This window comes from Diplotaxodon limnothrissa, linkage group LG3 (assembly GCF_057381915.1).
Source record: "Diplotaxodon limnothrissa isolate DT_005_m linkage group LG3, D_limnothrissa_male_GT1.1, whole genome shotgun sequence".
Lineage (NCBI taxonomy): Eukaryota > Metazoa > Chordata > Actinopteri > Cichliformes > Cichlidae > Diplotaxodon > Diplotaxodon limnothrissa.
Genome location: NC_140598.1, coordinates 40,215,523 through 40,359,701, shown reverse-complemented (window position 1 = coordinate 40,359,701; position 144,179 = coordinate 40,215,523). Strand labels below are relative to the sequence as shown.

The 144,179-nt window shown below is 39.1% G+C and overlaps 4 protein-coding genes and 1 pseudogene across 5 annotated transcripts in view; 3 read left to right on the top strand and 2 right to left on the bottom strand.

The window, feature by feature from the left end:
* LOC146635835 (uncharacterized) overlaps window positions 1–15,249 on the top strand; it is a 15,753-nt gene extending 504 nt beyond the window's left edge. Inside the window, exon 2 of the mRNA XM_085349150.1 lies at window positions 11,840–15,249. Within this exon, the coding sequence (XP_085205276.1) occupies window positions 11,849–13,255 (1,407 nt within the window). The 5' untranslated portion in view covers window positions 11,840–11,848 and the 3' untranslated portion in view covers window positions 13,256–15,249. The remainder of the gene's footprint in view (window positions 1–11,839) is intronic.
* A 15,655-nt stretch (window positions 15,250–30,904) lies between these two features.
* LOC146635834 (uncharacterized) lies at window positions 30,905–39,270 on the bottom strand (annotated as a pseudogene).
* Window positions 39,271–45,144: 5,874 nt separating this feature from the next.
* On the top strand, window positions 45,145–81,733 carry LOC146635833 (uncharacterized). Its single transcript, XM_085349119.1, has 31 exons — window positions 45,145–45,203; window positions 56,821–58,729; window positions 61,893–61,954; window positions 62,440–62,703; window positions 62,824–63,011; window positions 63,304–63,503; window positions 63,747–63,881; window positions 64,635–64,733; window positions 64,835–64,896; window positions 65,738–66,398; window positions 67,816–67,965; window positions 68,547–68,675; window positions 69,222–69,260; window positions 69,658–69,783; window positions 69,870–69,996; window positions 70,751–70,921; window positions 70,999–71,033; window positions 74,109–74,264; window positions 74,361–74,495; window positions 74,918–74,956; window positions 75,054–75,194; window positions 75,923–76,011; window positions 76,125–76,148; window positions 76,830–76,962; window positions 77,118–79,253; window positions 79,342–79,402; window positions 80,053–80,166; window positions 80,246–80,524; window positions 80,854–80,970; window positions 81,072–81,193; window positions 81,276–81,733. The coding sequence occupies exons 2-31, from the start codon at window positions 57,212–57,214 to the stop codon at window positions 81,348–81,350; spliced, it is 7,587 nt and encodes a 2,528-aa protein (XP_085205245.1). The 5' UTR covers window positions 45,145–45,203; window positions 56,821–57,211; the 3' UTR covers window positions 81,351–81,733.
* A 3,283-nt stretch (window positions 81,734–85,016) lies between these two features.
* Window positions 85,017–89,031, bottom strand: LOC146635832 (uncharacterized). Its single transcript, XM_085350226.1, has 4 exons — window positions 88,847–89,031; window positions 85,931–86,235; window positions 85,648–85,816; window positions 85,017–85,143 (listed from the first exon to the last, which is right to left on the bottom strand). The coding sequence occupies exons 1-4, from the start codon at window positions 89,029–89,031 to the stop codon at window positions 85,017–85,019; spliced, it is 786 nt and encodes a 261-aa protein (XP_085206352.1).
* A 5,714-nt stretch (window positions 89,032–94,745) lies between these two features.
* On the top strand, window positions 94,746–143,834 carry LOC146635831 (uncharacterized). Of its 2 annotated transcripts, none has more exons than XM_085349082.1 (35): window positions 94,746–94,809; window positions 99,945–102,036; window positions 106,678–106,739; window positions 107,446–107,484; window positions 107,607–107,873; window positions 108,320–108,603; window positions 109,010–109,227; window positions 109,508–109,642; window positions 112,205–112,303; window positions 112,465–112,526; window positions 112,616–114,888; window positions 115,256–115,447; window positions 115,549–115,583; window positions 115,979–116,110; window positions 116,311–116,439; window positions 117,196–117,234; window positions 117,357–117,482; window positions 117,588–117,714; window positions 118,450–118,620; window positions 118,717–118,748; window positions 119,282–119,446; window positions 119,584–119,718; window positions 125,256–125,294; window positions 125,388–125,528; window positions 127,422–127,510; window positions 127,625–127,648; window positions 128,064–128,589; window positions 128,694–128,756; window positions 129,990–135,704; window positions 135,810–135,918; window positions 137,248–137,346; window positions 140,392–140,661; window positions 142,536–142,637; window positions 142,724–142,845; window positions 143,168–143,834. In XM_085349082.1, the coding sequence occupies exons 2-35, from the start codon at window positions 100,315–100,317 to the stop codon at window positions 143,249–143,251; spliced, it is 13,827 nt and encodes a 4,608-aa protein (XP_085205208.1). In that variant the 5' UTR covers window positions 94,746–94,809; window positions 99,945–100,314; the 3' UTR covers window positions 143,252–143,834. The 2 variants fall into 2 exon arrangements, with proteins under 2 accessions (XP_085205208.1, XP_085205207.1); XM_085349081.1 differs by having other exon boundaries at window positions 117,354–117,482.
* The last annotated feature ends 345 nt before the right edge of the window (window positions 143,835–144,179 follow it).

The window sequence follows — 144,179 nt, the reverse complement described above, 5'->3', positions numbered from 1 at the left end:
CTCTCTTAGCTAATTTTGTTTTCGTCTGTATGTTCTGTTCGGCCCCTGTCATTTTGTCTGACTGGAGTTTCCAGCAATTCAGCACCTTATTTATTTTAATCATTTGTGTTCACCTATTTGTTTTCCTTCATATGAAGTAGGGCTGCCAAGATTAGTCGACTAGTCATGATCGTGGACTAATCCAATTTAATAGTCGACGCCTCGCAGTAGTGATGGCCCGCTTGAAGCTGACGCTCCGGAGCCTGTGTCGAAAAAAACAACACACTGGTTCAGAAGCACTGTGTCGAGGCTTGCTTCGTTTGGCAAAAGTCACGTGACCAGTGACGTCCGAAGCTTCATTACGCACGTAACTGCTTCGGTACCTGATTCAAACGGATATAAGGAAGTGAATCATCCACGGGATTCGTGGAGTGTGTTGATGGTGACAGATAGCGACGAGGTGATCATTCCACTGACAGATATGGAGCCAGCGAGGAAGAGAGGACGTTCTGGCGTGTGGGAATATTTTGAGTTGATTTTGCTCAATTCATTTTATCTGCCGAAGTGAAAAACTTGAAATGTCCAAAATCATGTTTTCATAATGGAAATGCCATTACAGCATATGACTTTAGGAACACTTCCATGTGAATTAAAGCTGATGAAGACTACAAAAATGTATTTGACACTATACGTACATGACATTGCTACACAGTTTAGAAAATCATTTTGTTTATTGTTTTTAGGTGATAGTCTGCAGGACCCAGGAATACCTGCATATCTACCAGCTTGCAGTGTAGTTCCTGCACTCCACAGCCTCTTCTGTTCCATGCAAGTGGATTTTCTCCAGGGCAGGAGAAACTATTTCTAAGAAAAGAAACAGACTCAGCCAGCGCACAGTAAAACTAATCCTCTTTTTAAATGTAAATAACAAAAGGGCTACCTTACATTGATCATGTTTTTACTTTGCAAGTTCTTGATTAGGGATGGGTTTTGATTATCGCTTTTCTGATTACAATCCATGCTAAATTGAATAAAGTGATATTGATTCATTAAAATCCCGTGTCGATTTGTAAATTAACGTTATTATGCCTGAAACGCCAGCATCTCAGGTTAAACCTCACAACATGTCGTCAAACACCATGCAGCTAAAACAGTAACTGGGAGCAGGTTTACGGATTCTGCATACAAGCGTGAACACAGAGCGCGGACCCGACGCGTCAGAATCAGATTTTGATGTGTCGGCGGGTCCGCGCTGTGTTTGCCTCTTTTTTCTTCGCTGGCTTCTGCAGCTGCAGGTTTCATAACTCTCTGTTTACATCTCTAATTAAGTCTCACATGTGTCAGCTTTCTTTTAATAGATACGAAATTATGGATATATACTGTTAAATGATCAGACTTGTAATATTTCTGACTGAGGCAAAACTTTCCAGATTCCAATCAAATTGAATCGGATCCTGTATCGAATCAAAAGGATTCTACAAATCAGTAACGATGCAGCCGTACTCAGCTCCCTAAGCATTTTCCCTTTCCAGTTCACAATCAATCCCACCCCTAGGTCAAAAATATGTATAGGACAATTGGCCTAATCTAATATTTTGTATGAACCTGTCCAGCTGTCCAGTGATTAAACGACAAGTAGATGGAGGCAGGACTCCACAGCAGGGGCATACTCCATAATGTGCTGTGCATTCTCATATGTATATTATATATATTGCTCACTTATTGTATTTACCAACATCAAGGAGTTATGAGCAAAGAAAGGCCACCATAGTGCATGTTTAAATAGGGAAAGTTTATTGATCAAAATGTATTACGCAAATACGCATTACATTTTTTTCAGCCCCCCAATCGAGAAAACAAAACCAATTACATGTTCAAAGCAACGGAACGGTGGCCCAATATCAGAGAGAACTCCACTCTTGAGTGAGCAGTGATAATTGAGCAGTCCGTTTTATTTTGCAGATTCAAGCTGCTCTTCAAAATTTTCACCACCAGATGTCACCGGAGAGGACTGTGTTGAAAAGCTTCGAGTAATGAACCGTTTTTCAATACAAGCTTCAGTGCTTCGGAAAGCTTCATTTGGCCATCACTACCTCGCAGGAATAAGTAGCAGGATTTAAGAGTGTAATAACGGACTGAAACAGAAGATGGCAGCACTGCATGCACAAGGATGTCAGCTGCCGTTAAACCCAGAAGAAGAAGAAGCTGTGTCCCAGAATTCATAGCGCGGCCGTACTCAATTTTCAACAATGGCGGCAGCTAGTTAGTTTTAATATTACTCTTATTATTCTTTCAGTTTTGTTTGGCTTTTTTTCAGTATTTTATTTGTTTCTGAGTAAATCGGTTTGGCTGAGATTAAAGTTATCGTTTTTACACAGCTGAATAAACATCAAGCAGACAACTGATTATCTTAAGTTTGAGATGCTCAAGAATATACTCCGGTGTCCTGTTATATTTTAAATAGCAAGGAGCAGACGACGGAGTTTATTCAACTTCACCAAAACAATCTGCAAATTTCATTAAAATTTATATTATCTTGTCTTTATTTTTAGTTAGCACATACCTTAAACACTTAAAGCTGTAAACTAATGATAATTATATAAGAGCAGATGCATGCTGGTGCAATAAGCTGTACGTTTGGTTTTTTATTTTTACTTAAAAAGAGGTTATACACACACAATACGGTAATATTATGTTGAAGCACAGTATGTATCACTCTGCGAGGCTCCTGCCTACGATAGCCGTAATGCTCCGACAATCCATCAAGCGGTGCGGGTTCGTAGCTTAGCAAAGTCATACTAAAACATTTGACAGATTTTCGAGCGCTGTGTACCACATAAAATCATTTTGAGGTCAGTAAACACAACCAGAATTCATACATAAGGCACACAGTATTATAAGGGGCACTGTCGATTATCAGAAAAATCAAAGGATTGATTTTAAGTGTGCCGTATGAACGGTATGATATGGCCCAGCCCTAGTTGTTACTGACTCTATGAGGCACAATAATGCCATACAATACAACGCTCTGCAGCAGTGCTCTACAACAGTGTTTCCTAACCACTGTGCCGCGGCACACAATTGGTCCAAAAATACAATTTAATAATTACTACAAGTAGAGCAGGGCGATATGGCCAAAAATATTTATCACGATATATATTTGAAAATTTGCGATAACAATATAATTGACAATACAATTGATGCGAGACAAAATACAACTCCACAACTTTACTAGCGCAAAAAAAAACCATCCATTCATTTTCACTTAAGCAAGAAGCTGTTTTTTTTATGTGCTATAAAGCTATATAAAAATGTAACAGTGCAAATGCAAATTCCTTGCTGAAAGTTTAACCAAAAGGCATTTCCAGTAGAAATGGGCTGACATATCCTGAGCATAACCATGTATAATATCCACTGAAGTTAAAAGAGGTGCTTTGCAACATTAAACTGCAGTGTGCCAAATAAAAAAAGTCAAATATGTATTTTTCTGAACATAAGGTGCACGGGATTAGCTATAAGACACATTAAGCTAAACAAAGCAGTCAGATAAATCAAACTACTCAACTCATTCTTCTTGCTTCCTCCACTTCTGTACCATTGATTCATTAATGCTGTATTCTATCACAGCTGCTCTATTCCCATGTTGTTGCAGTATATTAATAACCCTAATCTCATATTGTGGATGGATTATGTCAGTTGTTCTCCTGACTGAAGTTTGGTCCGTGCGATTGCATTTGTCTCTAACCATCAGGAACCTTCACGTTAACTTTTATTGAGTGGAAAAATGGTAGCTTTCATCCTGGAGCTTCACTGTTTATGTTATGCTAACATAGCCGTGTCGCTAGCGATCACGTAGCACGTCATTATCTACCACCTAGCCCAACTTCAGTAACCCTACAAACGTCACTGCTGTTTAGTTTTCTGTCTTCATTTATGTTGGAAGTGACAGCAGAGCAGTACGTTTGAATTTTTGTCCAATTATTTCCCCTCAGTCTCCACTGAATGCCTTGACTGGGTAAGGGGCCCATATAGCTCAGCAGCAGTTTTCAGAAAGGATATGACTTTGCAGGAGCAGGAGGAATTAACTGAACTGAGACAACACCGTGGTTTAAAGCTGAGCTTTGCTGATCTATCTTTGGACAGTTTTTGGTTGACTGCTGCCCAGGAGTTCCCCATTCTTGCAAACAGAGCCATTTTGACATTGCTCCCATTTTCTACAACATATCTATGTGAGCAAAGCTTTTCGAGCATGGCTGCTATAAAAACTAAAAACAGAGAGAGATTAAGAACTGTTAAGGAAGAACTTCATGTATGCTTTTCTTCAATTCCTGCCAGAATATCATCTTTATGTTCATCTAGACTAGCCCAGGTTTCACACTGAGTGAGTATAAACAAACTGAGAGACTAACTTGCCATTATATGTACTGTATGAAGGTACAATGTGTCATTTTGGAGCAAGTTTGGTAGGTGGTGTGCCACTGGATATTTTTAACCTATAAAATGTGCCGCGACTCAAAAACGGTTGAAAAACAATGCCCTACAATAAATCTCACTGAATAGAAAAATGAAGATGTTTGCTGTCACAGGCAACTGGGAATGGAGTCTAATGGAGGAGCAGCTCAGCCAGTGCAGTGAGAAACATCGGTACTTCATAAAAGGTGGCAAAAATAAAATCACCACCACTATTGTACAGACACTGCGGACACGCAGTTTAAAGAGAAGATTTTAACATAAAATTTCCCCCTTTTCCCACTCTAGTAGTTGAGCTGTCTCACTCTAACCTCCAACATTCCGTCCCATACACACACATTATAAAGTCTGAAACGGGGGGGGGGGGCGGAAAGCATGAAACTTAAACTGGGGCTGAACGTATAATAGATACAGTGGCTTGCAAAAGTATTTGGCCCTCTTGAACTTTTCCACATTTTGTCTCATTACAGCCACAAACATGAATCAATGTTATTGGAATTCCACGTGAAAGACCAACACAAAGTGGTGTACACCTGAGAAGTGGAACAAAAATCATACATGATTCCAAACATTTTTTACAAATACATAACTGAAAAGTGGGGTTTGCATAATTAATCAGCCCCCTGAGTCAATACTTGCCAGAACCACCTTTTGCTGCAATTACAGCTGCCAGTCTTTTAGGGTATGTCTCTACCAGCTTTGCACATCTAGAGACTGAAATTCTTGCCCATTCTTCTTTGCTCAGTCAGATTAGATGGACAGCGTTTGTGAACAGCAGTTTTCAGATCTTGCCACAGATTCTCGATTGGATTTAGATCTGGACTTTGACTGGGTCATTCTAACACATGGATATGTTTTGTTTTAAACCATTTCATTGTTGCCCTGGCTTTATGTTTAGGGTCGTTGTCCTGCTGGAAGGTGAACCTCCACCCCAGTCTCAAGTCTTTTGCAGACTCCAAGAGGTTTTCTTCCAAGATTGCCCTGTATTTCGCTCCATCCATCTTCCCATCAACTCTGACCAGCTTCCCTGTCCCCGCTGATGTCCAGAGCATGATTCACCATATTTGACAGTTTGGTGTGTTCAGAGTGATGTGCAGAGGGGGGCCGAATACTTTTGCAAGCTACTGTGTTAAATAAAATAAATAAAAGCTGAATAGGGAGCTTGTAAATCAGAATCGAGTCAGCTATAGAAATTAGTGACGATACCCAGCCCTATTATTATTTTAAACCTCTAGCAGTTCAACACTTACCTTTGTACAATTTTAAGCTAATCATTGGACTTGAAAGACTTGAATTGCAATCAATCACAAAAACATTTGAATGGTAATGTATGTAAAGGTATATATCAGAAATTTTAAGAAAGTGGAAAAAAAGATTCCTTTGGTATTTCAGATTGGGACTTTGACTCCTGACCAGGGTCTCTATCCAGAAGAGCCCTGTCATGTATTAAAACATAACTTTCTGCTCTAGCAGTCCAGTCCAGGTCCACTGCGGCCGACCTGTTTGTAACCTCTGGTCTAAATGTTTGGTGTCAGAAGACTCCATAGGTCCCACAGCCTCTTCATGATACCCCTTCTACCAGGATTACTTGCACAGTAGCATTCCAACAGTCTCCTGTTCTCATCCCTTGTCCTTCTTGTTCTAAGAAACATACTTCTCATGAGTGCGTTCTGGTTCCTGAACACTTGACACAGGCATGCTTAAAGTCAGAGACTGCATCCTCCTGAGGACCTGGCCTTCGTGTTTTAAGTGGGGCGAGTCCAGCTGTGTGTAGGTGAAGCGAACGGCTGTGAAATTGGAGGGTTTAGGCTTCAGTTTTGCAACACAAGCTTTGTCCGGGGAGTTGAATAAACTCAGCTTTCTGCTCCTTGCTATCTAAAGTATAACAGTACACAGGTGTAAATTCTCAACCATCTCACATTTCTGTTGTCACGGCCCAGGCCAGTTAACTGGAGGACTCAAATGTGGGACCCACACATACACCCCGTAAACGGGAAAAAACAAACAAAACTTTATTTCATTTTCAAAAAGCAAAAACGTGTAGATATGAGTCACGAAATAATGGACTAAGGTTTTCCTGTCTGCTTGGGAACCAAACTTGAAACAATGACTAGCTTTCTAATGAATAATTGGAAAACTTAAATCTTCATAGAAAGTCCATTCTCGTGAGCATAGAGGAAAGGCACAGGCTGCGGGAAATGCACTGGGAGTCTCTGCACGCTGCAACAAGAGGAGAGTGGTTTTAGTGATAAAGCTTGGGGAAAATGTCCGGGAAAAGCATGACAGTCGTTTGCCTTACTGTTCGCGGGCGAGGTGTAGACACAGGAAGTACAAGGTCCTTGATTCAGGTGCTCAATCAGCCGGGCGGGGGGAAGGAGGTCTGGCACCTTGGACCGGGCGGCCTCAGGAACAGGTGGCCCAGTGCCCAGTCAGGTTCAGTCTGTAAAGACAAAAGTATTTTGTCTTGTGTCAATTATATCATCAGTTATATCGTTATCGCAAATTTTCAAATGTATATCGTGATAAATATTTTTGGTCATATCGCCCTGCTCTACTTGGAACAGGCCATTCCGTGACTGCTCTCACTTTTGCAGGGTCCGTCTTCAACTGCACTCCTAATAACACATACCCCAGAAAAGCAATAGTTTTAGCATGAAACTCACACTTTTCTGCCTTTACAAAAACATATTCTCGAGGAGGCTCTGCAGCACTGCCCGTATATGGGTCTGATGCTCCTCTAGTGACTTAGAGAAAACGAATATATCGTCCAGCAAAGTGATTTAAGAAGTCCCATAGCACGTCATTCACTAGAGTCTGAAACACTGTTCATTAATCCAAAGGGCGAAAATACACACACACACACACACACGTGTATATATATATATATATATATATATGCGCCTCTGTGCTGTCTTTCAGTCCAGCTTTGTCCAGCCACTGGTAGGATTTCTGGATATCAGCCACCCCCTCTATCTGCCGGTGGTACATACCGTGCAGGGGCCTGTCCTTCCATGATGGTTCCTCGTCTCCCTCCTCTTTCTTGGGTTTCTGCTGCCTGAGGTATTCACTGAGCACTCGGTCAGTTGGAGCCATCTTCCCAATGTATTCTTGGATGTTCATTGTCTCATGCTGGACTGTGGTGCTGACACTCACCAGTCCCCGGCCCCCTTCCTTCCGCTTAGCGTACAGCCTCAGGGTGCTGGACTTGGGGTGAAACCCTCCATGCATGGTAAGGAGCTTTCTTGTCTTTATGTCAGTGGCTTCTATCTCCTCCTTTGGCCAGCCTATTACCCCAGCAGGGTACATGATCACGGGCAGGGCGTACGTGTTGATGGCCCGGATCTTGTTCTTACCATTCAGCTGACTCCTCAGGACTTGCCTGACCCTCTGCAGGTACTTGGTGGTTGCAGCCTTTCTAGCGGCCTCTTCATGGTTCCCATTTGCCTGCGGGATCCCCAGGTACTTGTAACTGTCCTCTATGTCTGCAATGTTGCCTTCTGGTAGTTCAATCCCCTCAGTTCTGACTACCTTCCCTCTCTTTGTTACCATCCGACTACACTTCTCCAGTCCGAACGACATTCCAATGTCATTGCTGTATAGCCTGGTAGTGTGGATCAGTGAATCGATGTCTCGTTCACTCTTGGCATACAGCTTGATGTCATCCATGTACAGGAGGTGGCTGACAACTGCTCCGTTCCGTAGTCTGTATCCGTAGCCAGTCTTGTTAATGATCTCACTGAGGGGGTTCAGGCCTATGCAGAACAGCAGTGGGGACAGAGCATCTCCTTGGTAGATCCCGCACTTGATGGTGACTTGTGCTATGGGCTTGGAGTTTGCCTCTAGTGTTGTACGCCACATCCCCATTGAGTTCCTGATGAAGGCTCTTAGGGTCCCATTGATCTTGTACAATTCTAGGCATTCCAGTATCCAGCTGTGGGGCATTGAGTCATAGGCCTTCTTGTAATCAATCCAGGCAGTGCACAGGTTGGTCAGTCTGGTCTTGCAGTCTCGGCTGACTGTTCTGTCTACCAGTAGCTGGTGTTTTGCGCCTCTGGTATTTTTGCCAATTCCTTTCTGTGTCCCGCTCATGTATTGACCCATGTGCCTGTTCATCTTAGCCGATATGATGCCTGACAGGAGCTTCCATGTAGTACTGAGGCAGGTTATTGGTCGGTAGTTGGAGGGGATCGGTCCCTTCTTGGGGTCCTTGGGGATCAGGACCGTCCGACCTTCGGTTAGCCATTCCGGGTGTCTCTCGTCAACTAGCAGCTGGTTCATTTGTGCTGCCAGACGCTCGTGGAGTGCAGTCAGCTTCTTTAGCCAGTAGGCGTGAACCATGTCGGGCCCTGGTGCTGTCCAACTCTTCATACTGGAGACCCTTTCTTGGATATCTGCCACTGTGATGGTTACTGGACCCTGTTCAGGGAGGTCGCTATGGTCTGCCCTCAGATCCACTAGCCACTGAGCATTGCCGTTATGGGTTGCGTCCTTCTCCCATATGCTCTTCCAGTATTGCTCCGTCTCCAGCCTTGGTGGTGCTGTTCTCTTATTATTATTGTTCCCTTGCCACTGAGAGTACACCTTTGCTGGTTCTGTGGAGAACAGGTGGTTCATTCTCCTGCCTTCTATCTCTCTGGTGTACCTCCTCAAGCGGCTGGCCAAGGCTGTGAGTCTTCGCTTGGCAGTTTCCAAGGCCTCAGGTATGGACAGCTTGCTGTATTTCTTAGGCACCTTATTTGTCGCACCTTTCTGCAACTCCGTTAGTTGGCTAACCTCCCTCCGTGCTACTTTGATCTTGCCCTCTAGCCTCCTTCTCCATGGAGGGTACTGCCCCTTGTGGCTGTTCAACTTGTAGCCAAGCATCAACGATACACAAAATTCACGGTTCGATATTTTTTCGATACAAAATAAAATGTTCATGCCTTTTTAATTTGTCATTTATTAAAATTATAAATATATATTTTAACTCAAAAGTACAGTTTTTAAATTTAACCCTAACCCTTGTGCGTGTTTTTTATTTTGACAGCGAATGCGCACCTGCGGACCACTTATGTGCACCCCTGGTTATTTAGCTCGTCATATTGCAGCCACAGAAATTATTTTGTCCATGAAACCATAAAGCTGCACTTTCTTTTTGCCTTATAGTCTGATTTGTCATAACTTCTCCGTTTTGTGGTAAGCTTTTCTTTGGCTGTCACTTCTTCACCCTGACCTGTCTTATTTGGCTCAGCAGAACTAAAATATATATGTCTGTGAAGGTCATCGTAGTCAAATATATATCCTGCTGCTTTTACACACGCACTCACATAAGCTCAGCGATTCTCTGCGCGATCAACCTCTCACATGTTTAAGCTTGCTGCGGGAGATTTCACTTGTCATGTTTGCATAGTAAGCTACCAATTAATAAGACGATGTCAGAGAAATTGGTGCACAAATTATCATCACACAGATCAGTGCTGTCGCTCTCTATACACAGTTCGCGCGATTGCAAAGTGAAAGCAAAAAAAAACACTGTCAATATGTGACATATTGTGTGTGTGTGTGTGTGTGTGTGTGTGTATTTATTAGGGGTGCAACAATACTTGTATTGATATTGAACCGTTCGATACAGCGCTTTTGGTTCCGTACGCATATGTATCGAACAATACAAAAATTTTAATTTATTTCATCAACTTTTCTTCTGACGATGCTGTCTGTGTTGAGCGCTCAGTGGATCTGCGATTGACAGTGCAGCCTAGGCTCAGTAGTCGAACGCAGATTCACTGAGCACAGGGCAAGCTAGCGAGACAGAAGTTAAGCTCTCCTTGAAAGATGGCAAATGTTGCAAGGAGATGTTGCAAATGTCCCCCACCCTCATTCAGATCTGGCGTTTGGAACTATTTTGGTTTTTATGTGACGTATGACCCTGAAGGTAAGCGCATCATGGACAAAAGTAAAACAGTATGTTGGATGTGCCACGCAATGCTCAATTACATTGGTGGGAGCTAGTGTGTTAGCGCAGTTAGCTCGTTAACATGTTGGCCGTCCAGCCCCACGCACGGGGCGATCCGCGGTAGCTCGTTAACGGAGATTTGCCGTGTTGTGGCGTTAAGGTCATTTCAATGAGATTAACGCTGACAGCACTAGTGGGAACACAACGAATATGACTGCACATTTACGCCGACATCATCCTAGTGCAAAGACAAGTGGAAGCAGACAAAAACAACAGGCATGCATGCTACAAACTTTACCCGAGTCATTTAGACAGCCGTTAGCACATGATTCTCCTTATGGGGACCTGATATGTTTAATATGCTGCTGAGAATATAGCCCAGAAGAAGCGTATAGTGTAGCTTTTATTTTGGAAAGAGCCATTTCTCTGTGATAAACTCTCTTTTCCAAAGATGAGTGATTTCTCGATCAGATAGATTTATTTTTTATTAAATAATTCAAATTCAAATTTTATTTGTCACGTACACAGTCATACACAGTACGATATGTAGTGAAATGCTTGGACAACTGCTCGTGACCTAAAAAAAACAAAAAAGGAAAAGGCTATGAATAAGATTGGAAATAAATATGAAAAATTAAAAAGGGTAAATTTAACTAGGAAGGAATAAAATATAAATTAAGGTTAAAAATGAAATAACTGTACAACACAAATTAGAATGAAGGGTAAATTTAACTGGGAAGAATAAGATAAAGATAACTATATAAATTAAAGTTGAAAATAAAATAACTGTACAACAAAATACACAATACATATAAGAATGTATGAAGAAATCTAAATATAAATAAATATATACACAATAACAGCAGCTGTACAAGTATTAACTGGAAATGAAGAATATAGTGACCAGTGTTGTGCAAAAACAAAGTCCAGAAAGTCCAGTGTGTGTGTAAGAACCATATGTGTGGGTCAGTACTGTGTGGTGGTGTGATTGAGAGACCGTATCGCCTGCGGGAAGAAGCTCCTCCTCAGTCTATCTGTGTTGGTCTTCAGGGAGCGGAATCGCTTTCCTGACCTCAACAGAGAGAACAGTCTGTTGTTGGGATGGCTGAGGTCCTTCACGATCTTCCTGGCCTTGGTCCAGCACCGCCTGCTGTAGATTGAGTGCAGGTCAGGGAGCTCGGAGCGGATGGTGCGCTCAGCTGACCGCACAACTCTCTGTTTTATTACTTTGTTGTTTCAGCAACATTAAATTTAAAAACTGTACTTTTGAGTGTGTGTGTGTGTGTGTGTGTGTGTGTGTGTGTATATACATAATATTTTTTTTGTTTTTTTTACTCATGGGGATGCGCATGATCTGAATTACACAATGTATCATCTGTACTTTTTGTAGGTTTCGTAGTTTCATAACGTTGTTGTTATGTTAACGTAATGTTTTGGTTCTTTGTCATTATACAAAAGGGGGAAAGCATGGTGAAACCTCGGCACATTGATGACCTCAACAAAAATCACCCAACACCAGCTAATACAGATGGGCCAGTTGTGATCCCCATGGAAAAGACTTTTACTACTATGAAGCTACCCAGAAGATGCCGGCGCACTGACACTGGGGACAGGTTTACCTGTGATCACTGTGAAAAGTCTTTTACTCAGAAAAACAGCTTAAAAAAACATCAGCTCATCCACACTGGAGTTAAAGCATTCAGCTGTGATCAGTGTGGAAAGTCTTTTACTTACATGAAGGGTTTGAAACGTCATCAACTCATCCACACTGGCATTAAACGATTTGTCTGTGATCATTGTGAAAAGGCTTTTACTTATAAGTGTGCCTTAAAAAAACATCAGCACATTCACACTGGTGCTAAACCATTTGTCTGTGATCAGTGTGGCAAGACTTTTGCTCACGTGGATAGTTTAAAAACTCATGGCCTCATCCACACTGGTGCTAAACCATTTATCTGTGATCAGTGTGGAAACGCTTTTGCTCGTAAGGAGAGTTTAAAAAGTCATCGACTCATCCATGCTGGAATTAAGTCATTTGTCTGTGATCAGTGTGGAATGGCTTTTACTCGTAATAGCATCTTAAAACAACATCAGCTCACCCACACTGGCATTAAACCATTCAGCTGTGATCAGTGTGGAAAGGCTTTTTCTCATAATGGCAGCTTAAAACAACATCAGCTCATCCACACTGGATTTAAACCATTTTGTTGTGATCAGTGTGGAATGGCTTTTACTGTTAATGGCAGCTTAAAAAAACATCAGCTCACCCACACTGGATTTAAAGCATTTCGCTGTGATCTGTGTGGAAAGTTTTTTACTCAGGATGGCAGCTTAAAAAAACATCAGCTCATCCACACTGGAGTTAAAGCATTCAGTTGTGATCAGTGTGGAAAGTGTTTTAATCAGAATGGCAACTTAAAAAAACATCAGCTCACCCACACTAGAGTCAAAGCATTCAGCTGTGATCAGTGTGGAAAGTGTTTTTCTCAGAATGGCACCTTAAAAAGACATCAGCTCATCCACACTGGAGTTAAACCATTCAACTGTGATCAGTGTGGGAATTCTTTTAGTCACAGGAGTTCCTTGAAAGAACATCAGCTCGTCCACAATGGCACTAAACTATTTGTCTGTGGTCAATGTGGAAAGGCTTTTACTTACATGAGGGTTTTAAAAACTCATCAGCTCGTCCACACTGGTGTTAAACCATTTGTCTGTGATCTTTGTGGAAAGGCTTTTCCTGACATTTGGGTTTTAAAAAAACATAAACTCATTCACACTGGTACTAAACCATTTGTCTGTGGTCAGTGTGGAAAGGCTTTCGGTCGCATAGATACTTTAAAACATCATGAACTAATCCACACTGAAGTTAAATAGTTTTTATATCGTCAGTGCTGAAAGGTTTTTACTTGTGTCAATATATTTAAAAAGCATCAGATTATTCATAATGGAATTAAAGCGTTTGTCATCAGTGTAGAAAGTTTTACTCAGATTAGATTCTTAAATTTGCATAAGCTTATCTATGCTGGAGTTAAACACTGTCATTGTGCATAGTGTTGACATTCTTTTGCTAGGTTTTGTCATCTAAAAGAAAAATCCCAATCTCACCAACTATTAAACCGCTGAAATATGAGGAGTATGGAAAGTCTTTTATCCATAACACAAACGTATTAAGGATCAGCAAACCCATACTGTGTGTCCTTTTGGAGACGGTGAGAAGCACAGAGGATCTGAACAAATCTGCTGAATGCTAGGTCAAACTTCGAAAGCTTGAGATCAGGCTTCACAGAATTCAGCTTTAATAATTGTCATCAGAGGCAAGAAAGAATACATGTGTGTAAATGAGAGGGAGACAGGTGTAACAGTGGTCAAAGGACACTTGGCAAAGGATGATGAAGATGGAGCTACCAGGCAGAATGAAAAGGTCTTGCGACTTTTACCTTTGCCATAAAAAATGTTTTAGTAGGATGTACATATTGATTGTAACAGTACTTAAATCTGTAAGTATTCTAACATGAATTGCTTGCAGTGAAGGATAGGAGGGTTAACAATTAGAAAAAGTGCTGTAGCTTTATTCTTGCTGTAGTATGTAGTTTCTCCATGTGGTGGAACATGTCCTTTTGTCTGTGAAGGTTCTCAGTCATCCAGGTCATCATAGTCAAAGGAGCTTGCAAAGAAAAGCGTCTGGACTTCTTTAAGTTACTTGAAGACGTTTCACCTCTCATCCGAGAAGCTTCTTCAGTTCTAAGGTCAAATGGTGGAGAGTCCCAGATATAAACCTAGTGGGAGTATCGCCCCACAGAGGGACATCAGGGGGTCCTTTTGGCATCCAGCATGTAAGAAGACTTTCTTTGAATTGTTCATGTTACTTTCTTACATGTTCTAATTTTTAATCAAACTGTTTAATAAAGAGCAGCAGAGTCCTTTCAGAAACTCCTGATTGTTGTTTCATAAATCTAATGGCTCTTTACTAGAAACCTAAATTAAAGTCATTAAGAGGCCACTGATGCAGCAAGGCTTAGAAATCTATGTACACATAATAAAAATTTACTGTTCAGTAAAGATTGAATTGAGGAAAAGGTTGTCATGTTAATATAATGCAAAAAATGTTGACTTTATCTGTTCTGTGCAAACATCTGTGAACTTGCAGACCAAACATTACCATCATGTGATCACAAGGAGAAGCAAAACGTCTGCACAGACTACGTTCTTGGTCAATCTGAAAGGCCTGTTGATGTTTACTTGGCTGTTCATCATGAGATAATTAGTGAAGTAAATGCTGTGCTGTTTCTGTTGTAACTTGCCCATGTGAAATGTGTTTTAAATGGTCTCTGTTGTCCTAAAAATGATGAGTCGGTTTAGCTGCATGAAGAGAAAATGAAACCTGTAATTTTTATGTTGTATTGCAAATATTATTGTATTTCATCAATTTGTGTCATTTTAACTGGGAAGTATGTGTAAAATTAAGTGTATCCTATAAGTATTTAGATATATAAAAGATATGATGTATCTTTCTTATTTTCTGTGAACTTACTTATACATTACTTAAAAGTTATGTCAGTATAGTAATTTCTTTGTTCTCTGTAAGAAAATGACTTTCTATCCCTTTATCTATTCTCACACTGAAAACGCTACATGCAGATGAACATAATCAACATTTGGGTATCCCTTTGTTGTAGTGTACCTACCATTAAGTATTTGTGGATAAATATAATTATATGCAATTTCAAAAAAGAATTGAAATTGCATATAATTACAGTGGAATTATACCATTTATCACAGGACCACACACAACCCCACACGTGCATTTCAAATCCCCTGCAACTGTATTGTCATGTGCCATGTGTGGTAAAACACATTATTGTAGTGTACATTATTTTCACAATTTCTCACCAGTTATATCACAGTGGGTTTTCCAGATCTCGTACCAAATGATATACCAGCCTTTAGAAGACAGTGGTGTCTGACAGTCAAGTCACTGTAGAGCTGTACAAGCTCAGGGGTCCTCTCATGGGCAATGTGCATGACACAAAAGAACAATATCAATTTTGCCAAAATTTGGAAAATCAAAGTACCACATGAAAGAATAAATGCACCTATGAAAGAGCAAGTATCACAGCTCTGGAGTTTTCTTGTTTACCATGCAGACACAACATTTTAATTCCTTTTTCCATTAAACAACATTTGCTTCTGCTCTCCTCAGGTGTGCTGGATTAGATCCATATGCAGTCTTCTGTACTGGATTGTAAAAATTGCTCTTTATGAGTTTATAAACAGGTTATCAAAGAGCGAATTTTTCAAATGGAAAAAACACACAAATGTGGTGGCAAAAAAACGAGGATCAGTTCTTGCCCACTTTTAATAACTTTATTGTGCATACGTTTTATGGAAGGAGCCCCACCTTGAGTATCAAACCATCAGCCAAAGAGCTTGCGACTCTCCTCAAATTGGCTGCAATGTAAACATCCACCTGTCTCTACATGCTCTTGTTATTCGATGGCTACTTGATAGAAACATATGATAACGAAGGTGTAGAAAGATTCAGAAGATTCAAATTTTCTGTAGATAAAATGAATAGTGCATTTATTATGAGGAAAAAGTTTCAGAAAACCTAAAGCTGCAGTTGCAGTTATGACTTGCAAATGTTAAAATAGATTTTTTTACAATCCCACTACTTCTCACATGCGTGTTCTGGGGAGCTTGCAGGAGTGCTCACAGACATATTCAATCTGTCCTTGGCCCACGCTGTGGTACCGGCCTGCTTCAAATCCACCTCCATCGTCCCGATACCCAAAAACTCCAACCCATCTTGCCTCAATGATTACCGCCCAGTAGCACTCACCCCCATCATCACTAAGTGCTTAGAGCGACTGGTCCTAGCACACTTCAAATCCTGTCTCCCCCCCACCCTGGACCCCCACCAATTCGCATACCGCCGGAACAGGAGCACAGAGGATGCAGTCTCCATCGCAATGCACTCTGTCCTCTCACACCTGGACAACAACAACACCTACGCCAGAATGCTGTTTATAGACTTCAGTTCAGCATTCAATACAATCCACCCCTCACAACTCATCAGGAAACTGACAGACCTGGGTATCAGTTCCCTCATCTGCAAATGGTTACTGGACTTCCTGACCAACCGCCCCCAACATGTCCGGCTGGATAACCGCTGCTCATCTACCATCACAATGAACACCGGTGTACCACAAGGCTGTGTGATGAGCCCTTTCCTCTACTCCCTCTTCACCCACGACTGCAGACCTGCTGATGGTTCCAACACCATCATTAAGTTTGCAGATGACACCACGGTGATTGGCCTCATCAGTGACAACGATGAGGCCGCCTACAGGGAGGAGGTGGATCGTCTGGCTGAGTGGTGCGACAGAAACAACCTGCTGCTTAACACCGAGAAGACCAAGGAGCTTATCGTGGACTACAGGAGGAATGCTGACCCACATCCACCCATCCACATTAAGGGGACGGCTGTGGAGCGTGTGAGCAGCTTCAAGTTCCTGGGAGTCCACATCTCCGAGGATCTCACCTGGACGACCAACTGCTCCAAGCTGGTCAAGAAGGCTCACCAGCGCCTCTTCTTCTTGAGGACTCTGAGGAAGAACCACCTGTCCTCAGACATCCTGGTGAACTTCTATCGCTGCACCATCGAGAGCATCCTGACCAACTGTATAACAGTCTGGTACGGGAACTGCTCTGCCTCGGACCGGAAGGCGTTGCAGAGGGTCGTGAAAACTGCCCAGCGCATCGCCGGAGCACCACTTCCTGCCATAAAAGACATCTACAGGAAGCGGTGTCTGAAAAGGGCTGGAAAAATCATCAAAGACCCCAGTCACCCATCACATGGACTCTTCACCCTCCTGCCCTCTGGGAGGCGCCACAGGAGCCTCCGGACTAAGACCACCAGGTACCGGAACAGCTTCTTCCCCACAGCTGTCAGACTCCTGAACTCTGCCTCCTGACATCTGACCCACGTTAAACTCATGGACTGAACATACACACACCCACAACCACCTACACACACCCACAATGGACAACTGTACCCTCAAACACAATAATAACATGGACTGAACCACCACTCACAACCACTAGCACTTTATATAGCCTCTGTAGAAACTATCTACACCCTCACTTATCTTAACTGCACTACTGTATAGCTCTGTGTAAATAATCATTCTGTACATTCGATAATCTTTAATCCTACAACTGTTTACAACTTGCATAGTTCCCATTTCTGTATAGCTGTATATCCCAGATTCTGTAAAGTTATTTATTTCATATTCTGTATAGTTTTTCATATTTATATCCTGTTCATATCCTGTACATAGCTTGTACTCACTACAGCCTGTACATACTTATAGTTATAGAATATTCACAACATACTTCATACCGTGTACATTATAACATACCATAATAGACCCATTTCTGTAATATACTCACATATCTATATTATTGCTAATATATATTGTAATATATCTATATCACTAAAGCACTTCTGGATGGATGCAAACTGCATTTCGTTGCCCTGTACCTGTGCATGTGCAATGACAATAAAGTTGAATTCTATTCTATTCTATTCTAAGCAAGAGCTCTACCCTTTGAGCTAATCCCCCTTGGGTATATGGTTGGGTTAAAAATTTACCTGGAAAGTACATTTAGGAAATAATTGATGAAGCTATCATTGATAAATTGATGAATGTTAAATCATTTTAAATGTTATGCAGTATCTGGTTTGAAGTGGGTGGGGAGCTGAGTAAAGAAATGAAATCAGTAATTAAACAAAAGGTCAAGGGAATGGTACAGGGAAATGAGACTTTTGTTTTCAATAAGAATAAGTATCAGTAGAACATGTTTTATTGTTCTGTTCCAGTTGGTGGCGGTAATACACCAGAAACGTTAGTTGCCAACCCCCATCAAACAAGAAAAAAAAGAAGTAGTGCGCATGTACAGAGCAGAAACTAGGCTTAAGAAAGAAAGAAAGAGTATAACCACAGTCATCATACTTATTGTATCCCATGGGCTCCTTTATGTTTTGTTTTTTTTTCAAGCCGGCTTAAGGCAAAGGTAGTGTGGCTGTGCCGAGCTTCCTTACTGCTATCTAGCGATGACCATACAAATCTTTCTGAAGCATTGAAGCTTGTGTTAAAAAATAGTTCATCACTACAAACGTTTCAACCAATGACTGTAGAAAACATGGACGACGTGGCAGCACCTCCTCCCACTGTGCAAAAATGAAGCCAAAAATCAATGCCAAAAAGCATTTAACGATAGTTACGGTCAGAGTATCTGTTAAGATGTTAAGAATAAGTATCTCTTAAAATGGTTGCAATAATGAAATATTCAATATAAGGTAGACAAAAAACGAAAAATAAAAAGATAGTTACGGCTCAGGACTCCCCGATCCTTACTGCGCATGTGCAAAGTCGGACCATACAAATCAGGGGCCTGTCTCAATATGCATACTTCTGCGTACTTGCATTCTCGTGTACTCATGATATGTCATCAGTTGGAGACCAAGTACTGTTCAAATTCAAAGTAGCCGAGAACATGAAAAATTCCCAGATGGGTTCTCGCTCTGCCTATTTTATCGAGCACGCATCAGTGTTGACTTGTGTGGACTTGGTACACTTAAATATCCCAGAATGCATTTCATCCAAAACCCAAACGCGGTAATTGCGGAGGAGCGCGGCTAAAAACTTTTAAATATTATTCTTTCTAGGTCTTTTTCAGTGCGTTAGTTGTGTTTTATTTGTTGGTGAGTAAATCGGTATGGCTGAGATTAAAGTTATTAGATTAATTTAGATTAAATAAAACTTTATTAATCCCTCGGGAGGATTCCTCTGGGTTTTCACACAGCTGAATAAACTGCTGTGTGAAAACAGCAGTTTATTCGACCATCTACGGCAGCGTCCGGTTATATTTTAGACAGCGAGGAGCAGACGGCAGGTGACGTAATTCTGAAGGCTAGACCGTCCAATTTCACAGTCGCTCATTTCCGGTCTACCCAGCTTTCGGAGGACTCGGCCCACTTAGACCACAAAGGCCGGGTCCTCAGGTGGACGCAGCCTCTGAATTTGGACACCGCCTGTTTCCGGCCGGACAATAATAACGCTGACATTTAACTTATTTTATCCGATAAATAAACACTGTAAGATTCAAGTTTTTTGTATATATATGTACATGTATACGTGGTTGAATCATCTGTCCCCACCAACGCCACAACCAAATCTACACCCTTGCTCCGACGTTTTTGGCAACGTCTGTTACCCACTAGCTCCATAGTAGACCGGGAGGTTGAGGATCACTAGAGCCCGGCCAGAACAGCGGACTCCCGTCACATCGTTTTCAACCCCACCCCCTCCCACCTGCGGTCTTTCGCTACTCAGGTTAAACATGATATATAAGTCTCTTAGTTAACTTTGAAATGTTAATGTTTGGTTTATTTCAGTGTTTTATTTGTTCGTGAAAAAATCGGTTTGGCTGAGATCTTGTCACGGACCCAGCTCTGGAGGACTCAGGGGTCCGTGAGCAGGATGGACCATTATTAGTATTATTAGTATTATTGGTATTATTGGTATTATTAGTATTATTAGTATTGTCATTGTTGTTATTTGGGGATGTGTGTCTTTCTGCACTGTGCTGTGTTCTGTGTTCCACTCATTATATGTAGAGGCAGGGTGTGGGTGTGTACATGTGTGGTAGGAGGATGGAGAACAGCCACATGCGGACCTGATGGGTGTGGCCCGGCAGGAAGACTGGCCACACCTGAAGTTCCTGCCTGGTGATCAGGGCTCGTCGGGGGAGCTACTTAGGAGAGTGTTGGAGCTCCCACCGGTGTGGGTTCATTCTGTCATGGTCTTGTAGGCAGACTGTGGGGGATATGGGGAATGAGGACCCAAAACGCAGACTCTGCGATGCAACCAGTGCTCTTTATTTACAGTGAGAAGCTGTAAACACAATAACTCCCCATTGTTCCCTTGAATCCCGTGTGTGTGCTTCCCTCTAACGTCTGTGCTCGTGCTCCCCGCTGTTGTGTTTCCGCATACCCCGTGTGTGCTGCCTTTCTGGACCACTCTTCCTCCTGCAGGAAAACCATAGAAGCAGCCGTCAACACTAACTCTGGCGGGCATACACGAACAGCACTGACATATGCTGACACACACTAACTTGGTAGGATAACTCAACGAACCCGCGCCGGTGGGAGCTCCAACACTCTCCTAAGTAGCTCCCCCGACGAGCCCTGATCACCAACAGGTGTAAATGGTCTGTATTTGTATAGCGCTTTACTTGGTGACTTCACCAATAATACCAATAATACTAATAATACTAATAATGGTCCATCCTGCTCACGGACCCCCGAGTCCTCCAGAGCCGGGTCCGTGACAGATCTATTTCAATCCAGGAGAAAAAAAATTTCACCGGGAACAAAAACAGCATGAGATTCTGAAGGCTGCTTCAAAATGCCAAACTACAAGTTTGTAGTTCGACGTACAAATGACCTTCATCGGGTTTATTTAATTGTGTCAGAGAAAATCAGCTGTGCTCTTCATGCAGCTGAGTACATCAAGTGTTTAAAACAGAAGCTGTGCAGGGGATCAGCAGCTCTCTGAAACACCAAACTGACGTCCTGTTAATGCAGATATACAGTGACACAGTTACATGGGTGACTTTTTGTCTTTAACTATATCACTAAAACAGCTGCAGCTTTCACTGACAGCACATTTGGTACTTTAACCTTTGTATTGTTTTCATCAATTTGCAGTTAACATGTGAACATATTGGACGATCTGTCTGCTATCACTGGTTGGTGCTGACGTCTGAATCTGAGGACAGCTCCTGTAATTATAAAGAGAACAGAATCCTGTCTCAGAGTGACGCTGAAAAACTAGTTCACACATTTATTACTTCTAGCCTGGACTACTGTAATTCATTATTATCAGGATGTCCTAAAAACTCCCTGAAAAGCCTTCAGTTAATCCAAAATGCTGCAGCAAGAGTACTGACAGGGACTAGAGAGAGAGAGCATTTTTCTCCTGTATTGGCTTCCCTTCATTGGCTTCCTGTTAAATCCGGAATTGAATTCGAAATTCTGTTCCTCACATACAAGGTCTTAAATAATCAGGCCCCATCTTATCTTAATGACCTTGTAGTACCATATGACCCAATTAGAGCACTTTGCTCTCGCACTGCAGGCCTACTTGTTGTTTCTAGATTATTTAAAAGTAGAATGGGAGGCAGAGCCTTCAGTTTTCAGGCCCCTCTTCTTTGGAACCAGCTTCCAGTTTGGATTCAGGAGACAGACACTATCTCTACTTTTAAGAAAACTTTTTAGGCTTAAAACTTTCCTTTTTGCTAAAGCGTATAGTTAGGGCTGGACCAGGTGACCCTGAATCCTCCCTTAGTTATGCTGCAATAGACATAGGCTGCCGGGGGATTCCCATGATGCATTGAATTTTTGCTTTCCAGTCACCTTTCTTACTCACTATGTGTTAATAGACCTCTCTGCATTTAATCATGTCTGTTATTAGAGCAGGGCGATATGGCCAAAAATATTTATCACGATATACATTTGAAAATTTGCGATAACGATATAACTGACGATATAATTGATGCGAGACAAAATACTCCACAACATTACTAGCGCAAAAAGACAACCTTCCATTAATTTTCACTTAAACAAGAAGCTGGTTTTTATGTACATTAAAGCTTTATAAAAATGTAACAGTGCAAATGCAAATTCCTTGCTGAAAGTTTAACCAAAAGGCATTTCCAGTAGAAATGGGCTGACATATCCTGAGCATAACCATATATAATATCCACTGAAGTTAAAAAGAGGTGCTTTGCAACATTAAACTGTAGTGTGCAGTACGTATTTTTTGGACCATAAGGCACATTGAGCTAAACAAAGCAGTTAGATAAATCAAACTTTATTAAACTCATTCTTCTTGCTTCCTCCACTTCTGTACCATTGATTCATTGATGTTGAATTCTCTGGCAGCTGCTCTATTCCCATGTTGTTGCAGTATATTAATGACTAGCCTTGTATTGTGGATGGATTATCTCAGTTGTTCTCCTGACTGACGTTTGGTCCGTTTACAGCATCCTGCCATGCGATTGCATTTGTCTCTAACCATGAGGAACCTTAGTGTTCATCCTCCAGCTTCACTGTTTATGTTATGCTAACATAGCTGTGTCGCTAGCGATCACGTAGCACATCATTATATACCAGCTAGCCCAACTTCAGTAACCCTACAAACGTCACTGCTGTTTAGTTTCCCGTCTTCATTTATGTTGGAAGTGATAGCAGAGCTGTACGTTTGAATTTTTTCAGAAATCTCTCAGTCAGAACATGCTATATCATGCTTAGGTAACTAGCGAAACTAGCGAGCTAACTTCCGCTAGCTTCCTGCTAACTTCTAACTCCGTTAAATGTAATAAATTTTGTTTTCATGGATGCCTGGAAGTTAAACTGAATTGTTACACCTGGTAAAGCAGCAATGCTGATCGTTTTATTAAAGATGAAAGAATTTAGACAGTTAACTCTCAGTGATGCTGCAGTGTTTGTTTGACCTGAAGTGTACTGAATTTAGGACCCAGATTACTCCCAGATTTAAGAGCATCTTAGTCCGACAAATACAACAATAACGACGGCCGCTTGCATCTTCTGCAAAAAAATGTGCTTTGTTGTGTATCTGACGGACAAACACCAAACCAGTTCCACATCACTGAAGTTGCACCATTTTTACAAACCAATTCTGGTTCATCTGTTTCACTCAACAATCGGCCATGTGCGTATGAAAACAAAGGCACTGCGCATGCGCGTTTTACTCATATTCTATCGCGATATTTCATTTTCCTATCGTTGCCTAACATTATACCGGTATTACCGTGAACGGTATAATATGGCCCAGCCCTATCTGTTATTATTCTCTGTCTCTCTTCCACAGCATGTCTTTATCCTGTATTCCTTCTCTCACCCCAACCGGTCGCAGCAGATGGCCCCGCCCCTCTCTGAGCCTGGTTCTGGCGGAGGTTTCTTCCTGTCAAAAGGAAGTTTTTCCTTCCCACTGACGCCAAAGTACTTGCTCATAGGGGTCATATGATTGTTGGGTTTTTCTCTGTATATGTTATTGTATGATCTACTGTACAATATAGGGCTTTGGAGTTGACGTCACGCCGTAATGCATTGTGGGAGCGCGGCACCATTTTCGGGGTCTACAAATCAAAACAAACACACTGTGTTGGAACGATGATTACAAGATGCTTAAAAGCAGCTCAAAAGAGAATGAACTGTATACAGACCGATTTCGTTCAGAGGCGAAGCAGCGGTACTTGCAGAAAATAGCGTGCATTGGAAATGTGGACCTGTATGAAATACGGCCGTGGAGTAGAAACCCTGAAGACCTACCGCTATTGACATAGCCTGACATATTTTCGTACCTTGTCTGTGGAGTCAACGCGTACAAGTCGTCATTCAAACAAAGGTAAGTCAGCTTGAGTACTGTGAGTGAAATGCATTTGATTTCCCTGCAAACATTCAGATTAGTGCAGCATAAATTCATTCATGAGGGGGAAATTACAGTGAGAACATGTGGAGGCTGTTAGGTGGATAACATAGCGAGTTCAGTGCATTGATGTGACATTGTCCTGAAGGATTTAGTTATTCTTTATGGTTAAAGAAATTGCAATAATTTACTCATATTTATTATAAATAATTCTAATTATACATCTTGCTTCCATATTTGTATCTTGTGTCACTAAAAATACATTTTATTTTAGTTTTATACATTGATTAATGACCTGCAGAATCTCCTTATCATATTAAGTGATTCATAATTGTCACTTTATGCTTTCTCCATCTCTAAAGTGATGACATGCCTGCATTACATACTTTAGGTTCATTTTCTGCTGGCAGGTTTCTGACAGAGAACAGGCAGATTTAGAATATAACATGCAGCGTTCTATAGATGGACGCATAAAAAAATGAAAAATTACATGTATGTGCTAACTTTCTAAACACTTTGTTACATTTATGATAAAGTAGATAAAACACATTTATGTCGGCCTTGGCTCATGGTTCTTGTCTTTAAATTAACTTTGCCTGTATGTTTCAGGTCCTGCACTCAAAGACTGAATGAACCAGCATTGCAGCCCTGGGTCACTGTGAGCAAGGAAGGTTGAAGCCGCCCACTGCACCTGTATGGCTGGAGTCGCAGAGACCTGCAGCCATGTCGCTGCTCTTCTGTTTAATGTAGAAGCAACAGTGTTGATCCGTGGCACAAGGACTGATACAGATGAACCTGCATACTGGGTTTTGCTGTGTAATGTGACCAAGATACAGTCAGAGGTTGGCCATAAGATAGACGACTTCTCTTCAGCTGCCCAAAAAAAGGCTCTTGATCAAAACATAAACAGACCATCTGTAGTGACAGGTAAAAGGAGTCGTCCTCAAAAAAGAAAAATCCCACCTGCTGCTGTGGAGGAGTTGTCACTGCTATAATGCTTAATGTTTTATCCAGGGGGCTAGATTTATGCCTGTAGTGCACTGCCATGTAAATAATTTGCATTTACTGAATATGTACTGACTGAGTCCCACTGTTCAAAAGTTGAATAAAGAAACAAACAAATTTTTGCCTTTTTTTTTTTAAATTAAAACCACTTAATAGAACATCACATCAGTTACAGTGTATAATCCATGTCATTTATAGTTTACAAATGACAAAATGTTTACACAAAATCATGACAGTGTTTACATGATATCACCCACTACTAACATTACTTTATTTACTGTATCTTTTGAAAAAATACCGCTATTTATACAGCACAAGACTTAAGAATATTTAACAGGAGCAGGTTTCATTTTCCCTGGTTTTACTACCACACTGTTCACCAAACGCAGCAAACCTTCACCATCTTATCCAGAAGGGTCACATCTTCACCCTGACATGGAAGAAGTAATCTGATTGGCATGGTGGTATGTTTGAAGCAGGTCCCTTGTGTAGTGCTGGAACTCAGTCATGATGTGTTTCATCCATTTCATAGGCTGGTTTGCTGCAATAATGCCAAATAATTAGCAACTCTATAAATAAAAGGTAGTTCTGCAAAATCACTCAGTAGGATGTTTGTTCTAATTTGCTATGAGCTCAGAGCGCATCGAAAATAAAACTAATAGGCTATAAAGAGTGATATGAACATATTTGGAACTTACCGGAATGAAAATGTCTGGAGCACCAACAGATATTTGGAGATGGAAGAGAACTGATATCAGCTCGTCTCACAGCTCCTATCCAGGCTAGACGCCTTCGTTTGGTAACATCGATACACGAGCTGCTCATGTTGCTTCCGGGTTGGGAAAGAATGAAAAGATAAACCCTTTTCAAGCTTATTCTCTTGCCAGTCGTGCGATCGAACATTGCAGCGGAGCACACAGCAAGAACGAACCATGGCTGTTGTGTGTGCCTTCGCTCCTTTTTCGCTTGTGCTTTGTTTAGACCCCCAAAATGGTGGATCGGGCCAAAATCCTTTCCACGCCCATGCTGTGCCCTTAAACAGGGGAAATAGTGAGGAGAGGTGAAAGAACGGCACAGACACTCGTCTGTATTGAGTTTCAGAAGCAATACAACTAAAACAATGTTCTTATGGATGCACTCAGTCTCAGGACAACTGTATCCAAACTAAGTCACTATTGTTCGCGGCATTAGCTGATGAGAATACTTTAGATAACATTAACTGTAGCATTAGACAAAAACATCTTTTTAACTCGCACATGTTAGCTGACACAGTCACTAACTTTCCACAGCAATGAAATAATACTTTAAGTACTGCATGTCTTTCAGTAGTTAACTTATACAGATAGTAACAGAAAAATCTTCACACAATATGGCGGAGTAATAGCGAAAACTAGCATACACAGCAACAGAGATTAACTGGAACTTCTCAGCAAAATAGTCCGCAATTCACATCTTCCGCTACAATGAACAATGATAACAATGTAATAATCAACAGTAACACACATTTATACAGATTTGTACATGACAGTTACCTTAAACAGGGGAAATAGTGAGGAGAGGTGAAAGAACGGCACAGACACGCAGCTCTCACTCGTCTGTATTGAGTGAAGGAGGAAGCGCGCGAACCCACCTACTGGAGCCCTGAGGCATTAACAATGGATCGACGCACAATCAACCCAGGCAAAACTTTCACTACTTATCTCCCTCTATATTCCCACTCCATATTCTATTCGAAAACAGTCAAAGCAACAAATAAAACATTAATAAGGGCATGACATGAAATGTAAGGAACAGAGATGTACAACTTCAAAACGAATCAAATTTATGATCCACCACACCCACCCCCGTGACATCACGCTCCAAAGCCCTGTAAATCGCCTTGAGCCGACTGTTGTTGTGATTTGGCGCTATATGTAAGGACAAGAAAGACATTGTGGACAAAACAGGACACCCCCCATAATCTTTAGTTACAATATTATAGTTAGTTAAATGGTCTGATTGTTCAAATCTGTATTTTCTTTGATTGTGGTAAAATAATGTGTGCCCCAGTCTCCAAAAATGACATAGTGCAGGAAGCGTAGTTATTCCTCCGTTACACCACAAGAGGGAGTATCCCCTAAAATGAGCAGCTCTAGCGGGAGTAAATAAGCCCAGCCACTACCCATAAGGCAGTGCGCCTATAAGAGTTGTGTGAGACTGCAAAAGTGTGTAACGTTGTGCTATGTCCATGTATATATTTGCAGATGCAGTAAAGGCGAACTCACAAAGCCACACTGGTTTCAATTCATTTTAATCCAAATGTGCAACATATATAAATAAAATTGAATTGAATAGAAATTGAATTGAATCATCACAAACTGAAATATAAATTTTATTTTTCAAATCTAAAATAAAACTGATACTTCTCTCTCTCACCCACCCAGGATCTGAAGTTCCCTTACATTTTTTCCAGTTCTACAGTTTGATTGTTAGTTACTAATTAATGAGGAGTTACTGAAGTACAAGCTTCTTTTTTTTAATTTGGTGTTGCTGTCTTTACAGATGTGGCAAGAGACTGAAAACTTGCTGTTGTTTGAAGATATTTCATAACCAGCTCTGCACAGAAGCTGAAGCAGAGAGCAGCCTGTTGCTTTTACAGTATAATACTTGTAATAAAAGTACAGTAACGGTAATTAGTGACCGAGCAGGAGCTAAGGAGCTTGTAAAGAAAAGTGTCTGGACTTCTTTAAGTTGCCTGAAGACGTTTCACCTGTCATCCGAGAAGCTTCCTCAGTTCTAGGGTCAAATGGTTTAGAGTCCCAGATTTAAGCCCTGTGGGAGTAACCCACCGAGAGAGTAAAGTAAAGTAAAAAAAGTAAAGTGTGCGTGTTAGTCCCCATAGGGAAATAGTTCCTCTGCATTTAACCCATTCACTCAGTGAAGCAGTGGGCAGCCACCAGTGCAGCGCTCGGGGAGCGGTGTGTAGGGACGGTACCTTGCTCAGGGGTACCTCAGGGTAGCCGTTCAGTGGAGTCGAACCCCCGACCTTCCGATCATGGGCCCACCACTCTACCTACTGAGCTATCCAATGGACCCCCTAATGATCCTCTACCTAATCACATGAGCCAAGGATGAAAGTTTCAGCCACCATCTCCAGTGCCAAAGCCCTCCATCGAACCTCACCATACAAGAATAGAAGGCCATCGCTTCCCTGAGCAAAGACCACAACATCATCATATTACCAGATGACAAAGGAAGGTGCACCGTGGTTCTAAACACAACGGATTACCACACAAAGATCACTTCTCTCTTCAGTGATATCAATACCTACGAAGCCTTAAAGCGAGACCCCACAGGCAGCTACAAAAACAAAGTTATCACCTGCCTTCAAGAACTTGAAAAGGACAAAATCATTGACCGCCCCAAATATCATCGCCTATATCCCGGGGATGCCAAACCCTGCATGTACGGATTTCCTAAGATCCACAAAGAAGGGGTGCCACTCAGACCCATTGTAAGCAGCATAAACTCAGCCACTTACATTTCGAAACACCTTGCTACCATCCTAGCACCTCTTGTGGGGAATACCCCCACATCACATCAAGAACCCCTTCGACTTCACCGACAAGGTCCAGAAACTTACCATGGATCCAGATGAAATCAGAGAAGACAGCTCTGTGGAAGACCAAACCAACTTCATCCACAATCAGATTTGCACACGGTTAGACCTCTGCCTTACCACCTGGGTCAAAACCCAAACACAAGAACTGGAATCCTTCACTGCGCACATTAACCCTTTAAAACCCTCTGGAGCGGGCACGCTCTGTTTTGCGCAACTATTTTTAAATCCCCGTAGAACTGGAACCACGTAAGATAATTTTTTTGCATGTGAAACCGGAGGAGTTGTTCTTACATATTATGCCAGTCCAAAGTCACAGTTTCCTTCCACATAAAGCTTTGCAAAAACTGCGAGGAAAGCACTTGCAGCAACAAAAATATAATATTCTAGAAACACATCAGCTGTTCATAAAACTTCCTAGGTTGGAATAGATGTCAGCGCAAACTATTGCATGTCTGCCATTACCTGCCCCAAACCGGAAGTGACGTCATTTTTGCGGAAAATTTACTTTTTTACCTTTGGGGCCTTCTAAGCCTACACTGGTGTTTTTAAAAGTCATGTTTGACTTCATGCTTTTCTAAATAGTTTCTGCATTGCACTGCTGGAAATACTTGATGCACATGCTGGTTTTTTTTTTCTTTTTGCAAATTTGCATTATAATATTTATTTTCGTTTTTCCTGCAGTATATAAAAAAATGGCGTATCTTAAAAATAACACTATGAAGACACTCAGGATAAATTTCCTGTTGTTGGAAACTATTTTGTGCAACTTTTTTGTATTTACAGTTCTGAGGGATAAACCTCTTGAATTTCTCTAATTAGAAATATGTTTAAAAAAACCAAAAACGAATTAATTTTTTTTCTTGTTTATTGCATTTTTTTTTTTTGCAATTTATGTAGTTATTGTTGACTTAATCAGAATCAGAATACTTTATTAATCCCGAAGGAAATTAGATTTACAGGAGGCAGCACGCTAATGGCTCATGCACACTTACAAAGGGACCTTCTGACCAACTTTACACAAACATCACATTGGGGAGACATGTCAGAAAGGTAGGCTGATAGGAAAAAAAACAACGAAAATACATAACATGAGGTAAGAGGAGGAGAAAAAAAACTCCACTCAGACTGAGCTCCTAGTGGGAGAACAGTTTGATAACAGAAAAAACACCTCAGCACAAAAAGCACATGACTATCAATACACCATAGAAACACAAGACAAGCAACAGGGGCGGGTAAGGGTAAGAGAGAGCCGGTGTAGACAGCGCATCCGGTCCTGCGCTGGTCCAGTTGACTGCCATCTTCGCCGGTAGGGCACAAGCATCGAAGACGAGGGGGGATCAGTGTGTGCATATCAGTGTATGTGTGTGTGTGTGTGTCCAGAGTTCAGCTGAGACAGTGTCCTTCGCCCTGCCAGGCTAAGTAAACAGTCTTCCAGCCAACCCAGGTGGCCTTGCATGGAATGGGGGGAACAGTCTAAACACAGTCGTTATCAGGGGTTTTTGTTCAGCTCCAGCCTTGAGGCCGCAGCTGGCGCCGAAGGGGTCTCCGCATGAAGTGATGATGGTTTTTACTTTAGTGCGAACAACTCATATGAATTTCAAAGCTGTTCTAACAGTCCAACACTGGTCTCTCAATCTCCCGTTGGAGAGCCGTGAGCTTTCTATGATGTTATCCAAACTGCTCAAAGAGCAGGTTCTGAGAACTCACGACCGCAGTGCACTTCCCAAGATTTGATCCAATTTGCGCTCAAAGTGGTATTCATATATATATATATCTATATATATATAGATATATAGATATATATATAGATATATATATGCGCACACCCCACTTTCAGTTATTTATTTGTAAAAAAATGTTCTGAATCATGTATGATTTTGGTTCCACTTCTCACGTGTACACCACTTTGTATTGGTCTTTCACGTAGAATTCCAAAAAAATTGATTCATGTTTGTGGCTGTAATGTGACAAAATGTGGAAAAGTTCAAGGGGGCCGAATACTTTTGCAAGCCACTGTACGTATTAGAGAACAAGAAAAATGTTTGACTTATTTTGTAGAAAAAAAATAGTTTTCAAAAATCGTACTGTTTTGTTTGTTAGATTTTTTTTCCAACTACTGATTGCTAAGATGTGGAAGAACCGCTTTCTGACGCCAAAAAAGCATGTATATATACACTGAGAGTATAAGAAATAGAATTATCTAGAACTATATTACACACATTACAAATCTTGAATGATTCCTTTAAAAATTTAACACTACTTCAAATAATGTTTTATCACCAATTTTTATGACAGACAGGTTGAATGCAAAATTATGTGTGATAAGTAAGATTTTGTATTATCTTTCCACACAGATGTTTCCAATTGGTACAGAAAGACTGAAGATGCAGGACTTCAGGTTCATGTTGTAGAATTAGAGGACGCTGCAGTTACGCCAATCTGTGGCACACTGCTTATGAGGCGCAGACTGATGTCATCTGGCAGTCCGTATGACTGCAGTTTCTGTTTAATCTGGGGAGAAAGAAGGAGCAGTGAGAAAACATCGCCGCTCTCTCAAGTGTGGTTTTTCTTTGAAAAGTGGATCTGAGATGTCATCTGCAAAACAGTTTTAATATTTTTATGTTGAGGAAAATGTATATTTGTTGAAATATGTCATAACGTGAGTCATGAGTGCAGACTTTTAAATGACTCAAAATACATTTCTTGCCACACAGCATAATTATGCTCAGAGATTTCTCAGAGAAGTCCAGTGCGCCAGCTGAAATTCGTGAATGATATCGCTAAGCTGAGTCCCATTGTGTCACGTTCCGAATTGGAAATGATTATTGATGCTTTTGTTTCATCTCGCTTAGACTATTGTAATTCCTTGTTTACTTGCTTAAGCAATGCCTCCCTGGAACAACTGCAGGGTGTTCAGAATGCTGCTGCTAGGCTTCTGACAAAGCATCACAAATACTCCCATGCCACTCCCCTGCTGATTCAGCTGCATTGGCTCCCTGTCAAGTTCAGGGTCCAATATAAGATCATAATCATGACTTATAGGGCCCTGCACGGTGTAGCTCCAACTTACTTAAGTGATCTTCTTCTTTCTTATCACCCCAGCAGGTCCCTGAGGTCTTGTGACCAGGGGTTGCTGGTTGTCCCGCATACAAGGTTAAAAACAAAAGGTGACAGAGCGTTTGTATCAGTGGCTCCCAGACTCTGGAACTCACTCCCTTTGAGTTTGAGATCTGTGGACTCAGTCATGTCTTTTAAAAAGCAGTTAAAAACCTATCTGTTTAAACTCGCTTTTGGTTGATTTTGTTTTGTTTTAGATTTTAATGTCTGTTTTCTGTCTCTGTAAAGCACTTTGTGATTTTATCTTGAAAGGTGCTATATAAATAAAATTTTTACTTTTACTTTACTTAGTTGAAAATGTGAATACAAATTGTTATTTTCTTAATGAATACCAATATGAATTTTAAGCAAGTTTTCTTTTGCAGACTTTTAAGCTACTTTTGTTTTCTGGTTTTCATGACATGTGTTCTAATACATTTGTTATTCGCTGTATACAAGTATACACCACATGTCCAAAACGTTAGTGTTGCAGGAGGTCAGTTTGGACAGGGGTCAGTTTAACTCTGGATAAGAAAAATTCTAACCTGATTTAAGAAGAGATCCCTATTGATTTGAGACAAGTCCACTGTAGAAGACAACTTCATTTTCAGAGCTGCAACATCTAGAAACACAAAGACACCATGTTAGTCTCTAAACCAACAAGAACGTTTGGGTTGTTATTTTTTTATGTAGTTTGTTAATTAACAGAGATGGTCGCCAGTGCGTTAAAAATAATGCTTTACTGTAATCTGATTACATTATTTTCAGGTAATGAGTAAAGTAAGTGATTACTATTTCAAAAAAGCAATTAAATTACTGTTACGGTACATTCACTGTTTACTTGTTTAAACACACTGCATTACTGCGTTACTAAACTGTGATTTTGTTTGTGAGAGTGTCTAATGACAATGATGCACGAGCGTGTGACGTCCATGTCAGGAACAGACGCGTGTAGGTCAACAATGGTTAATATGGAGTGCGGGACAGAGTACGACCATGCAGCGTTTAAAGCTTGGAAATACTGACATTACTTTGAGTTTGATTCTGTGAAAAGTGACAAAAACATTAGCCCGCATGGGAAGAAAAGCTTCTTTTAAAGCAAAAAATTAAACTTTAAATCTGAGCAACCACCTAGTTCGCTGCCACTAGAATGTAGAATTCACAGAGAAACCCCCGGATCCCCCTATTGACATGACCGCTGTGGCACTGGGCAAATCTCCACCTGCTCCACTCCTGTTAAAAAGGTTATTTAAGAGCGACAGGACTTAGTGCCGCTTTGATTTTATTTATTTTTTGCTGTGTTTTACTTGCATCTATTTGAAAGAGTGTAAACACAAAAAAATATTTTATTTTATAAGCTGAAATATGCAGGAAATAGGTTTAAATGTTAAACAAATTTCTTCCTTAATTTTTGCTTGATGCAATGTGTGTAAAGTTAAAAAAAAATTTAAGTAATAAAACAAGTTTTAAAAACAGACAAAACAGATTTTCTATATGCAGAAAAAATAGAATTGGGCTGAAATGTCTATTGCTTTATTACATTTTCAGGTTGTGTATCATGTTTTTTAAAAGTAACTAATTAATAAAGTAACTTACTTTTGAAAATAAGGAATCAGTAAAGTATGGGATTACTTTCTTGGAGAAGTAATCAGTAATTAGTGACTAACTACTATTTTCAGGTAACTTGACCAACACTGTTAACTAAGCTGGCCAGCCCTAGATTTTAACATACCACTCCACCCTCTAGTGGAGGTTTTGTGATAAAGATGAAAATGAAATTAAGATGATCCAGCACAATTCATTTTGGACTCTCCATTTGGTTTGATTCATTTTTAATGCAAGTACTAGTTTCTGTTCTTCTACTATTTTCTATTTATTCTCTAAATCTGATAAGTCAGGCTAACTTTGATTTAGTCCAGGCCTTCATACTCACACGCTGGTGTATTGGGTGATGTAGTTGGCAATGCTGTAAAAAGTTGAAACAGAGGTTACTCATGAACTGTATCAGTTGTGTAGCTGTTGGTATTGGACGTTAAAACACTGCTCACCAACGGTCGCAATGACACATCGAAGCTCAGAGTGGTACTTGGCTGCCCTGTGAAAATAAATCAGTACAAGAGATTCTTTATCAAAATGCATTTTACATTATTTTTAATATACATTTTTTTAATGTTTAGAGAGTTTATCTTACAGTTACATATCTAAATAAAAATGTTTTTCAGTTTGGTACAGTTTGATGGATTTGGATTGAAGTCAAAGAACATGAAAAGCAGTGCCTTATGAATAGCTTTAAAAAAAATTACCATCAGTAAGTTTACATGTAACTCTGCAAGTATAAAAAATAAAATCAAACTTATTTGTTGCACAATTATTTAATGCAGTCCCAACATCAAGTCTCCAAACCATTAAACGTTACTATCTTTGTTAGAAATGCTCTTCCAGTGAGGCAGGATTTCAGCAGGTAAAATGTGGGCTCAGTACCCTTCAACACTCAACAGTCATGATTTTATACTCAAAAGGACAAAAGCTTTAAGTATTTTTCTTATCAGACACTAACAAAATGGTGTGCACCAAATAATGAATCAGCTATGAAAGGAAAGATAACATGTGTATGCCTTTACAAGGAGAGACTTGTATGTTGCTGTGGACTTGGTATCTTATTAGTTTGGACAGATTGAAAAAACTTAGGTTTTTAGCATTAAATTATAGTTAGTTGCAGTTAGTTATAGTTATAAGTTGGCACATTAACCTATGTTGCATTTAGTATTTACAGGTTTAAATGTGGAAACTGACTTGGCCAGTCTTCCTGTTCTTATCACAAATACAGTAAAAAGCTTTGTTTGCAGCTGGACCGTATACTGTGTTTGGACTCACTGTGTTGCTCTTCTTTCTCTTTCTTCTCATTGTTTTACTTACTGAGGCAGTTCTTGTTTTATAAAACATTGCCGTTTTTATCTGTTTCTGCTCTTCTTTCAACTATCAAGTTGATCTTGTCACACACATTCAGGTATGTCTCTGTTGTTATGGAGTAATTCCTCAAAGGTATTTGACACACCCATGTCTACTGTCTTCAATGAATTTTGGTTTCTTTTCTAAGTCTGCCTTCCATTTGTTTTGATACGATAATTAAAATGCCTGCGTCTGAAAGATTTACAGGAATGAAGGTTGGACGGAGTGAATATAAAAGCAAAATTAAAAAGTGCAGGCAATGAACTAAGCCAGTCAGTCCTCAAAGTTAAATAGTTTCATTGGAACAGAAGTAGACTCAAATGTATGTGCAAATTACATGTGCTCCATTTCACTTTGTTTTAATGAAAGTTTCAATATACTTTTGTGTAGGATCGTATTCATGAAACAGGATACTGACCCTAAAACAGCTTGGACAACAAAACAAATGGGGTGGCTTTGTCCAGCTACTGAGTTAGATGGCGTCCACGTCAGTGTGAACTGTCCTGGGCCTGTTTGACTTTCTGTTACTGTGTGCGGTGCGCTGAACAGCAGCTCAGAGATCCTTTAAAAAAAAAAAACAAGAAAAAAGTGAGTTTTTAAAAAGTTTATGATCTACAATAAGAAAAAAGTGTTTACCTGTGACATGCTGTAAATGCTTCAACTATTAGAGTGAAATTTTGACCGGATATCAGACTTTTATATAATTTTTGAAATAATTATTTTAGATTTTATTTACTGTAAAAATCAAGCAATTTTGGCTAAAAAGCTATTTATTTTATTCTTGTTTCTCTTTAATTGTCTTAGCTTAACCTAGTGCTAGTACATCCTAACATCAGTATAAAACCGGTTGGGTTGCTGGCTTATCAAACCTGTCTGTAGAAGCGCAGTTAGAAGTGCTAAAGTTACACAACTCAGAAGATAAGATTCATGATCTGATTAAATGAAAAACAGGTTTGATTTGTGCATTAAAGCTACATCTTAATTTTAGAAACAGTCAGTGCTGCAGGATGTGTTAATCATTGGTAATTTAACAAATAAAGCCTTTAATTCTATATTTAGAGATCTACTTACGTGGAGTTAAGTGTCTGTGCCTTGATGCTGATAGCCAGAGTTTGATTGACGTAGGTGTAGAGCTGGGTTCTGTGGGCTGGGGTTGGAGGCAGGAACATGGGTAGAAAGAGTCCCTCTGTGCACGATGGCACTGCAGGATCCACTGAAGCAACACACAAAGCAGTGATGACAATAATAAAGACATTTTTTAAGGATAGAAACTCTAACTCAGGGGTAGGGAACTCCAGGCCTCAAGTGCCGGTGTCCTGCAGGTTTTAGATGTGTCCTTGATCCAGCATAGCTGATTTAGATGGCTAAATTAGCTCCTCAACATGTGTTGAAGTTCTCCAGAGGCCTGGTAATGAACTAATCATTTGATTCAGGTGTGGTGACCCAGGGTGAGATCTAAAACCTGCAGGACACCAGCTCTCGAGGACTACCGTTCCCTATCCCTGCTCTAACTGGTCCACCAGGATTGTTTTTCTCATCTACAGGTAGCCAAGAGAAAGCTTTTTCCAAGTTCATAAGCAGCCATAAAGACAAGCTTTTTAAATCTTAAAAAATTCTGGATTTTCTGTAGTAAGGATAAAGTAATGTTAGCTTCAGGGTGAAAAGAAAAAAAGGCCAAAATAACAGGGCCATTAAGCAGGAGCCAGGAGAAATTATTTGTACCTCTCACGACAAACTGAACTGGCATTTTGCTGATAGCATCGTTGGTTGTTATTATTGTTTGTGTCCCGTTGGTTTGAGTCAACGTTATGTTCTGTCTGGGAAAGTCCTCCATCATCAGCTGTACCGCATACGGACCTTCATCACTGCTGTTTGTGGGGCTGAATGACAGAGTACAAGAGGACTGCAAGAAGACAAAAATTGGGCCATGAAGACACCTCACATAGAGTTTACACTTATCTAAATTAACAAAAAGCAGGGGTTTTGATTTGTTTTTTATACCAACTTTGCCAGATATGATATGAAATGATGCTATGATCAAGCATCATTGCAAGTAAGTAAGTAAAAATTAATTATTTAGAACTTTTCACAAAGTTACAACTAATTTTTTTACATTTACTGGTAGCCAAAGAAGAGAAGCAAAAAATTGAATAATGTGTGACCTCTTGTTTGTGCCAATTAAAAGTCTTGCCGCAGCATTCTGTATAGTCTAAAGGCGAACCAAAGCTGATTTGTTGAAACAAGTAAAAAGACCATTACAATAATCCAATCAAGAAGAAATAAAAGCATGAATAATCATCTCAAGTTCTGCCTTTAACACCAGTAGGCTGAGTTTAGAAATGTTTCTTAGATGATAAAAACAGTTTCAAATTAGTTTGTTTGAAGTTTTTCTCAAGAGACATTGAACAACCAAATATGAGACCCAAGTCTCTTGATTTGGGTGTCCAAGACTTGCCCGAAACTTGATTGAACGGAAGAGCCTAAAAAACTGATATCCTGCTTAATTTCTGAAATCATAAGATCAGGAGCAACAATCAAAGTTTCTATTTTATCTGTATTTAACTGGAGGAAATTGTTGTTTAACCATTGTTTGATTCCTGACAATTATCTAAACAAGCCAATTTATATAACTCAGAAGCTTTGAAAGAAGTGTATAACTGAATGTCATCTGCATAGAGATGATAAGAAATATTATTGTAACATCTGATAATTTTGCCTAGAGGGAATATATAAAGCAAAAAGAGGATCGGACCTAAAACAGATCCTTGAGGTACCACAGAAGGCAAAGCTGATGTTTCGGACAACACTTGATTCATAAAGACAGTAAAAGATCAGATAGATACGGCATAAAGCATTTTAAAACAACACCAGTAATCCCGAACAAATCCTTAAGCCTATTTATCATGACACTGTGATCAACAGTATCAAAAGCAGAGGTTAGATCCAATATAACCAGAACGGTGTACTCTCCAGTGTCTGCTGCCATTAAAATGTCACTAGACACTTCAAGTAAGAAGCGTTTCAGTGGAGTACAATTTGCGGAAACCAGACTGGAAAAATGTCTAGAACATTGTTTTCTCCAAAAGGTTGTTAAGTTGTTCTGCAACCGATTTTTCTTTGACACAAATAATATGATATTGGCCTGTAACTGTCTGGAAGAGATGGACCTAAACTTTAATACTGGTTTAACAATAGCTTGCTTAAAAAAAGTTGGGAACTGAGCAGGTATAAAGAGAAGAATGAATTATTTCCTGAATACAGGTGCCAATAGAGTCAAACACACTAAAAAAAACTGATGGAGGAAGTGCGTCAGTGTGGTTTAAAGTCAGTTTCATATGACCAAGCAGAGCACTAATGTCCTCTAAGGTAACAGGAGCAAAAGAGGACCAGGCATCAGAAGTAAGCAAAGTGCAAATGTGATACTGAGAGGATGATGGAGAAATATTAGACCTGATGGCAGCGACCTTATTACAAAATAGTTTAAAAAATTCATTACAATCAGATTTAGTATAGATTGGTACACGAGGATTCATGTTTATGCCAACATGTCCCGTGTGACAAAAAGAGTAATAGCTGTTGCTTACTGGTGAAAGGCTGAGGACAGACGGTGGTGTGCAGGGACTACACTCTGAGAGTGATGCATCTCCATTTCTGCATTTCACTATGTCTCCATCAGGATCAAACATCAACAGGCTCAAATTTCTTGGACAGTTTGATGGAACTCTGAAAGAAAGTTAAAATAGAAATAAATGAATAAAAAATATAAAATAATCAAATTCATTCATTCATTTCTGTGAAATATCTGACACCATTTTTATATGTTCATGTTTGAAAACTACTCAGTACACCCACAGCCTGGACACTGTTCAGGTTTTATGGTTCAAGAGCTTCAAAATTGCATTAATGAAGGAGGACCAAAGGTTAATTTTTCCCTTTAAGACTTCTCTATCCTTATCCATCTCTACACAGAAACTTTCCGTGTCTGAAAGGCAATGAATTTACCAGAAGTGACACATAAAATTGTATGAATGTATGTATGTTTGTATAATTACTAAAAAAGAAATGGAGCCACAAACAGGGCTGACCTGATAGCTGGTATGATAGTGGTCTGTGGTGATGTGTTGGCTTTGCCAATGTCAGAGCGGATCCTCAGTTCCACCAGAGCCTGAATTTTAAATGATACAATGCCATTTTTGATGCCAAAGATCCAGTCTATGCCAGAGGCCCTGCAATAGAAATGAATGACTTCTCAGAAGTTGTGGTATTAAATTTCATTCCCCCTCAGTGACAAATCAACAACAAAGACTATATTTATGCATATGTAATTATGTATGGCTGCACTCACGGAATTGAAAACATAGAGTTGCTGGAAAAATACTGAGAGATGACTCCTTCAGTTTGGCACCACTCTCCACTTATCGGCTCATCGACCTTTTGTAGCACAAGTGGCTGACCGTTGATGTAGTAGGGCACACTGTACAAGCAGAGGCTGTAGCCCAACTTGTAATAAAGAATGCCCTGCAGATTTACAGTGAAGACATGTTTACCTAAATAATTTTAAAACTCACAAAGTAAATTTACTTGATTTTTTAAGAAAGTGTACTTACAGTGGAAGCTCCTGTTGAATTATTGCCACTTGGGTAGTAGTTCACCACTATACCATAAAAATTAGCCTGGACACAGACGAGCAGCAGCAGCAGCACCAGTGCAGAGAGCAACATGATGAATGTGATAAAGTCTCTGCACAAAAGAAAGTCATTAGGCAAAAGTAGGCTGGGGCATGTTGTAGTACGAGAAAAGTTTCATGGTTGTCTGTCTGACAATAATGTACTGTGAAGGCAGGGCTAATCCGGTTGCCAGGAACTTCAGACATTATCTTTGGTCTCCGTTTTTTATTTTTATTTTATTTTAATATTTTATTTTTGTAAACTCTTTCAGCAGTGGTTGGTTAGAGGTGTCAGTGTGAGTTTTCTGGTTATTACAGTATGCCCTACTTGAAATGTCCCCTCCATCTTATGCAAGAGCAATGTTTGTCAGTAATGACCTTTTACTTCAGAATGCCCAACGAGAGGAAAATGTTTTCCTTTTGTAATTACAAAAACTTTGATAAACAAATCAGTTCAATAAAGTTTTATTTATATGGGCCCCGATTTACAATAAGTTGTAAACAACAAGTCACCTCAAGTTGTTTTATATTGTAAAGTAAAAGCATTAAAATAAGATATTTGAGTTTGAGTTTGAAATTGATAATGATTCATCTTAAAAATCCTGACACACTGCTCTCAGTATTAAAAACTACAGTGTTGTACACACACACAGAGGGAAACTCAACACATGTAAGTTTTTTGTGTTCACCACGACAGTATTTCAGGTCTCTAACCAAAGTCCATTTACTTGGAGACATGGGAAGCCGTGCCAATGTTTTGTATGTAAATTTAAAATTTATAAGTCATGAAACTGACGTTTCTGTCCCCCATGTGAAAATGGTTGCTTTGAACAACTATTTTTTCTCTTCTTTATATTCAGCATTACTGCTTTTGAGCTGCTTTTTGTTTTATTTACATCACCATTGGTGATGCAGAAATCCACTTTTTCTCTACTTTATTAAAACAGCTCAGCAAAATTATTTTACTTCTTAAGAAATTGCTTTGTTTTCCCAAATTAACTGCTTTTTACTTATTTCCAGAACACCCGATGTTCAAGGGATAGTCTTGATTGCTTGACAACCATGAAACAAATAAAAAATTGAGAATCCAGACGATAACGAAAACTCAGAGTGTCTGTGTAATGAATGGTGAAAAAGTTGCATTTAAATTTAAATTGTACACATAGCATACCTGAAGCCCACCAAAAGTAATAAAAGTTTGCTTAAGCACAATTCAGGAAGCATAAATTCAATCTATTCCCTTTCATTGGGGTTTGTGTGATGGCTGCTGTTGCACCATGTGAACTACCAAAGGAATTTCATATCCACAGCATTTAGAACAGAAGAAAAGAACAGAATAACTTTAACCTCATATGATTAAATATTTTTGTCTGAAAACCAAAAGCCCCTTTTGTTCTTCCCGCATATGTACATTTGACGTCACACATGCACACACCCAACTTAGACAATACATGCAGTCCATCTGTCATCGCTACTCTATGATTGTCTCTATATACATGACTTTGTTTTGTTTGCCCTAGTTTTCTTTTCTTTTGTTTTTTAGCCCAAAGATATTTAATAAACATGTCACGCAGTTATGATATGACACAAGACAAGGAAAAAGTAGCTACAAGAAATCTATTTTATAATCATGAAAAAAAGACGCTGTTCATTTTATGTATGGAAATTTCTATTACATCGAGTGGCTTTCAAAAGTATTTGACCCCCTTGAACTTTTCCACATTTTTTCACATTACAGCCACAAACATGAATCAATTTTATTGGAATTCCACGTGAAAGACCAACACAAAGTGGTGTACACAAGCAGTTAATTAAAAGTAGTCTAACATAAATGTAAATGCTGTAATTTGATTATTTTAATAAACCATGTAACATGGATGGATTCAATGCTGGCGTGACCACAGTGTACATGTCTGCTGTTGCTCACAGTGGTCCAAGGGACCGCTCAGGGAGTTTGTGTGTTCGCTCAGACACATGACAAATTAGAGGGAACATTGCCCCTGAGTCAATACTTTGTAGAACCACCTTTTGCTGCAATTACAGCTGCCAGTCATTTTAGGGTCTGTCTCTACCAGCTTTGCACATCTAGAGACTGAAATCCTTGACCATTCTTCTTTGCAAAACAGCTCCAGCTCAGTCAGATTAGATGGACAGCGTTTGTGAACAGCAGTTTTCAGATCTTGCCACAGATTCTCGATTGGATTTAGATCTGGACTTTGACTGGGTCATTCTAACACATGGATATGTTTTGTTTTAAACCATTCAATTGTTGCCCTGACTTTATGTTTAGGGTTGTTGTCCTGCTGGAAGGTGAACCTCCGCCCCAGTCTCAAGTCTTTTGCAGACTCCAAGAGGTTTTCTTCCAAGATTGTGTCACGGCTGGGGTCGCAGTCGTGTGGTGGAGTGAATGAGGATCCAAGATGCAGATGGCAGTGGAGATGCGAGTGGCGATTTATTTACAGTGAAAATAACAAAGGTGAGGGCAGAACTGAACATAAACCTAAACTGGGAAAAACTAACAAACAAGCCTGAAAACATAAGAACGGTGGGAGATGTATAGAGATGGCAGCTGATGAAATGCTGGGCAGAGAGACGCGGAGAGACACAGATAAAGACGGAGTTACACGGAGGATTCACTGAGAAACATAGAGGATGAACACAGACGACACGACGAGGAGCACAGGCCAACATACACTATAAATACACATCAGGTAATGAGGAGATGACACACAGGGGTGGACACAGCTGACACTAATGGACATAACAAGAAGCAGACCTACAAAGTAAATCCGGAAACACACAGACTGTTTAACAACACCAAATGCAGGGACCCGAACGGAGCACAGAGGGAAGACACAGGTAGGGATAATAAACACGACAACCAAACCCAAAGAACTAATACAAATTCAGAATAAACACCAAACACAAGATGAAACCAAAATGAAACACAAAACGCTGGGTCAATGACCCAGGACCATGACAGATTGCACTTGGCTCCATGCATCTTCCCATCAACTCTGACCAGCTTCCCTGTCCCTGCTGAATCAGAATCAGAATACTTTATTAATCCCGAAGAAAATTATGGGTTACAGCAGGCAGCACGCTAATGGCGCATGCACACTTACAAAGGAACCTTCTGACCGTTACACAAACATCACATTGGGAAGACATGTCAGAGAGGTAGGCTGATAGGAAAAAACAACGAAATACATAACATGAGGTGAGAGGAGGAGAAAAAAAAACTCCACTCAGACTGAGCTCCTAACGGGAGAACAGTTTGAGAACAGAAAAAAAACCACCCCAGCGTAAAAGCACATGACTATCAATACACCATAGAAACACAAGACAAGCAACAGGGGCGGGTAAGGGTAAGAGAGAGCCGGTGTGGACAGCGCATCGGGTCCTGCAGCATGTCTGCGCTGGTCCAGTTGACCATCTGCACCAGGAGGGAACAAGCATCGAAGGCGTTTGGAAAGCGAGAGGGTATGAGTGTGTATCAGTGTATGATTGTGTGCGTGTGTCCAGAGTTCAGCTGAGACAGTGTCCTTCACCCTGCCAGGCTAAGTAAACAGTCCTCCAGCCAACCCAGGTGGCCTTGAGTAGGATAAGAAGAACAGTCTATGCACAGTCTGTTATCAGGGTGTTTTTGTTCGGCTCCAGCCTTGAGACCACAGCTGGCGCCAAAGTGGTAGCCACATGAAATGATGGTCTTCTTCTTGGATCCTGAATAATTACACACACTGCACTTTTCAGTTATTTATTTGTAAAAGATATTTGGAATCATGTATGATTTTGGTTCCACTTCTCACGTGTGCACCACTTTGTGTTGGTCTTTCACGTAGAATTCCAATAAAATTGATTCATGTTTGTGGCTGTAATGTGACAAAATGTGGAAAAGTTCAAGGGGGCCAAATACTTTTGCAAGCCACTGTAAGTTGGGTTATTGTGACCAAATATTGGTTCAAAAGTCATCACTCAGAAGTTGGGTTGGTAATGTGCCAGGTTCTTCAATTCACTCCACAGCTTGACTAATTCAGTTGGGTCATAGGTTGGGCAGCTTTGATCAAATATTGGGTCAAACTTTTACCCGATTGTTTGGATTGAAGATAAGCCTCAGAAGAAGCCACATTATTCTTCACAAACTGCCATTTTCAACTAGACTGTGACAAGATCAGACATTACTGGACTTCTCCACTACTATGAAATAAAATGTGGTAAGTAAAAAGTGAATTCTAAGAGTTTGAAAATCATGGAGTTATTTTTGATATGCAATTGCAGTGCAATTTATTTGTTTATTCTGTTTATTCTAGAACTTTACCTACTCATTAAAGGTCTTTTGACAGATAACACCAGCTATCTTGTGATGAAGAAAGTTATTTTTACTTAAAATGCTTGATATCATCTGTTACAATTATTATCTGAAATGAGGGTGAGGTTGCTCTGTTTGACAAACTGTTTAGAAATCACTGTATATAGAACAAAGAAAGTATGAGATGGGTTCTGAGTTTCGATCCAATTTTTTATTAACCTCAACTGTAAACACTGGTCAATATAACCCAATTTTTTGGATAGTTTTCCTAACCTAGTGTGCTGGGTCAAACCAATAACCCAACCCTGTTAAGTTGAAACAACCCAGCGTTGGCTCAGTCATATTTGACCCAGCACTGGGTTACAAATTGGGTTATTTTAACCCAGCATTTTTTAGGGTGTAGCCATTGGGGAACAGAAGGACTTTCTTTGTTTGAGCTATTTAAAAAATTATTTTAGCAACACAATCAAACAAAGTTTTAGTCTAGTCTAGTCAAAGTTTTGGGGAGTATGTAAAAACATTTATGGTAGCTTAGGTTGGAACACAACCAAACTCCCTCTGTGTCCTTCAGACAGACAGACAAACATATTATACTTATCTGAGCCTATTAATTTCAAGAATTACAAGCAAGCTACATTTTATATTATAGGGAATATTTACACAAATAAAAATAATACACATACTTAAATTGTACTTATTTTAAATATTTGTGATTTAAATAACTGTAAAACATGTAGACACATCAAAAGAGTGTGAATACACAAGCACCTGTAAGGAAGGATTGGGGCGGGGCTGGAAAAAAAGACTTGCTAAAAGAACAGTTGCAAAAGTCTCAACACTGGTACAAGGCTGCCCCCTGGTGTAAAGGTTTTCATTAGATAATCAAGATGATTAAGTAATTGTTGCTTTGGCTACTTCTAATTTAGTATATTTACCATGCAATTTATTTTAATTTGTTTTAATAATTTATTACAGATTTCGTAATATTAATCCAACAATAAATTATGCCATATTATTAAATCACTTTAGATATTATTATTATTAAAAATGGGTACTTCTGCTTTGTACGTGAATTTAAATACCTTAGGTCAAGCATCCAAAGCTTTGGACATGTGCGGAGGAGAAATAGTGGATATGATGAAAAGAAAATGTTGAGAATGGCGCTGCCAGGCAGGAGGAAAAGAGAACGATCAGAGAAAAGGTTCATGGACGTAGTCCCCGCTCATGACCCTGGTTTGGACAAGTGAAAAGTAATAGGTGCAGGAGGTGGCTTTGTTTATCGCAGTTCATCGTTGACATGATCAGTAGGCACGCGGTTTCACCAAAAACTATACAATTCCTAACAAAATATTTGGATTTCCCGTTGCACAGCCACCTTGGTCCTGTCTTTTTATTTCATTTCTTTCATTAGCTCATATTGTGCTAATATTATTGTTTTGGTTAGTTCTCTCTTTTCAACATTCTTTTTTTATTCGGCTTTTCTTCGATGTCTATTTTTAATCTTTACTGTCTACGGTGTGTGTGTGTGTGTGTGTGTGTGTGTGGAGGGCGGGTGTCATAGAAACGTCGTCTTTCAGAGGTCGTGCTTTTATTTTGAAGGCTCGTCTTTCAAACCGGAACAGACAGCAGAGGAAGTTTCCGCTCATCAAAGCAACAGGAAAGCAAAGCCATAACGAAAGGTAGGAAACAAATGCCATAAACAACCCGAGTTTCATTCTTTTACTCACAGTCGGTGTTTGTTGGTCTGTTACAGCCTTTAGACTCACTATGAAAAATGTGTTCCGCGTCTGTTTTGTTGTTAAACGTAAGGCTAACTTTATCACAGTGCCACTGATAACTTGGCTCAGGAGTTTGGCGTTTGCGGTCCTTTTTAAACATGATAAAGATCAATAAAGTCAAATGAAACGTTAATATTAAACTATGATTAGGTTAAAAATAAGGTATCACCCCTGTTGGAGTTTTTAAGAAGTTTTTAGGTCTTCTCCGGAGGGCCACTATTCACCACTAGGGTCAAGCACCCTAGTGGTGAACTGAAACATGTTGCTAAATAATACTGAACTTTACGTGTCAGATCAACCAGACAGTAAGCAACTGAAAATGTTTTCAGATGTACCAGTTTCTTATTGCATAGACCAGTGATGAAACACAAGTAGGGTTGCCAACTCCCTGAAAAATAAATAAGGGACACCTCGTGGCCAGGGCCGGGCGACCCAGTTGTCTTCACCCTTCCCAGTGTGGTGAATTTTCTAGCTCTTTTTTTGTGTGTGAAATTATTTTTTTAACCCTTTGACTTGAATTTGATTTAAGTAGATGTGTATTCTTTGTGATATGAACACATGTGAAACAAATGATCATTTAGCCATTTATTTTTAGCTCAAAATGACAACATTAACACAGTAAAACAGGTCTCTTTCTTAAACAGAAGCCTGTCATGCTTAACTTTTGAGAATATAAGTAAATCTTTCTTTAAAAGAACTCTGTCCTGCTTAACTTAAAATAATAGAAAACAATAGAAAGAAAAACATTCTTGTAACAGTGCACATTTAGTGCATTTAGTACAATTGGCTTCAGTTGAGGTATTATTTCAGCTTTTCTAATGCTAATCAGCTGCTCCCGTTTGAAAACCCGCTTGTTCCCATGATTACGCATCATAACTCATCATCATTATTCATCTATGTATTACTTTTATGTATTAGTCATCAATTTGTTGTAATCATCTATCCTTGCAGTCGTTTATTACACAAAATAAATTATATTATCACACTTCTGGCCACATAGCGCTGATATTGACTGCACATGCCCATATTAACTTTTTCCAGCCAGGTGTTTTCCTTTTCCCATTTTTCCCTTTCTCTGAGGGGAACAAACATTGCTGCTCTAACGCTGGGCTCACACTGTGCGGTTTTAGGCCCATTTTGAGCCGATTTTTGAGTGATCGGACCGATTTTGGCCTTCATCGTGTAGTATACGTGGGGTAACGAGAAGTGATTAACACCTCACGACCAGCTCCCGATCATCAATCGCTCGTGAGCCGCTCACACTGCTCGCGCGCAAACACGTAAACGCCGTGAAAAAGATGGAGCAGCACAGCTGTGCAGCGTGTGATCTGGACACAAGCGATGGAGGCACAACTTGTAGAACTTTGGAAAGCTCATCCGAGCCTTTTCGATGTGGCCTCACAAAATTATCACGACCACAACAACCGTGAAAATAGTTGGATCTACATCGCTGCCTGATCATGTTTTTCATTAGCAATTTAGCAAAGTTGATGGTGGTGGTGTGTCTGTGTGAGTGAGAGACAGAGAGAGCGAGCGACAGATTTTCTGTTATAACCTTAATTTTATGGACGCACAGTGTGAGCACTCAGGTCGCATCAGAGCATCGGGCGGTATAGTGTGAGACCTGCATCGTGACCTACCAACTTCTAACCCCTGCGAGTCAATCGTGCAGTTTGAGCAGGAGCTGAATAACGCGACTGAAAAAATCGCACAGTGTCTGCCCAGCTTTAGGTGTACTGTCGTCCGAGACTTGCACCGCAGTGTCAGCGTTTGTTTCCCTGTTGGCCATGCTTCTTGTTGTGGTCATCTGTTGTCTTCCGGTATTTTCTCCGTAAGCGACCTTTCCTCGACCAATGAGATGAGCGGTAATCTGAATTGTCATACTCGAATTGTCATAAGTGTGCTGTCAGCGCATTGGTCACAAAGCAGGAGAGGGGCTGGGAATTATGTTTTCAAACAAAGCGTTAATTCCATAAACATTTATAGACTACTTTTGATTCTCACTGTATTACGGGACAAAGTGCGTCCCTTATTAGCTCAATACGGGACGTGTACTTTTGTTTCTAAATACGGGACGATTCCGTATTTTAAGGGACGGTTGGCAACCCTAAACACAAGTCATTATGCTGCAAATACAGGGTGTACTTCTGACCCAGCTGGAATATGCTCCGGCACCACCACACCCTAAAATGGATAAGGACTTGCATCACTACATGAAGAAAATCTTAGCCCAGTATTTACTATTTATGAGCATTTGCATTGTCTTATGAGTGGAGTCTCCAATACTGGAAGTGCGTTATATATGAGGTTGTTTTGGAGATTGTGTCAGTCATTTTAAAACAGCGTGGGCTTTACTGAATGGTTCGTTTCTGCCCATGTGTGTGATGTCTATGCAAGATTTGTCTTGCTGCAAAAGTATTCTACTGGAATAAACATTTTAAGCATCTGATTTGTATACTCAAGCTAACATTTTACACGCTGTCCCTCATGTACATTTAATATCATTCTTTATTTATATGTTATACTTAGTGTTTCTTGTTTTAAGTCCTCATAATTTGTAATAATGGTTGAGTTTGGTGTTTTAGATCTTATTTGGACAGTTTTTTTTTGCCAGTTGTAGTGGTGATTGACTGACAGTTTTAACCTCTCAACTTATAACGTTAATGGTTTATTTTAGCTGTTTAACATACAATCCTGCCCCAGGAAACTATATCATTCTACAGCATATTATACTTTTTCATTTCCATGTAGATGATCCCAAGCTTTTGCCATCCATAGAGTTAGATGACACACAGTAATTAGTTAAACTGCAGGGAAGTCTTAAAGACTTGGATAACCTCCAATGTTCTGCTTCTAAATTCAAATAAAAAACATTTCATCAATATTAATTACTGCTAATTATAAAACATTGCTAACCATTACCTCCTACCTTGGATGTTTACGTTGAACACTAACAAAATTAGTTACTTTGTAGTCTGTAGCTGATGACTGATGATGGGCTATGTAAAGACTGCTAGAATATGTTGTAATTCAAAATCTTGCATATTGAGCACACTAAACATCTATGAGCACATCTAAGTATGTAACTGATTTTAAAAAACGATGGCACCCTGCCTTTAGTAAGTGCTGTCTTTAAGCAAGCAGGAAGCTGGATTTACACTATGATCATCTGACAACAGGCTGTATTGACCTCAATCTATAATTCAGAAATAACCTAATATTTTACATTTACTGCTCGATAGGATTATCCAGATGTGCAATGGAAAAGAGTCAAGCATTGCACTTTTCACTGTGACTTTTACCCACTTTTTATGTCTTGCAATTTTTCAAAGGATTTGTCTTTCTATAATTTGGCCTGGGAGGGGACACATGAGTTAGGGACTTCTTTTGCAGTCGTCATTTTCTGCCTGGGTGTTTTTGCTTGGTTTGTCTACTATTGAGTTTCCTGGCAGTTCAAACTTTTGGGCAAATTTGGCCTTGAGTAAGTGCATCATTGATAATCAGTAAGCATTTCTGTCACATATTGTCATTAGGTTCATAGGCATTTTCCCAGAATGCCTGATAAGGTTTCTGCTGTTTCACAGTTTATCACTGTCTTTCACAACCTTGATTTCTGCAAAAATGTAAACAACAAAATGTTTAAAAACAACACATACAATGGTTTTCAAATCTCATTAACACATATGTGCTTCACAGCATACAGTCCTCAAATGCAGGTTAAAGCATGCTCATTAAAAGAAGGAGCCATGTGTAAACATGTCATCCCACTTGTAATGGGCTGTGAGGCAAAGTGGAAAAAATGTTCTGCTGTCAGATGAGTCAAATCTGAAATAGATAATTTGTCCTTCTGAATAAAGAAGACAAGGACCATCTGCCTTGTTATCAGCACTCAGTTCAAAAGCCTGACAGTATGGAGGTGCATTAGTGCCCATGGAATTGGCAGCTTGCACATCTGGAAAGGCACCATTGTCATTAAAGGCATATACAGGTTTTGGAGAAACATGTTAAAAAAGAGGGGATTCTCACAGTGGTAAACATCAAAATTAGTATCAGTGTCAGAGCTACCATAGGGCGAGTGGTAGCGTTCACCCTCGACAATTTGCCACTCTCTTGCAAGGCCAGAATAAAACCACTCTACCAAAAAACAATAAATAGAATAAATAGATTCAGGCTCTGTTTGATTAAGCTCAACATACTGTCTCAGAAGAATCAGTGGGATCTGAAACTCAGTTTATTTGAACTGCATCAGTTTAATCCCATTGAGCAGAAATGACAGCAAAACATATTGTTTTTCAAAATAAAATAAAAAAAAAATTAAAGAAAGCTGTATTTCTGTTATGTCACTAGTCTCTCTTCCTAATCTTCCCTCCTGTTTTTCTCTGTGAGTGTGATGGAGCAACACTGTGTTGGTATGTCATCTGACTGTAAATGTACAAATATTAATGGTTTGCCCCACATATCCTCCTGAGAACCAGCCTATTAATGTATGAGTTGTTTTGTTTGCTTTGGTTGCATGTTTGCATGTGTGATAGCAGCAGGTAGCAGGAGAGTGTGGTTGCAATCTGACTTAAGGGGTCAGATCAGGCAAAGAAAACCTCTTTTAAAGGGATGCAAAGGATGTAGCAGACTGTTAACTTCTCACTGTGCTGTCTTCGCCCAGCTGTTTTAGAACTAGGTGCAGCTGCACGGTGTGTACTGACCGTGAAACAAAACTGAAAGAGGAATCTGATGCACTCCCTGCTTTCAGCATACAGTGCAGGATATCAGGGCACGCCAGAACAACAAATTTCTATTACATGGGGGAAGCCAACAGCAAAGCAGCAGCAGTTTGAAGGTGTTTCACACCTGACAGACTAACACTTCTGTCTTTGTATGTTTGTGAGTTATATCTTTTTCTTAAATCTGGTGGAGTGACTGAAAAGCTCAGGTAACAATGCTTTGGGTTCTTTCTTGCTCACTCATTATGTTTTGTCTGAGAGACATTATGTAAGATAGAACCAAAGCAAAACCCTTCTAGCCTCTATTTGCTCTATTACACAGACAGAAAGATAAGGTTTTGCTAACATCATTTCAATTCACCAGTCAAAGCTTAATGCACTCTGAGCTCAAATGAGAAGAGTTGAAAATAAATTAGGAATAACATCAATACTTTGTTTTTAAGTAATAGTGTTTTTAAGATAATCTTGGGGCTTCGGCCATTTATTTTTCTGCTAATTTATTTGCCACAGCATATTTTATAAACGCCCAGTTGATCAGCAAAGTTTAAATCAAGTCTGATATTGAGAGAGAAATAGAATCTGTAATACCTGCAGCACGTTCTAATCGCTCTAATAGAATATTATGGTCGACAGTATCGAACGCAGCACTGAGGTTTAGCAGGACAATCACAGATCACGCAGAGATGTTTCCAAGTTTCACACAATACTTTTATTTCCCATTACTCTTATAGATGCATCTGGAGATCAGCACACTGCAGTCCTATTCTAAAGGCTGATCTAAAGAATTCCACACAAGTCATAACCTCTGATCTCCTCCCCCTACAGTAAAACACACATAGGAAAAACACTGGTACAGTGGCCAGGGGTGCTGACACCCTGTCCCCCATCTCCTTTTAAGATAGTGTGCGTTTGCCCTTTGTCTGCCCCTCACCCTCAGTAAGTGTTGTGTCCTGCCCTGCCCTTGGGGTGGGGGTTGATTGCCCTCCTGCCTTGCACCCCAATTCTTTTTTCCCATTCCAGGCCTGTTTTCTATTTTGTATTCTTACCCCCATTAACCGCCATATTATAAACTAGGGCTGGGCGATATGACCCAAAATTCATATCTCGATATTTTTTACCTGGACGGTGATATAAGATATATATCTCGATATTTATTTTTTTTAAGCCATAAAGTAAGAACAAAAAGAGAGTTCTTAGTCAAAGCTGTGTCCCAGATGTCACACAGGCACTTTTATTAACATAGAGCATAGATGTACATAAGATTTACTCAAAAATAAATTATGAGCATTTATTAAATAATAATGCTCCATAAATAAAAGAAAACAATGTGTTTTTTGTGCATAACAAAAAGCTCACAATTGTGCAGTCAAAATGTAAACTAACAGATGCTGAGCATAATAACAAAGAGACAGATTTCACAGCTGCTCTGTTCCCAACTTCTACTGTGTGACTGACAGCATTGAGTTTGAAATCCTCTTCGTAACCACGTCTCTTAACAGGTGCCATTTATGGTCCTTATACACAGTAGGGTAATATTACGTTGAAGCACAGTACGTATCACTCCGCGAAGGCTCCTCGGTAGCCGTAATGCTCTGACAATCCATCAGCGGTGCAGCACCGTAGCTTACCAAAGTCGTACTAAAACATTTTTTGACAGATTGCTGAGCGCTGTGTACCACATAAAATCGGTTCGCGGCCATCAAGCACAAACAGAATTCATACATAAGGCGCGCTGTCGACTTTTGAGAAAATGCAAGGATTTTAGGCTGTGCAGCGCCTCTGGGCTGCATGGCGTTAGCGTGGTTAGCTCGTTAGCGTGGTTAGCTAGCTAACACGTTGACGACGTCCAGCCCCACGCACGGGGCGATGTGCAGTAACTCGTTAACGGAGATTTGCCGTGTCCATCTTGTCGCTTCCTGCAGGTGAAGTGATGGGGGAGGAGGGGGAGTTGTGTTCAGTGAAGGAGGGGCGAGGCCGAGTAACGTTGCGTAAAGACAAAAGTGGACGAAAGAGAGGCAAACTTGCGGCTCCACAAGTATAATTATAACGTAACATAGACTATATCGATATAAAGGATATTGTCACACCTTATATCTCATATAAAAAATTTATCGATATTTTTTAAAAACTTGATATATCGCCCAGCCCTATTATAACCCCAACCCCCACCCCCCCCCCCCACCCCAATATTCAACTGTAAATACAGTGTGGTATGTTTCACTAAAAGCCTTTTCCGCAGCAGGCATTTTGGCTTGTCACTGTGGAAAATGCACCACCGCATTTTATGTATGTATTATTCACACTCTCCAAAGATCTCAACGTCTAACACATTCATGCCATTGAAAAGCCGGGTGATTGTATCTCAGGAAGTTGGAGGAAAAGCAGACAATTCTAAAGGTAGCGGAGCCTTTTGTCTCTTCAACCACTGTAAGAGCTAGCAAGGGAGTGTGAAGACCAAAGGTGTGAAAACAGCTGCGTACTGCCTTTTGTTTCTGTAGGAAGTATTTAAACTCAGGGCCATTCTGGGCTCAAGCAGAGACTCTGCCAATCAACTGCCCCAGCAATGTTGGCTTCTCTGACCAAGCTTGGGTTTTTGTTCTTTTCTGATGAAAGAATATTAGCTACTGCTCACCATTTGTCTGCAGGCTTTATTAAATAGAAACTTCCACAACAGTGTAAGCGCCTCTGGTCTGTTCAGGTGGCGTGTTCAGAAAACCTTTTTCTTGGCAGCCATTTTTATTTCCCATGAAATGAAACTACTAAAGGAATTAAAGAGTGTCTCGTTGTGGGAGATGATCCTGTTATATCTCAGAAGTCAGGTTGTAATGTTGATGTGTGCACTTGGTGTAGGAAATGAATTAATATTTAGGGTTGCATAATCCTGATTAGGCAACATAGAAAAAAATGTCACGGTTGTTCAGGTAATCTTGTAGCAGCAAGTGGAAAATGTATTTATTTTTTAAATAACTTCCTTTCTTGGCATGTGAAATGGGATGTCTTTTATTCATCTTGCCACATTTCATTATGTTTTGCTTCCAAGGAGCCAGACTGTATTAACATTTTTAAGTGCTCTTAAGCAATAGTTTTCCACACTTTCTGAAGGTCTTTCAAAGTTCTGCTTTGGACATTGGCTTCTTTCACACTCATTTTCAGTCCAGTCTTTGTACCCGACCATTTTCAGAGGTGTTTTAAACATTTGCTAAGTCACTTAAGACCAGAGATGGGCAGTAAGGCATTACTGTAACGCGTTACTGTAATCTGATTACTTTTTTCAAGTAACGAGTAAAGTAAGGGATTATTAACCGTGATTTTTTTTGCGAGAATGTGTCATGACAGTGACGTAAGCGAGTGCGACGTTCGTGACAACAGCTGTGTGCAGATCAACAATGGATAATATATCGAGTGCGGGAGAGAGTATGAGCGTGCAGCGTTTAAAGCGTGGAAGTACTGACCTTACTTTGAGTTTGATTCCATAAAAAGTGACAAAAACATTAGTGTCTGGTGTGTGTGGGAGAAAAAATCTTTTTACAGCGAAAAAAAACCCTGAACTTCCGAGCAAGCACCGAGTGCGCAATGACGTAATGGGAAATTCACAGAGAAACTCGCGGATTCTTCAACTGACCGCGGCACACCTGCACCAGGGTAAACCTCCGCCTACCCCACTCCTGCTTTACAGGTGAAAATAGAGCAACAGGACAGCTAGTCTTTGATTTTATTTATTTTCTGCTGTGTTTTACTTGCATCTATTTGAAAGAGTGAGTGTAAACACAAAAAACTATTTTATTTTATGTGCTGGAATGTGCAGAAAATAGGTTTAAATGTTAAACAAATTTCTTCCAGTCAGATAATGTTGCATATAATTTAATTTTTTGCTTGATGCATGAAGTTAAAAGACTAAAACTAATAAAACAAGTTTTAAAAACAGACGTTTCCATTTGATTACATTTTGTATGATGGATTATGTATCGCTTTATCACCTATTCAGGTTGTAAATCGTGTTTTTTACAAAGTAACTAAGTAACTAATTACTAATAAGTAATCAGTAAAGTAACGGGATTACTCTTTGGGGGAAGTAATCAGTAATTAGTTACTGATTACTTTTTTCAATTAACTTGACCAACACTGCTTAAGACTGATCTATGAATTATTCACGCATGAAAAAAATTCACTCATAACAGACAGGTTAAAAGACCCATTTTAAAATAGGAACTTTTTCACAAAAATATATTTTCTTATATAATTTCTTTACAATCTGGAAAAAACTAACAAAGCTAAAGATAAAACTGTTTCCAGATATAAAACTGTGTTTTTGCACCAATAAGGTAATTCCCAAAGAGCTTTTAGCTGAACACTTATACATACAGTGTGTCCTTAAAAATTTAGGAAAGTAGGAAACCTACAAACTAAAAACTAGGAAAACACATCTGACACAGGACCTAAGAGATACATCTGGAACTTCAGCTGATCTATCTACTGCTTACTAAAGCCTCATCAGAAATGGTCTCAGGGGAAGGGTGACTGTCAGGATGCCATTCTTAAGAAAGGGAAATGCAGAGGAAAGGCTGAGGTATGCCAGATTACACAAGAACTGGACTGGAAGTCAGTTGCAGTGAGTCTTATGGAGTGATGAATCCAAACTTGAAATTTTTTTTGTTCAGCCCGTCATCAATGTATCCACAGGAGATCAGGAGAGAGGTATAACAGTCGTCATTTACAGCTATCTGTAAAACACAGCGGAGGTTCTCTCGTGGTTTGCGACTCCATTTCAGCCTGTGGTCATACTCAATATTGTCAATTAAATAAACCCTGTGTTTGCCTTATTCTGTATTTTCATGTATGTTTATATTTTATTCAATAAATATCTGTATGCAATTTCCAATTTTTCTTGTGACAAATTGAGAATAGAACAGTAAAATTAGCTGCTTGGTTTTGGATCACAGCTGATCCTTGTTCTGCTTCAGAAAAGTAAACCGGTCTTGCATCTGCTGATTTGAGTGCAATTCAAACTTAACACAAGATCTCCCCAGAAAGGGAATACCTCTTTAGCTGCAGTCCAAAAGGTCAAGTTGGAGTCTGTCTAGTCGTAAGATGAGATCTTCCCTGTGAAAGCAACTGCACAATATTGAGGATTTCCACAACCAGCTGCCAGAGAAGCATGAGATGGTAGAGGCCAAGGCTAGCTGGTTGAAGCTTTTAGAATAAGAGAGGGGTTTGTCCACTAGTAAATTGATCATAATTGGCATTGTTCTTTCTTACAGATAGAAATTGAAATACTTTGTCAGACATACTTAGGTGGGTCTCATTGAAAGAAAGACTAAATAAATGTATTCTCTATTAGGGCTGCTCAATTAATCGAATTTTAATCACGATTACGATCTGGGCTTTCAACGATCATTAAAAATGACTGAGCCGATTATTAGCCCCTCCCTCATTTATCCGCGACACCTTAAAGGCCGGTCCGTGAAAATATTGTCGGGCATAAACTGGTCCATGGCACAAAAAAGGTTGGAGACCGCTGATTAAGAGCACCCGAGGGAAGCTCGGAAAGCTAAGCAGAAGTTATTTGGAGAGGAGAGTGACTGCCGTTGGTTGAAAAGGGAGGTTAAAAAAAAACTTCAGTGGTGTTGCACACTATTTTATATTATTTTTTAAAGTCATTGTTAACCCTTTAAAGCCGGTCAGAGCAGCACGCTCCGTGTTGTGTAACTATTTTTAAATCCCTGTAGAACCGGAACCGCCTAAGCTAGCGCAATAATTTGTTTTGCATATGAAACCGGAGGAGTTGTACTTACATCTTATGCCATCAGCTTGTCCTCGGTCACGGTTTCCTTCCACATATAGCTTTGCAAAAATTGCATAAAAAGCTCTTGCAGGAACAAAAACATAATATTCCAGAAACACGCTTTGCCGATCCGATCAGCTGTTCGTAACACTTTCCACAGTGAAACAGACGTCAGCGCGAACTATCACATGTCCGCCATTTCCTGCTCGAAACCGGAAGTGACGTCATTTTCGCGGAAATGTAGTTTTTTACTCGTAGGCCTTAAAAGCCTATACTGGTCATGTTTGACTTTTCTGAATAGTTTCTGGGATGCTTAGAACTCGAATTGCACTGCTGGAAATAGTTTATTTTGATGCACCTGCTGTTTTCTTTGCAAATTTGCATCATAGGATTGGTTTTTTTTTTTTCGTTTTTTCTGCAGTGTATATAAAAATTGGTGTATCTCCAAAATAAAACTATGAAGACACTCAAAATAAATTTCCTGTGGTGGGAAACTATTTTTTGCAACTTTTTTGTATTTAAAGTTTTGAGGGATAAACCTCTTAAATTTCTCCGAGTAGAAATATATGTAAAAAAACAAAACAAAAACGATTTTCAATTTTTTTGTAGTTTATTGCACTTTTTTGCAATTAATGTAGTTACTATGGACTTAATGCATACATATTATTAAAATATGGGCTATAACAGTTGTATAGCAACTTGAAATGCTCCCACAAATGGCACTACAACATGTAAAAAAATAATATAAGCTCTGGCGGACTTGGTTCTATAGTAGGTCTTAAAGGGTTAAATAAATATCGTCAAATAATCGAGATCTCAATTTCAGTGAAAATAATCGTGATTATCATTTTTGCCATAATCGAGCAGCCCTATTCTCTATGTCATATGATCTTCTTTCTTCTCTTCACCTATCATTTTATGCTTTTGCCTGCTTTGCTTTTTGTCTGTCTTTCTTTTTTTTTTTTTTCCCCAGAAAAGACCTTGACATGATATCAGTGACATCATTTCTATCTTGCAGGACTGAGCAAATCAGGACAAGACCATGCAGATGATGAATTCCATCGATCCAAGAAATTGACGCCCACACCAGTTCAATAACTCCATTTTTAATTTTTCAACTTTTTGTTATTTTTGAGGGATAGTATCTCTTCTTCTGCTCCAGGGCCTCTACAAAGGCCACAACATTGAGAGCTTCCAGGGATCTCACTAGTGATTGAGGAGAAGTTACCTTGGAGTTGACTCTTTTGAACGTCCACCTTGCACTGATATAGATAAATGGCACTCTTGTAGTTGCCTGTTGACCTACCACCTTACCAACAATATTCAGCACGCCATCTCCATGTCTAACTGCAGCATCCTCCTTCCTGACTACCCCAGCCCTACATAACCTTCTGGAGGGTGATAAGATCATGTCCCATCCCATGGATAACACCCATGCCTCTGGGAACCAAAGTTCCAACCAGGGGCAGTATGGACTATCGGATGTACATGCAAGTGGGGACCCTAACAGGTCTATGACTCTGGCTGACTCTCAGGACAGTCATTTTACTAGCACGCCTAGAGATGAGTTTCATTCATCAATCACTGAAACAAGCAATCCGATGTCTTCGCTCTCTCAAAGACTCTCTGATGTTGATAGCGGCATGGACTGGTTGCCAAACTACAAAAGTGAAATTGAGGATTCTTCTTCTAAATTCCATGCATCACCGGCTTCTTATAGCAATAAAAGCAGTCATGACAGTAGATTTGCTGCTCTGAGTGAAGGAGAATGTCATATCCAATCCATTCCAGGTTTAGGTGATTATGACTCTCAACTGCCTGACAAACCTGTGGCTGTGGCAGAGTCCAGGTACCCTCAGTACACATCAGAAGAAGCTGCTAACATCCTTTTGCAGTTTGGACTTGAAAAAGAAGACTTGGAATATCTGATTTCTTACCCCGAAGACCAGATCACCCCTAGTAACCTGCCTTTTATCTTACAACAAATACGCAATCAAAGGGGTACAAATGCAGTTCAATCAGAACCAAATCCAGATCTTCAGCCAACCACCAGTATGAGTAGAAGGGACAGGTTAAATACAAAAAGAGGAGAAGAGATGTGGCAGGATGAAATGTCACCTACTGTTCAACCAAGTAAAGTGATTGACTCTGGACACACTGCCAAATATACTGTAGATGAGATTGGGAAGAGCAGTGACAAGAGAGCTAGCAATGGTGGGAGTAGAAGTATGTTGTTGATGGACTGTTATGAGAGTAGCAGCCACAATAGAGAACCACTCCAAAAAAGTATGATAGAAGGGAAAACCAGTACGATGGTTTCACCATTTGACCTGCAGGATACTGTTTCCAGTCTGAGCTCAGTCCAAGTCTGTGTGACTTCTCAAGGCAGTAATGCAGCTCAACAGATCCAACCAAGCCGGTCTTCTCAAGAAATCATCAGCTCTTTTTCTCCACCGAAGAAGGACACAGACTCAAGATTTCCTAAGATGTCTGAGGTCTCCAGGCTAGTTCTCTTTAAAGAACCAGAGACTTATCAGCAGTCAGCCTTAAAAACTCAGCCACCTCTCAGTGTGGTCTGTGTTGTGCATCCCGATAATGATTACATTCACACCAAGGAAGAGAGTACAACTCAAGAACAAGACTCTAAGGTTGCTGAACCGATGAACAAGAAGCAGCATAAGTGGACACAACAACAGCTAAGAAAGCAGAGTAAACAGATCATGAATGCTGCTGCAAAACCAGTTTCTCTACTTTCTTCCCCCCGAAGTACCATAACTATTCCATCTTCCAATAAGCAGTGCTTGGCAAACAGGGAGCTTTCAAAGTCTCTCCCAACAAGGGCCATGAAGCAAGACTATGCTGCAGCCACACCAAAAATCTTTCCACATACCTGTTCTCTGTGTTTACAACAATGTGCTCATATGAAGGTGGGTGGAAGAGTATACTCTGTTTGCCCTTGTTTAGGAGGACAAGTTTTTTAAGATTACGTTATTTTGATTGAGTTTCAATTTCATTTTCTTTTCATTTGGAAGAACTGATGGCTGTTTGTTGAAAAAAAAAAAATCTATAAATGGTACTTTCAGTTGATTTTAAACATTGTTTCACTGAATCAGTAATATTGACAAAAGTATTCCAGTAAGGTGTGCACCACAAGCTGTAAGCTGTGTACCCATTAACAAAAACAATATGAAATTTTGTAACAATATAAGGAAAAGAACAGTTCATGATCCAAAGTGTCACATTTGACAAACATTGTAGAGGAATTGTGTGGCTACTGGTAGAATGAGGAGAATAGTCTCAGTGACTGCTGATTGAGGTAGCAGATGAATTAATTGTACAGTGCTGTACTCCCCGCTCAATTTTTAGCCAAATGATGCAGAACTGCAAAGATAGTGTTTTCACAGTGCAAATGGATAATGAAATAACTCAAGAATTTCTCAAGGCAAAGAAAATGGGTATTGAAAAAAGAGAGAGACACACAATTAGCCATTGAAGGTGCCTGCAGTAAAGGCAGAGCATCTCAAAGAGGGAAACAGTATTTGGGAGTTCGTATGGGTTCAGAACTTTAGGAAGTCATTATCTTTTAAGACTATGTGCATTTGTAAAGTTACTTTTGAGCTTCTGAAAAAGTTTGAGATAAATTAAGTCTGAAAATGAATTGGAATTCAGCCACATCAAATCTAGTGGCATACTGAGGCAAAATGACAAAAATTTAGCAGTTGTCCAAAAACTTATGGACTGAACTGTAGTTACTTCTATGATTATCATCTATCATATTTTTCAAAATGTAATCAAAGTCTTTGTCTATACAAATGTGTGACATGCTTTTTGAGGTTTATTGCTTAGTGCTGTTTCCTTGACAACCTGGATATACGTCCAAGTTAGTGTTGCATAATGTCGCAGGGCATCATAGTGATGAACAAAATTTGACTGTCTAATGCTGCAGTCACACTAGGCAAAACAGTGTTAGGAGACTGCGGTACGACTCAAATTACTTGGGCCATGTACAATGAATTTACATTGCCTTTGACATAGTTGCTTCGAAGATGGGGATTACTAAGCCAGTTGCTGTCTTCAAAACGTTGCTGTATCAATACTATAACAAAGTGGCAATAAGACAGAACTTTTCTGCTACCAGTTTGTGTGTGAATGGGGTCGAATTAGCAATTATATGCCATCTCATTGTAGTAATATGCCAATCAACTGAGATAAATGATAGAAAAATGCTTATCTGTTGCTGTCTATATAAACTGAAATGTACATAAACCTGAATTTACATTAAGAGTTCAGCCAGAACCTCATAATTCTGAAACAGAAGTTTCCTCCACAAACAGATTTAGTTGCTGCAGGGTGGCAATGTAACTCCAAGTAGAGCAGGGCGATATGACCAAAAATATTTATCACGATATACATTTGAAAATTTGCGATAACGATATAACTGACGATATAATTGACACTAGACAAAATACTTTACAACCCCACAACTTTATTAGTGCAAAAAAAAGAGAAAACATCAATGTATTTTCACTTACACAAGCAGCTTTTTTAAGTGCATTAAAGTTATATTAAAAAAAATTACAGTGCAAATGCAAATTCCTTGCTGACAGTTTAACCAAAAGGCATTTCCAGTGGAAATTGGCCGACATATCCTCAGCATAACCATGTATAATATCCACAAAACTTAAAAAGTTATACACAATACTGTAATATTATGTTGAAGCACAGTACGTATCACTCCGCGAGGCTCCTGCCTACGATAGCCGTAATGCTCCGACAATCCATCAAGCGGTGCGGCTTCGTAGCTTAGCAAAGTCATACTGAAACATCGGACAGATTTTCGAGCACCGTGTACATAAAATTGTTTCGAGGTCAGTAAACACAACCAGAATTCATACATAAGGCACACGGGATTATAAGGGGCACTGTCGATTTTCAGAAAAATCAAAGGATTGATTTTAAGTGTGCTGTATTTCCCAATAAACACGGTAATAACGACGGCCCGCTAGCATGCTCTACCAAAAATAGTGCTTTGTTGTGTATCTAATGGTTGAAAGCCAAACCAGTTCCACACCACTGAAGTTGCAGCATTTTTACAAACCTATTCTGGTTCATCTGTTTCATTCAACGATCCGCTTTCGCCCTCATTCTCCGTCGCCGGCACGCTTTCGCTCTTTTCATTCTGCATCGCCGCCATGTGCGTATGTAAACAAAGGCATTGCACATGCGCGTTTTACCCATATTCTATCGCATAGGTGTCAAACTCTGGCCCGCAGCCTAATTACATTTGGCCCACGAAGCCATACCAAATTACTATTAGAGCTGGCCTACTGGTATTATACAGCTAATATATATATTGTTTAGTATTAAGCTTTGCTTGTTCCATATTCAGTTTTTCAGCAAAACGTGTTTGAGTCCATAAGAAAAGATTCATTCTTATATCTAGAGGAATAAATATATTTCAATAAATATTAACGTTAGCCCGCGACTTTGTTCCAGTGTTGAATTTTGGCCCACACTGTATTTGAGTTTGACACCCCTTTTCTATCGCGATATTTCATCTTCTTATCGTTGCCCAACATTACACCGGTATTACCGTGAACAGTGTGATATAGCCCAGCCCTAACTCCAAGTCATATAGGCAACAGCTTTTATGTAGGACTATAACTAGAACAGTTTCCCAACCTTATTGCAAAGAAATGAGTCACAGGCAATTTGTGATCATGGGTCAGTCAATCCATAATAGACTGTAGTTGTTTGTAAACTGGTTACCTTCCATTGGGCAACCTGTGTAATTACATTGTGACTAAAGATGGCCACACAGAGGTTTAGGATATTGCACACTCAACCTATGGGGGAAACCAACTACTTGGACCAAAAAAACAAAATTAAAATCGGTGCAATCACTGGATGGCCAGCAGTGGGGGTTTTTTTCTCCCCTGCTATTTTTACTACTGCATTTTAGTATGACTGAGCCGTAAGGGACTTGAGGCCACAGTTGTGTTTATTTGTGTTTTAAGATGGTAACTGAACTGAAGGCTGGCGGCATTAAAACTGATAACACTACATTTCTTCTTGTTTTCTGTGTCTTAGGATTGGATCTTACACCAGAATACCAGCATTCATACTGAAAACTGCAAACTCCTCCAGATACAGTCAGTCTGTCTTCCTTTTAACTACAAATTTCAAAGATCTTTGTCCTTTTTTTTGATTGATTAGTGAGAATCACAGTTTTTCCAGACCTTGTGGGGTAGACTCGACAGAAACCTCCTGATGTAATTTTATTTTACTACTTCTAGGGTGTGCTATATGTTCCATACCTTAGGTCCTCTAAAGCAGTTTATTTGACAGAATATGAGCCACCCAAAAACATTGTTGATAATCTTTAAGGGTTAATCAGTTCTTTCAGAAACCATTCTTTAGGATACCTCCTGTAGTTGCTTTTGGTTTTTAATCGTTGCTGTTTGAAATAGCTTTTCTAAATTTTATTTTCATCCCACTGGTACCCAGAGTGGGATGGTAGTGTTGTACCATTGTCAAGGTAACAATATTTGTCATCAGGCAAAAACCAATCACAGAAGCTTTGCAGCATTTCCTTTTTATTTGTTTACCCGTTCATTTCTTTATTAATATCCTTTAGTGATGTAGGCACAGAAAACAATCCCATGCCCTCCACATCTGCTGAAACTTCCCAGCATTGTCATCAGAAAACCAGACATGAGAGTTCTCGCTCTCGCTCACACAGCCCACGCCAAAGGCATGGCTCAAATGGAAGAAGGGCTAGCCCTAGTAGCTATTCTTCTCATTCACGTAGCCCTCACAAACACCACCACAGCTCTGAGGGTAGAAGAGAGAAAATCAAGAGTGGATCACGATCCCCACACAGCTCCAGACATACTCACAGGTACTCACTAGTTGGAGACAAACATTAATATCAGCATTTTTACATGTCAGAAATATTGCTAATATCGCTTTCAGCCGTTTTGTCATTTTTAGAAATTTTGAATTTGATTTGTCCTTCCAGCTCACCACGTTATAAAAACCCCAACTCCTACCGTCATCAGTCAGACCTGAGGAGCCATGAGCAATGGTCTGACCCGAGAAGAAGAGATGAGAAACTTAGCAGAGGCCTTAAAAGACAGCCATCAATGGAGAGGTCATCCCCTCAACCAAAGAAATTGAAAAGTACAATGAAGCTACAGGACACTCCAGGTCTGATAAATTGCAAACATTTTGTATTTTATAAGTTAACCAAGTGCACAAGTTGGTTATTCTGTGGTTAATTTACACTTGCTAAACACAAATATATTACTAGTTTATACTGTAAAAGATAGAGGAAACCAGCCTCAACCAGATATTTTTTTTTTGTGTTTTCTTTAAAATTGACTTAATAACAATAAATAACTTGTGTTGTTTTCAATAAAGTGCTTTTGTAGCTCTGTATTTAATCATATTGGTAGTGTACAGTCAAAGGCTGTTTTTTCTGCTATCGTTGTCCCTGCAGATGTTCAGTCTTTGCCCGAACAGCCTGACTTGGAGATGGTGGTGAAAAATTTGGCTCCTGTCTTACTGGATGAGCCATTATCAACTGCTGCCCCTTCATTGTCATCCTGCCGTCCAGCAAGAAGGGAATTGACTTCCAAGACCCCCGAAGCTAAACCTATCTTCCAGAAGAGATGGGCAATTTTCTCTGCAAAACCTAAGGTTGGTGTGTTTGTTTGGTTACAGGCAGTTAACATATGGTAATTTTGTTTATGTGAGTCACTGCTCAATGCCTTGATCAGTAACAATGTGTCAGGAGTTGCTGCTGATTTTGTAAAGGCTGGACACCGATGTGTTCATCTACAACAAATAATATATTTAAAAAACAGCTGGATTCATCCTGTCATGATCACATCTATATTTGGTGTAACTTTGTCTTTTTTCTGTTTTGTTTTGTTTTCATAGTGTGATAAACCTTTACCTCCAACCATGGTGAGGCTGGAAGGGGTTTATGATTCAATTTCATACAATGATGTGGTTGCTGCTGTGGGGTTTTTTGGAAAAACCAAGTCAGTTCTATTGTTGAGGGCCAAACTGCAGGTATGCACAGTTAGAGTAAAAAGAGTGTGTATGTCTTTTTGCTGTAAAAGTGTACCATTTCATCTTTCCACATTAGCAATAACAAAGTATGTGATAGGTATCAAAGTTTAATTACGTGGGAAGTGGCGGAGCATGGAAAGAGGAAGAAACCCACTAAATGATAAATTTGCAATTGCTTTTATACTGATATTGGAGATGATGGAGTGCCCTTCTACTTTGCTTTTGTTTTGCTACTTGGCATAAAATCTTTATCCTAAACATCTTTGCACTGACGTCATTAACAAGGAACTGCTGTTTGGTCTAGAGTGTCATGCTGAGCAGTCAGTATTCTTAATGAAGCTGGTTAATGACTTGCATGTATAAATCCCAATCAGAATTTAAGAGCCATCTTGAAGTTGTTGAATCTGTTTCAGAATGTGTCAAACAAAACGTTATTGATATTCAACGTAAAGTTACTTCTACAGGTAATCAATAAAGGGTTAAATTTTCTGTGTTGGAATATCGTTTCCTGCTCTGAATCAACATGTGCAAGTTACTGTTGCAGGGCTAAAACAGCAGTTCAGTAACTCACTGGATGTGGCTTTTAAAGGCTTGAGACTTAAGAAAGAAAGTGAATAAACGTAACAATGCCTAATTCTAACTAAAGAAAGCAGATTTCCAAAGACCTTTTAAATTTAGGAATTTGTTAGTGAATACGTTGTGAGCTGATGTTCATAATTGTAGTAAGCAATCATCTTGGATGTTTATATATAGGCAGTCGCGTGTTTTGAGAAGGAGGAAGATGCTGAAAAATTGAGAAAAATGAAGAAACTCAGTGTGAAAGGAGTGCAAGTCGCTGTTGTGAAAGGAAAGGTATTTAACCTCTTCTATCTTTATTTGTCTTTAATTTGAGAGTATGCACAATCAGTAATCAGAGTAATCCAAAATAAATCTTCTTTTTTTTTTTTTAAAAGGATGCTGTTTCTAAGAGACCTCTTCTAACTTGTACAACAGAGCAAAAGAAGCGCCCTCAGCAGTAAGACATGCCTCACATGTACTCCCCCCCCCCCCCAATAATTATAAATATTCATCTATACCAGTGGCATTTTGTGTCCTCTGTGAGAGGGGAAAAAATTTATTTGTTTGATTCAATATAATTAGAATTTGCTGTAGTTGCTGTACCTCCTTTTTAACTTGTACCTTATTACAATCAATATTTAGTCCAAAAGTGCTTAAAGTTTATTTTAATCACAGGAAGGAATCAGTATTATTAACTTAGATCACAGTTTGTTTAGCATAAACTCTGCAGGTATAAGAAGGTGCCATCAAAAAGTTATCAGTCTTTAAAAATTACAAATCATACCTCAGCCCTAACAGCACCAGATGGCTGCCCTTCACTGAGCCTGGATCTGTTGAAGGTTTCTTCTTGTTAAAAGGAAGTTCTTCTGTCCCACTGTTGTGTTTTTTTCATTGGGGGGCCATCCAATAGTTGGGGATTTCTTTACTGTTAACTCTGACTTTTAGATGTGGCTCCTTGCAACTTCATACACTTCCCCAAAGTTAAATTTAGGTTTTAATTGTTACTTTTTAAAACACCGGAGTAGTGAAGCAGACACAAAAGCAAGTGGACTGAATGGGACTTCCACTTAGTAATCTGAAATCAGCAGTCCATACACACCTAACAAACAAATTTAAATCAGGTATACTTTATTTTATTTGCTGATTCCCAGAAATGTTTGATCGCAAATCATATGTTTGGATATAAAGCCTTACAAAGGAAGGACTGTCTGACAGAGTTGACCATATCATTCAAAACATTTCCTTGTATTTCTCTATTTTTGTCTCATTTTTTTTCCATTTACATGTTTCCTTCACAGTGAATCTTCCAAGTTTGGTATTATTGCACCTCAAACCACTGAATCCACTTCCACAGGAAGGATTACCTCTCTGTTGGTCTCATTTTCTTCAAAAAAAATGAAAACAGCAAAAAACAGTAATGTGCCTGCAATAAGACGAGTGGAGTTGGTTGAGGCAAAAGAAGCAGCTTCAAAACTTCCATTCAGAAGTTCAGTTCTGCCTCACAATGGTGGCTCTGAAAAAACAGTTGAGTCCAGTGAATGTGAAACCAGTGCTATTGAATCTGTGGTTGCACCTACTGAGTCAGGCCAGGTGGAAACATTTACAAACACGAACGTTACTGAACCAAACAAAGTCACAGAAACCATCTCTCAGCTAAGCTGGTGCTCAGTGGTGGCTTCTGAAGCAGAAACGGGCTCGATTACGGCAGCCCAAGAATCTGCAGTGGTATCTGACGACAAAGACAAGGTTGGTGCAACAACAAGTTTAACATCCAATGAGATGATGCAGCAGGAGGATTTCACCAAAGCCAATGTTGAGGCAACAGACACAGAACCACTGAAGTCTGGAAATACAGGAGACTCCACTGTTACCTCCCTGACTGTTGGGGAGAAGCTGGATGAAATGTACACAAAGTTCACTTCAGCTTGTTCAGGTTTTAGGAAAGCACTAAGACCAAATGTAAGTTTTCTCTAAAGCACTTACATTCATCACTAAGTTTCAAACATGTGCTCCCATTTTACAAATATGTTAGGAGTTGCATCTCGTTCTTTAATACATTGGTTCAATCACATTCACTCTCGTCATTCTTAGATGACACTCAAAGAAAATACCCTAAATAGTGTGAAGTGTAGTAATATACAGGTTATCAACAGGTTTTTAAAGACCTTACAACTTATTATGGGCTATTATTATGGGACTTATCATGGTATTATGGGCTTCTGAAAGAAGAGTTATCAGGTTTCTCAAATGAGATCATTTGGACAGCCTAAGAGTTGTCCGCTATATTGGATATGATATAACCACTGAGCACAGATAGTATAAATAAAACATGCTCACAAGGGAAATTTATTCCACTACTACTTTGTGAGTGGTCCCTGGTGAAATCAGCTGCAATGAGTGTGCTGACTCAAAACCTCTTTACAATTTCCCTATAGGTAGCAGATTGGTGCAGTTTGAATGACAGATAGCAGCTTGTTTGCAAACATTTGCTAACTACTAACAGAGTAGTAATAAAACCTAAGAAATTGGAAAGCAAACAATCACCCAATTCGGCGTTTTCTATCCAAAATCTGGCAATCTGCTAATATCAAAAGCTGAAGTCTAGAGTCTAATGTATTACCCCTACATTGTCATACATCAATAAGGCTGACGCCACTGGATGTTTCAGCACCATCAATCCTTAAGCACTGTAATTAATGCCAGTTGCACTATAGATAACGTTAATACTGAGCTTTTTTTTTTAGTCAATTTATCCACCTGTGTTCCAATTAAATGAAAACAGGTGTCATTTAATTCGTATTATGCTTAAATATTTTATAGTCCTCTTAACAATCGCATTATGAAAGGTTCATTGTCTTCTAGAGGGATAGATTTAGATTCACAGACTGACATAGACAGTCTTGTCCAGTACAATCTACCTTATGTACCAATGTAGCTTACATTACGCAGGTAAATTCCAAGTTGGTCCCAGGAGTAACACTCCTTTGACCTTTGAGACACTATTATATCTTTGCAGATGGTTTTTGTAGCACTGGTTACCTCTGTCGTGAAACCTAAAAGCGTTTCCATCCTCTACTCATTACTGCAAACACATTACTCTCATTACACCTACCCCAACTTTATGGTCTATATAATTACGTCACAATATCCCTTCATTACTTACTCAATACGGAGATGGGAAACAACATAAGAACATAACACAGTAAACAATGAAGAGTGTACAAGTAATGTAAAGCTTTTACAAATGGGAGTGATTTTTTTTTTTTTAAACAGACCTGGATTTATGTATTTTTGTACTAATGTAAAAAAAAATTAATATGCCAACTTTTTTTAATCTAAAAATCTAAAATCACCCAAACCATCACTTTTTTTCCAGTTTACAAATAAAGTGTTGTTAATCACCTACCTGCCAAAATATGATGAATATGCTGACTGCTACACAGAAGAGGAGGTTGCCAATCTACTCATCCCATTCGGATTTCAATATTTGGACGAAAACATCTACGTTAGTCCTCAGATGCGCATGGTAGGCACCAGGTTTATTAATGCTCTGCATATACAGACATTCGACAAGTTTTCACAGGAATCCTTTCATATATGAAGTAAACCCTATGATTTAGCAGAAATAACCTGAAGTAGTTACTTTCTCTATGACTATCAGTCTCTCACATTGTTTTGGAAGAATTTTGGCACACTCTTATTTACAACCTTAATACTGTTCATAGAAATTTCATTTATGCACAGCTCTCTTAGAGTCCCTCCACAGCATTTAGATCCGATTAAGGTCTGGGCATTGGCGCTGTCATTGCAATACCGTCTTTTCTTTTCTTTACTTCTACCTGTAAAATCTTTATAAACTTTTACTTTATAGAAATGCTTCCAATTAGTGATATGATTTAATCGAACACTTTTGTTTAGCAGCACCTGAGTGCTACTTGTACTCTTAATTCCTATAAAAGCACCAAGGGTTTACTTAGTTTTTCATAGGACTTGGGAAACTTTCTTTTTTACTTTCACTTCTTTTGGCTGTATCTCTCCTTGTTCCTTTATCAGAGCTTGTAGCTGATTAGAATACTAATTAATGTGTTTTCTAAATTTTCTTTTTAGGCCTTTGTGCTCATGCCTACTGTGCAAGACATGCAAAACATCATCAGAGCCACAAAGAAGATCAGCTTTGTTCTCAATAAGTCTGCACTTCATTTGAAGCCCTTGAGCTACGCCCTTCCAATGAATCCAGTAAGCAGAAGTGTAAAATACTGCTGATTATTATTGCAACATTTAAAAAATGTAATTTTAAAACAAAGCATTTATATAAATTATCCGTGACCTTCATCCCATGGTTTGGTTCTATGGTTCTTATTTAAAGGAAGTTAGACTGAAAGTAATTTTATATCTGTTTTTCAAAGCATTGAGCAGAATCAAATTTCATTAACAAATGTATGGTGTCTATCAGTAGAACTAGGTGTGACCTTTTCAGTCTGGGTTCATGTAGTGCCTGAGCAAAGTTGAGAGTCCGAAAATCTGGTTTAAAAAAAGATATAAATGTAAAAACAGGAGAAGACACCTAATCAACCTAAGAATAAGATTTTTGTCATGCTTTGATAACGTAGGATAATAGCTCAGCCATCTCATTTATAAAAAAAATTTAAAATTTAAAATTGTGAAATAAAACAAAATAAATTAAAAAAATTGTATTTTCAATGCACTGAATCTGAAGTTTGTTCGTTTTTTTACATTAGCTGGATATTTACCATTGCCACCATCTACCTTTGTTTCTTTCAGTTTGGATTTTATAAATCTATCATGAAAAAATTGCCTTATGTAAGTAATATAGTATTAAATTACTCTCTTTTTTTAAATGTGAATTAAAATTACTGCTGGTGGTTTACAATTTATCACATTAAATCTATAAAACCATGGATAAAAGTTTTAGAAGTGGCAGAAATTTTGTTTTTCATACAATTTGTTTAATTTTCAAATAAATAAATAAATACATGTTTACATGCATTTGCATGCATTTGATTTATTTGTCATTAAAAGTTTTTGAAATGTATGAAATACTTTTGATCTTTCTATCACGATATCATGGGAACGTAAAAATATTTTATTTGTGCTAAAACCTTTGGAAACCATCAGCAGTCGTGTTTAGTTGGAGAGAAGTAGTACTGATGTATGTGTGTCTCTGGTTAGTTTGAAAATGTACCTTTTCTCGAAGCAGGAGATGACTGATGATGGATCAGCAATAATCTACATCAAGAACATCTCACAAAGGGAAGCCAAGGATCTCAGAAAAGCTTTGAAAAAGATTGATTCTGTGAAAAACTATCTGCCTTTGCTCAACAAGGTATACACACACACACACTTACCTAGACATTCATGTTTAGGCGAATTCTGTGCATCTTATCTCCAATATTTTTATGTGTTATCCAGGTGTTTGTCGAATTTAATTCAATTTATGATGCTGATCGACTCGGAGTTTGGTACAGCCTCCTCAGACGGGGCTTTTGCCACACGGTGTACAGGTTGAAAATACCACGAATTGAAAGCACATCACAACGTAAGTATTTGTTTTTTATGACAATAAGAAAAATACACATAAGTTGCACTTTGCAAAAGTTGTAACAAATTTAGGTAGCACAGTACAATAAACATAGGTAACATGTGGTTAAATAAAGTTTAGCAAAAATTTAGCTTACTGTTAAAAATAATGTTTTACAAATTTTTATCAGTTATTTTGTGTTTGTGATTCATTTGGGCAAGTATTTTCATTCGTAATGCTCATAATTATTAATTTGTTATATTTTAACCCAAGCCTAATTGAAAGTAAAAAGCAATGATAAATGTGCACACATTGATAAGTTCAAAAGAGAATTAGGGCTGCTGAAAAAAACAACAATTGGGTTAATCAAGACTTCTTTTCAAATTCAGAAATATAACTTTAACTTCAGAACTCTGAGATATTTAATATATAATATACTTAAAGGCATTTTATCTTTTCTTTTTTTTTCTTTTTCTTTTTCTTTTTTTTTTTTTTGTACGGTCGCCTAAATTGACTCTGGATCTCCCTCTAGATGCAACAGAGGGAGTTTGGTCTTTGGTATCTTGCCAGTTGAATTTGAAGTTACATATAATGAGCATTAAGGGAAAAGAAACCATTTGATTAGCAGCAGCAACAACAAACTAAAGCCATAAAGTGATGGTAATAATCGCAGCATAATTGTCACAAAGGAAACTAAAACACAGCTATTGTGAACCAATGTTTTTGCAATTCTTCAGATAATTTTACAGTCACTTTATTTTTGCTTGTGCAGCACCCAGACTGGCATCCAAAGCATTGCCAGACACCAAGAATGTTACTGAAGGGGCAGTTGTCCCAACAGCAAATTTTGGTGTTCCACAGGGCAGCACTTCACCATTTTGGGTCACGATGACCACTTATCCCTTTGTGTTCCCTACCGTCTCCCCTTGGTTCATCATCCCAGGTGAGAGAAACGGTTGAAACACATAATTTATATCCAGTGTGTAAGTGACTGTGACTATATTCATTTTTCATTACTAGATTTTTTGACTGTCAATGGACTAAATGACATTGAGGTAAGCTTGTCTTCTCATATCATCAATTTTGATTTAATTTTATATTAAATGTGCACATTTTAACAAGTCTCAAACTCTTGTTTTTCTTTTTGATTTTTTTTTTTAAATGGATTAACACAACATAAAAAATTTGATCTTTCCTGACTCCTGATGTTAATGAAGCTTGTCCTGTCTAAGGCCTCAGTCACACAGGCTTTAAGACTGATAGGGAACCCTTGGTATCCATCGGTCCCTAGGAAATATGTGTATTGCCTCACTGGTTGGTCAATGTTCCTGGAGGTTGCAGACAGTTGCTAAGTAGAATCAGTCACAGGAAAGTATACAGTGTGTTATGGATTCAAATATTGAGGAGGGATACAAAACAACACTGGTCCAGGAGGGTTAGGTCAAACGATGATTTTAATGAACACACACGTGGGGAGATGAACACTTACACAATCAGCGTCGATCTCCTCCTAACAATACACAAGCAGTTGTTTTATAGCATCAGGGTATTATTACTAGGGATGGGTTTTTATAATCGATTTATCGATTAAAATCGATTCTGGCTTGGATAACGTAAAATCGATTCATTAAAATCCTGAATCGATTTTTTAATATAAATTTATTTTGCCCGAAATGCCAGAATCTGGTGAAATCTCACAAAATTTCAACAACCACCAAACAGCTAAGACAATAAATGAGAGCAGGTACAGGGATTCTGCACATAGACTTAAACACACAGCACAACCCGCGGTTCAGAATCAGTTAGATGTCGCCTTTCTCACGGTCGGGGCTGAAAGCCGACAGTTCGCTGATTCTGATCTGTCGGCGGGTCGGCGCTTTGTGTTCACGCCCTTTATGCGCCGATTCTAAAGCTGTTAGTTTGATGTCTCTCCAAACAATATTGACTGAACCAGCAGCAAAAGAAGATCCAAACTACGCTTCACATAAACATCGTCATGTATTCACTCTTACTTTTACTGTTTTGCTTTGATCACGATGCACAGCTCTCTCTCCCTCTCTCTCTGTACTTCAAGAACAGTTTCCCGTCTAAAAATCTATTTTCTGCATTATTTGCTTGCTTGTTACGCACAAGTCTACCGTTGTTTACAGCGCTGTCGGCCGACGTTTTTTTTTTTTTTTTAATATATATACTTCCGAAAAGAAAACCTAATTTCTGCCGTACAATACTGAACAAATTTAAACTTTTTTAAATTATGCAAAACGCTTAGCCGTGTCTCTAATAAAACCGCTGTAACTCCAGAGGCAATGTTCATGTGTTGATTAATGGTTTTCTTTCGTTTTTGATGTACTGCAGAAAATTTTTATAAAATCCCAGGCCAGGAAAATCACCTTCATGTTTTTCTGTGTTTTATCCTCAGGTACTTTGACACAAAGGCATCTGCTGTGATGCTCACACCTTTGATAAAGTCTTGCGTGTGTCAGCTTCCTTTTTCTTGATACAAAAATATGTAAATGTACTGATCTGAATTATAATATTTCTGACTGTCAAAATTTCCCAGATTCAAATTGAATTGAATTGAATCAATCGAATTAAATCGAATCGTGGATCGAATCGATTCGGGACCTTGTGAATCGGAATTGAATCGATTCTAGAAATCAGTGACGATACCCAGCCCTAATTATTACGCCCCCTCTTGCGTTAAGCAGATACAACACATGCATAAGTTAAAACCACAAACGTTCTGTCAATGACTTTTGACACAGTTTGAAAAGAACATTGTCTCCGTCTCCACGCCAGGTGTTTCCTGTAGCTCGTCTTGCTCTTGCTTATATCTGGAACATCAGACGCACGTCCTGCAACAAAGTGTCACTTATGCAGGCACAAAATGCGGTTACAAGCGAAATATATCTGAACTCTTACCTAAATATGATTCTACCTACTGTGTGTGTGTGTGTGTGTGTGTGTGTGTGTGTGTGTGTGTGTCGACCTCAATTGCACTCTGTCTCACCTCTCACCTCACCAACTAAAGCTCACAACCTTTTACCAGACAGAAGCCACTCTCATATGTATAACAATCTAACTGAATCTATATACGGAATATATTGAATAAATGCTTTAATCAAATGCTACTACTCAAAGCTTAATTAAAAAAAGATATAAATGAATAAAAGATAATAATGAATAACTTGAGTCATGTATGTTTTGTAAGCTTGTAGGCAATCCTTCCATAGCTCTAACTCACTTTGCACAAATAGTTATAACTGCACCTGGAATAAAGGTTAATATGTTGCCTGTATGTTTAAACATCTGAAGGCCCTCTTAAAGCTATCTGTTATATTGTTAAGGCAATGCTAATGCTGTAGATTATATTGTAGCGGTAAAATAATTTGTTCAATTTCACAAGTGCCACATAAAAAATACTTCCTTGTGATTTCTTTTGTTGGTAATGAATTGCCACAGTTGCCTGTAGTATATGTGGAGTATATACAAACACTTGACCCTTACTAGTAGTCATAATGAAACTATGAAACATGTTGGTTGCAGTTGCAAGGCAGGACTTTTACTTTGAAAGGAATGGTCTCTGTTTAAAGTTTACATGATACTTTTTAAAGCGTCATTACCACTTGGTTAGTCAAAGGCGAGTGTTTGCAGAAAAGTTGCCATCATTAGTATAAACTACAAACAATCTCAAAAAAATCTTTTTCACGTTTAAAGCAATAACAGACTTTTTAGACACAGTACTATTTTGTGACAAGGTGGCAACAGCCAACACCTTTCAATGCTCATATGGATAATACACTTTTTTTCCCCTGGAGACCAGGGCTTATATTAGTTAATGCTGGCTATGGCTCTCATATTACAGAACCTGCACGCTATCTCACATGGCAAATTACTGTCTTGAATTGTTAAAGTTGACCCAAACTTGGAGCGAGTAACTTTTAATATTCCAAACTAACCATTGGCAACCACTGTGCATAGGAAGTTAGCAAAATTATATCTGATGTGCAAACACACACTTGGTGGAAATGTAACCCGTTCATCAAAGGCAGTATATTGTACAGGTGTTACAGTTCTTATTTTCCTTTAACCCTCAAGATTCTTTTGATTTTGAATCTTGTGTCTTGTAGAAAGCTCAGCCTCAAGGTTCCAGGTTCTCCACAATCATGTTGACTGGTTTGCCAGAAGAAAACTACAAGTACGAGGACGTCACCATGCTGGTGCAGCATTATTTCCTGGATACTGTACTGTTCTACAACTTGATAGTAATACCTCTGCAGAGGAGGGTAAGGAGTAGCAGCTGCAGACTGATACAAACAGATATTTCATATTTATAGAACTTTGTCATGGTCTTTAATCTTTCCTTCTTGAATTGCCTCCAGGCTTTTGTGTTTTTCAGTGACTGGAATGCGTGCTGTGATTTTGTCCAAGATCACATTAAAAATCCAATTTCTGTTGGAGGCCGGGTGCTCGACATCCATTTTGTGTTACAGGACATGCATCCTGGGACCAGTCAGGTATGGAAACTGGAGAAAGCTTAACTGATCAACACGATACCATCTTGCTTTTCCCAAGCAAACCCACATTTTGGAATTTTGGATACTATAATTGATCCTACTGAAATGATACTTTGTCACATTTTAATACCAAGATATTTATTTTTTTGTTTTATTTTTTTATTAAAGTTTTTGTTTTTGTTTTTTTGTCAGAGACTGAACTTTAATAATCCGTCGATAAGTGTCAGTAATTGTCAATAAATGCATAATGCACGAATCGGCATTAAATAAGGTTTAATTATGAAACAAAATCTTACATTTATTCTTCACCCTTTAGAAATTACTCTGATCACAAGTTTGGTTGTATATTTATGAATTTAAAAACAATACGCGATAACATTTTTCTTTAAAATTTTAACATTTGTCATTTAATTTTTTCTCAGGAGACAATGTACAGAACCATGATGCAATGGAGCAATGCTGTAAGTCTCTCGTCACCTGAATAAATCTGTTTTGATGTAAAGCTGCAGTTTTTTGTTTTTCCCACATCCTTCACAACAACTCTTGGTTGTTTTTCAGCACGTTCCAGATTCAGACTCTCTGGAGGAGCGACTGCTGTGTGTGGAGACCACTGAAATGCTGATGTCCCTTGTCACAATGGTCATGGATGTGGTGGCATCCTTTGCTTCTTTTGTCAGATTCCTGCCGCTTGCCAACAGGGTACGATAGTTCAAACAGTAGCATTTATTTTACATTTTGGTGTAGAGCACAGCGATTGACAGTGTCTGCAGATATTTTTCTGCTGTGTTTTGTTCAAACCAGCTGTAAAATATTCAGAAAGTCCTAAATGTAATTTTCAAAAAGGTAAATCAGTAAAGCTGGTGAAACCTGTGATGCGAACTACATTATAAGGGTGCATAAATGTGACCTAGAACCTCATCATATTTTAATTAATTGTTACACATTTTTGATAGGCAAAAGTATGTAAGCTTAAGGATTATTAGCATCTTATTGAGACCAATTTGAATCCATTTGGTTTGGAAAAATTTGTGCAAAGGGTTTTGTGGTACTGAACACCTCTGCAAATGCACCTTTAGGAAATTGTCAGTTTTTTCTGCATAAGAGACCAGCAGTTCTTCTCAATGTAATAATGCTGTGACAGCATGCACAAAATGAAAGATTGTTGAAAGTTCTGATTTTTAATGCTGCAAGAGGAAGAACAATGTGTCAACAAAAAACATGATGAGCAAAATAATTTTGCTGCTCTTAAATTTCATTCATCCATTTTAATTCTTAAAGAATTAAAAAATACGGGACTGTCTGCCAAATGTTATGTTCCTACCTACTTTAGCAAACCTGTGTTTGTAATACCTTCCTATTTGGCTAGAGACATATATTTTATTCTTGTTTTAATTTTTCCTCCTTTGGTTCTTTCTCTTCTACCTCAGATATACATTGAAATGGCTGAATCCAGTGGTGTAACAAAAGTGTTGGAGAATATCTTCTCAAGAGACTACATAGCTATGAACAAGATTTGGTATGTTTGTTATGGCAAGATAAATACAAATACGGTATTTCAAAGAGTCTATAAGATTGGGCTTGTCTTTACTTATTCTTGAGTTAACCCATTCCTTTTTTTCTCCTATACAGGAGCAAAGTTGGACGCATTGAATCGTGAGTATTGTTTCCTGTAATTACTCTTTAAGTCTTTTTGTTTAGGGAGCCGAAACATCTCAGCAGTAGTAATAAATTGTATTCAGTATGATTACTGGTTCATCTCAAAAAAACAACTCAAATTTAGTTAGAGGCACGTGAGGATGAATCATCAAGTATTCAGTGAACATTTGAGCCACTGTGGGTGGATAACTAAATACCATTAGTTATTTGTTGGTTGGACAAATGTTTTTAAAAACTACACTGCATTACAACACAACATTACACCAGAAAAGTCTAGTAAAATTTGTTTTTCATATAATTTGGCACAGTTGGAAGTAGGTTAAATGATTTCTTGATGCCTGCTCAATCATCCAGGTATGTCAATCTTCAAAAGTTGATTCTGTTCATCTGAGTGGTATAAAAGTGTTATAAGATTGGGTGACGAAACCTTTACTACCTCTGAAAACGCTATGTCCAGATCAACAGAATCAACTTTTGGAGAGGTTAACTGATTCATTTAATCAGTAATGAAAAGAGAAAAAAAAGTCGCACCTCTTATTTGTTCAGGAATACTAGCTGAGAACTTGGATGTTGCATTTCTTGCTTCACTAATTCATCTTATAGTCAGTCATTCTTTGAGAACTAAACAGCTTTTACTATAATTTTTTTCTTTTTTTTTAAATTTCATTTTAATTTCAGTTTGAAGAGCCTCAAAGAGTGTCTACAAGACTTCAGTGAGAACACACCCAACCCTGACCTGGACACTCACTTTGTTGAATTTCACAATTTCACAAGAACTATTCAAGGAAGCAGTACACAGAGCGAGGATAAAGTTAGTGCAAACATTTGCAAAGTTTCTTATTTTTAAAACTGCATTTCAATATAAGATGTAGGATGTTGAAGTTACACAAAGTATTTCAGCAGTGATTATTAAGCCAACCATTTTAGTGCTTCAGAGTTTGTTCTTTGCTCTCTTTTCATTGACAGGATGATTTTGTAGATGAAATTGTATCTTCAGAGCAACATGATGAAAATTTCAACATGGAGGACTTTGTTGTTATTGATGAAATTGGTGAAGACATAGCAGAAGAAGATGTCAACCGCAAACGTTCTTCTTTAGCTAAAAAGATCTCCAGAGAGGAAAGAGAAGGGCGAAGCTCAGATGCGTCATCTACCTTAAAACAGACCTTAACAAGGTCCTCAAAAGACTCTAAGAGCTCTGCCTCTTCATTTTCCTCTTTATCTGAGCCGACTGAAACCACTGAGAAAAGCACCTTTTCTTCTAGGGTCAGAAAGACCCATTCTTCACTGTCGATTCCACTTCCTGCCTCCCCTGATCCGAAAACATATCCTAAGTTCAAATCTCCAGAAGAAACGCTAAATTCCTCATCCTTAAATTATAAAACCTGTACATCAAAGATGGCATCAACAGTAGCTGTTGAAGCAACAGTAGAGACTGATCTAACCGATTTTAAGGATGACACAAAAGAGTTGAAGAAAAACAAAAGAGAAGACAGGAAAAAGGATAATGTCAAACATCAAGAGGATGAGGGGGATGATGAAAATTACCAAATCCTTGATTCACTCAATGAGAAAAGTGATAAGCAGATAATTGAAGACAGGAACAAAGATAACGACACGGAAACTGACTCAGTTGGACTTGTGGAAGTACATGGACTGCTTGAGAGAAACTATGAGGTCTGCACAGAGGGCTCCAGTAAAATGGAAACAGATGCTTCTCTCCATATGTTAGAAATTGTTACAGAAGACCAAAAAACTACAGTTGAAGGGGACAGTCATCTGGTCAAAGATGAAGGTTCCACAGTAAATAAGCTGTCTGAGGAAATGACAGGAGATGACAATTCTGATAAAGATTCAGCTGATAAAAAAGAAGTGTTGGATTCAAGTGGGAACCAAACTCCAAGGACCAGTGGAGATGGAAGCGGGGAAAAAGAGGAATTGATTTTAGAAGAATCTTTTAAAGTTTCCAAAGATCCTGAGCAAATAACTTTAGAAAAGCAGGACAACAGAGGCTCCTCAGTGGATGACACTAAACAAGAAGGCTTTGAGCTTTTGGATTCAATTGAGGCTCAGATTGAAATACAAGAAGACAACCAGAAACTGGAAACTCTCAGAGACCAAGTATCTAAATCAAAAACAGAAGCCATAGAAGAACAGGATGATTCATTCCAGGTAATTGATTCTGTGGAAGATGAGCCAGTGACCACAGACACAGAGTTAGAAGCTGACAAGAATGTAAAACGAACAAAGAAAAATGATGAAGCTAAAAGAGTTTATAGATCCCCAAGGAGGAGTGGACCAGAAAACAGAACATCTAAGGGTGAAGAGAAGGGCAAATCATCAAAGAAACAGACCCAGACTGAGAGAAATGACAGCACCGTCAAGAAGGTCAATAAAGCAGCTGAGGAGATGGTCTATGAGATAGTAGATTCTGTTGAAGATAAATCGATTCAGGATGACTCTTCTATAGAAAGTTCTGGTAGAAGAAGGTCTGTCAGAAGAAACAATGATAAAAAGACATTAACAGAGCCTTTTAACAAACGTGATGGAAAAGAGGATGCTAAGTATGAGATTTTATACTCCACTGAGAACAAGGCTTCTAGTGGCCCACTAACCATCATGACAAGAACAACCAAAGAAGTCTTGAAAAAAGACAAGATACAAACAAGAAGCAGACCTACACCTGCCAGAGATTCACTGGCGCCAAACATGGAGGAAACTCCAAAGACAAAAGAGAAAGGACCTGTAAAAGAGAGCACGCCAACAAGAAGAAGTCACTTCATAAGAGACCTACATGAGGAGGACGATATTTATAAAATATTGGACTCGGATGATTCTGTTATGCTCACAGAAAAAGCAAAAAGGGGAAGACTAAAGAAAGTAACTATAAAAGGAAATCCACTGAAAGATGATCCGTCTGATAAAGTAGCTGTTGAAGAGGACACATATCAAATTCTTGACTCTGTTGAGGATGAGATAGCCGATGATCAGCTTACCAGAGACCAGAGTACAGAAGAGTCAACTATAGATGATGAAAAAGACACTCTGCCGTCTGTGTCAGACTGCCAAGATAATCAATCAGTGGAGTCCTCAAACCCAGAGGTAAAGTTGCTCTTTAAACATGTGCTCTTTTTTATTTGTAGTGATAATTTAAACTTTAATGCAAAATATTTTGCATGTCTTGTTGTAGGCTTTTGTGACTATAGATGAAGCAGGTGATGACGGGGAGGAGAAAGCAACTAAATATGAAGGTGAGAAAAGTTCAAGATCTGCTTACTGCAAACAGGATGATGGCACAGGTCTGCTATATTCTGTATTTAAATCCAGACTGCTTTTGCAGGGAAATTTCAAAAACTTCCAGATAGATACTTTGAATAACTGTTAATTATCTAAACACTGGGTTATTGTTGACATATTTATTAATGGAAAGTCATAGGCAATTAGCCCAAAAGGAAGACTAGATCTTCTTGAAGATCTTACTTTACTTTTGCATTTTAAGTCAGTTTAAAGAATTTACCAGATATGGAATAAATAAAGTATTGCTTATTCTTATTATTTTTCTTATTGCCATCTGCAATGTGAAACTAATGGAAGTAAATGAAGAAAAATGAGATTATAATAAAAGTAACTTGCAATTGAAATTCAGAGAACGTTTTGGGAGCTACGAAACATTTCTGTTTTTAGAGTTAATGTAAGTCAGAAACTTTCTTTCACTATACATAACAGTTTCAGCATAAAGTTAAACATTATTTTCACTGAAAATTAACAATAATTTGTTTACAGAAATAAAATAGTAGTCCCAGAGTAGTACTCTGTGGCACACCTATAGGACAGTGTTTTCTGTTATGAAAATAAAAGGTTTCAAGTTTAATTTGAGTCTTTATTTGATTTCATGCATTAGAGGAGAATGGGAGCTTTGTAACGGTTGATAAACTGTGGGAGATTGCTGAAAAAGAAAAAGTGGTAACAACCAGGACAAGCGGTCAAGCCAAGAAGAGAACAAGACAGACACATGGTAACACACAAACAACTACATCTGTTACATAGTCATGTCAAACCAACATGAAACTAAAGGAATTTGTTTTCTCCTGTAGTGAGAAAATCTACTAGATTGAAGCAAGAAAGCACAAAAGATGAGAGAACAGAATCACTGCCTCCCTCTTCACTTGATTCCTTATCACTTTTATCATCCCCGGACCAAGTGGTGTCTGGATTGTCAAGTGAAGGCCAAACAGAGATTTGGAAATTGGAGGAAGCAGATAGACAATCCAGTATAGAAACCACATCTGCTGGGAAGCAGTCCAGCTCTGACTATGCTGATAGCCAGAGACTAGGAGAGGAGAAGCAAGGACAGAGAAGGACCGCCCGTAAAGGTTCAAGGAACTGTTTTCGCTCACAATTCACACCGAGCTGATTTTAAATGCATCGTTCTAAAAATCAATTTTGAAGTCGATAAAATTATAAAGTTGCAGCTTTCCTGGTTGCCAGTATTTTTTTCTGTCATTATCAGAAGATTTGGAACAACTGAAATTTGTCATTTTTGTTTGGAAAAAAAAGTTAATACTTCAGTGTTACAGTACAAAGCAATTTTTTTTAATTAATACCTTTGAATTAGTTTCTGCAATAGCTGCAAAATAATTTGTTGACAGGTTTAAAGGATTTGTTGACAGTTTTTTTTTTTTTTTTTTTTTTTCTTCTTCAGCTTTTGGGAAACAAAGAAGTGATCTTATCGAACCTGAAGCAAAGCGATCTCGCTCTCAGTCTCCTTGTGTCACTGATAACTTGGACCTGCCGCCTTTTAACCCCAGCATCCCACTTGGTGAGAAACAAACACAAATAATAAATAAAATCTGTTTAGTTCCAGAGATTTACTCAGTTATTTTTTTGTAACGTTCTGTTCCTTTTTTTGTTCCTTATCAGGTCAAGAGCATGTTGTCCCTAAAACGGGGTATTTATGTAGCCTGTGCTCAGTTTTCTATGTAGCTGAGAGCACTGCCAAAGACCTACACTGTAGAAGCCAGAGACATTACAATAACCTGCAGGTATGCAAAAACACATACACAAAACTGAATGGATAAAAAGATGTTTTGCTTCCCTTTTATAACCTTTTTTTTTTCTTTTCAGAAACATCACCAGACAGTTGGACAAACAGCTTCAAGAACATCAACAAGAAAGTCTCAAGACTCCTCTTCGGTCTAATTGTTAATGAGTAGTTGTTTAGCCCATGCTTAAATATGGCCGCTATCTCCTTTGACAGCTAGATTTTTGTTTACTTTGAGAAATAAAGGGCAAAATGATAAGAAGCCAAAGCTGTCAAGTAGGTAAATTGCGGAGTGACATCTTTGATTTGTTGGCACGGCGCTGCAGTTCTGACTGTTTACTTCAGATGTTCTTCTTTAGGCGCCTCAGTGTATAACAGTGTCGACAGTTTGACCATGAAGGATTTAGAGTTTACAATCAGTGAATGCCAAAAAAAATATTTCTGTTCCTAGTCTCGGGAAAACCTGGAAATAACACAGGCCTTAAACTTCTTTAAGCCATTTTGAATTTAACAGTAGATAATTGTGTCTATGGTAAATAACCTTGCCTATGTTTAAAACCATATTGTCATAAAAATATGGTTGCATGTGTGTGTGTTTATGGCCAGGAACCATGTATTCTAAATGAAAATAGGCCTACTTAAGAAAATAATAAGAGATATTTTTTTCCACTCTGGCTCAGCAAAATCTGATTATTATGCTGCACATGCTGATGAGAGACCAATGGACGAATGAGTGTTCAAAAGTTATTTTGGATTTATTTACAATGCTATACGTACAGTGTAAATATGAGCGCATTTAATAAAGATGTTTTCAGATGTGAGGAGGCCTCAGGGTTGACCGAGGACACGCTAGAGAGATTACATGCCTAGGGTGGCTGGTTCTGTTTCTATGCCAGTTATTTATATTTGGTCAAAAATAATTCTGATTGCTTTCATTGTATGACTATACCAGTAATAATAATTAGTATTAATTACAGACACTGTTATCTTTTAAATAATCATTTGGATTACAGTTTGAGCAAAGGCTCAAGCATATGTTACGAAATATGAAAATTATTTATGTTTGTAACATTAATAGCAATAGTAATCTGCCGTAAAAGGTTGATGGGCTATTGCCGACATGGACACACAACTTTGTGAATGTGATGACTTGAGAATGTGATGACTTGAGAACGTGGTGACGTGAGGTCAATATTTTTTTCCTTCAGATGACATTAATGATATGTCATAATGTGATTTAAGAAAAAATACATCTTGCCAGTATTGTAATTTTTGCTGTTAAGATTGCTTCTTACAGTAAATTAATTTTGGGGTCCATGTTTGTTAACTTTGTAATGTCTCTTAACTTGTTCAAAAGTGTTTGCGAAAAAGAAAAATTATTTGGGTTACACAATAATTAACATATAACAATAAGAAACAATAATTAACATGTCACTCATGTCAGTGCAGTGTTCTCCGCTTATGTTAGGCATGCAAGATTTAGTTCAAGGTCAACACCCCACACGTGTGAGTGTGAGTGAGTGAGCATGTGGGAAGAGAGAGTGTGTCTGTGTGTGGGAGGATGTTCTGTCAGAGTTCACTGTTAGATGATTTCTGAGCAGACTGGCTGGGTAATCTCAAGTTTTCCACTTTTCGAGTATAATTCTGTCATATTTGTGCTGGAAGAGGGAGCCATGTTGGAGATACTTTACAGCTTTTAATATCATTAAGCCACCAGGCTGCGGTCTCCCACTGAGGAAGTGGTGAGTAAACAAATGCATTTCAATTCCACGTGAGGATTCACATTTTGTGTTATGATACGGGTTGCGATGTGAGCCACGCCTTCATCCATCTGCCTTGTAGACTGCAACTTTTTAGACTGATTGTAGTGTAGTGTGTAGAAAAAAAGTATAGCATTTATTTGCATAAATGGGCTAAATACCTAATGGAAAACTTACAGAAATTATTATTTCTATTGGAGTAACAGAAATAATAAATAAATATTTATGTTAAGTGTGTCTTTAGAAAAAGTTGGAATGTAATTTTTTTTTTTTTTTGTTATGACATTTACTCAGGTGTTTCAAATGTAACAGAACGAAAATGCACTTGCACAATAAAATGTTGTTATTTTTTTTCCATGTATCCATCGGGTTATTGCAGCACAGAGTAAGCTCTTCAGAATGACCTCATATGACAAAAGTAACTTCACCTTATTTGCTCATGCTTGACTCAATAAGTGACAGATTTGTGACTATCAAGAGGATAAAAAAAGGTAGCATGATTATGGTCAGTGGAAAATGTGCAGGTGTAGTTATTTATTGGCGTATTTATTTTATTTAATTATTTACTTAAGTATTTTGAGACTAAAAGAAAAATATTCCAAATGCCAGGAAAGAAAACAGCTTGTTAATCTGACTTTCTTTGACTGTTTAGGGCCTAATTCTCGTGTGTGTGTGTGTGTGTGTGTGTGTGTGTGTGTGTGTGTGTGTGTGTGTAAGTAACCTGGACAGTAACTGCCACATTCTTGGATTCATGTGTGTATGTTAGTTAATCACTAAATGGAAATGCTCATGCTCCTTATCTGCAAACAAGGAACTACGTTTACTTCGAGGTGTTTCATAAAGAAAGAGATTAAATTAGAAAAATCCGATAAAACTTTATTAATCCCTCAGGTGGGTTCCTCTGGGAAATTCTGTTTCCAGTAGCACAGCTCCAACAGAAGCTGCAAAAGGATGCAAGAATAGAAATATACCATATATACACATATATAAATACGGAGTATATAATAGCGATAAGTACACTGTAAAAAAAAAAAGTGCTGTTTTTACAGGAAAACGCTGGCAGCTGGGGTTACCAGGGACTTCCTAAAAAAATACAGCAGCACAGTATATCGCGTTACAGATGCAATATGTAAATTGATTTACAGTGAATGAAACTCACATTAAAACTGTTAAATCTACAGAAAAAAGAAGTTAATTTCACACGTTGATGTTATATATAAATAGACTATTTCCTGTATCTTTTACAAGTAATAAATGCTTATTGTGGATCCATAAATTGTAAAATTAACAGGGAAATATGGAACAAAAAACTAATTTAAAATGGTAGAACAACGGTGAAACTGTGCATATTAAATGGAGCTGCTCTGTATATTATACATAAAATCCATTACTGTGCTGTATATTTTATGTTTTAATGTAAAATTTTAACCATAAACCAGCAAATTTGTTACTGCTACGCCTACACCCAAACATGCAAAAATACATCTTGAGAAAACACAAGAGTGGAAAATATCACTTTTGGGAAATTTATTTTGCAGCCAGATTAGCCAAATGACAGCAATTGGATGCATTTTTTCCAACTAACACAATATGCAAGGCACACAGCAACTACACAATTCAATCAGAATATAGGCTATAAAAGCTGTGGAACATTCCTGCAAAGCAAGAACCATGTTCATGAAACAAGCATTTGTTAGACCCTCCACCAGAAAAAGTTAAATAACCTGTTAAGACTTTAAAACAAAAAACACATATTGTGCCAAAAATGATCATAATCACCGTGCAACGCAACACGCACCCTGCTGTCACCACAACCATGGCCCTGGTAAGAAAACATCAGCAAAACCACATGGTGAAACACACCTACACATGTGGTCTAGAAACACTGCAGTAGCAGCATGTTGTTTTTTTTCTTTTCTTATGTAAATAAAGAACATTCCTACAAAGAAAGAACATCTTCATGAATTGGCTTCATGCATTCGACCAGTAAAAGGTTCCAGTACACATTGTGGAACAAAATTAACAAAGTAAAACTAACAGTCCACAGAGAGTCAAGATTTAGGCTTAGCGCCACTCGTGGTCGGCGAGATCCTGAATCAGGGTGAGGACTCGAGGGTTCACACTGAGACGACGCTTTGAGTTTTTATTCTCTACTTTGGTTCCTTTTTCTGGGTTTATGGAGAAGAAACACCTGTAGAATAAAAATCATATAAAAGTTTATTAAGCATTTTTATAATTGATCAGTTAAAATACACGTACAAAGTAAGTAAAAATTAAGTATATACATATATACACACAGTCATGGCCATGACCACGTTCAAGACAAAGTATAACCAAAATGCTGTGGGGAAGTGAACAATGCATGGTCAAAAGTATTGGCACCCTTCTGCAGTGATATGTCACACTTTAGCATTTTTAAAATCCAAAGCAAAGGTTATAGGTAGTCAGACGTCAGCTGACGCTTGGTCTAGCCCTGAGTCTCGGCCAGGCTTGGACCCGGATTCAGACTGTTAATGTATTTAAAAAAACCAAACAAACAAAAAAAAACCAACAACAAAAAACTGAAAAAAACAACTGAAACCGGCTCCAAAGCCGACCGAGACTCAGAGCCAGACCTGGACTCGAACCACATCAAAGCCAGACTCCAGATCCCAGAGTCTCAGTTATGAGAAATAACAAAGCCATATTTGTTCACCTCTGAAGAAACTCTAAAGTGGAAGCCAGCTCAGATGGATAATGGATGTTGAAATTGTAGTAGCTCCCGAACACGAGGCACAGTGCAGAAATGAAGGAGGATATGTTTGTGCTGACGAGGTTCCGATCAATACTCAGCGTGTATCTTCTTGAGGAATAGCAGGACTGTCCTGTCAACAAATTATTTAACAGGTTATATCAATAAACACGGCAGTCACATGACAATCTATAAAAAGTGCACTTAAAAAAAAAGAGAGAGAGAAAGAGCTATGAAACAGACTTACCACACACGATAATAGTGGGTGTCAGAGACACTTGCTCCAGTTGTACCTCATCTGCCAGACATGTATCTTCAACACAGAGAAGCATGGACTCCTCCTTCTCTTCAAAGTAGCTGAGCAGAAGCAGGACCATCTCTTTCACATCATCTGAGCAGCCACTCTGCGGTCCCCGCATCCTCTGAAGCCTTGCATAAGTCTGAAGCAACACCTTGCTTTTGCTGACAGCAACTGTGGTCAAGTAGTACATAAGCCTTTTCCCCTTCAAATCCAAATTTCGTGTGAATGTCTCTTTGAGGTCAATCCCAGTCCGGTTGTTCAGTGATGACGCGACGAATCCTACTTCCGGGTCTAAAGTAGTCTGCGTTTAATATGGCTTTTGTGTTGTTAACATGTTTAATGTTATGTATTTTCTTCTATTTGATCTCAAAAGCTCCTAAAACAGTCAGTGATCCCTGTTGACCTCCCTCGGCTTTTATTACCGCTAATCATTTATTTAAGCTCAGTTTTTAAAACCTTAGGATGTAACTACAGCCCAACCCATGCAGCAGTATATGAATGACTAACCTCGTATTGTAGATGGATTATCTCAGTTGTTCTCCTGGCTGAAGTTTGGTCCTCTTACAGCATCCTGCCATGCGATTACATTTGTTTCTGACCACCGAGAAAACTCATGTTAACTTTTATCGAGTGGAAAAAAAAGTTAGCTTGTTTATATTATGCTAACATAGCTATGTCGCTAGCGGTCACGTAGCACATCATTATATACCAGCTAGCCCAACTTCAGTAACCCTACAAACGTCACTAGGGTTGCCAACTCCCTGAAAAATAAATAAGGGACACCTCGTGGCCAGGGCCGGGCGACCCAGTTGTCTTCACCCTTCCCAGTGTGGTGAATTTTCTAGCTCTTTTTTTGTGTGTGAAATTATTTTTTTAACCCTTTGACTTGAATTTGATTTAAGTAGATGTGTATTCTTTGTGATATGAACACATGTGAAACAAATGATCATTTAGCCATTTATTTTCAAAATGACAACATTAACACAATAAAACAGGTCTCTTTCTTAAACAGAAGCCTGTCATGCTTAACTTTTGAGAATATAAGTAAATCTTTCTTTAAAAGAACTCTGTCCTGCTTAACTTAAAATAATAGAAAACAATAGAAAGAAAAACATTCTTGTAACAGTGCACATTTAGTGCATTTAGTACAATTGGCTTCAGTTGAGGTATTATTTCAGCTTTTCTAATCCTAATCAGCTGCTCCCGTTTGTAAACCCGCTTGTTCCCATGATTACGCATCATAACTCATCATCATTATTCATCTATGTATTACTTTTATGTATTAGTCATCTATTTGTTGTAATCATGTTTATTACACAAAATAAATTATATTATCACACTTCTGGCCACATAGCGCTGATATTCACTGCACATGCCCATATTAACTTTTTCCAGCCAGGTGTTTTCCTTTTCCCATTTTTCCCTTTGTCTGAGCAAACAAACATTGCTGCTCTAATGCTGGGCTCACACTGTGCGGTTTTAGGCCCATTTTGAGCCGATTTTTGAGTGATCGGACCGATTTTGGCCTTCATCGTGCATCGTGTAGTATACGTGGGGTAACGAGAAGTGATTAACACCTCACGACCAGCTCCCGATCATCAATCGCTCGTGAGGGTCTCACCACAGCCACTCACACTGCTCGCGCGCAAACACGTAAACGTTGGTGTAAAAGATGGAGCAGCACGGCTGTGCAGCGTGTGATCTGGACACAAGCGATGGAGGCACAACTTGTAGAACTTTGGAAAGCTCATCCGAGCCTTTTCGATGTGGCATCACAAAATTATCACGACCACAACAACCGTGAAAATAGTTGGATTTACATTGCTGCTCAGTCACAGCTGCCTGATCAATGTTTTTCATTAGCAATTTAGCAAAGTTGATGGTGGTGGTGTGTCTGTGTGAGTGTAAGACGGAGAGAGAGCGAGCGACAGATTTTCTGTTATAACCTTCATGTTATGGAGGCACAGTGTGAGCACTCAGGTCGCATCAGAGCATCGGGCGGTATAGTGTGAGACCTGCATCGTGACCTACCAACTTCTAACCCCTGCGAGTCAATCGTGCAGTTTGAGCAGGAGCTGAATAACGCGACTGTAAAAATCACACAGTGTCTGCCCAGCTTTAGGTGTACTGTCGTCCGAGACTTGCACCGCAGTGTCGGCGTTTGTTTCCCTGTTGGCCATGCTTCTTGTTGTGGTCATCTGTTGTCTTCCGGTTTTTTCTCCGTAAGCGACCTTTCCTGACCAATGAGATGAGCGGTAATCTGAATTGTCATACTCGAATTGTCATAAGTGTGCTGTCAGCTCATTGGTCACAAAGCAGGAGAGGGGCTGGGAATTATGTTTTCAAACAAAGCGTTAATTCCATTAAAAGTTATAGACTACTTTTGATTCTCACTGTATTACGGGACAAAATGCGTCCCTTATTAGCTCAATACGGGACGTGTACTTTTGTTACGGGACGATTCCGTATTTTAAGGGACGGTTGGCAACCCTAAACGTCACTGCTGTTTAGTTTTCTGTCTTCATTTATGCTGGAAGTGATAACAGAGCTGTACGTTTTAATTTGTTTCCAAAACCCCGCAGTCAGGACATGCTATATTGTATTTAGATAGAAGCTAGCGAGCTAACTTCCTGCTAACTTCTAACTCCGTTAAATGTCATAAATTCCGTTTTCATGGATGCCTGGATGTTAAACTCAATTGTTACACCTGGTAGAGCAGAACGCTGATCATTTTATTAAAGATGAAAGACTTTAGACAGTTTTTCAACTCTCAGTAATGCCACAGTGATCGTTTGATATATGGACCTGCAGCGGAGTTTAGACCCAGACACGGCTAGTGACGTCAGACTGAACAACCGGGTAAGTTCCTTGAAGTGGACAGACATGCCAAGTTCATCAAACCAAAACGGCCACTCCTCCCTAAGGCATTTGATACTTTTCCCCTGATTGACATGTTGACGTTGTGTGTAGTAAGTGGACTTCATTAGACTTTTAACCTCTTCTGGATTGGCATCAGCTTGCTGGAACATCACCTTGAGTTTTTCCATCTTTTGCTGTTGGCTCTCTGGAGTTTCTTCAAGAGGCAGAAATTCTACATTCCATTTAATGCACCCGTATGTATCCTGCATGGCTGCTCTTTCTTCTAAAGGGATCTCGTCTGTGTGGTCTGAGTCAGTCTGATGTTTTCTTTTTCTTATTTTGGGTGTTGAAGTGCGCCTTACATTTTCAATTCTGTTCTGCAACTGTTTGACAAGTGAAAGGTAGCCTGCACCAACAATATCACCCTCTATTAAATCTTGCAGAGAATTGGGATATTTTGCCACCATTTTTTTTGCAACGTCAATTGAATGTTTTCTACCTACATGTGGGCATTTTTCCATCATCTCAGTCACAACAATCCGGACCATTTGCCTCCTCAGTTTTGGGCGAGGCCTTTTCCTCCTCTCAAGAAAATGCATCACTTCTGCAGGAAGTTTACTCCATGGAATTTCAAAGTTGTCATCCCATTGTGTGTCACATCCTGGGCTGCTGGAAGAGGTCGACGATAGACTTTGGGGTGAAAGTGAGAGCAATGACAGCGACTGGGTTGATGAGGCTTCCACAGATGATAGCGAGCTGTTCTCTGGAGTTTGGTCTTTCAATTACAAAACAAATACAATTATGATTCACACTGTATGTCTGTTCATGACCATCTCTGCTTTTGAGTTTGAATAGTTGTTTGTTGTTTTTACTTACATTTCTGTTTCCAAGCAGAAAGAAGCTTTCTTGCTTGTACAGATCTTAATGCTGTCATCAAATCTGCCTCCATTACGAAGCGTAGATCATCACTTGTCTCAACTCCAATGGACTGCAAGTGCTCCTCCAGGATGTTTTTGTTCACAGCTTGAAGTTCTGGTAGGACTTCCGTGATGGCGACATCTAGGAAGGTTCGCTCTGAGTCACTCATACTTGCACTGGAGAAGAAATGCCACATCCAAACAAAATAGAAAATCACATACAGTTCATACACTTGATGGAGCAGGGTGTGGATTACGTGACACTTATATTAATGTTAAACTATTTACAGTGAGAAGTGAGCTATTAGTTGGACATTATTTTGCCACAATACTATGCTTTAGTGGAATGATTCGGTATTCTTCAAGAATGTATGATACCAAAGGATAGAAATCAGGCAGGTCATTAATGTTGATACACTGTAACCCAAGACTGTCCTTTGTCACAGAATACAGATGGTATTCTGAGAGGAAGATGCCTTTGTGGATATCCATTAGAACATACACAGATGTGTCATTTTGAATCAAGATGAGTAGAAGTTCACCAAACTCCGTACACTCGTCATTTCTGTACACAAGAAACTGTCCCTTTTTATATGCAGTGCCCTTGTACTGAATGTCTGTGGTAACTGTGGTATTGCTTTCTGAAAAAGCTAACTCCCTGACCGCATGCTGAATAGTGTCACTGTAGAGGTTGGGATAAAACACACAGCTCTCCTTCACTTGCAGCAGTTCACGGCATTCTTGCCCTGCTAAAAGATAAGCCTGATACATCTGATGACGTGTTGACAAAGTTTGACAAATATTTTTGAAGCTTTTCAAGTGTCTGGCACATCTTTTGAAGTAACTGTGTTTACATTCAAACCTAAGCGTCCATAACCTCATGTTAAGGTTCAAAATTGAGGAAGGAGAGTACAAACCACCCTTGGTCCAGAAGCTCATGGTCAAACAATGATTTTTAATGAATACACACGTGTGGGAAGACAACTCTGTACGCAGACAGCAAGTGATCTTCGACTTAATCAAAGCATAAACAGATATTTTATAGCATCAGGGTTTGATTTACTGACGCCCCTTCATGCGTCACAGATACATTTTATACATAGATCAGATCAACACCACAATGACTTTTAACCCAGAAGATCATCTTCTATTTTCATGGCCGATTCCTCCGGTCAACCTTTCAGTTCCTCTTTCTTGCCGAGAAGACAAGGACGGTTCCTCTTTTACCGAGACATGACTAATCTCTCTCTCCTCTAAATAAATCTAACTCATGTGTGTGTGTGTGTGTGTCACGACCTCACATGCTCTCTGTGTCACCTCTTCACCTACTAACTGTCTGTGTCTCGTCCTCAAATGCTCTTTCTCAATTCACCTGTTGCACTTCTGACCTTTTACCAGACCAGAGGCTCACTGAGACTATGTGTATGTCATCTGCTAAATAAATGTTCTAATCAAGAACCCCTACTAAAAGCTTTAATACAAGAATATGAACATATAAAAGATATTAAAATGAACTGTTGTGTAAGCATGTATTGCAATTCCTTCTATGTTCTAGTTTTCCCTCAGCATGTATCACCTGAACAGTCACGTCAGTGAAGCTTAAGACCTTTAAAGAACCTGAACATCAACTCAAATAAGCACAGATATGCAATATGTATAAAATAGTTATAACTGCATCTGAAATACAAAATTAACATCATCATAAACATCTTAAGGCCATCTTAAAGCTATCTGTTACATTGTTAAAGCAATGATCATACTGCAGATTATATTATCAATGCAATGGTACTGATAATAATTATTTAACAATAGCAGTAAAATAATTTCCCTGCTCCACACTCATCAATGGACCAAATTTCAACAACAGTGCTGAATAATGGCGCAAATAGTGGTGCTTGGGTTTTAGTTGAATTCCAGGAAACAACATCTTTCTCATCTCCAAATATTCTTGGATCAAAATGTCAGCAAATGCTATCTGGGACAAGGAAATGCTCTGAGCACAAATAAGATCCACAATATCTTTCAACTGGAGAGCTAACTGCCATACTTCATCCTCATGGTTTTGTACTTTGTCACCAATCAAAACTGGCAGCAATCTCAAAAGGTTCCAGTTTTGAACGGCTTGCCCTGATAATTTGGATCCGTCAGGTTTGACAGTACATGGCTTTGTAAGTGCTTCAGATCCTTTATATTTAAACTGTTTAATGCGTCTGTTTAACTCATTCACTGCCAGCCATTGGCAGTGAATGAGTTAAACCCATTGACTCATTCACTGCAATTGACGGCTATAGACGTCAATGGCAGTGAATGAGTTAAAAGGGAGTATGTGAACCATTTTTTATAATGTTCTTCAGGTACAGTGCTAGATCATATGACACAACTCCTTCAAAGAGGTCATGACCTAGACAAGGTGGGAGACCAGGCTGGGATACGTGAAAAGACTGAAGGGTATAGAGATTGACAGACCACGTGACTTTCGCGCATTGCATGCTGGGAACTCGTGGCAAAACAATCCAAGTACCGCATCAAATGCAAGCATTTGCAGCACCGCAAAACATTCATTCTTCGGTTCCAATAAATTCTTGCTTTTTCTTCGCCCCCAAATAGGTATGTACAAAACGAAGGAGAACAATGCCGGTCCGTACAAAGACAGACTTGATGAAAAGTCAAAGAAAAGATACGAGGAAAAAAATCAAACCAGTGAAAGGGTCAGACCCTTATGAGCACACAGAGTGGACAAAAGACGTTAGCGTGCTGCCCAACTTTCACCACGCTCATATTTATAATCATACGGTTCTTGGAGTGAGTGCATACACTCGTGAAGTTTAGTAACTTCAGGTCACTGCAACAAGCCCAGGTACAGTTTACCGACGGATGGGTACAGGACCTTGAAATGCACCGTGTAGAACGAAAGACCATCGTACGTATCATAAGTTTACCAGTCTCACAAATCGTCTTCATAAATACACATTCGTTAACCGTTTATTAATAGGACCTTTGAGCTCAAGGGTAATTAATTAGTAGTGGAAATAATTTCTGGTACGCGTTACAGAAATGTAGCAGTGACAATAGTACTGTATGTTGTAATCGCACTGGACAATTAGTGATACAAAACAACTGTTTTATCCTGTGAATAAAAGTATATGTTTTTGTCAATGTACCATGGTAATAACAGAAACGAAACACAATATTGTGTCAGGACAATTCACTATTTATGCACAATAAATAAAGGAGCATAGCGCGACCATTTCTGTTCAGCGCCAGACTTGCTTGTAACCTATATCACCAATTATGTTATGAAAATGACGTATTAACTACTACAAAACTCTGACCTTTGTGGAAATGCTTGGAGCAGACTAACCTGTGAGCTGGAGTGTTCTGGGACGTTATATTTGGTCTTTGGATGGCTGCAATCCAGGCCATCCGTCGCCACTTTGTTACTTCGGAAACATGGCTCGAACAATTTCTCTTCAACGACGTAATCCGATAAAAACGATCTCTTTACCCGTCGGCTTCCCGTGGCTGTCATGCGACCGGCTATTGCAGTTAATAATACAACAGCTTCTTGACATTTTTGTGTTTCTTTTTATCGCTGTGTGACTGATTTCAATTGAAAGCCTGCGTTCGCTAGTACCTCTTGCCACGAGTTCCCAGAATCCTTTGCGGTTTTACCCCTGAATGACGTCACATTTTCAATCTCTATATAATATGCATGTTAAATTTTATATTTGGGGTGAAATATCAAGTCTTTTCAAGTCCCAGGTCATTGGTGTAAAAGTCCAAGTCAAGTCACAAGTCTTAGAACATTTTTTCAAGTCAAGTCTAAAGTCATAAAATTAATGACTCGAGTCTGACTCGAGTCCAAGTCATGTGACTCGAGTCCACACCTCTGTTTCAAAGCCTTTACTTTAAAATATACGCCGTTCAATAGCTGAGCTTAATCTTACAGAGAATGATCAAAGCTCATGTAGAAACAAACAAACAAATGAACAAAAGATTTTCTCCTTCATTTCTGTCAAACAAAGCTGTATGACACGTTTCCAGTGGTTAGTATCATGGTTGCTAGGCAACCTGGGCAGCGCAACGCAGCCTTTTTTTTTTTTTACTTTATTGACAAACAACAGTATCAGCGCAACGGAGGCTAGACCGTCCCATTTCACAAGCCTTGCACTTCCGGCCTTAGCGGTCTTTGAGTACGCGGCCCTTGAGGATCGTTGAGGCTGCGTCCTTTAAGGCTGCAGACCCTGAATTGGGAGACAGCCTACACCTGTCGCTGTACCGATCGGGTTTCCGGTACGGATCGGGTAGTGACACCGCCACGTCCTTGAAATTCAGGGAAATGAAGGACGCATTTGAGGGCCGCATTTCGAGCAGCCTTCAAATTGGGACAGCCTTCGTCGCGTCGCTGTGACGTAATCGGTCTTAAAATGCGGCCTTTAAGGCTGCAGACCCTGAATTGGGATACAGCCATAGTCTATTCCTCGTCCACACGTAAACACAAAAAAAAGTTTTAAAAGATCTCAGTTTTCGGTGATTCGAACGCCGTTCACGTGTGGACGAAACAGTTGCGTTTTCAAAAATACCCGTGTAGGTGCGGACGTAGTGTAAAAGAGTTAGTAGTTTATTTTATTACTCCCTGTAATTTATTGCAGATTACTCCTATTTGCTTAATTGTTTACTAAATGTTTGAGGTGTGAAATAAACCGCAATGGAGCAAAATATGGCTGTGTGTGGTTGGAGGATGTGTTTGGGCGTGGGCGCGTGCACGCGCTAGGAAGGGGGGGAGGCGAACATTTTTCTTGTAAAACAAAGGGGGGCCCAGCAAAAAAAGTTTGGGAACCACTGCTCTAAGCGATAGATTTGTGTGGAGAAAGCCAGATTTGAAGTTTATGCTTTTATTTTGAAGGGAGGTCTTATAAAGCGGAAGTCCGTTCCGCCTGCACGAGACGTCACACTAAACAGGGACAGTTTTTATTTGGACCCAAGATAAGAAAGCGGAGGACAACACAGACGCAATCAAAGCTGTTGGCTACGCATTTATTACGAACGGTATGTAACGGGAGCTCTTACTAAACACAGAGCGACATGTTTTTAATCTCAGTGGATGTGTGTACGCCGTTAGTCGTTTCAGGCTTAGCTAGAAGCTAACCTCAGTTAAGCTAGTAAAGGCAGCCTGTAAAAATTGCAGCAGCTACTGTTTGGAGAAACAGTTGGATAGCCGTGCTGCCATGTTTCATGCAGAGGAGTGTGAGCTTGGGATAATACTTTTAGCATCCATATGAAAAAGATCTGTTTGTATCATAAATGCTGCAAAATGTGGGTCGCATGTGCATGTTCTCTTAGATGGTATACAGTTTAAAACACTTTTCTTTTCTTTGTTAAAAAATAAAACATAAGAAGAGACTTGTATAGATATACATATGTATATGAGTGTGTATACCTGTGTACAGGCAAAGCAAAGGCCTAATTGCAAACAGGGGATTCCCAGGGTTTTTAAAATGGGGTGGCACAGACCTCCCCTAAACCTAACCTAACAGCATGACAAGGTTTTAGTAATAAAAAACACTTTGTTAGGTTTAATTGTTTAAAAAAGCACCTGGTCAGGTTTTGATAACCAAAATAGCAAGTGATGTACAGATGGCAATTTTTTCTTTATGATTATGATCATCATAATCATAAAGGTTTTTTTCTTTCTTTTCTTTTCTTTTTTTTTTTTTTACTGAGAACTGTAGTTGACAGGATATTTGACAGGGAGAATCAACTTTTCTTTAATGCAAAAAAATTTCATAGTGCATTAAGGAAATCTGATCACTTATTTTACTAAGTTACAGGGTCCTATTTCCCTGTGCACTGCTAAAAGAAAGAGATACAGATATTTAAATGAAGATTAGCTTGTGTACACCCACTTTTTACCACACATTTTGAAACATTTTGAAAATGTAGGTGTGTGGAAACGATTGAGCAGTAGCAATTAATGAGTAATTACTCTAACTTATAATTTTAACAGATAACCTTTCTCTTATTAGTCACCTTGGCCAATGTGTGATGTAGAGGAATAAGAGTATAGCTTGAAGAAACTTTAATTAACTCCTATTTAACATGTTAGCAATGATATTCTGCACTGAGAAGAGTCATGAATGCAGAACCATTAGCGCTTACTGGGTTTGATAACACAGGCAAGTTCCGCATGTAAGTTAACAGACTTTTCATTTTACAACTGCAATCTAAAGGTCTTATTCAACTTACTTTTGGCTCAGTAATATTCTTTCATCTGTAACGTAGATGTATTGCAAAGACTTCTCAGAGTAGTCCCTGCACATAAATTCAATAATTTACATATAGAGAGTTGTTTTTCAAAGCAAATACATGTAATTTAATTTCAAAAATGGATAAATATCATGAAAATTTAATTCAGATGAAAAATAAATGAAGGGAGAGGTGGTGTAGTTAGAGAGACAATGCTGTCTGTTATTGAGTTGGGCTGTAGTTACGTGGATTTGTATGCCTCAGCACACCTGGACCATCATGGGCCACCAAACCCGAGCTCAAGCGAACTGCTAAAAAACCCCACTGAGCGATCCAGAGAGAAAAGCAGCTGCAGGCAGCCTTTAGCTCCTCTAGGTCAGCTGCAGATACTGTGTTTTACTTCTTCTTGATTTGGAAAACAGACTAAAGTGCTACATTGTGAAAAACTGAATTGAAACATGATGTACATAGTGCTGAGTTATGCAGAACTGAATTTTAGAAGACACAACGAATAGGAATGGGTTAATATTTTGTTTAATTATTAAACCAAAAACTTGTTAGGAAATATGGCTTTTTGAAAAGGTCACTTAGATGCAGCTTTGTGTCTCTATAGTTTACATTTTGAGTAAAGGTGTTATTTTGTCCTATGAAAAAGTTTGTTTGGACACAGTTTAATTTTTTTTATTTTTGGCAGCAGGAAGCTGGATCGAGTCTGTGGGCTGTATTTCACACTCTGTGCTCTAGTTTCAAGTTATTGACTTGAGGCACTTTTAGTCTAGAGTTCTATTTCCTGCATTTCTAAGAATCATTTAATTTTAGAAGTTGTGCATGATGTGTAGTATACGAGCACAAAATGTTAAGATGTTAAATACTTGCTAGATAATATCTGGTAATGTTATTTTGTAGCTTTTGTACTACTAGTATTATTGCTGTTGTTTTTGTTTGTTTGTTGTTGTTGTTTTTTACTGCTCCTGAAACGTCTTGTGAAATTGTTCAAGTCCTCTATCTTGTAGGCTGTCTGGAAGCATTTTTGTTCTATCCCAGACACACACATTCATTTTTATTTATTTTTAACCATTTTTAATATCCTCATTCAAATATATAATTTTTCATGAAGTTGGTAATCTCATCTCTCATCGAATGGATACTGGGACATTTTCCTGCACCAAAAACTTCACGGAGAGGAGTTTGGACATGGACATGTTTTACCACACCACAAAGTAAAGCTGGATTTACGGTCTGTCCGTACTGCATGTCAGATACCAGATTGGTTTGGCTTTCTCAGGCTGCAAGACAATGTCATCTGATGAAAATATGTGGACTGACTGAAGATGAGCCAAAAGCATGTTTTTTTTTTTTGTTTTTTTTTCTTGCTAACCTTAATATTTTTTTTGTTTTTATTTTAATTTTTTTTGCATTACCACTTGCATTGCCTACCAGATCAACAAGGAGTGTATCGTTTGTTTTTCTTTGAGAAGTAATGTCTGGATATAATTTTTATTGAAGATATACTTTTGCAATCTTTTTGGATAATACAGTCAAAGGTTGGGTAATGTTTTCAAATTTTCTAAATGGCATCAGCATTTAAATACCTGAATGTTGATACACAACTTAGATTATAAGTGTACATACATTCATGGACATAAATGTCAAATCAATATAACGCTGTCAGTAATTTATGAGAAATGTAATTTTTTTCTGGGGCTGAATGGCTGCATAACGTATATTAGGGCTGCTCAATTAATTGAATTTTAATCTCGATTACGATCTAGGGTTTCAACGATCATTAAAAATGACTGAGCCGATTATTAGCCCCTCCCTCGTGCTTTACTCTCGCGCTGCTCCGTGTGGCAAACCGATCGCACCTCTCTGCATTTCGAACACGTGTCACAACAATTAAGAGCAGCGGTCTCCAACCTTTTTTGCGCCACGGACCGGTTTATGCCCGACAATATTTTCATGGACCGGCCTTTAAGGTATAGCGGATAAATACAACAAAATAAAACTAGTACCGGTACCGAAAAAAAGGAAATTTATTCATAACACACGTGAAAAGACCAAGGAAAACCGAGTAAATGATTAAAAACGATAACAAAATAACGCTGAAAACCGGTTAAAAACCCTGAAAACTATACATTTCACACCTGAGCCTCAACTCTCGCGGCCCGGTACCAAACGACTCACGAACCGGTACCGGTCCGAGGCCCGGGGATTGGGGACCGCTGATTAAGCGGACCCGAGGGAAGCTCTGAAAGCTAAGCAGAAGTTATTTGGAGAGGAGAGTGACTGCTGTTGGTTGAAAAGAGAGGTAAAAAAAACTTCAGTGGTGTGGAAACGTTATGGGTTCACGGAGTCAGATGTGGATCAAGTAGACATAGTGTGTAAACTTTGCTACATTGTCGTAGCTGCACCACAGAGCAACACTGCAAAGTTCACTAAACATAGATGTTTACATTTTTCATTTATTTTTTATATTGCAAACATTTGCACTGTTATCAGTATTTGCACACTATTTTATATTATTTTTTTGACAGTCTTTAAAGTCATTATTCAATACATTGTTATTGTTAAATAAATATCGTCAAATAATCGAGATCTCAATTTCAGTGAAAATAATCGTGATTATCATTTTTGCCATAATCGAGCAGCCCTAACGTATATCTTTCATAGTAAAACAGTCAAGAATTTGGTGCCAAATATTTTGTCTATATTTGGGGTTTTCTGAAATGTGACCGTATACCTGCTTACATTTTAGTAGCAGTGAAAGTTTGAAAAATTCTGAACTTGTCAAGGCCAAGGTTATAATTGTGTCAGAAAGGTTTGGTTCACAGCACTCATTGGTAGAAGCTAATACACAGTAAAATGGGGAATTCCCAGGACATCACTGGAGATCTGAAGAGGATTATAGGAGTACACAAGTGAGAAATGTGTCTGAGCCCTTTCTAAACCATTGCAGATTCTGGCATCATCAGATGGAATGGAATAGAATAGATTCAATTATATAAGTCATTGGGAACTGTACATACTTTGTTAAGATTTGAAAAAGACCCGAAGGACACCATAAAAAGTTGGTTTGAAGAGTCAAAAACCACCAAAGCACAGCTCTGCCATGGATTGGGAGCTGACAGAAGATCATTGCTGAGCAAGTTTTACATCACCATTGACCGAGAGGCTGCGTCTGAAGAGAAAAACCACTGCAACAAAATCAATACTTTTAAAATCAGTTAATGTTGATAACCTACCAAAAGGACAAAGAAGACTTTGAGAGATTTTTTTTATGAACAAGCATTGAGCTGTTGCTGCCAGTGAAGCTGGTACATCGAATTAGAGTGGATATAATAATGAAAGAAACAGACTACTGAAGAATTCTTTAGCAACTCCCCAAACCATTGTGCAAAGTTTCGACAAAATCAGATATGTCAATAGGGCTAGTTTTGGAACAGGCTAGCTACTAAGCTTTTGGAATGGCCTTTTCAAAGTCCTGAGCTTCAGCTGATAACAAATTATGTGGACTATACTTGAAAGTCAGATTTTTGCCAGGGAATAAATTATTTCAAACAAAGTGGTAAAATTTGCAAACAGAATGATACTACAAAAGCATAGGTGTTCTGAATGTATATGTAAGAAAACCTTATATGAATTCAATTTTGTGCACAGATAATTTTTTTTTACTCTTAAAAATGTACGTTGCACAGTCATTCTGCCCCAAAAAAGCTCAGTTCAAATTATTCAGTGATTTATAATGATGTTCTCTAAAGTACAAATTGGTTTTTAAATTTTTGTAGTCAATCTGCTGGTGGTAAATGAGTTTGCCTGCATTTTTTTTTCTGTTTTCTGACCTTGTTTTCTCTTTTTATCTGACCTTTGATGTTTGTGCTTCCTGTTTATTTCTAGTAGTAAAGATCCTGATATTGTAATGATAAATTTATATTTGGCAGGAAGCAACAGAGTGAACAAATCCAGACAAGACCTTCCAGATGGATTTCACCCATCCAGGAAGCTGAAGCCCACACCAGTTCAAAAACTTTTTTTTTTTTTTAAATTTCTCAGTTTTGTAATTGCTATTGAAGATTTCCCTTCTCCCGCACCCAGGATCACCATCAAACCACATACTTGAAGTTCTCTAAAGGATCTCTCTACACACAAGACTTCGTGATTATGGTTGCCTGACTGAATGGTCACTTTGCATTTTGCACGAGCTCCACATTGACAATGACCTCCAGCATACCTACTTTGTAAAAAAACCAAAACAAAACACTCAAACACCCATTCCATTGACTGCTGTGGCCATCCTTGACTTTCTGAACCATGTCCCATCCCCTTCATAACCCCTATAATTTTGGGATAGAAAGTTCTGCGCAGTGTCGAAATGCGCTTAGCTCTTCTGGAGCATCCTCTGGAACTTCGGACACTACGTTGGGAACAATTCCTTCACTGCGTGCTTTTCCAGTGAGCTACACCCCCCCACAGAGTAGTTCTATTTTAGATGGAGGCATGAAGAGATCTACAGAAATGTATCTTGGTCAAGCCAGGACAGAGATGAGACAGCAGCCTGTTAACCAGGCCCCTTGCTTTACCAGCACTCAAGAAGACAAGTTTATTTCTTCAACTGCAACGGTTGCCTCCAGTCCAATGTGCTCAGCATCTCAAAGACACTCTGATTTTAAAAGTGGGCCTTGCTCCTTGGACTGGTCAACCTATAAGAAAGTCACTGAAAATGTTTCTTCTAGATTTTTTTCATCTACTTCACTGAGCTTCCAAGGCAGTGGTGAAAGAGAACAGGATATGCAGTCCATTCCAGGCTTAGGTGATTCTGACTATCGAATGCAAGAGAAACCTGTGCTCAATACTGATTCCAGTTACCCAAAGTACTCTTCACAAGAAGCTTCTAACATCCTTTTACGTTTTGGACTTGAAAAAGATGACTTGGAATATCTGATCTCCTACCCTGAAGACCAGATAACCCCTGGCAATCTGCCTTTTATCTTAAGGCAAATCCGCATGAAGAAGGCTGAGAATGTTAAACCTATTGTTCATTCAAAAGCCTGTCCTGAACCTCAACCCACCCCCAGCATGACCGTAATGGACAGGTTCAGAAGGGAAGGGATGCAACAGGGCAAATTGGCACAGATTATCAAACCAAGTAAAGTGATTGACTATGGACATACTAGCAAATACGCTGGAGGGTTTGGCAGTGATATAGGAAAGAGCAGTGAAAGTAGAGCTAACAGTAGTGAGAGTGGCAGTATGTTGCTCATGGACACTTGTGATGGTGACAATTGCAATAGAGAACCACTGCAAGAAGGTACGGCAGAGGTGAAAACCAGCACCTTGGTTTCTTCACATGACCACCGGGGTACTGTTTCCATTAATAGTTCAATGCAGAGCTATGAGCCTCCTCCAAGCAGGAATCTAACTCAACGATTGCTGACTCAGCCACACCAGGCATCTCAAGAAATCATCAGCTCTTTCTCTCTGCCAAAGAAAGACACAGACTTAAGACTTCTCAAATTCAAACCAGTTCCTTTGAAAGAACCAGAGCCAGATTGCCATTTGGCATTAAAAATCCAACCACCTCTCAGTCATATTGCACGTGGTGTGCATCCTGATCAACCTGGGCTTGTGCTCATCGGCAAGAAGGATAACAGCTGCACCAAGGATCAAAGTAAAAGTCAACAACAAGTGCCAAAGGTTGCTAAACCCATAAACAATCAGAAGATGCACCAAAGGCAGATGCAGCAGGAGCTAAAGAAACAGGCGGAGCAGCAGCAGGACCAGAAACAACCACCAGTGCAAATGGGACAATGCCAGTCTGCAAAACCAGCTACTCCTCTAGCACCTCAGATAATTCCTAAACCAGTGAACTTCGTTTATATGCCGCTGCCACTTTCCAGCACGCAGTGTCGTGCAGACAGGGAGCTATCAAAGGTTCTGCCAGCGTTGGCCATGATGCAAGACTATGCTGCAGCCACACCACAAACCTTTCCACATACCTGTTCTCTGTGTTTGCAAAAATGTACTGGTATGAAGGTGAGTGGAAGACCGTACTCTCTTCTGTCTCCATTTAGAACATTACGGGTATTTATTTCTGTCTATCATTTTGGTTAATTTTAAAAAGAACCAAAAAACCAACATTAATTTGTGAAACAACCTCCTTGCTTCCAAACTTTACGACTGCTTTTTTAAATGTAAATTTCTGTAGCATATTCTTCTGATCTGTTATTTAAGTCTTTCCACCTTGGACAAATACAAGACTTATGAAGTAAATGATTTCTGTCATATTTCAGTCTAGAAGAAAATGACTGGGTGTGCATCAGTCTGCTCATATAGCTTACTAGAGCTGCCTCTTGAAAAAACTGGAACATTTTATAATGGTTCTCAAACAACATCTTTATTCATATATGTTGACATGTCAAAACATGTCACTTAGGGCACAAGGGAGATTGCCAGATGTTGTATTTATGGGGAAAATAGTTAAGATTGGATTATTCGAGCTGCGTTAGTCTCTGAAAGTAATTCATAGTTACCCTTTTTCTAATTTAATTTAACAATAATGGCAAATTGGAAGTTTCTGCCCAACAAAAAGAAAACGATAAGTGAAGATGAAGAGTCTGCAAATCTGAGGAACATGAGCATCAGAAAGATGACTTTTCCCCCTAATTCATATTTAGTTTACAGCCATCCACTTAAGAACAGTTACTGTCTTAAGAAGAGTAGCAGTCATCTTGCAGTGACAGTCATTGGTTGAGATTGTGAAGCAAAATTAAGATGTTCTATAGTATGCTGCAAAAGTCTTGAGCCCCTTGCATTTCCTCTCCAAGGATCCAGAGATGCAATTGTTATTGCAAATGGTATTGAGCAATAGTTCTCCAGGCTTTATGAAGGACTTTCAAAGATTGTCTTTGGACATTGGCTGCTTTTTCACTCATTTCACTCCAGTTCTTGTACCAAACAATTTTCAGAGGAATGTTTTTTGTTTGTTTGTTAAACCAGTTAACACTGATCTATGAATGATTCAACCAATAAAAAAAATCCAGCAAGCCCACAGGTTGAACCACTAGTGTGTCTACACAAAACCGATAACTAGGCAACTAATTCTTTTTAAATTGTAATTTTACGCACTTTGTCAGCTTGTTGCAGAAATACATTTTTAGTTAAATACATGTAAATTGCCAAAGATAACACTTTCTGACCACTGCAGAACGTGTAGTGGTTTTGCGCCAAAAAGATGATTCCAAAAGAGCCATTAGCCAAAACCTTAGCATGTGTCCTTAAAATATTTTGAGGAAGCTGGACAAGTGCAAGAAAAGAGAAGTGACAGTATTGGAAAAACTATTTAAAGCAGATAAACAGTACCTGAAAGTCATGTCCTTCAGAGACAGGAAAAAAAAAAAGACCTGCAACATGCATGTGGCCCTTCAGTTGAACAATCTCCTGTTCACTGAAGCCTCATCATGGTCTCAGTGGAAGGGTGGCTGTCAAGAACCTTTTTTAATAACATCTAGTGGTCAGAGGGCCAGGTGGCGCCAGTGTCCAGCAGCCTCTCCTCTGTCAGTGCGCCCCGGTGTGTGACTGGGTGGATGACTGAATGTAGTGTAAAGCGCTTTGGGGTCCTTAGGGACTAAGTAAAGCGCTATACAAATGCAGGCCATTTAACAATTTACCATTCCAAATATTGGTATCCAGATGTTATTAAAAACTCTTGTCTTGCCCTCATAAAGTTTATTTCTATCCGATTGTTCAGTCTGACGTCACTAGCCGTGTCTGGGTCTAAACTCCGCTGCAGGTCCATATATCAAACGATCACTATGGCATTACTAAGAGTTGAAAAACTGTCTAAAGTCTTTCATCTTTAATAAAATGATCAGCGTTCTGCTCTACCAGGTGTAACAATTGAGTTTAACATAGAGCTGGGCGATAGAACGATAACGATATGTATCGCGATATAACTTTTACTCGATAGAGAAATTAAGCTATCGCGATAGACCTCGCCGCTCTTGTCCTCTTAAAAAAAAAAAAAAAAGGTCAGCCAATCCAAATTAAGTAGCGCAGAGCCGAACCAATCACAGCCGCAGCGTCACGTCGCGTGACTTGTTACGTACAGCACAAGTGCCAAGCCGCACGTGTGTTTGTTTGGGAAGCAGCCAGCGGGTAATGGAGCTAGCGCATAATGGAGGAAATGAGTGTGCCGACTAGAAAAATCAACCGAGCGTGACCTTAAGAGAAAACAGATGATGGTTCCAATGCCGGAGAGGTTGTCGAACGGAAGAGCCATAGAAGTTCCGTAGTGTGAAGGTATTTCGGCTATTTCAAGTCTGACAAAAAACAGAGTAGCGTGCACTGTAAATTGTGCCGAAAGCAAGTCTGGAAATACAATAAACTGGTGCATGCGTCACACTGTGCGCCACGTTATTGTTTCGGTGAAATGAATTTCTACAATACTGTTACTGTTCTACTCTCTGCAGTGTTTAAATGCTTACATATACACACACAGTTACTGTCCGTCCACGCATACGACTCGGTTCTGCTTCTATGCCCCAGCTTTGTTTACTTTTTCCCACCGAGGCTTCTAGACTTCTGATTGGCCAACATTTCGGCACGGTTAGGAATCTAGCGCCACCTGCTGCTTTGGCATGTTCATAGCAGCATTTTCCTTCATTTCTGCTTTTATGTGTGGACGGGATTATTTTTTAAAACGAAAACGGAAAATCTCCGTTTTCAAAAATACCCGTGTACGTGTGGACGTAGCCTCAGTCTCTGACTGGAAGCGCTAATTCGTCATTCGGCTTTTGTCAGACTAAAGTAACTGTTAAAAGTGTTTGAAAAGCTAAGCTATACAACAAGGAGAGATTGAGAATTTCCTTTTAGTTCTCAGTTTATTTGATATTGACAAAAGTTAGTCAGTTTTGTCTGTTCTTCTGTAAAACAAACTAAGATTTATTTTTAGAATTAATACTTTGTTTCTAAGTGGAATTGACAATTTAGTCTGTTTCATTTGTTCTATTTTGAAACTTAAACGCTTTAGCGGCTGCCTTTTGTGTAGTTTGCAATATTTGCCTTTATTTATCTGAAAAAGTCTCATGTTCCTTAAGTACATCTACCCTGTTGAACTTATTATGGGAAATAAATATTTAAATAAAAACAAGCTGCTGATTATTTCACATTTTACTTGTGAGCAACGGCACATTTAAATCTTACAAATATAGTTATTTGGCTTATATCGTGATAGATATCGTTATCGCCTGAAATGAAAAAAACATATCGTGATATGAAAAAATCTCATATCGCCCAGCTCTAGTTTAACATCCAGGCATCCATGAAAACGGAATTTATGACATTTAACGGAGTTAGAAGTTAGCAGGGAGTTAGCTCGCTAGCTTCTATCTAAATACAATATAGCATGTCCTGACTGCGGGGTTTTGGAAACAAATTAAAACGTACAGCTCTGTTATCACTTCCAGCATAAATGAAGACAGAAAACTAAACAGCAGTGACGTTTGTAGGGTTACTGAAGTTTGGCTAGCTGGTATATAATGATGTGCTACGTGACCGCTAGCGACACAGCTATGTTAGCATAATATAAACAAGCTAACTTTTTTCCACTCGATAAAAGTTAACGTGAGTGTTCTCGGTGGTCAGGAACAAATGTAATCGCATGGCAGGATGCTGTAAAAGGACCAAACTTCAGCCAGGAGAACAACTGAGACAATCCATCCACAATACGAGGTTAGTCATTCATATACTGCTGCATGGGCTGGGCTGTAGTTACATCCTAAGGTTTTAAAAACTGAGCTTAAATAAATGATTACTGGTAATAAAAGCAGAGGGAGGTCAACAGGGATCACTGACTGTTTTAGGAGCTTTTTGAGATAAAATAGAAGAAAATACATAACATTAAACATGTTAACAACACAAAAGCCATATTAAACGCAGACTACTTTAGACCCGGAAGTAGGATTCGTCGCGTCATCACTGAACAACCGGATATTGCTTGCAGACTTTCAGTGAGTCCTTGTAGTTACTTCCTGTTTTAGTATAAATAAACAAGGGGTTCAAGACTTTGGCATACTACTGTGCTATAAAATGAAAACCCCCAATGCGAGACCTTTAGAAAAAGGGGGATGGGTCTTCTTCTTTGACTGCCCAAATACCAATTACAGGTGGGTGTTTTTTTTTTTTTGTTTTGTTTTGTTTTTGTTTTTTGTTTTCCATCTCCATCCAGACCTGACCTCTGCTGAAATGACATCAAACCTCAGGACTCATTTTTATTGACACATTCACACATAGGACAGAAGAGACCTATGTTGCAGAATCAAGAGTCCTGCAAGACTTTTTACATTTCTGTATTTTTTTTGTTTTGTTACTAAATCCATGACTGTGGTCTTCCATGCCATCCTATTTGGTGTTGTTTATAAATATGCTAAATTATTCAATCTTTAAGGATTTTGTCTTTATAGATTTATCATACTTGTATGTACATTTATTGCTTTCCACTATGGCTTATGAACAGTCAGCTGATGTCCAAACTTTGAAAGAAGTCTAAAGGCTGCTGTGAATGCTAAGTACATTGGTTGTCAGATGGTTAGAAAAAACGTCACCCGAGCGGTTGTGGTTAATAATACTTTTGCTATGACAATGAGGCCCATCTAAAATGTTTGTTCTGACTACTAGGAATGGCTCCTTCACCAGAATACCAGCTTTCACCTTGACAACTGCAAACTTCTTCGGAAACGGTCAGTCTTTTCTTCTTTTAACTTTTTCTTTAACTGGGGATGTCTGAACACGTTTTGGCCTAACGTTTCAGTGGATTACTGAACAGAATGAGTGGTTGTAACGTTATAAAGTCTTTCGTAGCATTGTTCCTGATGCTTTGGAGTTAGTAGTTTAGATGGGTAGTATATCCTCTATAGCAGTGGTCCCCAACCTTTTTTGCGCCACAGACCGGTTTTTGCCCGACAATATTTTTCACGGACCGGCCTTTAAGGTGTCGCGGATAAATACAACAAAATAAAACAAGTACCAGTATCGAAAAAAAAGAAGATTTATTCATAAAACACCTGAAAAGACCCAGGAAAACAGAGTTAACGATAAAAACGACAACAAAATAACGCTAAAAACCCTGAAAATCATACATTTCACATCTGAGCCTCAACTCTCGTGGCCCGGGGGTTGGGGACTGCTGCTCTATAGCTTGTTGAAGAGGTAATCAAAATCAGTTTTAAAAATTGTAAGGTGAGCTACTTTTCTCAAGCAACATTGTTAATAGGGTTGATCTGCCAGGGTTAATTGATCCCTCGAGAAATCATGCTTTTAAGATTGATTAGTAGTTGCAGAAATCTACATTTTTAAAACATTTGCTGTTTTAATAGATTTTTGATTTCCCTTATATTGTTATATATATATTTATTTATTTATTTATTTATTTATTTATTTTGACAGATATCCACAGTGGGATGGTAAAGTACTGACGTACCAAAGGTAAAAGTCTTTGTCTTTTGGGAAATTAAAAGTACAGCAGCTTTGCAGGGTTTTGTTTGTTTGTTTTTTTACAGTTATTTATAGTTTTTTTCTTTTTTTTAAACCTCTGTTGCTCTTATTAGTGCTTCAAATACAGGAAAGAAGTCCTCGTCCTCCACCTCTGGCAAAACTTCCCAGCATCGTCATCAGAAAACCAGGCGTGAGAGTCATTCCCGTTCTCGCTCACACAGCCCACGTCGCCGCCTTGGTTTGGATGGCAGAAGGCCTAAACATGGAAGCTATTTATGCTCTCGCTCAAAGAGCCCTCACCACCACTACAGCTCTGGGGAGAGAAGAGAGAAACTCAGTAGTGGATCACAAACGCCAAACAGCTCCAGACGTGCTCGCAGGTCCGATTTAAAAAAATAAAATAAATAAATAAAAGATTTCCATTCCAGTGAATTGTATCATGGCATCAGTGTTAGGTTTGATCTTTTTATCCTTACTGGATTTGTAATAGAAATTTTTCTTTGAGGTATTTCATTGGCAGTTTTGAAAATGTCCTTATTGAAAGGATCGAAAAGGGTCAAGAGGACCAAAAAGGCATGTTGGACACAGTTCATGCCACAAATGTTCCACCCAAACCTAAAGCTTCAGAAAATAAGCCTGATGAGACCTTCAAGACTCCCAAAAGTGATACAAATGTTCAAGAATCTGCAGTTATGCCGGAAGACAGAGCAAGAAATGCGTCTGCTTCTGAAATGAAGCAGCAGACAGAATTAGCCAAAGCTGAGACAAAAGAGGCCAGTCATACTGAACCACTTTTTGAAAAAAATGTTTGATTCTTACTTTCTAGGTCCCGGTCTCGTTCCTTCTCCCCACGGAAGGACTATCTTGCCTCCTTGCATTATCAATCACATTCAAGGAGCCGTGAAAGACGATCCTCACCGAAAAGGAGAGATGGGAAACAGTTACTACAAAAGAGGAGTGATGAAAGACGATTGCTGACAAGGAGACAAGATGATAAGCGTTTGCCACTGAGCAGAAGTCATAAGAGCTCATCATCAGAAAAGAGGCCTCAACAAAAGAAGTTGGACAGCAGTACAAAAAGACTTGCTAAACAGCTGCTGGAAACCACAGGTTTGGCAGTGTGCACATACATATAACTTAAAATATACTCATAATTAATACATTTCTCCCACTTCCAAATGTATGTTTTCATTGTCAAACATGATCAAATTCATACTCCACAGCATTTTCACTATACTGCTGTGGAGTATAGTGAAAATGTTCTGTATGTATGTATGTGTGTCTGTGTGTCTGTCTGTCTGTCTATGTGATCCATAGCGACTAAGTAAAGCGCTATACAAATACAGGCCATTTACCATTTAACTTTAAAAAATAAATAAAATAACTACTGAAATTACAGAAATTTCACCTATCTCTGTTTTTTTTTAATAAAACACTCCAACTGACAGGATAACCTTCTCTGTTTAGACATATGAACCACCAAAGTGTGACTCTTTTTCCATCTTTGTCCTTCTAGGTCTCCACTCTTTGTCAAAAAAGTCTGACCTGGAGGCCATAGCTGAAACAATCGCTCCTGTCATACTGGCTGAGCTAGCCAAGATGAAGTCACCATTATCATTATCATCCTCTGCTTCTACATCCTCCTCCTCCTCAAAGAAGGCGAAGACCACCAAGTCATCTGAAAGTAAACCTGGACTTCATAAGAGTGAAGCAAGTACCTCTTCAAAGCCTAAGGTTGGTGTGTTTGCCAACAGTTAAGGAGTGCTAAGTAATATAGTTCCTTCTTTCATCAACTTTTGGGTCTAAGGCACTGAGAAAATGTTTTGATCTGTGATAAAGGGAAAAGAAAGAAACAATTAAAAGAAAAGTTTTCCTTATGACTAACAGGACTCGTCGACAGACAAGGATGTGTTTGTCTACACCAAACAAATTATAAACGGAACTAGTTTCAATCATTCACAGTCAAGTCTATAGTTAGTTACTGATTTTTTTTTTTTTTTGTCTGTTTGCACAGGCTAGTAAATCTTTTACTTCAACAATGGTCAAATTACATGGGATTGTCGAAACTTTTTCTCATGAAGACGTGGTTGCTGCTGTGGAACATTTTGGAAAAACAGAGTCCATTGTACTGTACAGGTCCAAGCTAGAGGTATGTATAGTGGGAGTAATCAGCTGATATGTTTTTGCTATAAAGGTATGTGGTACATGGAGTCATGTGAAAAAGGAAGTACACCCTTTGTCATTTCTAAGGTTTCTAAGGAAGTGTGAGCATATGGACTATTTAGGTGTGTGTTAACACAATGCCAAGGAGGAAAGACATAAGCAATGATCTTAGATAGTCAGTTATTATTATCAGTCAATCTGTATTTTTAGGCTATTTATACCACTATTTGTAGTCCACCATTCTAAAGTTAGAAAGATTCTTCACAAGTGGAAAATATTCAAAGGCAATCTTCTCAGGAGTGGACGTTCTAGTAAATTCACCCCACAGTTAGACCGTGCAATAGTAAAAGTCCAGACCTCAACCTGACTGAAATGCTTTAATTGGACCTTATGAAGGTGGTACATATGCCCTTGACCTCAATGTATGGGCTCAAATTGTGGTCATAAATATTGTGTACTTGTAAATCAGGATTTGTATGTGTAAAAAGAATTTGTGTGTGTAACAAAGATTTGTGTGCGTGTGTGTGTGTGTGTGTGTGTGTGTGTGTGTGTGTGTGTAACAAAGATTTGTGTGTGTGTATAACAAAGATTTGTGTGTGTGTATAACAAAGATTTGTGTGTGTGTGTGTGTGTGTAACAAAGATTTGTGTGTGTGTGTGTGTGTGTGTGTGTAACAAAGATTTGTGTGTGTGTGTGTGTAACAAAGATTTGTGTGTGTGTGTGTGTAACAAAGATTTGTGTGTGTGTGTGTGTGTGTGTGTGTAACAAAGATTTGTGTGTGTGTGTGTGTGTGTGTGTGTGTGTGTGTGTGTGTGTGTGTGTGTAACAAAGATTTGTGTGTGTGTGTGTGTGTGTAACAAAGATTTGTGTATGGACTTAGGCAAAAAACTACGTGAGAAAGTCTGCACTCAAGTTTCAAGTTACAAGTACGGATTTTGACCCTATTTTTCTTCCTTTGATCTGATTGGCCAATGTCATGTCAATCACAAATTTAACTATCCAATCAGAGAACAGATGGGTTTGGCTGTTTGAGGGGTGCTTTTTTGAACTGCAGGTCCTTGAACGGAATAAATGCCCTTTTACATGCCAGCCCAGGTTTTCCTTCATCACCAGGAAAACAGTCTGTGGTGGTCTGAGTTTTGTGATTTTTGTGTCACAGGTTTACATGCTTAATACAGGGATCTCCTGAACCTTTTCAACAGCGCTGCGAACCTCCGGCGGGGGGGGGGGGGCAGTGTTGTGAAAATGATAGTCTTCACTAGTGGGGATAATTACAAAGCTGTCCTTCGTTATGAATGAGCATGCATGTTTTTATTGAACATTTGAAGAACCAGCAAAAAAAAAACTCTTGAAAAGAAAAAAAATTAGAGATAGAAACGACAAGGAGCAGGTGCATCTAGTACAGGTAGAGCTGCTGCAACAACCCACAGAGCCCAGCAGCCAGTGCAACAAATTCTGGATCCCTGGCTTTTAGTTAGCAGTTAGCATTAGCAGCACATGCTGCGTCCGATGTGAAAGGACCTTTATGCTGCGCACTGTGACTCACAGCAATGGTCCCGGGTCAGCCCTGACGTTGTGTTAAACTAATCCTAAAGTAATAATGGTATTTCTAACCACTGATATACCACAACTTTATCCTTTCAGCTGCTGAAAGTTAGGGGACCTAGCTTCCACCAGATATTTATATAGAGATCTTCCAGCTTCAAACTATTACCCTTCAAGGACGTGCAGTTCAAAAAAGCACCCCTTCGACAGCCAAACCCATCTGTTCTCAGATTGGATAGTTAAATTTGTGATTGACATGACATTGGCCAATCAGATCAAAGGAAGAAAAATAGGGTCAAAATCCGTACTTGTAACTTGAAACTTGAGTGCAGACTTTCTCACGTAGTTTTTTGGCTAAGTCCACACACAAATCTTTTTTACACACACACACAAATTCTTTTAACACACAAATCTTTTTTACGCACACACAAATTCTTTTTACACATACAAATCCTGATTTACAAGTACAAAATATTTATGACCATAATTTGAGCCCATATCAACCTGCTCTTTCTCTTTTACATGACTGAAAGTTTTACAATAACCTAACATAACTCTGAGTTACATAAACATGTATAGAAGTGCCCTTGTTCTGTTTTTGGTTATTGCTTTGCTGTTTGGTTGGGGATTATCCAAGCAGCAAAACATGCTTTTCATCCCAAAAAATCTCTTTTTATGAGCAATATTTGACAGTTCAGGCTTGTGTAAAAAAACATGCCATTACATGATTTGAAGTGCTGTTTTAGAAGAGAAGATTTAAAAAAACAAAACAAAAAAACAACCTATACCTAATTAAAATTTAGTTTAGTTGATTGCTGTTATGTCTGCTTGTTTTTGAACCACTGTTTTGTGCTGGTCTTGGTACTGAATGTGAATGTGGTCTCTGGCTAATTTGCCCCACATGGTAAATCTGACCTTTAGTTTGTGAATATAGTGGGGACATAGTCTAGATGGTTGAAATAATCACAATGATTTCACTTTGTGTGTTTATTTGCACATGTAGGCAAAAGTGAATTTCATGAAAGAAGAGGATGCTCAAAAACTGAAAAAGTTAAAGAGCATCGACATAAAAGGAATACCAGTCACTGTTGTCAGAGAACAGGTATTGTACCTTTTCTGAGTTGTTTTTTAATTATGGTCAAACTGTCAAAACTTGGAATGTATTGCTGTAGCATCATTATACTGTATTTCTTTTACTAATTTTATTATGTAATTTAATATATTATACTTTTTCATGTTTATTCAAACTAAATCTGTTTACAGAATACTGTTACAAAGAAGCCTCTTCCAACCTTTTCCAAAAAACAACAGAAGCTTCCACCGAAGTAAGATATGCTTGACATTCAGACCTTCATCTCGATTGAGATTCTCTTTGTTCCTGTCATTTGCACTTATTAAAATCTTTTCTTCACAGAAAAATCGTCAAGTCAACTAAATCTGCTTCAACTGGAAATTCTTTTAAAAAGCCGTTGTCTTTGTCATCTGGAGACAAAAAAAATACAACAGGCAAACTTGTTACTAAAGCAAAAGTCTTGGTTTCCAAAGCAAAAAGTGTCTCAACAAAACCGATTTCCAAAACCTTAAAGCAAGGCAAAGTAGCTGCAAAAGGAGCTGTAAATGTTGTTCAAGAGAAGAAAGATGCTTCAAATCTTAAAGGTTGTAATGATTCCAAAAGTTCAGGAAAGCAGCAGGGTGATGCCGTCTCAAAACAAAGACCTGCCCTCAAAAGATCTGAAAGCAATGCTAAAAGCTCTGTAGTTGCATCTAAAGATACAGTCAAGGTGGTCCAATTGTCAAAAAAGACTGTGAATCCAATTAAAGGAACTGCAATTGTCACTCGTGCAAAGGTCTTAGTTGCCCAAGCACAAACGGCCTCAACTATCGACAAACCTCAAAGTCAATTACAACAATTGGCTGCAACAGGAACTTCAACAACATTAAATGTGGAAGAAATTACTGTAAAGGGCACTAATGTTCAATCTAAAACTTCAGAAGATAAGCCTGGTGTAGAGACTTTAAAGCCACCAGAAATGGAAATGAAGTTTCAGCAGCCAACAGTGGTGAGTGAGGAGACAACCAAGGTACTTGAAACAAGAAATGCAACAGCTTCTGAAACAAAGAACCAGGCTGATGAAAAAGTTAATCAGAAGGAAAAAGAGGTCAAACACACTCAACTATTAGAGTCTGTGAATACAAAAGTCGTAGAGCCCATGGAAATTGAAAGTTTTTCCGGTAGCAAATGCTTACGAGAACCAGAGTCCTCTGAAATAGGACAAACACCACTACAGACTTTAGGGAGCTCAGCTCAAGCTGCTTTGGATACAAAGCAGACACCTGAAAGGATCGAAAAGGGTCAAGAGGAGCAAAAAGGCATGTTGGACACAGTTCATGCCACAAATGTTCCACCCAAACCTAAAGCTTCAGAAAATAAGCCTGATGAGACCTTCAAGACTCCCAAAAGTGATATAAATGTTCAAGAATCTGCAGTTATGCCGGAAGACAGAGCAAGAAATGCGTCTGCTTCTGAAATGAAGCAGCAGACAGAATTAGCCAAAGCTGAGACAAAAGAGGCCAGCCATACTGAACCACTTGATTCTGGGAATAAAAAAGTGACACAGCCCACAGAACATTTTACTGACAGAACAACTGAACTAACCGAATCCAATAAGGATCAGACACCAACCAGCACAACTCAGATTACACTTGATGTATCTCCAACAAAATATCCGATTCATACACCTCATAGAACACAGACTACCATAAAAAAAACAGAATCCTACAAGAATTCAGAGGTTCAAGAATCTGGAATAGTTCACGAAAAGAAAACCAAGATTCCTGAGACAAAAAATGTATCAGTTTCTGAAACACAGCAGCAGGCAAAATTGTTGAAAGTTGAGACAAAAGAGCCCAAACACACTGAGGATTGCTTTGAGGATACAAAGGTTCAAGATCCTGGATCTGCCAAAAATGATGTGGACGAGGCAATGGAAGTCGAACATTTTGCTGAGAAAAAGGCCTTACTAGCCAAATCGAGTGAGGGTCAGACACCAGCCAGTACAACCAAGACCACACCAACAATTGATCACCCTCAGAGACTGCAGACCAGAGCTGAGACAAAAGAGGCCAAACACAGTGAATCACTAGAATCTGGAAAAACAAAAGAGACAGAGTCCATGGAAGTTGAAAGCTCTACTGATACGACACAGACCATTGTCAAAAACACAGAAACTTTGGAGATTCAAAAATCTGCAACAGTGCTTGAAAACACAACCAAGGTTCTTGAAACAAGAAATCTCGCAGCTTCTGAAACAAAGCACCCAGTAGAATCTACCAGTGTTGATGTAGATGCAAAAGATACCAAACGTGCTGAATCACTGGAGATTGGAGCATGTAAAAAGGCCCTAGCAACCAAATTCAAGGAGAATCAACCTTCAATTGATACAGCTGACACCATACTAGATGCATCTCTACCCAAACCTTCGACCCCATTAAAGACACCACTAAAGACACCACAGACAACTATAAAAATGCCATCCTCATCACAGATCCGACAGAGTGTGATGCCAGATCCAGAGTCCACAACTGCACTAGGACAAAAAATCCTGCAAATGTCAGGAAGTTCAACTGAAGCTGCCCTGGAGGCAAAGCAGACGGTTCAGAGTGTGAACACAGTCGCACAGCAAAAAGGTATGTTTGATACCATTAAGCTTGTGAAACTGAAACTCTATATTTTAGGAATAAGTAAGGTAACAGTTAGGCACCATTATTAGCATTATTAGTTGTGACTTTAGTATTGCATGGAATATGTAGGACAGTGTTGTTGGAGACACAAAATACAGGTTGTGTCTTTGTTACTGATAATGAAAAAACATACACTCATGTTGAAAAATAGTTTTCACAGGACTCAATGCATTTCTATGAACACATTCCTACTGAGTTTGCTGCCATTTCTTTAGTTTATGTCTGCCTGTGGACATGTTCATGAGGTTTGCTTCTAAAATTCTTTTTCAAAATACTGCAATCTATCTGAATAAAACTTCTCCTCCTTTTTAAGATCTTTTGATTGCTGTGACAAGTCAAAAGGACCTGTCAAAAACTGCCAGCAATGTTTTAGCAGTGTCGACTGCAGTAGCTGCATCTTCCAAAACTGAGCCAACAGCTGCAACAGCAGGCAAGCAACAGCAAAGTTTTAGCAACCTGACCTTTGGGGAGAAGATGGAAAAGCTCATGGATAGAAATCGCCTGAGTAAGTAATGACAGAAGCCTGTATGTGGGTCATTATTTGGGTTTTTTTTGGATCAAAACTCCCATTTATTTAACTGTTTTTATGTTCACTCTACCTCGCAGATTGTTTCAAAAATAATAAAACATTGCCGTCAAAGGTAAGTTTTTTTTTTTCTTCTTTTTCTTAAAGGTGTGAATAACCTATCTCTCAGTTTTAGTTGTAGCGAAAAGAATAATAAAAATCTAGTAAAATATCCTTTATCAATGTTTAGCAAAAGTAATAGTGTTATCTGTATGTCTTTAAAAATTACAAATGTTTTTCCACTTTGGTAAAGATAATTTGGAAATTTAGTCAACAAACGTGACAACAAAACGTGTTTTTTGTTGTTGTTGTTTTTCAGAAATGGTGCTTTTGGCATTTCACATTTCTTTTTACAAGATAGTCATCATGCTTTTGTCTCCTGTGTTGCATTCTGCTTAATAGTTTGGGTAAGTTCACTTTCCTGAATCTTAACTTCTAATTTCTCCTTTTCCCCTCCTGTTTAAAATGAAGGTGATGTTGATCACAAACCTGCCAGAATATGAAAATAGCTGCTACACAGAGGCGGACGTTGCCAATCAGCTCACCCTATTTGAATTTGGATATCTAGAAGATGACATCTATGTTATTCCTCAAATGCGTATGGTAGGTACCAAGTTATAAATCTGCATTACTCAGTGATCCCACAGGTATATTTCTAGGTCTCTCTTTGGTTTCTTTATGTGAGGTCAGCCTACATTTTCTTGTATTTGTGTACACCAACACAGTACACAAATACACACAAGTACAGTATACAGTGCACAGTGAATAATTGGAATAATAACAAATGTGACTTTTCCTTCTAGGCTTTTGCCATTGCACCAAGTCTGATGAAGGCAAAAAAGCTTTTTCAAGCGTCAAAAGAGAAGAGTATTATTCTCAATGGGTCCACACTTTGTTTGGATTTTTTAATCCACTCCTTTCCAATGAATCCGGTACGTACTAATACAAAAATACTGTATATTGTGGCATGTTTGGAAAAAATTGCCATGCTTCTAGTGCACAATCTTGTTGATTTGGAGTTGTGGTTGCTCGTTTTCCTTTTGTTTGCTTTGTTCATTTGTCTCTTTTAATTCTATTTTTTTTTTTTTTTATATATACTTTTTCAACATGTTCAAAATAAAGATTCAATCAATCAATCAATCAATCAATCCCTGTAGATTAGTAAATAAGGCACTGAAAGGATGGTAATTAACTAAATAACTTTAAAATATTGTTTAAAGTAGGTTTTTTATCAATTGAATTTTTAGATTATTTAAATGTAATAGAGCATGTAAATACCATACTAAGGCCTTAAAATTTTCTTTTTTAAAAATATTTTATGTTGCCTCAAACTTCAAAGCTTCTTGGTTAACATTAGCAAAAAGCTTTTATCTATCTTGATTTCCTTGCTACAAGTTTTTAACTTGAAAATATCAAACTGTCTGTTCTTTGAATAATTATTATGATTTATTGATGATGCAACTAGATAAATTAATCTTTCGCTGCCTTTTGCTGTGCTGCGCCACAAATTGCTAAATTTGTATCAAGGAAAAAAGAAAACCCTCCAGACTGAAGTGCCTTATAAATACCACCTTACATACAATAAATGTTTGAAATGATACTACCCAAAATTAAATAAGAGAGTAAGAAATGTCTTGCCGTAGAGCGTAGTGCCTTTAACGCTGTGTTCTCTTACATTCATGTTTCAGCTTGGGTTTTATAGCACCCTGATGAATCTGGTGAATTATGTAAGTAACTTTTTTTTCTCCCCTGAATTATACATAGATTTGTAAATATAACATATCAAATGAACAAACAAAAATAAACTCTTTGTATTTGTTTGAACGTTTGCTGGCTCTTCTTAAAGCAGCAGACAACTGATGATGGATCAACAGTAATCTACATCAAGAATATCTCACCAAGTGAGACCAATGATCTCAGGGAAGCTTTGGAAAAAATCGGTTCTGTCAAAAACTACCTGCCTCTCCTCAACAAGGTTAAAAACACACCTGTTCATACATTTGATTACGAGGATTTAAACAAAAAAGACATTGTTGTCTTATCTTCTCTTATCTTTCATGTTTATGCATGTCTGTTCTAGGTGTTTATTGAATTTGAGTCCATTTACGATGCTGATCGACTCGGAGTTTGGTACAGCCTCCTGAAACAGGGCTTTGCCCATAATGTCTACAGGATTAAGATACCAAGAAATGAATCCACAGCAAGACGTAAGTCTTTGTTTTTGGATAAAATAAAGCAGATGAGATGTAGATGTATGGGGAGTTACATAATAGGTAGCTAAAAATATCCTTAAGGGTAACTGGTAACCCTTATGCTGGGCATACACTGAGTGATTTTTGGCCCATTTAGAGTCGATTTTTCCGTCGTGCAACAGTTTTGGGGATCGGCCCGATTTTCACCTTAATCGTATGTCGTGCATTGTGTAGTATACATGGGGTAACGAGAAGCGACCTCGACCAGCTCCCGAGCATCAATCTTTTGGTCATAAGAAAATCAAACCTGTTTGAAATCCTGTCGGCCGTCGTGAGGGTGTCAACGCAGCCTCTCACACTGTGCACACGCAAACACAGAAATGAAGATGAAAAGAGCAGCACGGCAGTGTAGCGTGTGATCTGGACACAAGCGATGGAGGGACAACTTGTAGAACTTTGGCAAGCTCATCTGAGCCTTTATGTGGCCTCACAAAATTATCACGACCACACCAACCGTGTGCCATACATGCATACAACAGAATTAACCTTGACTTAAAATTCTGTTGCCTGCTACATTGAAAACAAAAACAAACTGCCTCAGCAGCTAGTCACTTTTTTTTTTTTTTATATGTTAAATATCTTAAAATAATTGGAATGATATGATGGTAAATAGGAAATGTCAAAATCAAAGCATTTAATAAATTAAAATAAAGCTCTCTTTTTTTTTTTTTTTTCGTTTTGTTTGTGCAGCACCTAGACTGGCAGCGAAAGCTTTGCCGGACAGCAAGGTTGTCACTGAAGGGGCAACAATCCCAACAGCAAATTTTGGCGTTCCTCAGGGAAGCATTTCACCATTTTGGGTTACAATGAAAACGTATCCCTTTTTGTTCCCTACCACATCTCCTTGGTTTGTCATCCCAGGTGAGAAAAACAAATTAAACTAGAACTTAACTCCAGATTCAAAATGTAGGAAATAAGTGGCTCTTACATGTGACTCTGTTTATTTTTGACTTATAGATTTTGTGACGGTCCAGCTGACAAAAAAACAGGTAAGCACTTTTTTAAAAAAAATTTTTTTTTTTATATAAATTCTCCAATCTGGTCAAGTAACAAGAAAATTGTAATTTTAATTACTTGTGATAAGATATTGTTTACCAACTAGATATAACATTTGGCTAAGAAAGTGGTTTGAAAATTGTTTGCATAACCACCCTTGGAAGTTTGGAGAAACTGGCTGAATCTTAATCTGCAAATGCTTCTCTTTGAACCAACTTTTGTCATTTTCTTCTTAATTGCTAAAGAAATAATGTTGTAATGCTTTTGAGTCAATTGTCCAATCACCCCTGATCTCCAGTTCTAAGCTCCATGCTCCTCATTTTGATATGAATATATATGAAATCTGCATTTTTATCCCATGTTCATTACATTCTGAAAATCTGTGCTTAATTATGTAAAATGTCATGAACTGTTTTCAGTATCAAATAGCATAAAATAGTTAATGACTTTATCAAAGGAAGCACAATGTGCAGGTGTTGCCTCTGCTTTTTTCCCCCCCTCTTTGAATTAACTTTGTGTCCTATAGAAAAACCGTCCTCCAGGCTCTGTTTTCCCCCACATTATGCTGACCGGTTTGCCAGAAGGGAACTACCGACACGAGGATGTCGCCAAGCTGGTGTGGCACCATTTCCCTGTTCATAATCTTCATACTCTGTACTACAAGATCATCGTTTTATCACTGCAGAGGAGGGTGAGGAATAGATGCTGAAGACTGACACAAGCACAGACATTTTAATATTCCTCATTTGTTTTTGTTTTTTTAAATCAAACAAAGCTTTATTGAAAACTTTTATTTTTATCTGAGGCTTTTTCTATCCTAACCTACAGGCCTTCGTGTACTTCAGTGACTGGAATGCCTGTACCAGTTTTGTTCAACTGCACAGGAAAAATCCTATTTCTGTCGGAGGTCAGATACTCAATATCCACTTCGTGTTACAGGACATGCATCCTGGATCCACTGAGGTATGGAAAGCTCCGTCCAAAACTTTGATGTGTTATTCGGTCTGTTATTTTGCTGAACTATGATCAAATCATAGGGAAGATGGTTGGATGATAGTTGGAGACTGGCACAACCAAAACCATTGCGACTTTGTACAATGAACTTGCAGTCTTGTTGCCTTTGATGTAGTTTATTCAAAGGTGGGGACCAGGGCTGTGGCCACGCGCAGTCAGTTACCATCTTTGGCGTATCAAGACTGCGACAAAAAAAACAAACTATAAGGCAGAGTCAGTGAATCATTTTGTGAATTAATGGGTTTAAGTTAGCAATTACATGCAGTCTGTTCATGATAATACACTGATTAACTGTTACGTAGTATAAACATACAAATTCACCTCAATTTCTTAACTTTAGAGTCCAGCTAGAATCTGAAATAAATTTTTATCTTGTTCCTGCAGGATTTCAATTTAACTACAAAATAACATACATGCTTGATAACTTTGCCTTTATATGGGACTATAACCTGAATGCAACCAGTTGACAACCATCTCCAAAAGTTGATTCTGTTCATCTGGACGTAGCGTTTTCAGTGGGAGAAACGTTTCGTCACTCATCCAAGTGACGACTTCAGTCTCAGCTGACTGCAGGTTTCCCCAATCTTATAAACAGTACATTTGCATAATGACTGAAACCAGCCCACTGATATGGAACGCCAGGACTGCCATAATGAATTAATTAAATACACCATTAAATAATTAATTAAATGTGGCAATAATTAATTAAAATTGGAATTAATTAATTAATTAAATAAATAGTTATGACACATGTAATTAATTAATTATTGACACATTTAATTAATTATTTATGTATTTCACATTTTAATTAATTATTGACATATTTAATTAATTATTTAATGATATATTTATTTATTTCATTTTGGCAGTCCTGGCGCCTGGCTCTCATCTTGAAATAATTGTATCTGTCAGCCTCACCCATCAAACTCAGGGGGCGGGGTTAACGCTGATCGAGTCAAAACCATTGCTTTGGCCTGGTGGCCATTGTTTCTAGCACACAACAACCTGCATGTAGAAGCTAACAGAACTGAACTTTGAAAAACCCTGTTTGTGTGTCACCAAATACCGTTTTAATATTTTTTTTAGCCGAGAATGTAGTGGTTTAATCTTCATGTGTCTGGTCGGTTTGTCAAGATAAAGCCTCTTTGCAAAAGTGCTTCGATGATTTCGGAGATGTCTGCCCAGTCTCACGGCACAGCATGGGATAGACCCGCTCGCCTCGCAAGCAATCCCACTGACAAAGCGCAGGCCCCGGTACACAGCTGTAGTAACCCCCGCTGACTTCTTTTACTGAGGTTATATTTATCGGTGTTTTATTTCCTGATGTTCTTATGTGTCCTACGTGTTTCAGTCGCCAATTCTGAATTCTAACTAACATTAAAAACATGTTTAAGGAGGAGAGAGAGCAAATAAATCTGTTTAACATCTGATCTTTGGGTTTTTGTTCAGTAATCAGCGTGACCTGTGTATAAACGCGTAAAAGAGATAACGTTGGTGTTTCCGTCATGTAGTAACTGCTGGCTTTAGCTGCACAAAGGTTGTTCGACACTATGAAACACATACAGACTTCATGATGTTCGGCTAATATTTTTATAGTGAATATTAATCATGAGGGTAAACGGCCCTGTACACCACAGAGCGAGGTCAGCATGTCCACGATATCCTCAGCTCCATGAGTTAACACAAAGTTTCCCAGCTGACTATCTAACTTCCAACTATTCCAGAGACGTGAAAATATACAGCATAAAGAAAAGTGTAAGAGACCCAGCAGCAGATTAGAATAACAGTTATACATTTAATAAATCACCAAATGAATCCAAGAAACGAGCAAACCTGTTCCGACAATTTGAGTTTGTATTCCCTCAGCTGCAGACTCGCTGCTGTTTAAATGTTTGAAAAGGAAGATTAGATATAAACAAACGTCAAACATAGACTCAGTCTGCCTTCACATTTGACATGAGGCCAGCACGTATAGTGGCTGTGTCCTGTTTTAAGATCATACATGTAAAATTGTTGTCTGACCTCCGTCGATCCAGCCGCTCAGTCCGTGGTTACCATGGTTACTGCATAAGCAGCTATAATGTTAACAGCTGGCACTGAGGAAACCTACCGGCAGCATGGGTGTTTATGTTTTTCATTGCAAAAGAACTGTCTGAATGGTTAACTGAAGTTAACTTGGATAAATTATAGTTAAGGAGTATCACAGATAACGCCTACGTGAGCTGTGTGACTGTTCACCACTACACTGAAATCAGCAGGCTATTACTGAAATACACGTGCTATATCATAAACTATGATATAAATAGGGAGGTCCTATTAACATGTTTAGTTTTAAAGGACACCTTCCTGCCTTTAGTCTCCTTCATGAGCAGTATTAGTTTTCTTCTAACATCCAGAAGTCTGCACGATGTGTTTCATAGTTTGTAACAAACCTTTGACAGGTAAACATAACATGACCGAAAAAGCAAAAAAAAAAAAAAAAGAGAGAGAGAGTGTTGACATAAGAAGAGAAAATGCTCTCAATTATGGAGACAGGCAAATGGTTCATTTATGTTTGATGCGTGTTTATTCCTCCCTAAATATCGTCGGTGAAGTTCGCCATGCACGTCAGATTTTCCTGCGCATTTTTATACGTCTGCCAACAGAGAGAGAGAAAAAATCACATTCTAACAGACAGCTGGTGCTTAGAATACAGTTGAATAACTATTAAAAAACAGATGATATAATATTTCTGTCCAGGTTGCAGACTTCATGTTGAACATGCTGTTGCAAACCCTGCTCCTCTCGGTGGAAATGCGCCTTCTCTTTCCTCTTTGTATAAAAACATTTTAAAAGTCAGTTTAATCTCAAAATTCACTGTTAAATCCAAAACACACCAGATAAAGAAAAGCGAATAGTTCAGTCTAACACATGTGCCAGTGAACCATTAAACGTCTGTGAAACTATGCAGTTGTGAAACGTAACTTTAACCTCAGCCAAACCGATTTGCTCAGTTGTAAATAAAACAGCGAAGTAAACGTGACCCGACAGACAGAACCTGAGTGAATGAAGTCCAGCGTTTAACCACTGAGAGCTAAAACTCAGCTGAGGTTTCAAAGCTGTGTGCCGGTGATTGGACATCAGCCGCTGATGACGCTGGTTCGCCTATAAAGTGCTCTGTAAGGAAACAAACTCCAGCAGCTCTGCGCTCGGGGAAAACACTATATTTACTTATCTTGTGCAGAAAAATGCGCTGACATTGCGTTATATCGAGCACCGGCTGCCCAGTTAAACTGTGACTATCACCAGGTAACGTAGGCGTGTTTCTTGAATTAGCAGCAGGTGTTAAACAGCTGACAGATGAGGAGGAGGATGCATGCAGGTAAACTGAGGGTCTGTTGAGCTGGTCGCAGGCTTCGTGAGAAAAATGTCAGCTCGTTCTTTATGTTACAGAAGCACAGAGACACAAGACCAGGCGGAAAGAGACGATCGTTCGGTGAAAATGAGAATCTGCAAATGCAACATGTGGAACACGGAGAGTGGAATATGTAAACAAACCGGTTAACGTAACCCCCTGGGTGCACTCTGCATGCTAATTGTTAGCAGAGCTAGTGAAATCTCTGAAAACATCTGAGCACTTTTGCAAACATGTTCTATGTTGACAACCTGACCAGACATACGTCGCGACATTCGCGGCTAAAACACTGTTAAAAGTGTAGCTGGTGACAGAAAAACGGGGTATTTTAAAACTACACCACCACCATTGCTGCCTGTGATTTGATCTGCATTCTGGGATACCTGGCTGCCCCAAGTCTACACAAGCAATCGATTATCTAGGATCGACCTGTTTTGACTTACTTTGCACGGCAACCAATCAAATGTTAGAGAAGCTGCATGGGCAGCGTTAACCCCGCCCCCTGAGTTTGATGGGTGAGGCTGACAGATACAATTATTTCAAGATGAGAGCCAGGCGCCAGGACTGCCAAAATGAAATAAATAAATATATCATTAAATAATTAAATGTGTCAATAATTAATTAAAATGTGAAATACATAAATAATGAATTAAATGTGTCAATAATTAATTAATTACATGTGTCATAACTATTTATTTAATTAATTCCAATTTTAATTAATTATTGTCACATTTAATTAATCATTTAATGGTGTATTTAATTAATTCATTATGGCAGTCCTGGCGTTCCATACACTGAAGGAACAATGGTTCCTTCATTATTATTATGCAAATTCTCATGACCATTGATCAACAACCACTGATCAAAGCCCACTGATCAATGGCCATGAGTACCATTCACAGAGAGTTGGGGAGTAGCTGCAATCACAGCATTGTAAGATGGCGAAAGATGTACCCTTAGGCCCCCTCCTCGATTCAGAGATGGTCTTTCCCTTTTCACGTAAATGGCCTCCTTGACTCCGCGCTCAAACCAGCGTTCCTCCCTGTCCAGGATGTGTACATCCTCGTCATTGAAAGAGTGTCCACTGGCCTATAGGTGTAAATAAACTGCAGATGACACCACACAGAAGAGGTAGCTCTTCTGTGTGGTGTCATCCGCTTTGCCAGAGGTTGTATGGTTTCCCCGATTTATAAATCCTGGCACTCCTCCTGGCACTTGACAGCGTACACTATGTTACTCTGTTTGTGTCGGGGGACCTGATCCTTGGGGTGGACCAAGGATTAATTAGGTGTCATTGGGACGCTACAACACAGAGCGAACACCATCCCCACAGACAAAGCAGCCAGGAAAGCAGAAGAACATCACATTAAGAAGGCCCTGAGTAAATGTGGTTATCCTATCTGGACTTTTGTCAAAGCTAGGAAGCTCCAGCCAATCCAGGAGAGAAGGACAACCGCTGCCTAAGCGAAAACCTTTAGTTGATCTGGTGTGTGTCAGGAGTATCGGAACAGTTGAGACACTTTTTTTTTTTTTTTCTTGATACCGTGTTTCTGTGGCTTTTAAACCCCAAAACACACTGTGCCAAACATTGCTCCACCCAAAGGGGACTCTGGAACAATCTCCCAGTTGATGTCCTTACGTCTGAGTCTATTCAATTGTTTAAATCGCACCTAAAACCCACTTGTTCAATTTGGCGTTTGACGCAAATTAGTTTGACTTTCATCCGGTGCATTTACTCGTTATGCTCTGCTCCGAATTTTACCCACATTGCGGTACTATTGTGAAGCTGTTTGATGTTATGTTTTGATTTATGACTTAAAAAATACCTTAAAATGTAATGCAATGTACCTTACAGCACCTTGAGGCAGCTGTTGTGATTTGGCACTATATAAATAAAATTTAATTATACCTTTGGGATAGGGACGTGTTTTACAATTTTGGTTGGATAATTTTTCAAAATGTTTGATATAGTCACATAATTTATACATTTTCTAAAACTGTATGCTGTTTACTGCATACAGTTTATGAGTTGGATAATTGAATTTACAGAATAGCAATGTGTGTGACAATATCTTTTAACATCTTTTTGTAGGAGGTCATGTACAGAAATCTGATGAAATGGAGCAATATTGTAAGTAAGCTATCACTTAATTATATCTGTAGTCATCCAAAAAAAGTTTTTCTATTTCCTGCTCCTTAACAGCAGCTTTTCATTGTTTTTCAGCATGTTCCAGATTCAGAGCCTCTGGAGGAGCGGCTGATCTGTGTGGAGATCTCTGAGACATCTGTGGACCTCATCATGATGGTCATGCAAGTGGTGGTATTCAGTGGTTCTTTTGTCAGATTCTTGCCACTTGCTAACAGGGTACGACACACACCTACACCCCCCCCCCCCCCTCCTCCCTGTGTTTTCAGTTGCATGACTGCATTAACGGTTTTACTTACAGTGGGATGCAAAAGTTTGGGCAACCTTGTTAATAGTCATTATTTTCCTGTATAAATCGTTGATTGTTACAATAAAAAATGTCAGTTAAATATATCATATAGAAGACACACACAGTGATATTTGAGAAGTGAAATGAAGTTTATTGTATTTACAGAAAGCGTGCAAAAATTGTTTAAACTAAATCAGGCAGGTGCATAAATTTGGGCACCACAAAATAAGAAATGAAATCAATATTTAGTAGATCCGCCTTTTGCAGAAATTACAGCCTCTAAACGCTTCCTGTAGGTTCCAATGTGTGGTTGAAGGTATTTTGGACCATTCCTCTTTACAAAACATCTCTAGTTCATTCAGGTTTGATGGCTTCTGAGCATGGACAGCTCTCTTTAACTCAAGACAGATTTTCAGTAATATTCAGGTCTGGGGACTGAGATGGCCGTTCCAGAACGTTGTACTTGTTCCTCTGCATGAATGCCTTTGTGGGTTTTGAGTAGTGTTTCTTGTTGAAAAATCCAGCCCCGGCGCAGCTTCAGCTTTGCCACGGATTCCTGGACATTGGTCTCCAGAATCTGCTGATACTGAGTGGAATCCATGTGTCCCTCAACTTTCACAAGATTCCCAGTCCCTGCACTGGCCACACAGCCCCACAGCATGATGGAGCCACCACCATATTTTACTGTAGGTAGCAGGTGTTTTTCTTGGAATGCTGTGTTCTTTTTCCTCCATGCATAACGCCCCTTGTTATGCCCTAATAACTAAATTTTACTTTCATCAGTCCACAGCACCTTATTCCAAATGTGCTTTAGCAAACCTCAAGCGGCTCTGTTTGTGCTGTGGGCAGAGAAAAGACTTCCTCTGCATCACTCTCGCATACAGCATCTCCTTGTGTAAAGTGTGCTGAATGGTTGAACGATGCACAGTGACTCCATCTGCTGCAAGATGATGTTGTAGGTCTTTGGTGCTGGTCTGTGGGTTGACTCTGACTGTTCTCACTGTTCGTCGCTTCTGTCTATCTGAGATTTTTCTTGGTCTGCCACTTCGAGCCTTAACTTGAACTGAGCCTGTGGTCGTCCATTTTCTCAATATGTTCCTAACAGTGGAAACAGACGGCTTAAATCTCTGAGACATTTTTGTATCCTTCCCTTAAACCATGATGGTGAACAATCTTTGTCTTCAGGTCATTTGAGAGTTGCTTTTAGACCCCCATGTTGCTACTCATCAGAGAAAATTAAAAGAGGGAAACTTACAATTGACCCCCTTTAATACTCTTTCTTATTATTGGATTCACCTGTGTATTTTGGTCAGGGGTCACTGAGCTTACCAAGCCAATTTGAGTTCCAATAATTAGTTCTAAAGGTTTTGGAATCAATAAAATGACAACAGTGCCCAAATTTATGCTCCTGCCTGATTTTGTTTAAACAATTATTGCACACTTTCTGTAAATCCAATAAACTTCATTTCACTTCCTAAATATCACTGTGTGTGTCTCCTATATGATATATTTAACTGACATTTTTTATTGTAACAACCAACGATTTATACAGGAAAATAATGACTATTAACAAGGTTGTCCAAACTTTTGCATCCCACTGTATTTCAGTCAGGATCGCTATAGCATAAATTTTGCATCTATGTTCCCATCTATGTATGCGTTTCATGTTCAGTCATATTGTAGTTCATACTGCACCTTTGCTTGGGTAAACTAAAGCATGAACGAGTTTAAAAAAATAAGAATTGTTAATGTCTATTATCACTTTTTAAGAAACGTTTTCCTTTTTGTCTTTGGGCTTTTCTTATGACTATTTCTATTCTCAGATTTACATTGAGATGGCAGAATCTAGTCTTGTAACAGAGGTGTTGGAGAAGATTGCTTCAAATGAACATTTATCTACGAATGTAATTTGGTATGACTTTCACTAAAATAGGGGAAGAGATGAATAAATTATTAGAATAAATTACGTATTTATTTGTTATGAAAATAGACCCTTAGACCATCTCCTTTTTTATCCTCTATACAGGAAAAAAGTTCGTCGCATTGAAACGTGAGTATTTCTCTTTCTAATATGACAATTCCTGAATCTGGGTGCAGCTTCTCCTGTAGAAGTTAAAACAGTTCTAATACTAAACATTTTGGGTTTTCGGATTCTTGGTTTGACGAAAAAATAATAGGCTCATATTATTTTGCCAAAGTATGGTTTCCTGTTGGGTTTTTTTGGGGGGGGTGCGTTGTTTTTTGTTTTTTCTCTAATTTTTATAATGAACTGGCTCTAAAAGATGTGGAGAAACAAAACAGGCAGTTTATGTAAATGTGTCTTAAGCTAATAACTGCTGAACAAAAAATTGGAAATGATATTTGTTTCTTTCTCTGTTTTGTAACATGTTATGTGTAACCATTTTTGTGAAAACAAACTTGTTTTTTGTGGACAACTAACAAAGATTTTCTGCTTTTGATTTTAGTTTGAAGAGCCTAAAACAGCGTCTGCAAGACTCCAGTGAGATTAAAGTAAATCTTGAACTGGACACCACAGATGTTAAGTTCCCGACTGTGATAAGTGGAGCACAGTCTTCTCTTTCTGATAAAGGGGAGCAAACTCTTCAGCAAACAAGTACCTCTGGTTCTGCTCAACCAGCAGTATCAGTTAGTTCGAACATTTCTAAGTCTCTCACAGCAGGACAAAGTGCAACAAGTGACCAAGAAATGGAAGAAGCCAGTGATAAACCAGGAACTGAGATTATAACATCCACCGTTGCTCTTCAGGCGAGTCAGGATGTAGAGAAGGCAGAAGGGAGGGTAGGGGAAGAAGGGTCACCAGTAATTTCAGTCACCTCTGCTGATGGAAGAACTTTTTCAGCTGCTTCTACCCCTGCTCCTCAAGTCAGAAGTCTGACAAAGTCTAAGGAAATGATCAAAGAACTTCCTTATATTAATGCTGACGAGCCCATATTGATTCAGGGAACCAAGACACAGACTGTGGATAAAATGGTAATATCTGGCAAAAAGTGTATTTGCAAAGTGCCAAAAATGTTCTAACTATGACCTGCCATATTTTTGTGAAGTAAAGTAGTAAGCAATCTTTATCTTTTTAGAGCCCCAGCAAGAGAGAAACAACCTCTAGAAGTGACTTGGGTAAAGAGAAAATGGAAGAAAAGGTGAGTTCCTTACTTCTACCTTCAAATTTGGTCTGCATATATGCATAAACATACAGTGTATATAGAATCAAACCCACTAAACTATGATATGATTAGGGATGGGTACCGGTAATGGCACCGGTAGTAACCAGACCGAAAAGCAGCGCACATTGCGGTGCTTTTTTCTTTTCCTGAGATGTCATACACTTTGGATTCCAGCCAATCATTTTACCTTTGCGAGCGTAGTAGGTGGGCCCAGGTACGTACGTTCTTTTAGAGCAGAGCTAAAGATTAAAAATGCCCAAAGCGAAGCGGTCAAAGTCTGGCTGTACTTCACAGCAAAAGATGTAAACTCAGCAGCCTGCAACAAGTGCTTTAAGGTGATACTGTGCAACGGAGGTAACTCCTCAAATCTGATGAAACACATGGCGACGTATAGCATTTTGTTAAAAGCCGAGAAATGCGCCGTATTTGATAGCTTGCCGCGAGACCGTGCACATCTACTGCGGGTGTGGTGCCTGTTATCGGACCCGGGGTTAGCAACATCCCCCAAAAACCCGAAGATTAGAGTCCTGCCCTCTAGCCCTGCCAGTGTAGCAGAAATGATGACGGATGATGATGGCAGACACAGCAGTTCTTCCCTGCGTGAGTAGCTTAATGTAGTTCGTGTCTAATTTACGTTGAGTAGGCTAACCACGTTATTACATTAATGCATGTAAGGTGAACTAGCAAACATCATCATAGCTACATGCGGCTGTCTTCTTGTTTGATGGCAGATACTCCCTTCACCCTGGCCAAAAAGGCTAAAATGACCAAAGAAAAAGTGGAAAACAGCTAAACATGAGAGGTTTTTGGACAAAGTTTGTTTTTTCCATTGTTTAAGCACTGCTTCCAGCCAAGAGTGATGCCATAAATCCCCTATAGCTGCTGAAAAGGCTAACATTGTTATCTTTTTACAAAAAACAGCTGAACATGAGAGGTTTTTGGACCAATTTTGTGTTCTCCATTCTTTAAGCACCGGTTCGAGCACCGTTTAAGCACTGGCACCATTTCAAAAGTACCGGTTTGGTACTGGTATCGGATAAAACCTAAACCATACCCATCCCTAGATATGATAATATATCTTAGAGTTTATTAGTGACAGTCTTCTGTGGTCCCTTTTATTAGTTGTTTTTTTTTTTTTTTTTTTTTTTTTTTTTTTAATAGCTCAGTTATGTAATTGAAAATAACTCATCTCTTTAACTGGTTAAGCAGACCTGCGGAGTGGAAATAGAAAACCAAAGCCTGGTTGTGTCGACCACTACAAAACAGATCTCAACAAGGCCCTTGAACGACTCGACGAGCAGCTCATCTCCTAGTGTCAGCCAGACCTCTGTCTCTTCTTCTCTACAATCTATTGAAACTCCTCCCTTCCCTTGCCAAACAGCACAGCCAGAAAATCCAGAGTCTCCAGAGATAGCCTTACATTCTCCATCCGTTAGCTGTAAGCCTTCTTCATCAACAGCAGCAGCAGCAGATGTGACAGTAGAGACATATCAGCTTCATAGAGACGAAGAAGCAAAACCCAAAGAAAGTGCAGTAGGGAAGTCGGGTAAAGTGTTAGCAGAGGGCATTACTACAGAGACAAATAGAACAGAAACATCATTAGCTATACATTCAGCTGCACATAGTCAGGGGTTAGAGTTGACAAGCCAAAAACCGAATCTAGAAATTGATTTTAACAATGGCATACTCAAAGAGTCGAAGGAGAGGACGGAAGAAGAATGCAGAAATTATTATTCTGGCAAGTATCCTGAGGAGGAGGACTTTGAAGATTACCAAATCCTGGACTCGATTGAGGATCAATTGGATGAACAGATGAATGAAGACGGAAGCCAAGATGGCACTGAAACCAATTTATCTGGGTGTGTACAAGAGCAAGGAAACTCTTACCAGGTGATGGATAGTGTTACCGAGGACCAAGCATCTGTAGTTAAAGAGGACTCTCAAGAAGATGCCACTGATAAGGATGTGTTAGATTCAAGAACGAACCAAAGTCCAAGGATCAAGGGAGCTCGAACAACCATACAAACACAAGGAGAAATGCAGAGGTCTTTTAAAGCCCTCGAAAATTTGGGCCAAATCCTAAATGTTGAAGAACAAGTCAACAAAGACATGTCATGCGATGCAGATTGTGCTAAACAAGAAACCTTTGAGATATTGGATTCAATTGATGATGACACTGATGACCATGTTTCTTCAGAAACACATATTTTTGATGAGCTAAATTTCAGTTTAGAGGACTTTGTCACTGTTGATGAAATTGGTGACAACACGGGAGAAGCAGCCTTCAGCCACCAAAGCCGCTCTTCTCATAAGCAGAACTCTGAAAGGAAAAGAGAAAGGCAGAGCTCTCACATTGCCTCCTCTTCTTCCTCACCCGTGCCAACTCACATCACAGTGAAAGGAAATTTGTCTTCTAATGTCTTTAAGACCTCTACCTCCTCATCTTCTCAGTCTTTTGAAACTTGTAGGAAAACACACCCAAGCAAGTTAAAGTCCCCAGCCAGAGCACTGCATACTTCATCCTCAGATTGCAGGGCGCATTCATTAAAGATGGCATCAGCAGCAGAAGCTGAGACATCGGTTGACACATATAAGCTGCACAAAGAAACAAGTTCTGTTGAGTCAGAGTCAAGGCAGTCACCTGGACCTGAGAAAGGCCATAGACTGCATAAGTTGGACAGTCAAGTCATGGAGAGCGATACAGATGCAGTCAAAACCTGTTCAAAGGAATGGAGTGAAATTGGATTGGATGCTTCTGTCCAACTATTACATGGGGTTTCTAAACACCAAGTAGCTACCAATCAAGAGGATGATCGTCTGGTTGAAAATGAAGACTCAGCAGAGAAAAGAGAGGTTGAGGAAAACAAGATTCAGATAATGGAAAATTCTGATAAATCTACAGTTCTAGATGCAGCTGATAAAATTGAAATGTCAATTACAAGTAGCAACCAAAACCCGAGAGGCCAAACAGAAGATAGAAGAAGAAAAGAAAAGGAAGAAATGTTTTCAGAAGAATCCTGCAAAGCGTCCAAAGATGCTGACAACAGAGACATGAAAGACAATTCATCAGATAGTACTGATCATGAAACCTTTGAGATATTAGATTCAACTGATGATCATACTGATGACCATGCCTCATCAAACACCAATCTTTTTGATGAGCCAAATTTCAACTTGGAGGACTTTGTCACTGTTGATGAAATTGTTGATGAAATTGTTGATGATGTGGAAGATATGGCCTTAGACCACCCAAGCACGGCTTCATCTAAACAGAACTCTAGAATGAAAAGTGAAAGGCAAGGTTCAAATGTTTCATCTCCTGTAAAGCAGACTTCTACAAGATCCCTGAAAGACTCCAAGAGCTCAGCAACTTATTCTTCTTTCTCACATTCCTTATCCAAGTCAATGAAAGCCACTGCGAGGAGCAGTTTATGTATGGCTATGGAAACTCCTGCCTCCTCTGTGGAAAAAGCAGCATCAAGTAACCCAAAATCTCCAGCCAGAGCATTGCAAGTTTTGTATTCAGGTTTTAGGACCTGTGCATCAAAAGCAGCTCTAAGTGGAGTTGAGACTTGTCAGCCAAATGAAGAACAAGCAAAACCAACAGAGAGTTTAGTGGTAACATCTGACCACAAACTTTCAGCCAATGGCATTGCTTTGAAAATTGTTGAGTCAAAGTCAAGCCAGTCATCTGCTCTTGAGCAAGGCCAGAAATTCTTTGGAGGTGGCTATAAGGTCTTGGACAGTATTGAAGATGAAAGTCCTGAGGAGTTTGGTGAAATGGAAATAGATGTGCCTTTCAAAGCACTAGACGGTGTAACTGAAGACCGAACAGCAACAGTCCAAGAGGCCACTCAAACAGTTAAAGATGAAGGTTCCACATTGATGCAGCTGTCCGAGGAGCATGTGATTCAAGTAGATAATTCTGATAAATCTGTTGCTGAAGATTTGGCTGAGAGAAACGAAGTGCTGGACAAAAGTAAGAATCAAGCTTCAAGGAGCAGGGGCGATGGAAGGTGGGGGAAAGAAAAAGAACAACAGATGCTTTCAGGAGAAACCTGCAAAGACTCTGGCCAAATGACAAATGTTAAACATCAAAGCATCAAAGAAGCTTCACCAGATAGTACTGAAGAAGAAGGCTTTGAGGCACTGGACTCGGCTAATGATCGCATCGATGACCAAGTCTTTTCAGATACCACCCTTTTTGATGAGCAAAATTTTAACTTTGAGAATTTTGTCACTGTTGATGAGATTTTCGATGACTCGGGGGAGGACCAAAGCACAGATGTGTTATCCTCTGCCGAACAAACCTCATTAAAATCCTTGAAAGGCTTCAAGATTTCTTTGTCACCTTCCTCATCTAAGACAAGGAAATCCACTTTGAAAAGCAGGTTGTCTTCTAATGTCAAAACGATCTCAAACCACAAAGTTTCAATAAAAGGCATTGCTGGGGAAACTATTGAGTCGGAGATAAGTCAGACACCTGGACCTGAGCAAGGCCAAGAATTACATGAAGGAGGCTTTCAGGTCTTGGACAGTGTTAATGATGATGACGCATGTTTAAAAGAGTGCAGTGAAATTGAATTGGATGCTTCTCGCAAAGTGCTAGACAATGATATCAGACACCAAATAACTACAGTTCAAGAGTCCAATCCTTTGGCCAAAAATGAAAGTTTTACAGTAAAGCAGCTGTCTGAAGATTTGATTCTGGTAGTGGACATTTGTGACAAAAATGAAGCAGAGAGCAGGGGAGATGGAATCAAGGGGAAAGATGAAATAACGCTTTTGAAGGAATCATCCAAAGCCTCCAAAGATGCTGGCTTAATTGCAGAAGGTAAAAAACAGCCTCTTGAAGAGGGAGACAACACTGTAAAAGAGGGTACTGAACAACAAACCTTTGAGATACTGGATTCAACTGATAGTTATAATGATTATTCTATTTCTTCAGACGCTCAGCTTTTTGATGAGCAGAATTTTGAGAGTTTTGTCACTGTTGATGAAATTGTTGAGGATGTGGATGACAACCAAGGCACCTTCTCATCTGAGCAGATCTCCAGAAAGAAAAGAAAAAGACAAAACTCAGATGTTTCATCTTCTGCCAAGAAGATCTCAACAAGATCCTTGAAACAGTCTAAGAACTCAGCTGCTTTATCTTCTGAATCCAAGCCCACTGAAGCTTCAGAGAAAAGCACCCTGTCTTTAGGCTTGACCACTGACTCACCAAAAAAACAAAAAGGCTCATCTGAACCAACCAAATTCAATACCACATCTATGCAATCTGCTCAGGCCACTAAGACCCCTTTATTCTCTTCTTCGCTGCCTGTCGAAATTCATGCATCGCCTTTTCGCAGAGCACAGCCACACAAGACAGAATCCTCAGCCAGAAGACCACACACTGTATCCTCAGGCCACAAGACCCATTTGTCAGAGATGGCATCAACATCAGATATTGAGGCATCTGTAAAGATTCAATATTCTAATGAATCAGAGAAAAAAAACACAGAGTGTGCAACAGCAAAGTCTGACCACAACGTGTCAGGAGAGGGCATTGCGGCAGGGGATTATGTCGGAAAATGTATTGAGGAGGAGGAGGAAGATGGTGAAACTTACCAAGTCATTGATTCAGTTGATGATCAAACAGAAGAACAGCTGGATGACGATGGAAATCAAGATGGCTGTGCTAAAACCAAGTATTCAGGACCTAAACAAAGCCACACATTGCATGGGGAAGGTTATCAGATTTTAGACGATATAAAATCCACAATCCGAAATGAAATAAAACAGTACATTGAATGTCAAGACATCCAAAAAACTTCAACAGATGCTACTGAAGCATTTGAGATACTGGATTCAGTTGATGATCTGACTGAAATAGAAGATGATAACCAAAAATTTGAAACCCTCGGCACCCAAGTATCTAAAGAAGCCACAGAAGAAGAGGAAGAAGCTTACCAGGTAATTGATTCTGTGGAAGATGAGCCAGCAACCACAGAGACCAAATTGGAGGCAGACAACAAGGAAAAAAGAACAGATAAATCCAATGAACCTAAAAGAGATGATAGACCAACAAGGAGGAGTGGATCAAGGTCCAGAACATCTAAAAGTGAAGAGGAGGGGAAATTACCAATAAAAGAGGACAAGATGGAGAAAAAATATGAGACAAAGAAAAGCAATACAGAAAAAGACAGAAATATTCTCAAGGACACTGAAAAGATCATTCATGGGAAAGTAAACTTTGATAAAGATGAACCAATTCAAGATGCTTTTACTGCAGAAAGGTCTGATAGTAGAAGGTCTGCTAGAGGATACAAAAAGGACAAACTGACATACACAGAACAATCTAAAAAGCCAGAAGCGGTAGAGACTGACAACAGCAATTCAGCCATTACAGAACAATCTACCAGTGGGAGAAAGGAAAGAACGGCTAAAGAAGTCCCAACAAAAGACAAGACTACAGCAAGAAGGAGAACCACATGGGCTGTACATTCCCAGAAACAGGATCCTGAGAAAAATACAGAAAATGAGGAGACAACGCCACCGACCGAGAAGACACCAACAACAAAGAGTGATGCCTTGATAAAAGACTTAAGGGAAGACTCTACCTATGAAATACACCCTGTGGAAGATGATGATAGGAATAATCGACCTGCAACTTCAGAAAACACAACGTTGGAAAGACCAAGGAAATATATTGAGAAAACTTTTTTGGATGACACATCTGAGCTAGTGACTCTGGATGAGGTGGGGGCAGATGAGGGTGGAGACAAAGGTTTTTTGGAGGGAGAAGAGTGGAATAGGGAGATTACGGAGGATGAGCTGCAGGAGTTTGTCACATTGGATGAGATTGGTGAAGAAGAGGAGGAGGGACATGAGGTCTGCCAACTCAACCCAGATAGCCAGTCAGTGAAGTCCTTAAACCAAGAGGTAATGTTAGCATTTAAACTGTTGCAAACATTTTTCTTTCTTCGAGAAATCTTTGTTCTGATAACATAAATCTTGATGCCAAACATTTTGGTTTTCTCTTTTTAGACTTTGTCAAATGTGAATGAAGCAGTGCATGATGAGAATGAGAAGGGTGTCAAAAAGGAGGCTCAGAAAATCTCAAGATCTAATAAACGCAAACGTGATGACAATGCAGGTTTGTGTTAGTCTTCTTACTGCTTCCATAAAAAATGTCATAAATTAGCAGCAGGCAACAGGTTTCTAATTAGAGTCAGTTGATTAATTAATCATCAGCAGGCGTGACCTCCTTTACTAAAGTTTAGTTTGCTGCTCTGGTGCATGGTCAAGTTACATCTGAAGAAGCCATACAAACCTGTGGAATAATGTCCTTTAAACACCTTTGGGTTTCTTTTATAAACCTTGGGCACATTGCATTCCCAGAGTCAACCATGAACTCCTCTGTATGTCTGACAAAGAAAAGAATCAAGGTGTTGAAATTGCCCAGTCCTGTCGAGACCTCAACCTGATTGGAATGCTGGTTTGGGACCTTAAGAATGCTGTGCGTAAATGTGTATCCCCAACCTCAATAAACTGAAGCAACAGAGGTGTGGGCCAAATTTTTCCCACAACGATGTGAGAGACTGATGAAGTCACAAAGAAAATGATTCCTTCAGTTTAGCTAAAGCTGGTTATAGAAGCGATTGAAACATGGACTGTACATAGGGTGATCGTGGCAGTTGGCAGTTTGATTGTGTAAGGTTGCCGGGTTCGAGCCCCGGCTCCGACAGACTTCACCTGTTGCCTACTGGTGGTTGTCAGAGGGCCCGGTGGTGCCAGTGTTCTGCAGACTTGCCTCTGTCAGTGCACCCCAGGGCAGCTGTGGCTACAATGTAGCTGGCCATCACCAGTGTGTGTGAATGAGTGGATGACTGAATGTAGTGTAATGCGCTTTGGGGTCCTTGGGGACTAAGTGCTATACAAATACAGGCCATTTACCATAGTTTTTCAAAGGACAGCACAAAGTCTCGTGTAAACTTCGTTTCACATGACTGTTTGTACATGGTAGGTATGATAAGCAGGCATAAACAGTGGTGCCTTCATTGATAGAAGGAGCAGCACATCTTAAAGCAGATAAGACATAAACCAGGTGAAATGGATTGTGTTAACAGCTAAAGGTTTCCAGTATAATGGAACTCTAACCATAAAAGCTAAATTACTAATTATTTTAAGGTGCAAATAAACTGACATCTGCTTACAGCCTAACAGAAATTTAAAATTAAAGGTAAGACACACTATTAAAGACAAATCTATCACCCGTTACATGCTTTGTTAGCCAAGACAGTTTGATTTTGGTGTGTTTTGATTGGCAGATTATTATCACTATAGATTTTTTTTTTTAAATGGAAAGCATTGTGTACTAGTCTGTTGTGTGAATCTTGTAAAGTTTACTCCTAAATTTACTAAGAAAGAAAATGGCAAACTGTTTTGCATTAATGTGAGTCTTTGTTTTTGTATCTCATATTAGAGGAGAATGTGAACTTGAAAAGAGATGAAGACAAGGACAAGAAAGCCATTAGAACCAGGACAAGTGGCCAAGCCAGGAAGAGGACTAGACAGATCCCTGGTAACACAAGCACAGCTTTCTGGTTTACATAATTGTGCAGAAATATTGAGCCACTTCTCATTTCTTCATACTTTGTTACTTTGTTAAATAATCTTGAGGAAATGTTCCCTAGTCTTTCAAAGTTTTTCTTTTGACTTCAGCTGCTTTTATTCACTGATTTTCAGTCCAGTCTTTATACCTGAGCATTTTCAGAGGAATGTTTTTGTTGTTGTTTGTTTGTTAAGCCACTTAACACTGACTTATGAATCATTCAAGGACAAAAAAAGGAACCTTAGTCATGTGATGAGCCAGTTGTAATCTAATGCCATGTAGTGCTGTCAATCAACAAATTGGAAACAGCTTCACGACAGCATGACAATGGTTACAGACACACGGCAGTAAAATCATACCTGGGTAGAAAAACACATGGTGGAACACTATCAGTCACGGATTGGCTTCACCAGAACTCAAGCTTTAATGGAATGTGGGATCATCTAAAGCGTGGGTGTCAAACTCCTTTTTCATCATGGGGCACATACAGCTCACTTTGATGTTAAGTGGGCTGGACCCATGAAACTACATGATAGATGTGTAATTCACAGAAAATGTACCGTGGATAACATTTCTATTGTAGTCTTTGGAAAAACTGGACCTTGTATTAATAATAATAATACTGCATTTTATTTGAGGGCGCCTTACAAAAGAACAAAATTAAAAGGAGCAATAGTCATAAAATACATAAAATAAGTTAAAATTGCAAAACAGAACTTGACAACAGATAAAATCACTACTAAAGCGAATAAGCCAGTTTGAACAGATGTGTTTTGAGCTGTGACTTAAATACGGGAGGAGAGTCTATATTTCTTATGGCTTGATGAAGAGAGTTCCAGAGCCGTGGAGCAGAGCGACTGAAAGCTCTGTTTATATTTATATGTAATTTATATTATATTTTCGCAATATATGATCAGGAGGGAGCATGTAAATAATGAATAAAAGAGGCTCTAATACTAAACCCTGGGGCACACCAGCAGAAACAGGATAGAGACTTGAAGAGTGGGATTTAAATTGGATATAACTGAGTGCGGTCTGAAAGATATGAGGCAAACCAAGCAAATGGGTATGACGAATGACAATGGATGCTAACCGGTTCAGGGGGATATTGTGAGAAATGGTATCATACTAAGATCAAGAAGAATGAGGATGGATAGTAGACCAGAATCAGCTGCCATCAGAAGGTCATTGGTGGACCTTAACAAAGCAGTTTCTGTGCTATGATTGGGGTGGAAACCAGATTGAAATTGTTCATAGAGATTATGGTCATTGAAATGTAAGTGAAGCTGGGAGGCGACAACTTTTTCAAGAATTTTTTGAAATAAAGGGGAGATTTGATATAGGGCGAAGACTATCAAAGTTTTTGGGGTCTGCACCAGGCTTTTTGAGAGTTGGAATAACAGAAGCCTTTTTCTGACATGAAGGGACCATTCCAATTTTAAGGGAGGAACGGATAATACTGGTTATGAGAGGAGCTAACGAGGGAAGACAGGCTTTAAAAAAAAAAAATCTAAATTATCCACCTGTCAACTTGACCCTCTTCCCACTGTGTTAGTTAAATATGATTAGATACGTCAGTTATAGAGGGAAGAGTAAAACCTGAAAATAACTGACAGGAACACAGTGGGGGAAACAGGAAGTCTACTTCAGAGTCAGAAGCTCCTACAGAGTGACGGTGGATATCTTAGCTTTTACAAGACTTTTCTGTCATTTAATTATTTATCTCTTAGTTAATTACTTTTGTGTAGTATGAATGACTGTGAGGGAGTCTTTATCAGCAGGAGACTCTGTGAAACCTATTTAAATACAGTTAAAAGCAATGTTCCCTCTAAGCTGCGCACGTGTCTCTGCGCAGAGAAAATCTGCGTTGCGCACACACAAAAAAAATTCTAACCTGAATTGAAATTAAATTAAATATGTGCCGACACCGGTGTTTTAGCTAGCAAAGCGGCGTGGCTGATGTGGAGTGAAGCCACGTTAATGACAACGTGTACAAACATTGGAGATGTGAGCAGGAGAGACGGAACAATTGACGGAAAAAGTGTGGACAGTTTTTAAATTGTGTTGATAGGCCACGTAAAACCAGAGTTATGATAAAAAAAATCTGCAATGTTTGGTTTTCTTCCTGAATACTACCGTTGTTTAGATTTACTGCGGGAAGAAACGGTAAAAACTGCGTTTTATAAGGAAAACGCTCGAAAGCCTGTGAGCTAAAACAAAACCAAAACACCCCACCCTTTCCCATTGGTCAAAAAATGTACCATGTCGACCAATCAAAACATGGCATTTAGTTGTTAAGAAACGGGAGGAAGTTTTAGGAGTGACGGCGGTGTTTTGAGATGTGAGAGATTTGCAGCGTTTAGCGCAAATCTTGTGTAGTTAGTGTGTAGTGTAGTCAAAAGTTTTGTTGTGTGTGTCAGAACAATGCGATGTTACAGGAGTGATACATCTCCTGTTGCCAGGCCTGCAGGTATCAGGCTTGTTCTCCTTTATCTCATAGTGGACAGAAATTATTTTTTGGAGTGGCACAAATAATTTGTGTGGCATTAAATTAGATGCAGAACAGCTGATTGTTATGTAAATTGTTTGAAAGGTTTGTTTAAAAAACCGCATTGGCTGCATTTTTAGGTAAACAGCTGCAAAAAACATTGTTGTTTGCAAAACTCAGTAACTTTTTTGAAGAAGTAACTGTATAATTAATTGCCCAACATTGGTCATTATATACTGTATTTTGCAGGGAGACAGTTACAGGACTCTCTCCCAGACCACAGACACATAATACAAGTCACAGTTTTATTTTAAAAAAAAAAAAAAAAGATTCTGGGCCTTCAGCCTTATGTTTGACACCCCTGATCTAAAGGCAGTCCAGATCTGAAGAAGAGCTTTGAATGTTCATCAAGAAGCCTGGAGAACTGTTCCTGAAGACTGCTGCCACTAAGAATGTGCACAAAACTGTACAATCTGGTCAGAGGACTAAATTGTAAATCTCAAGTATTTCTTTTTCTTTTCCTGCAGTGAGAAAATCTGTTAGAGGGAAAAAAGGGGTCGCAACACACGAGAGAGAAGATGCAGAAACAGAATCACTGTCTGCCGCTTCACTCGAGTCCTCGTCACTGGACAAAAACATATCTGTACTGTCAAGTGACGACAAACCAGACAGCCAAAAAACAGAGGAGAAACCAGAGAGCCAGCCCGATGTTGATGCTGCCTCTGCTGGGCAACAGCAACAGCCTGAGTGTCTTGATAATCAGACACAGGAAGGACCGAGCAGTAGTGACGTTAAAGGTACGAGAAGCTGTTTTACCTCAAAATGTGCTGATTTTAAACCAACAAAATGTTTCAATATGATTCACTAAAGTGGATGATGGTTGTTTTCCACTTAGAATTTGTTAGAATAGAGCAAAACTGCATCCAAGTCAGTGTCTATATTGTGGTTTTCCTAACACACTCTGTCAGAAGACAGCCACAATTTGTAATCTGGAACTTGTGAAGTTAAAGTTTGTCCATCAAAAGTCACTAATCATATTACATATACATATTACATATTACAACATATTCTTCTTCTCTTGGCTCTCAGTGAAGGCGGTCGCACTTTTTCTCCTCTCCTCCTCACCCTTATCTTCCCTGCTTAGCCTCTTGTGTCCTTGTCTTGTCTTGTGTGCATTACTTTCCCTGGAACAGTCTCTCACTGTCGTTCTCTAAAACCTAAAAGAGAATTATGGATTTGATCAACTGGTCTCTGAATGCTATTGACACCCTCTTCTCAACGAGAAGTCTGGGCTCGGGAGAGCCTGAGTGCCCTGGAGAGACTTTCCCTGCCGGATACACGATGGACGGGTGGCAGACCTGGAGGATCTTGTGCCTGGCGGGACTGTCTATCGAGGACGCTGAAGATATCTACCTATTCGGAACCATGATAACAGGGTTCTTGCTGATCGGAGCTGGCTTGGCCCTGACTTATCGGAGAAATAAGAGAGCGGAACCAGCTGTTCAAACCCCCCCAAGGCTGACCGCTGGAATTGAAGCGATGGGTCGAGGCGCGACCTCTCACACCGAACGCAGTATGGTTAACACCTTGGAGACGCTTACAGCTGCCGTGAAGGCTCAAACTAACACCACTGAGCGTATGATGGGATACATCAGAGAGGGGCCTGCTCATATTGACACCCTTGAGCGAAAGTTGGATCACATCGCAGAACGGCTCACTGCAGCTGTGGGGTCTCAGAATCAAAAGAATGATAACACCACGGAACAGAAGTTTGATACCATCATGGGGAGGCTCGCGGCTCTCCAACGGGAGATCGAGAGACCAGTGTCAGAGTGCTAAATTCGGAGCTGCTCGCATAAAGGAGAAATCAACAATATTCAACATTTGGACACCACGGCGCCAGCTGCTCAGGCCCGAGGCTGGAGCCCACCAAAACAACTCCCTGATAACGACTGTGTGATGACTATTCTTCCCATCCCATGCAAGGACACCTGGATTGGCTGGAGGACTGTTTACTTAGCCTGATAGGCCGAAGGACACTCTCAGCTGAACTATGGACACGCACACACATACACTTACACTGATAGGCACTCACTCATCCCCCTCCCTTTCCAACGCCTTCGATGCTTGTTTCCTGCGAGGGAACACGGCGGGTCTCTGTGCCGCGCTGGAATGGTAGCGCTGTGCAGGGCGGCTGCTGTGTTCGCTTCGGATTACTCCTCACCCCCCACCCACCCCTGTAGCTTGTCATGTCTTCATAATGTTGTGCTGTGGACATTTATGTGCTCTTTGTGCAGAGGAGTTTTTTTGTTTCCTGTTCTCATGCTGTCCTACCATGGAAGCACAGCATGAGTAGGGGTCTCTTTTTTTCCTCTTGTACTTTCCCCACTGTAGTGTACATTTCAATGTTTTTTTTTTTTTTCTCTGATTCTACCAATCTCCGACCTGTATCCCCATGTAATGTTTATGCTATATGTGTAAGGTCGGGGGGGGGTCCTATTTCACTGCAGGGCAACCTGCATGTGACGAATAAAACTTTGATTGATCGACAATTCAAGACATTCGAGCAGCTGTAACTAGAGAAGTAAAAATATAAACTTGTTATTGGAGTAGGTACAGTTTAATTTTCAGTCATCATTTATCATTTATTAGTTGTTTTCCTTTTCTTTAGCTGTCCGTAAACGAAGGAGAGCACTTATTGAACCCAAAGCAAAGCGATCTTGTTCTCAGTCTCCTCGCATCACAGACAACTTGGATGCTGACGCGTCCCTTGGTGAGAACGAAACATAAAATAATGACGTCAATTTCAAGTCTTTCTTTTCTCTCTTAAGTTATTTTGTATGCTTCTGGTCTTCTTAGGTGATGAGCATGTTGTCCAAAAAATGGGGCTTTTCTGTAACCTCTGCTCCATTTTCTACCTGGATGAGCAAAATGCTAAGGACCTCCACTGCAGAAGCCAGAAACACCAGGAGAACCTGAAGGTACCCACAAACTCAATTCAATAAGGAAAGATCATCTGAAGGAACTGAATGTGATTTATTTAGATACTTAAAGTAGGCAGAGGGGCGGCTGATTGGCTCATAGAAGGTGGTCAAGGACGCGATTGGACAGAAGCCAGGATGTTAGCATTGAGTTACTGCGTGAGAGAGAGGAAGTGATGTAAAGGAAAGAGTGGGAGCCTGAACACTAAGGAAAGCAGGCAGATGAGTGATTAAAGGTCTTTCTTATTGAGGCTTTGTAATCGAGTGACTGCACAAAAACATACAAGTGGTCTCACCTTTTTCCCCTTTCTTTTATTTCCAGAAACATCAACAGAATCTTCGACGGAGGCCTTCGAGAATGTCGCTCAGAAATTCTCAAGGCTCTGTTAAGGATGAATATAACTAGATTTTTTTGTGTTCTTTCCCTTTTTTATGAGAGGTGCAAACAAAACCACGTGTCGTTGAGATTTGGTGGCGAGTGACTCAAGTTCGTGGACATGTTTAAAATGTAAACTTTCATGTGAGTAATTAGCACTCATGAACATATTCTTATAAGAAAAAAAACTAAGAGCTTTCTTTCCTCTGGTTGCAGAAGGGTTTTAGTTGTATAGAAGTTGGTAGGAAGTCTGCTTGTTTCAGGTAATTCTAACAAAAACATGACGTTTGTTTACTAAATGTTGGTTATTTTTAAGAGGGAGATAGGATTACCCACATTTCACTCTTTAGCTAACCGGATGCACGTTTACAGTTGTGTGCTCCACTTGTTTAAGTCATGTGAAACAGAAAGGATGTCAGTTTTCAGCTTCATGTACTTTGCTGCTGTTAGAGAGAAGCATGTTGTGTAGATTTATGCAAAGCTAATATACTTTTTTCCTCTTTCAGTGAGAGAGAGTATAACTATATATTTTTTTTTTTTTATGATTGGTTTGCTGTATGTAAAAGCTGTTAACTATGTTATGGTAACCCTGTAAATCTTTATGCACATCAGTGATGTTTAAATGCAACATTTTCTCCCTGCAAGTCACTACAGAAATATCTGTACACATTTCCTGTGTAACCTTGGGGAAAATAAAACACTTCCTGTTTTTTCAGCTTTAGACATTTCTGTCATTTATTCGATTCTGCTCCTTATATTGTTAAATGTTTTTCACAAAGATATTGTATACATGAATGAATTCTTAAATACTGTAGTAGTTATTAAAATAGTATATAGGATTTGTGTAGCCATAAATATTTATCTTAACTTTTAATTGTATTAATACTGTATTACATCTGAATTTAATATCATTAAACACACAATCAAATGCAACCATTTTATTTTCACTTCACGTCTT

Bases quoted from the DNA above. Each gene is read 5' to 3' on its own strand.
- LOC146635832 (XM_085350226.1), bottom strand. From the start codon at position 89,031: ATGGAAAAACTCAAGGTGATGTTCCAGCAAGCTGATGCCAATCCAGAA. The intron at 86,236-88,846 runs TACCCGGTTGTT...ACTGAACAACCG, and splicing joins TCTGTCCACTTCAAGGAACT to GACTGGGATTGACCTCAAAG. The intron at 85,817-85,930 runs GTAAGTCTGTTT...ATTTGTTGACAG, and splicing joins ACCCACTATTATCGTGTGTG to GACAGTCCTGCTATTCCTCA.
- LOC146635833 (XM_085349119.1), top strand. From the start codon at position 57,212: ATGTCCCATCCCATGGATAACACCCATGCCTCTGGGAACCAAAGTTCC. The intron at 66,399-67,815 runs GTAAGTTTTCTC...CTTTTTTTCCAG, and splicing joins GGAAAGCACTAAGACCAAAT to TTTACAAATAAAGTGTTGTT. The intron at 67,966-68,546 runs GTAGGCACCAGG...TTTTCTTTTTAG, and splicing joins TTAGTCCTCAGATGCGCATG to GCCTTTGTGCTCATGCCTAC.
- LOC146635831 (XM_085349081.1), top strand. From the start codon at position 100,315: ATGTCCCATCCCCTTCATAACCCCTATAATTTTGGGATAGAAAGTTCT. The intron at 107,874-108,319 runs GTCCGATTTAAA...CTTACTTTCTAG, and splicing joins AGCTCCAGACGTGCTCGCAG to GTCCCGGTCTCGTTCCTTCT. The intron at 140,662-142,535 runs GTACGAGAAGCT...CCTTTTCTTTAG, and splicing joins GAGCAGTAGTGACGTTAAAG to CTGTCCGTAAACGAAGGAGA.